A 144,179-nucleotide genomic window follows, 5' to 3' on the forward strand; every position below is an offset into this window, starting at 1 on the left:
AACTACATACTGTCATCACAGTGGTAAGTCAAAAGTGCCTGTGGCAAAAGAATTTACATCATGAAAGTTAGCAAACATTTAAAATCAGGATTTGTCCTTTTCTTTTTTCACAGAAAACAAGTGTGCAGGGAAGCATTACTAGAACAAGCCTTTGGCTGCTAGCCTTAAAAAGACAGCAGCAAAGAAAGGAAAAGATTGATTAGAAGACACCAAATTACAAGAGAGTAGAGTTACAAATGGTGTTTTGTGGGTTTTGAATGATATAGGAGGGTTTTAAATATGTTCATTATAACACATGTCAGAATTCAGTGTTGAAGGGATTGAGTACAACCTATACAACTGTACTAGGAAAGTATTGAGTATTGGCTTCTGATTGCTTGGGAGCATTGTCCCATGTATATTTTCAATTTGCTGATATTTTGTTTTATGATTATATTATGATAAATCATAGCTCTGAATTAAGTTATATGCTGAATTATATAAATTCTCTTAGATAATTACAAAACTCAGAGACAGTCTTTGGAACCTTGGTATAGTCAACTCAACAGCACTTCACTGGTAACATTGTGGAATTCCATAGTCAGTAATGTGAATATCAATTGTATATAATATACTAGAACAAGGCTCATGGATACTCAAACAACCATGTAACTCATCAACTGTAGAGTGTGTGTGTGTGTGTGTGTGTGTGTGTGTGTGTGTGTAAGAGAGAGAGAGAGAGAGAGAGAGAGAGAGAGAGAGAGAGAGAGAGAGAGAGAGAGAGAGAACTGAAGTATTACATGTGATCACATTTATCCAGTGATGTTGGTTAGATATAATGCAATAGTCTTTGGCCACTCAATATAAAAACAAATTAAGATTTGTAAATGATTGCTACATTTTATTTTCCAGTAATACTGAAATGCAAGCTAAACAAAATTATCTCTCAAAGTGATGTTATCAATACTATCTCTTTAAGATTTCTGTACCACAGAAAATGACGAATTTGAGTCAGACATAGCAAATACTGACATGTAAATGAGGCTCCATGTCTAATGAAAGAAAAGACAAGCACTATTCATGAAGTCCTGTTCTGTGGCCTTTGCTGTGTTCTGTGATTCATCATCATTTTCTGGCCAATGGCCTGTGACTTCCAGTGCGATGGGTTAAATATTTATGTATAGGACTGGACACATCTTTTCAAACATGCGGTTGTTTCAAACTTTCATTTCACTCCACTTGGTTTCTGATTGTTCGGGGATATTTTCTAGACAAGATTTGTAAGGAAATGGATAACCAGAATCCAGCCTGGCATTAGGATGACTTTATTTTAATAGTTGGTGCAGGCTTATTGAATTCAGTCAAAATATGTTAGAGAAACAATGAAACCTTTTAGAATAAGCCTACCAAACATGATGGAATAACTACCTAGAGTTTTTCTCAATGCTCTCTACTTCACTGATAAATAATTCAAAAGATACTTTTCTGTCTACCTCTTTCATATTGGTAAAATCATGTCAGCAGTCCTCCTTTTGGCCCCCACCTATAACTTCAAGCAACTATTGAATTTTAAGCAAATATCAGGCTTTTGGAATTGTATTCTTGTGTATTTGCACACTAGACAGTTAAGTCATCTATTGCTGTCTTCCACAATAGTGCTAATTACAGCCCTTTCAAAGTGTATGTTATTCATCTGCTCGCTATGACTACTTCAAAGCAGATGAAGTGAGTCAGTGTGCACATGGTATTTTCAGCCTTTGCTCTCAATCTTAGGTGGAGGCTAAATTACTGAGAGTTCTGAGTATGTGGTAATAAAAAAATAGGCTTGAAGGAAAATGTTCATTTAGTCAACCCTGATTTTCAAATATCTGTATGATGACTGTTCAGGTCTCATCACATATGTATACATGCCCAGCAATGATTTTGAATGACACTTTATATAGGATACTTGATGGATACATATGCACATAGTATGCATGTGCACACACATAATTACCCAGGGTCAGGAGAAGCCAATTGACAAAAAGAGAATATTTATTTATTTTATAATGACCAGGAGCATACATTTCTCACAGATAGACTGAGCTTGACAATCCAATACCAGCTGCTGCTACAGCAGGTGATTCCTGATTTCTGGCTCGTAGACTTCTAAAAACTGAACTCAATAGCACAGGATCTCTGTAATGCTAGAGAATCAGAAGACAGCAATGTAGGGAGAGGTGCTGATTTTAGTGTAAAATAAGAAACCATAGGATCCATCCCCTCCTCTCATGGGAGAATACGTTTCTCCTTTGTAGATCTTCTTCCTGACCACAACTGTGATGAGCAGGGAGCAACTGGGGCCACTCTGGCATCTTTCTTAGCAGAGTCCAGTCTGTTCATCTTTCTTTCAATTCATATTATTTCCATTTTCATCAGAAGCCTTATCATCCATGCTCTGTGTTACATTAAATACATCACCCCTCATCTTGGCCACCTGTACATGAGCGCTATTCCAGTGGCTCAATTTCTACTTCTTTTTGATTCTTTCATTGAAGAGCAGGTACCTTGTCCTTTCCATTATCCTTAGGAAGATTTTCCACACTTGTGTCCCCCCTTCCACCAACTTCATTTCCCTAAGTTTACCCTTTCAGTCTCTGCCTCAGCCTTTCATAGCTAAGCCTAACAGCAGCAAGGCTGGCTTACTGATGAGATGTGTATTAAACACATTCTACATGGTATTTTCCTGCCTCCTGGATTTTCACAGCAAGTTACTTAACATGAGTCTTGACTAAAACATGAGAGATGACAATCTGAGAAATTTTATTTTCATCGCCACATTCAGGATGATGATTATTTTGAAAAAGCATACCACATGAGACCAAACAGCCACACATACACTAACCTCTAAGAACACACCTAAAACTCATGGGGGCTCCTGCCCTTTGGCAGTTCCTTATACAGCTCTGTCCTCCTTATTCACTGGAACCATTTTGAACTTTGATAAATACCTGTCTTCATGTTGTACCCATTCATATAGGGACATTGTGAGGGAGTCGCATCTGGTGTGACCCACCCCTCCTTCTGGCTGCTTTTCTGCACCCACAGTAGTACCTGTGTCTGCCTCTGTTGCCATGTTCTTCTCTGCCATATTTTCCTTACATTTCTTTTGATTCTGGCTCCTATTAAACAACATTTCACCAATTTCCAGTCAATCTGAGAATAGCAGGTAGGAAAGAGAATAACACCCCATGCAAAGCACCAGTTAGTTTACCACTGTCTGTCTACTCTCTCTTCATTCAAGGCAAACTTCTCTTTTCAGACCTCTCTTTATTGAAGCAAAATAAACAAAACTAATATCAAAGGGAAAATGTTGAGATTATGTACACGCTAATGCTTATCTGTCAGCACTACACCTAGATTCCAAGCATTCAGCATTGAAAACAAAATCATGTACTTGATAGTTAATTTCCACAAACTGAAAACTACTAGTCTGCTATTTGCTAGTGTAGGTTTACCTATTTAGATAAACCTACACCCTTTGGTGTATGGTTTGCTTTCCTTAGCATGTAATTCCTTTTTAAAGTTGAATAATATTCCATTATATACCCATATATTATATTGCTTATTCATTCACTGATGGCTGTCTGTTCACCCACTAGCTGTTGTGGCTAGGGAGTCTATGAATGTGAATGTATATATGCTTCTGCCAGCATCTGATCATCAATTGTGGGGGAACAGAGGATATGCCCTGAGATAAAATTGCCAAACTCCTTTCTGCAGTCTCTATATAGTTGTACATGCCTATCATCTGTGTGTGAGGGAATGGAGTGTCTCTATCATCAGTTTCAGAACCCAGAACATCTTTATGCTGTTCTTCCCAACTGCTGTCCCTTGTCCTCAGTTGGCACTGTGGATGTTTGCCTTGAAAACTGTCTTTGGCAAGTTCAAAAGCTGCACAGAGAATCTTGCTCAAATTGAAGAAGGAATGAAAACACAGAACACTTTGCAATCCCTATGTTGTTTCCTCAGGGGTCTGCTGTGGGATGGTCTGCATGTCAAATGTGTTGCTCTGATTGGTCAGTAAATAAAACACTGATTGGCCAGTAGCCAGGCAGGAAGTATAGGCGGGGCAAGCAGAGAAGAGAATTTTGGAAAGTGGAAGGCTGAGGCAGAGAGACACTGCCAGCTGCCGCCATGACAAGAGAGATATAAGGTACTGGTAAGCCACGAGCCATGTGGCAAAGTATGGATTAATAGAAATGGGTTAATTTAAGATATAAGAACAGTTAAAGGAAGCCTGAGCCATTAGGCCAAACAGTTTAAATAATATAAGCGTCTGTGTGTTTATTTTATAAGTGGGCTGTCAGACTGCTGGGGCTTGGCGGGACTCGGAGAGAAAACTCTATCTACAGGGGTCCCCAGCCTTCACAAGTGTGGCATTTATAAAACCATTTCTTTTATATTTTGAGATTATAATTACAATTACACCATTTCTTCCTGCACTTTCCTCCATTTGTGTCCCCATATATTCCATCTTCCTCTTTCTAATTCATGCCCTCTTTTCTTTAATTATTGTTATATGTATGTATACATATTTATGCATATACATACATGTTCCTAAACACTGAAAAAAACAGCCTTCTCAGCCTGTAAATGGTTGCTTGTATATGTATTTCCTGAGCTAAGCATTTGGTATTAGACAAACAACTGGTGGGCTTTTCCCTGAGGATGACTATTTCTCCCTGCCACTCTCATCATTTCTTAGTTGCTGTAGTTCTTTGTGTAGGACAGAGGTCTTGTGAGTCTTCCCCTGCCCTGTTAGATGTCTATTGTTGTCCATGTTCAGCTCATGTCTAGGCAGCAATTCTGGTGAGACTTCACGGTCATAGTTTCTCTGACATTTCCAAGGGAAATAAACTCACAGCAAAGCCCATGATCCTTTCTCTTACAGTCTTTCTGCCCTGTCTTCGGCAAAGTTCCCAAGTCTTGGATACGGAAGCTGTTTTATATATGTATCTACTGTGACTGGACTCTACAGTTCTGTGTTTTGATTGATTGTGGTTTTCTGTGGTTGTCGCCATCTCTTGCAAACTTGATGAGGGTTAAAGACTACACTTACCTGTGAGCATAAGGACATATACTTAGAATGCAGTTAAGGATTATGCTGGTTTAGTAAAATGGTGGTTATGGGTTCTCCTTCTAGGTCCATGACTTCACTAGTCCTGGGTAATTGGTTAGAATTCCAGTACCAGGCATGATTTCCATATTGTTGAGTGAGCCGTATGTCCAGTTAGAGAGTTGTTGGTTACCAAAATATGCAAGGAGAACACTTTAAAAACACAAAATTGTAGCCCAGGCTTTCAGGAAACAAGAGCATGAGGATTCCTCTTGTGTTCACATATTTGGAAAGCTACTTCTTACTTCTTGAAAGAAAAAAAGAACAAAAGGAGGGTGAGGGGGTAGAGGGAGCAAGGAAGGGCAATGTGTACAAAAAAACCTTGGCTCTTGCAAGCTGACAAGGAACATGGGCATGGCCACAGCTGCTGCCACCACCACCACTGCTGAAGATCCCACCACGTTACAGACAGGGGAATGAGACTCAGGTGGGCATGCATCACAATGTTTTCTTACCTCAGTTAGCTGCTCTTTACAGAATGTGGCTGGAAGTTGAGCTGGCGCTCTAGAGGAATTCCCAATATCTGAAATTTCCAACACATCTATATCCTAGGTATTCCTTGTCAGAGATAAGACTCTATTTGTTCATGATTCCTGTAGTTTTCTTTCCTCATTTATTCTATTCTTCATTATCAAGCTCTGTAAATTCACACATATAATGTTCCAGCTCCCCAACGGCCTTTATTTGTTCAAACTTAATAATCAATGTGTACTGTTCAGTGTTGGTACACACAAAATTGGGAGATGATTATATTGTGAAAATGGAAGTCTCCACAACGGCTTCAGTACTCTGTGCGAAGGCCCCAAAGAACTATGTCTTCCCTTCTGTCATAAGAGAACCCAAGAAAGATGGCAATGGGTGATGAGGAGGGTCCTGTAGAAAACTTACATCCTGACACCTTGATCTTGGATTGTTCAGTTTCTAGTATGTACACACATATATACACACATACATATATAATTATATATGTACACACATATGTGTATAGACATTATACATACATACACACACGTGTGTATATATTGGCTTCTCATCTTAGAGCAGTCCAAATGACAAATGAGCTAAGAGAGCAACATTTTCTCTGTCCATCAGATTCATAAAGATGCTGGATCAGAGGCAATCAACCCACAAGTTTCAGAAGGTTATTTTTAGTATATTTGGGTATTTATATTTATTTCTTTTTAATTTCTAATGCTAAGAATTTTATATGCCTTGAAGGTATGTTGTGAGTAACATATTGGGTAGACTGTTCCACTACACTGGTTAAGAAGCATGGATGTAGACCGTGGCTAATCCTGTAAACCATCTTATTATTCAAACCTTCAACATTTCAACAAAAGAGGAAGGTATTGCAAAAGAGAGAAGGTTCAACTTGCATTGACCAAAAGCTGGAGACTCATGATTATAGAGCAAGACAAATCATGAAGAAAATTATCTACTAAAACTCAGATCTCCTAGACCTTGCACTATTGATTTCTTCACAGACAAGTGGCTTTATTCATAGATCCCAGTGCTTTTCTCCTCTCACAGCCCATTCTCTCCCATGTTGAATATTAGAACATGATCTACACTGCAGGCTCTCACTCTTCCTGCCCATTCTGTCCACTTACTTTTCTACCATGGTAATAACACAGCGCTCTCTTCTCCATTGCTACTTTCTCATGCACTTACATGTAACAGAGGCATTGGAATACCTTGGTTTCAGATTTGCTCAGAACTGGCACACTAGGAAAATCTCATTTTCATGGCAAGCATCTTGGATTTCTTCAACACAGGGCTTATTTTTAAAATTCTGCATTGCACATTGTTGGCTTTCCAATATCTCCTGGCAAAAAGATGCCAACAAGACAGAACACATAAAAAAGAAGAAAAACACCCAAACATTTTCATTCCCTTTCCATACACTTCTCTCGCCAAGTTTGGAATGGCTTAAGGGATGGACTTTTTTCTTTTCCCTTTTTTCTTTGCCTAGAGCTGGCTGCTAAAAGGTACCTTTTTGGATTCAATCATTTTCCTGTTGGCCTCTCCTGGGACATCTACTATCGAACTTGAATCTATTTCAAGAAAATATTGCTTAACAGAGAAACAGGCTTCTGGTTGAAGAATATGCTCCCCATTTTAAGAATTCTCTCTTTTGAGAGGATGCATAGGTTTGAGTTTCTAGTCCTGGGGTAACTTTAGCACTTATTGACCTCTGTCAATGACCCACAAATTAAAAATGTCAACTGTGAGCATGGAGATTTGTCACTGTGCAAGGTGGACCATCATACTTTAAACAGAGTAATGAACAATAACCTGAAAATTCTTGCTGAGGTCCTGACATTTTTTTTCCAGTGAACATTACCTGTGGGAAGAAGCCTTTGTACAGTTCATCAGGATCAGCCATGTCACCATGCTTCCATTGTATGCCAGATATCTATAGCCATTGATGTGAACAATGCATGGTTCCCTAACCCCTCCACTCCAGGATGCTGTCACAAGAGAAGATGACATGTTGCCCTGAATACCATTTTCCCCAATGAATAGCTTGTGGCCAACTGACTTCAAGTTTCATACCCATCCCAAGTCAGTTGTGGATGTTAAGATGATAATATTTTGAATGCAGTAAGTCCATTTTCCTTCAGAGTAAAAAAAGAAAAGAAAAAAGAAAGTAAGTTCTATATATTAAGAAGAATCAACTACTCTTGAATAAGTATCAGATGGTGAAAGTATCCCGTCGAATTTAATGGAGACTTTGAGTTAGAAGGTGAGTTGGAAAAGCCTGAGAAGTAAAATGAAGTTCAGTGCTAAGAGAACATCGAATTTGTGTTCCCAGCTGATTCCAGGAATCTGGATGCATATGAAATGCCCCAAAGTTAAGAGATTTTTTTTTTTAAATTAAAAAAATACCAACAAAGCATGCATATACAGAAACACACCAATGAAATAAACACATACTTAGTTTAGCACAGCTAGGTAAGTGTCTACTTATAATAATGAAAAGGTCCTGCTGTATGTATTTGCAGGTAGAATGTGGAGATGTTGGGGTCAATTTTAGCGAGCCCCTTTAGTGCCAGCCTGATGTAAGAAGTCCATGTGCCAACATTCACAGGCTGCACAAAGGAAAGATTTATTAGGCAGCCAGAAATCCAAACAGCTAGCAGCTTTGGCATGACTCTGTTCACCACAGGAGAAATTGCCCCCGACTTCATTAATGCTTGCTAGCTTGAAAATGTCTTTCTCCTGTTAATATAATGACCCACATTTGGAAGAGATATCAGCAACATGCATTTTTAAAAAATGAACTGTCAAGCATCAAATATACTCATCACCAAGTAACAACAAAAGCAAATCATCTGATAGCCCCCTTTCTTTTGTCCGGCAGACTTCTTTCCATAGACATTTAAAGACATAGTCTTATCCCTTTGGAATAATTCTCTTTTAATGACTTTATCTTATCAAGCACCAATTACAATTGTTTTATCTTGATATATACTCTCTAGTCCCTCTGATGGTGGCAGTTCAATTATGTTCTGACCTTAGAGTGAGTTGTATAGAGCACCACGCCTATCCTCTTGCACTTGAAGACAAGGAATACACTTCAAAGATGTCAGCGTAAGTGATAAGAATAGGATTTTTATATCCCTCAGTATCAAACCAGGTGTTTCATTTCTTAATCTCCCCTCTATCAACAGACTCACACTGAGAAAGTGAACTTCAAGTTTCAGTTAATAGAGCAACTGGCTATCTTGGTTTTGTATGCCAAACAAACATCCCCTCCCTGTTCTTGGCAATGGAATCTTAGTTTTAGTTCATCAGTAGCATCCTATTTCCATTTGCATTAGATGTGGTTTGTATATAATGGCTGCACTGACATCTGCATCCCTTCAACACAGATGAATTAGGGCCTTAGCAGACTCCATTAGGTGTCTGCCCACATCCCTCCAGCACCCCTCTCCATTCCCATGTATATTGTTCTCCCAATAGCCAGCAAAAGTGTGATTGTTGGAAAACTCTCTTCATGTTGATGAAACTCTTTTAACCCATGCACAAGGTAGGAGGAAAGTACCTTGAGAAGTTTCCCTGGGAAAAAAAACATTTATCTAATTGCTGGTGGGTGTGACAGTACAGATATCCCAAATCTCTCACCCTTGACAGAGATAACTCTTAAATATTTGTTTTGCAGAGACCATTCCTTCAAGATTACTCTCCAGTCACTCAGTAGAGTCTAGCAACATTCCATCACATAGCTGACTTACTGCCTACCAAGGTTTCTTGAACCCAACAGCAATCTGTTTTCACTGGAATCCATCAGTAAAGCCAGGATACCTTGAATCAAGAAAGAGAGCTACATCCTAGTTTATTAGAACGTTCTACCTCCTGACCCTCTGTCTGACCGAAATAGGACCAATTTAGACACCCAAACCTTTTGCCAAAACCATGAAATGGGAGCTATTTCCTTTCTTTGGGATATAAAATGTGAGCTTCTACTGTACTTTACCTTGTTAAGTTCACTAGAAAAGCCCATTCAGCACAGCACAGTAGTATTCTAGAAGATTATTTTGAGAGCTAGGAAGGAATTTTTCTAGAGGTATTCAGTCATGTCTAAAACTCTGATTTCCCTAAAGTCTTTAATTATATAAACTCATTTCTCATGTCACCACTATACTATGGACGCCAAACAAGTTCAGTTTCTGTTACCTGAGACAGAAAAGGTCCTCAGTAGAATAATCCTAGCCTGCATGGAAAAGTCCAGTCTCGATTTGCTCTCATCCAAGTACTTACTGGCCAGCAAGACAGGGCTGTGGACACCAAAGTCTCTGGATTTGCCATACATGTGAAAGTAAAATGGTGGTTCTGTGTGGAAGGCATACATTCAGACCTCTGAATCCTCAGAAGGATTTGTATTTGCAATAAAAATTGAGATCACACTCCAAATTTGGTTAAAATAGAAAAAAATGTTTAAAATATTTCATGACCCTTTTCAGATGGAAACATTTGGAGAATATGTACAAATAACCTTTGAGACAAAGTATCATGTAGTGAAGGAATTTGTCCACATGAGGTAAACTATCATCACAATTTAGCTGTGTAAATCGAAGGCTGCATTTTCTATTTTAATTAAGCAATGTCAAAGAATAGTTTTGTGGTATTTTCTTCCCAGGATTGGAAACCTACACACATCAGTTAGTGCATGAGAACCAGGAATTAGAACTGACCACAGCTAATGGGAACCTGCTTGGGCCCATTTTATGGGCTCTACTGAGGAACGTGTAAAGAGAAAACAGGCTCAATGAACAGGGAAAAACACAATTCTTTCTTTTCAATAAGTCTTAATAACAAATAATCCCCAGACACTAACATATGAAGAGAATTATCAATTTTAGAGCTCTTGCTTTCCTGCCATTTAGGATTTGTTAATTGCCCCAAGGGAACAGCTGGTCCTTTCTATGTTTAATTCAACTCCAATGCTGCCAATTAGAGAATGCGGACAGACTCAGCAGTGTTCTGCAATGATATAGTTGAAAATGACTGATGAGAAACCATAAGATACCCCAACGTCAGTACCATGAAGACTCAAGAGCAGGTGGGCAATTAGTGAACCCTTCCTGTACTGTTGCTTATTTCAGCATGCATGATGATGATGATGATACTTGGAACATGAAAAAAAAAAAAAGATGAACTAGGTATTCTGGAATGTAATTGTCTTAGTTAATAACTTTTGTCGTGGTCTCAGCAGGCATTTTCTGCTTGTATAAATTATGTTTCTTATTCTGAGTTCTACTTCCATTTTTGCTTTAGTTTGTAGGTTATTATGAAATAGTTCTTTTAAGACATTTAACAGCTCCTAAATATCCAACAAATATTCATAACAAAGTTGTTCATTAACTCATGGCTTGGGAGCAAAATAGCAGGGCTGAGGACTGCATCCATGTGAATGTGACCTCTAGAGAATGCATTTGTCCTTTGGAATTGCTTAAAAATCTTGTTCAGGGCACTGCCAGCCAGGTGCACTTGTGTGCATTTCTTTTCAAACCCTCCTTTTCAAACAACTCAATTGTCTCTGTAGTGTTGGGTTTCTCTCAATGATAGCTGGGCTCTATCCTGGGATTTGTATTTCCTCCCTTTCTCTGAGATGGGATTTTTCTGAGGATGAGTTCTTTAACCAAGGTGAGGTTTCCAAAACCCAAGTGTCCATGAGTTGCTTACAGTTCCATTGTAAATCAGTAATTCACCAAAATCAATTATTAAACTGTCCTAAAACTTGTTGCAATAAAACAGGGATTTATTACTTATAAATATGATTTGGTTTCTGGCTCCACTGGGTACACTCGGTCTTGGGCAAGTGCATATGTGCAGTTGTTGGGTTTCTGTGGTTAGAGCATCTGTCATGGTATCATCTTCTACAGTTATAAAATGGGAACATACATAGCAAATATAGGCAAAATTCCTGGTAGCTGTGAGCCAGTATATGTAGCTCAAGTATGTCTATATCACTCTGAATTGGAGTTCAGAGAAATACTGAGTTTAAGACATCTGGTCAGTTGAAAAATTTTAAATTGGTGGTTGGATTGCAATATAGACTCCTCCTTTCCTGCTTTTGGAAAAATAGGGGGTTCTGTTGTTTTTACTTGCTCTGTACGTATGTAATTCTTTTGCAAAGGATCAGATACAGAAGAAACAAGGTGTCTTGCTCCCCATGGAATAGAAGGAGGAGTATCTTAGTAGAGAACATGGCTAGCAACTGACTGTCAAAATGGCCCACCCACCTGACTTATAGGCATACTGATTGCATTGTGCAGATATGCCTTCTATAGCTGGTGACAGGTGAGAAGGATATTACATCTGGCTCCTATGAGCCCATGCATGTCTGCTCTAGTATACCATTCTTCAGGAAGAATGGAAAATAATCAAGGCATTGCCAGCAACCAAAAAGAGAATGTCTGTGAGATCTAACACATATTGGAAAGGTGAAATCTGAACACAGGCTCAAGGGTTAGAGCAGAAACTTGAGTGTATCACTGTGGTCTACACAAAATCATCTCAGTCATTCTCAAAATGCATGCATAGACCCACATTCACCAGAAAGAAGGGAAAAGTAAAGAATGATGACACATTAAGAAGGAACTAAATTTGAAACTGTACAGCATTCATCCAAAATCATTACTGAAACACAAAATGGATTGAATAGTCCCAGGTTGAATTGTTCAGTGACTACTGGAGACATGACATAATTAGGGCATTTGGAACAAGATAATCCCCTTGTTGGAGGCTATTGAGGAAGTTAATACTAACTAGAGGTTCAAGAATCTGGACACACTCCTGTTTCTACTCTTAGTCCCACTCTGTGACCTTGAACATCTGATTTACATAAGCCTTAAGTGTTTCTAGTCTCTTCTCTATCTTTCCTCTGTAAATTTATCCCAAATCAAAACTGATCACTTCCTTTGGCACACACACACACACACACACACACACACACACACACACACACACACACACACATGTATGGATATAAACACGTACGCGTGTATAGTACTTGGGAATATATACGTTGACAACTATATACACACACACAACTAAAAATCCAACCAAGGATCAACAATGGCATTTCATATTTGTGAATTTGTGATTTTGAGATCAGGGTGTCTTTGGCTTGACTCAAGACAGGGGGAGAGGATATAGGCCTTTCAGAAACATTTTTGTCTAGGAGATGAAAGTCCCAGCAGAATACATGAGGTTTTCAGCTCCCATTAGTGTGGTTCCATCTAAGGCTCAGCTGTTAGGAGGACACATTGCTTTCAGACAGAGGCAGTGTGGCTTGGCCTTATAATCAAAGCTAGGAGAGCTGCTTTCAATTATATGACAGCAGTAGACTAGTGACTAAAATCTATCCCATTGTTACTCCAACTTCCTGTTCTGAGGTTTCTTCACTTGTGAAAGACAGTGCTTGTAGGAGTCTCATGATAACTAGTTCAATAAAGGACATTGTTATTACTAACTTCCATATGCTGAGAGATGTACTTTGAATATTGACATTATTTGATGCTCCAATTTTGTCAAATATCTATCCAGCAATGCATTTCATTAAAAATGCCCATAACTAATAAAATATTTCTGTTTAGTAGAGATATGCCACTAAGGGAAGAGGTCTTGAAATAGTCTTTGGAACCTGTGAATTACACTAACTTTATTAGGTTTTGTTCTTATTCCCTCATTTGTGAAGGTTAGTTATGATTTGGATGTGGCTTTTGTGCCAAAGGGTCATGTGTTGGAACACTGTCCTCCACTATGGTGTCACTGAGAAATAATGGATGCTTAAGAAATGTGAGAAGGTAGCAAGAGCTGGGTAGTCCATGAGGAATCCCCTAGAACAGATTGATTTAGTCCCTGAAGTAGCCCAGCTAATTAGCAGAGAAGCAGAATGTAATAAAGGCAGGTTACTCCACATGAATGGGTCTTTCTCTATGCAGCCATTTTCCTGAGTTTCTGCTGTGTTGTAGCCAAGAAGGGTCCTTTGCAATGTCTGAACAGACAGAACTGCCTTACCTTGGAATTTCAGCCTCCAAAGATAAATTAAAACAAAATAACTTATAGCCTACAAAACTAAATAAATGAACCAATTAAATGTCTTTGAAAGTATGCAGATTTTGGTATATTTTTTATAGCAAGAACTGAGCTAATATCTGTATCTGTTCTTATATATCCATGAATAACATCATTTTCTTTGGAAACTTGGCTTTAGAAACTCAAGTGTATGCATGTACATTTTCCCCCTCTAGAATATGCTTTTGTGGCTGTTTTGTAGTTCTTGGTAGCCATTGAGTATACAGTGCCTTTGTTACATACCTGACCCATTAAGTTGAGAAATGGCCGTGTAAACACAAACCCACTTACCTGTGAAGAATGCTCACAGAAAGGCTATTAGTTTCCGAAAGCTGGGAAAGCTATCTTAATCTCAGACAACTTTAATGATCTCTTTGTCATGAGCTGACCAGCACCTAAAACAGTGGTCTGTTTGGCTCACTGACTTGAAAATGTTAGAGAGAGACCTGGTTCTAGCCAACCCAATTAGTTGTTTAGTTCCAAAGTTTCACAAAATAGAGACAGCACATACTTCTTTAGGTAGCTTGTCTTCTTCCATAATCAAGGCAAAGAATGATCCTAATCTAAGCTTCAAAGAAATTTCTAGCAATTAACCTAGTTAAGTGGGCACAAGAACTTTACAGTGGAAAACACTGAAACAGTGAAAGAAACTGGAGGCATTAGAAGATGGAAAAACCTCAAGTATTGGAATAATTAATGTTTTGAAAATGGATGCATTTGGAAGGAACCTATAGATTTGGGGCCCTTCTATGTGAAAATCCTGAGTTTCATAAGGAAGAATAAAAGACCTTGAATTTACAAGTCAATCTTGAGCAAAAAAATAACAATGCTGAAGCTATCTCTGTCCCTGTTTTCAAGTAACCTACAGAACTGATAACATAAACAGTGTGGTAATGTCATGAAGATAGATATATAGGTAAGTAGAACAAAATAAAGTCTCAGATATAGCCTCCTAGCTTTTGTCAAATATCTTAGAAACATACATGTGAGAAAAGACAGCTTCTTCAACAAGTGACACCAGTAAAGACGGTTGTGTATGTGCAGAGGAATGAATCTAGATCCCCATTTCTCATCAGACACAAATGTATTCAATGTGCATCAGACCTCACTGTAAAGTGCGGAAATCTGCAGATGCTAGGGTAAACATAGGAACAACATGTCAGGTTACTGGCAACGATTTTTCTGAACTATAGGAAATACTAGCAAAAGTTAACAAATGGGCTTGAATGAAATTGAAAAAACCTCACCAGAGTGAAGAGACAGACCATGTAATGGAAGAAAACTTTTGGCAGATATATATCTGACCCACAATGAATATCTAGCATAAGTGAAGAAGGAAAAGGAAGTCAACAAAAAAGTGTCATCTAATCAATAAATGAGCAAATTGAATTAACAGCCACTTCTCAAATTATGAAGTACAGATGACAGACACATGAAAAATGTTTATCAAGGAAATACATAAACTACAGTGAGAGAACATGTCACTCCAATCTGAATCCCTATCATTAAAAGGCAATAAACAAAAAAATGCTGGCAAGGACTTGAGGAAAAAAAGCACACTTTCATGATGGGCAAGTAAAATAATGTAGCCCCTCTTGAAATCACTACAGAGATTCTTCAAATGGGGCCATACATTTGAAGGAGATCAGGGAGGGGCATATGGGAGGGCTTTTTGGAAAGAAAGGGAAGGAAGAAAAGATGTAATTATATTATATTCTCAACGTCATTTTTAAAAATTTATAAAAAATAGAGCTATCAGCTTACTCAATGAAATCATTCCTGCTCATTATAAATATTCCTGTTCATGCATGCACTTTTTACAACAGCCATGTTGTACAATCAGTCTAGATGCTCATCATTAAATGAAAGATTAAGCAAACATGACATAAATATAAAATAGTGTTTCATTAAGCTACTTTTTAATATTCATCATTTTTTTTCTTTAGAAGAAAAAAGATATGTCAATTTTCAAAAATTGTTTTAATAGGAACTGTTAAAGGATCATGTTAATCAAATTAACCTAGATCAAAAGTGAAAATTATTATCTTTATATCTTAGATGTAGAACCTAAGATTTACTCACATGTACATAAATATAGGTAGATGTATATAGATGAAATATACATACATATATAAGCACACACATCACACATAAAAAGGAGTATTAATCAGGAAGAGGAATGAAATTGGTGAGCTGGTGGAGAGGCAAGAGATGGTAGTGATGAGGGGATCTGGTCCAAGTACAGAGTGTGCTTGAACAAAATGCTATCATGAAGCTCTCTGCTTTTAGAAATGAATATACACTAATAAAACATTCTTTAAAAATAGAAAGAAAAGACAGAAGAGATGTGTCACCCACAAAGAGAACTTGTTGTTTTTGCAGATATAGTTTCACTTCTCAGAACCCATGGTAGCTGACAATCTTCTGGAATTCCAATTCAAGGGATCTCAACACCCTCTTCTGGCCTCTGAATAGGCACTGCCTACCTATAGTGCTCATAATACATGCATCCAGAACATTTGTGAACAGAAAATACAGATAAATAAATCTTCAAATGAATAAATGAATGAATGAGTGAATGAATGCCTTTGCTGAGGAGCCAGAAATGCCTGTGAAGACAAACCTACTTGCTCATAGAATGTAAATTGAGATTTGAATTTCACGGACAGAAGGAAAGTTCAAGGAGAGTTTGTAGTGCAAAAGGGGCCATGTTTATGAGAGTGCCATAGAAGGTAACCACAGCATAAGCTATTCAATTGAGTCCTTAGCTTATACTTACAGCTTTCCAAACATGGCCAAGGTGTATTATTCTTGCTTTAGTACATGCAGCTGATAAATGGACATTATTCTAGTAATTTTCCCAAACATTTTACTTTTTTATTATCTTTATGTATTAGAATTCCATGTGAGGGAGACATTTCCCCCATTAAATGTTATAAGTAGAACTCCATAAATGAAAGTTTATTACCAATTGAGACATTTGCATTCACTGTTTCTCTATAAGCAATGGCTGTTACAACTCGTTACTTCTTTTCTTATTTTTAATTGAATAGTTACTATATTTGGTAGGTTTTTGTTTTTCTTTTTAATCTTCTCTCATATAATCCATCTTCACCACGGTTTCCCCTTCCTCTCCTCCACAGCTGTTATTTCTCTCTAGTCAAGCAATTGCGGTTGTCTTCAGTAGTCAGAATCTTGATGAAACTTCTACTTTTCACAGGATCTAGTTGTGAATAAGAATCAAATTGATAAATGTGCCATATTCTTATCTCCTTAGCAGCAATTTACTGGATGATGAGAGGCAGTAGGGAAGTGGAATAAAGACAAGCAACAAATAGGTAGGTGTTCCTAAAGACTAAGTGTCAGCATCCACTCCCATGAACTATTAGCATTTCTCTGACATTGCTCATCTTAATACAGTTAGTATAATAATGAAGAGAGGAAAATGACTTCCTTATAACAGGAGACAGTATGTGATCTAAGTTGGATGTTGTCTGGATAAGAACTCTTTGTAAGGTTTAGATTTATGCCTTGAGAAAGTAGATTCATATTTGAACATAGGTAAAGAAAAAATGTCCAAAGGACTCATAATCCAAAGAAGCTGATATTTAGAATGGGAGAACCTCTTTCAAAATAACTGTCTAGAGCAGTGATTCTCAACCTATGAGTCTCGACCCCCTTGTGTGTGGGGGTTGTCAAGTGGCCCTTTCACAGGAGTAATATATTAAATATCCTGCCTTTCATATGTTTCTATTACAATTCATAACTGTGACAAAATTACAATTATGAGGTGCATTGAAAATAATTTTATGGTTGGGGGAGTCACCATAACATGAGGAACTGTATTAAAGGGTCCTAGCATCAGGAAGGTTGAGGGAAATCAACAATAGTTTGGCTAGAGAGAAATCACAATAGTTTGAAGGAGAGCTTTGATATCCTAGAAGACATGTACTAAAGCTTCAAATGAAACTGAGTTCTGGATTGTATCTGAAGTAATTGAGTCTAGAGTCTATTGTAGAAGGTAATATAATTGTATAGTATGTGTTCCAAATGAACTTCCTGGAAGTTGCTTTTATTGCTCTAATGGTTTAGTATATAGACATCCCACTCTGTTTTCCTATCTGTACTTGGCACTCCGCACACTATTGTGTTTCACATCAATACATCAGAAGAAGGTATCTGTGTCTTCTGTTTAGGGAAGTTGTGTCATGAAGTCACCTATACAATGTAAACTTCTCATTTATTCAGTTCTTACCTAGGGTGATTTAATAAAACAAAGAAAAACCGAACTGAAAGGAATCCCCTTTACATCTCTTTCTTAGCCTATTTTAAGTTTAGATTCATTTGTACTCAGGCAGAATATAAGGTACCTTCAATAAACATTCCCACAAATAATCAATAATTTGTTGAGCACACACTCAAACAAATCACTGTATGCTGAGGAGGATTCCAACGGTCCACTCCCAATTAGAACCAGCTTTTCTAGCAAGTAGAGTTTTTCCCTTAATTTAAAACAATTTTATGCTGCCATATTTAAAATGGAACTGGTTAACTTTAGAAATAGATTTTTCTGGAGTGGCAAGATTTAAATGGTCCAACTGACCATAGTCTTCATCGGGCTCAATATAAAACTCTTAGGCATATCCCAGTGCTATACTACAGCAACAAAATGATCATAAAATTTAGACATCTGAAAATGAACCCTTTGGCAACCAGCTTCATTCCCTTTGAGTGTCTCAGGCTTTCCATAGCCATTCTACAAAGAGATGTGCTCCTCAGCTTGCATTTAAATTTTCTTATGGAGTAGAGGGAACAAAGAGCCAATTAAATGAACAGGACAAAGCTCCTTGGGAATTGCTCCCAATTGCTTCCACTCAGCAGATTCTCTGGTTCTTTTCCACTGGAAGCAGAAGAGGTGGAGGTCTGTTTGAAGTAGCGCCATGGCAGATGAGGAAGTGACTCAGTGGCCACACAACAGTAAAACTCCCCTAGCGAGAGGAATTTTGTTTGAACTTGGCTGCCTTAAGGAGATCCCTGTGTGATTCAGGCTCAGAAAATCAATCTAGATTTTACTAGCTGGCTATAACACCCCATGGGGCTCCCCCAAGCTACAGCTGGGGAATGGGCATAGTGATAAAGCCACTCTTTCTGGAACACATGTGTGAACTGAGGCCTCAGGATAAAGTGGGCCTTACTTGGCATCAAGGGTAAAGTAGGCATACACTATTGATGCTGACGCTTCTCTCTGATCATGGGCACAGCACCTCCATGCTTCGTGTCTGTATCACTACAATATCATGATATTTTAATAAAATGTATTACAGCTGGATTCTTATGTTATATGTGTGTAATGCTGTTTGAGACAGGTCTCAGAATTTAGTTCAGGCATTCTTCCAACTTGTAATCCTCCTGCCTCAGCCTCCTAGCGTTAAGATTACAAGTATACTCCATCAGAGCTCAATTTTTCATTCCTGTTAACATGATCACTTCTTTTTTCACTAAATATCTGAGAAGGGTTTTCTCTTCATCTCTTCCTCTTCATTCTCTTCATGTTCCTCCCACTCCTTATTTTTATATACAATTATTTGTCAGAAATAAGAGCCCTTAAAATATAATCTCTTCTGGATTTGACACAAAGGCCACCTCGTTAGTAAACATAGGGCAGTTGTACAAAAGCATAAATGACTTACAGACACCGTTTGTGAGGATACGTGGAGAGCTGAGCACACTGAGAGAGAATGGCCAAGCAGACATGCATGGTCTTTGCTTTAAAAAAATGCTAGCTGTCTTGGCAAGGAAATAGACAAATCATTCTAAGTGGTTTTGTTCCATTTTTACAATGTTAGAAAGACTATATGACATGCGATTGATCCTCTTAACCATGTTTAGTAAAGTGTTGTTGTCCTTAAGTACAATGTTTTGCAGCAGATCTCTAGAGCATGTTCATCTTGAGTCATTGAAACATCCTACCTATTGATTAGTAACTTCCCATTCTCTTTCTCACCTTGTAGCCACACTCTACTCTTTGCTTCTATGGATTTGTATATTTTATATATTATAATTTGTAACAGCTGGATCAAGTGGTGCAGATCTTTGGGTTGACTGCTTATTCACTGAGCATAGTGTCCACAGGTTGGACGTGTTTCTGCTGCAGAACCACCTTTCTGTGTTTTATCTTGAAGAATTCCCTTTGCACCCCAGATTTTCACTATTCATTGCTGCTTTCATGGGTATTTCAGTTAGTGTTATATCCTAGCTGTGACTAATGGTGCAACAGTGTAAAGCCTTAGGTTTAATCTTTAGTATCATGAGGGAAAATTCACACAAGGACTAAGTAGAAAGAACTATACTACACATAGTATCATATGCCTATAGTCCGGCACTCTGGAGACTAAGACAGGAAGATTGTTAATTTAAGGCCAACCTGAACTGCATAAACTGTTCTTATCTCAAGAGAGAGAGAAAAAAAGAATAAACAAATAAGTAGATGAATACAAACAAAGTGAACCTGAGAATTCTGGCAATTCCTTTGGAATCCTGATTTTAGCAATTAAAAAAAAAATAAATAACAAGAAGACAGATTGCTGATCAGATGGTAAGAATTCCATATGTGATCTCCCTTGTGTCCCACTAGGGCAGGGATGAAAAGGAATTAAAAGGCTCATTCAAAGAGCAGAGGACAGCTGGGTCAGAAGCAAAGTCCAAAAACATGTGGCAGGTGATGGATGGAGAAAAGAGAATAAAAAGCTCTCAGTGGCAGAGATTCAAAACCAGAGGGCTCAAAACACCAGGTGAGTTAAGAACTAGGTACCTTGGTTGAAGCTCAGCGATCTAGTTTGCCTGGAGCTAAACATGCAGGTGGGGCAGGGACTAAGACTGGGAGGGAAGTAGGGGTCCTCCTTTCTAACCCTCTGATTCATGCAGAGAAGTTTTGGCAAACAACATCACAGAAACAGGTGGATAAGAAGTTACTGGCTCTTTTAACAACGTTATGAAAGCAATCCAGCCCATGTTCCAAGCCATGTCTTGAACTTGAGATAACTTCATGAATTTAGTGTGTTTATGTTTAGCATCCATGAGAATCTAGTAGAGAAAGAAGGCAAGAATCAAGTCATATCACATAGATCACTGGCACTACAAACCTTCTTTGTCCTAGGTCTTCATTCATCATGCATAAAATATGAATAGATACTTTTATTTGATAAAACTCAAAATGCTAAAGTTTAGATGAAGGACCCAGCAGCAGGCATATCTCTGTGAGGTCAAGGCTAGCCTGGTCTACATAGTGAGCCTCAGGATGGCCAGGGCTACATAGTTAAGACACTGGCTATTATAAACAAACAAAGAAACAAATAGTAAAAGTGCAGATGATAGCATTTTGCATTCCTTGAGCAAGAAAGTTGTTCTGTTTTAACTAATGTAATGTTCAGAAAATTAAAATGAATGAAATTTCTCATGTTAAGAGTTTCACTACAAAAATTAAGGTTATATCAATGTCTTCCCAATTCATCATTCTGTCTCACACTCTTTGGTGTGCTTAGCCTGGATTTTGTTACTCCCTAGCACAGAAAATTGAATTCAGACTGGTATATTATAAGTAATTCTCCATCTCATGTATTTCTTCAAATCTATTATCTACTTCATATTAACTCCCAAATACCCCCAAATTTTAAAAAGAAAAAGTAACTACAACTACAAGACTGAGTCCTGCTTTGCACTGTGTCATTTATGAGTCAATTAAGTCATTCAATAAGGTCTCTCTCTTCTCTTCCAATATTCTTTAAAATGATAGCATATAAGTTTTTTTCTTTTTGTTAGTGTTTTTCTTTCTTATTTCTTGTTAAAATTTCTTCTTTTCCTTCCTTCCATTTTTTTATTTCTCTTCCTTTGTTCCCCCCTCCCCTTTTTTGACAGTCTCCCTCTCTTCCTAAGTAATCCAGGCTGGCCTTGAACTCATGACTGTCCTAGCCCATCCTCAGTGCTGAAATCACAGGCCTTCATCATTATTCTGCTGGCTTGATTTTCATTGCTTTGGCATTTTTATTCTTCTTTTTTTTTAAAAAAAAAAGGATTTTCTATTCATTTTACATACTAACCACAAATTCCCCTGTCCTCGCTCCTCCCACCCCCAGTCTTCCCCCCCAAACCATCCCCCATTCCCACCTCCTCCAAGGCCAGGTCTCCTATGGGGAGCCAGCAGAGCCTGGTACATTCAGTTGAGGCAGGTCCAAATCCCTCCTCACTGCACCAAGGCTGTGCAGAGTGTCTCATCATAGACACTAGCTTCCAAAACACCGGCTCATGCACTAGGGACAAGTCCTGATCCCATTGCCTGGGGGTCCCCTAAACAGTTCAAGCTGAACAACTGTCTCACTTATCCAGAGGGCCTAGTCCAATACCATGGGGGCTCCTCAGCTACTGGTCCACAGTTCATGTGTTTCCACTAGTTTAGCTAGTTGTCTCTGTACTTTTTCCAGTCATGATCTTAATACTCCTTGCTCATAGAATCCCTCCTCTCTCTCATAGATTGGACTCCTGGAGCTCAGCCTGGGACCCGGCCATGGATCTCTGCATCTGCTTCCATCAGTCACTGGATGAGGGTTCTATGATGACAGTTAGGGTATTCAGCCATCCAGTCACCAGAGTAGGCCAGCTCAGGTACCCTCTTAACTATTGCCAGTAGTCTATGGTGGAATCATCCTTGCAGATTCCTGGGAACCTCCCTAGCATTCTGCTTCTCCTATTCCCATGGTGTCTTCATTTATCATAGTATCTCTTTCCTTGCTCTCTCACTCTGTTCCCATTCCAGCTTGAACTGCCCACTCCCCTAAGCTCTCATTCCCCATGCCTTGCCCTCCATTACCCCCCTACATCCCCAGTTTGCTCATGTAGATCTCAGCCATTTCTCCATAAGCATTTCCATTCTAATGAACAGAATCCCCAAAGCGATTTTGCCTCTCTGAATCATAGATTCTTAAATATATATGTGTATAAATATATAAAAATATAAAAATATATATGTATATATATTACACACACATGCACACACACACACATACACACACACACACACACACACACACACACACACACACAAAATGGAAGCTCTCCATAAAGAAATGGAAGGGTTTGTTTATTGTTGTTGAGACTCTAATTAGCCTATCCCTTAGGGATGAGAGGACCATGGCAGCAATGGAAGACATTTCTAATTTAATTCATCCCTTTACCAATTGTAGGATACATGCTAGATAAGGCTGTACAATTAAGTGTCTGTAAACACCAGTAATTTTGCATGAATGTGTATGGTCTGACATGTAGTAGGGATCACTATGAGATGTCTGTGCATTAAACCATACCCAAGGCTAGCCTTGAAACACCATGTAGGAATATTATGGATATCAAGGGTCAATTTTAGCCGTGTTTTCTCATGTGTTTCCTATGTGTGAAAAAGTTGAGTCATTTGAATGTATAAGCAGAAACCAAGCAAGGATGCTCTTGCTCATTAGATTGCTGTGGAGTGGGATACCTGATTCTGGTTTTGGCTTAAGGCACAACACAAAACAGCAGACATGGATGAACTTACACGAGCGTCTTATGAGAGAGGAGAGACTGGCACCATAATAAATGGCATATTTTTAACAACAAAGTCAGCCTTTATAGATGTTCTGTTTATTCTTAACTAATTAATGACCAACCCTTTCCCCCCTCCTACTAGCTCTTTCAATATTTGTGCTGACTTTTAGTAGAAGGGGTAGGTGTTCTATGTTTCCCTAGGTCAGGCTAATGTCCCTCTTCACTCACTTCTACTCATACTAAACACATTTAAACAAATAAAATCACCCAGCTTAAATTGCAAACCAAATCATTGTCATAAAACAATTCATCTACTTACTGTTTCTAAGAAGATGATTGCCCAGTGAATAGCTAAAGGGATCTCTTATAAGATCTTAAGCATTGATAACATTGGGAAAGCATGTATTTTGCCTTCTATGAGGATTCCTTTTCTTTGAATACATTATTTTTCCCTAGCTATATTGTTTCTCATTTCATAATAAGCTAAAGATTATCACACATAATTTTTAATTTGCAAGGGGAACAGTTAGCGATGGACAAAGAAAGCTGGTTCTCCATGATCTAATCAAGTTATCAGATCAGAGAGATTAGTCCAGGAGCAAGAGGACCTCTGTGAAGGACAGTCTATTAAAGTGAAAAGGAGCACTGAGCCCATGCATGTGAGTGGCTGATCTCTATGAAGAGAAAGAGTTGATTGCAATTATACTTATACTTCTATGATTTATTTATGTTGAGTATCGATCATAACAGGAGATCAAGTGTGACCCCAAGAGGAACTGACTCATTGCAGCCACTGGCCTCCATTAGATAGGGCTTCCTATCTTCACTCATGGTAGAGATCAGAGAAGTATGCATGAATGTCACTGTGAAATCATGTCTGAATGTGCTCTTCCACCTCTAGAGTTAGTACCACTGAGGAGCTAGTCACATAAAAAGACACAACTGCATGTTTTAAAGTTCTTTATTTAATCATTCAGGAAGTTTGTAACTATTTAACCAACAGCAACATAGACAGGCATCACTTGCCTTAAAACACCTTGGGGCAGTCTAAAATGGGACAAGTTGATTGGATGCTAGAAAGGGATCCTTCAGGGAACCTGTTCCGTATTTACACTGTAAATCCACACAAGAGCCTAAGTGGGAACCCTAAGCTCACAGGGAGCTCTGGAGTTAAAACCACAACAGCTGAAACATGGCCTCATCACATAGCTCTGCCAATCAGAATCTACCTTACCCTGATGGTCAAAGCTGGCAGAGAGATGCCAACAACTGACCTGGATGTTGACTCTCCAAGATAAGACACAGTTAAGTTGTACTTCTTATTTGCCTGACAAAGGGAGGTGACACAGTTGGCAGCAATTCTTGTTTTGTTTTGTTTTTTTGAGACAGGATTTCTCTGTGTAGCTTTGGAGACTGTCCTGAAAATTCCTCTGTAGCCTAGGCTGGCCTTGAACTCATAGAGAGAAACCTGTCTCTGCCTCCCAAGTGCGCCACCACCACCCGGCTAGTTGTTAGCAATTCTTACGTGGACTACCCCATTTTTGCTGTTCAGGAAGCCTACATGACTTGCTTTATGCCAGAGCTGAAATAAATGTCCAGTAGAATAAATAATAATAATAATGATAATAATAACAAAGATTTGATTGTAGTATCCTGGATTCTCAGATGTGTCTAGCATGTCTGGAGCCATGCACCAAATTCCAAGGACAACCCATGAGTATTAAAGACTTTAATCTCTATCAACCTGAACACTGCAAAAATCCTTGAAAACTTGCAATTTTTTAAAAAAAATATTTTAGAGTAGAGGCTTAGTGCTATCCTAAGGAAACAGATATCCATTATTAGGCTTTTTGTCTGCCACACCTATGTTAATTTTTATATGTAAAATCTATTATCTGTTCAGAGCATTTATATCTTTAACTTTCAAACATGGAATTTTGGGGTTTTTTTTTTGCCATTTTTTTCCTATGAGCATACTATGATGGCAACAGTTTGTTAAATTTGTAGACTTTATATAAAACAAATTTAACATTAAGTGTATATATAAACTATTGTTTTACACTTATTGTATTACTTTGAATATATGGAAACACATATTAGCATGAAAAAAAATCTAGCATTTTAGGGAATAATATAAAAACCTATGTGCGATGTTAGTTTTAATTAATTTGACATAACCTGGAATCCCCTGAGCAGAGTTTCAGTGAAGAATTTACACTGGATTAGCCCATGGGCTTATCAGTTCAAGGTTGTTTTAATTAAGTTAATTGATGTGGGAAGACACAGCCCAGTATGATATCACCGTCCTGAACTGGCCATCTCTTGTAATCAGATTGATGACTACCCTAATTGTCTTCAGAGCCTTTATCCAGTAACTTATGGAAACAAAGACAGAGATCCACAGCCAAGCACTGGGCCAAGCTCTTAGAATCCTATTGAAGAGAGGAAGAAAGGATTGTAGGAGCCAGTATGAGGTGAGGGATGGTGTGGTGGTGGTGGTGTGGTGGTGTGTGTCAAGATCATCACAAGGAAACCCACAGAGACAACTAACCTGGGCTCATCGGAGCTCACAGACACTGGACCAACTGTTAATAAGCCCACATGGGACTGACCTAGGCCCTCTACATATGTGTGACAGTTATATAGCTTGGTCTACCTATGGGAACCCTAGCAGTGGGAGCAGGGTCTGTCTCTGAACTTTGGCAGGCCTTGGGGAACCTATTCTACATACTGGGTTGCCTTACCAAGCCTTAATATGAGGGAAAGAGCTTAGTTCTTCCTCAACTTGATAGTCTGTGCTTTGCTAATGCCCATAAGAGGCCTGCACCTTTCTGAACATAAACAAAGAGGAATGGATTGTGGGGGACAGTAAGTGGGGGAGGGAATAGGAGGAGAAGAGAGGAAATTGCATATAGGCTGTAAAATAAATGAATAAATTTGATTTAAAAATTAAATAAATTTATCAGACATTGCAAAATAAAGTTGCAAAATTGAGCTGAGCTTAAGCAGGTGAGCATTTTACCTTCACTTCTTTCTGTTCTTGACCATAGATGTGATAGGACTAGCTGTCTGAAGTTCTTTCCCTGACTTCCCTACAATTATTGACCATCATCAAGAATTGTAAGATGAAATGAACCCATTGTCCCCTAAGTTGCCATTATTCCAGGGTATTTTATCACAGCAACAGAAATGTTACTAGAATACTATAGGATCAATTACTCTTTGACTCAAACTGTAAACATTGTTCTTTCATGGTCGCCCCTTTAATACTTTACTACATTTATATTTTATACTTTTGTTTAATTCAATCACATATTACCATCTAGCATAGTGTTCCTAATGGCTAAAGGTAACCTGTTAGCCCCACTTACCTAAGGATAGGTAACTTACTGGAATTCTGGGGACTATGCTTGATTGGGAGATAAAAAGCCACACATTTTCATCCCCTAAACAAGCTTGTTTGACTCTTCTACACCAGATGTACTTGATTACATGTAGGTGAGGGGTGGTATGCAGGCAGGAAGGATGTCAGGATATGTCCTCAACCCTGATTGGACCTGATGGAAAATAGGTAGCCTTATGTGTGTGTATTTATAAGCCTCTGAAAAATATGACTCTTTGCCATTTCCCAGGAACCCCAGAACTGTCGTGGTGAGAGCCGATCATCCTGGCCAGTATTTAATTAAAGTTTGCTTCAAATTGGGCTGAAAATTGTGGAACTGGTTTTTCTCTAGAGATTCTCAGATTTGACAGTGTTTAGTAAATAAATGGGTGCCACAAGAAGAATAAGAAGTTAACTCACTGTACAAAGATGCTCTGAGTTTTGAAAGCCAGTTGAAGAATCTGATGTGATGAAAATGAATTGAAAGTATATGCTAATGTCATACATATGCCATGACTGTTTGAATCACAGTCACAACTGAAGACCAACACTTCAATCGTTTTCTAAATGTTTGCTATAGATTGATCCTAAAATATGTTCAAAAGGCTCCCTTCCTTGCCTGAGGATAGTGTGAAGCTTTCTCTATCAGTCTACCATCAAGGTCGTAATTAAGTCATTGAGTCTGTGGCCTGTATTTATAACTACAATACATGATCAAGGATTATAAACACCAGGAAAGCTGTATTATCACACTGTCTAATTATCACATTAAGAGAATGACAACAGGGATTCGTTTCATCTCTTACTAGAAAGAAGCAATCTGGCAGTACCTGGGAGTTCACTTTGATGTCGGATTTGTAAAGGAAAGTATCAAAGATGGAACTGTTTTCAAATAGAACATCCAATGCTGGTTTCATCCAGGCATTCAGGTTTCTGCTGCACCACCATGCTTTGCTTTGAAGTGGCATAGCCTAGAGTTTATTATTAGGATCTATTTATTGCAGGTAAAACAATGAAATTCAAGAGGATAGAAGAAAAATCAACAGAGCTCAGAGCCAGCAGCAGGAGTTTTAAGTTGATCTCTGAAATGTGTAACTTGTTAACAGACATAGGCACTGTGGAAGACCTGAATAGATCAGGAATTCTTAAAATGTGGTACCCCAACCATGTCATGTATCAAATCCTTTGAAAACTGGAAACAAAAATAAATCTTGGATGTCAGTTCTATTCTTGTGGGGGTCCAATGGAAGATGCTGTTAATGCCTTTGGGAGACCTGTGGTCTTTTAATAATAGAATTAGATTATACCTCTGGGATGTCCATCATAAGTAGAGTTGAAAATATTGGTCTTGACCCAGGGCAGTCCTTTGTAAGATCTAGTCAGTGATGCTGGATCTCATCAATGTGGAGTCCAGAAGAGTGAAGTTGCAAACACTGGTTATACTCATGCATAAACATGTATTGATTTCCTGGATGTTTTTGTGAACTATGTCTATGTTCTACTTCTAATTCTGAATCCAACCAGGTTCCTACATTAAGTGGACACTCTGATAGTCAATGCTGCAGAGATCTCTCACCCAAGTGAGAGATCACATTCAGGTTGCAAACTCCCACCCAACTCTTATCCTCTTGTATTTAATACATGTCAGTTAATAAGGCCAGATATAGCTTTACCTATTTTGTTTCCTTTTTTCTTTCTCTCTTCCTTTCTTCCTCCCTCTCTTTCATTCTTCTTTATTTCTTTCCTTTCTTTTAATTTTTTTGATAGGCTTTTCCAAAGAACAGGTTGGCATGGTATTGGGGTTCTCCTGACCACAACCTCCTGGGGGATGGAATTATTAATATTCTTATATGTCTGGAGTTGAAGAGACAGTTTCCTTTTAGCTGACTAATCTTTCCATAGAGGAGCAGCCTTTTGATAGTAATTGCTTGTAAAGCTAGTATTCTTCATTAAGCAGAGTCTTGGGGGTTGAGCCTGGTATCCTAAGCAAACAGGCTAAGAGTCTGACTCCTGGGTTAGTTCCAAGGACAGTAGATAGAAATATCAAATCAATCCTACCACAATGAGAACATAGTCTCACTTAATATTTCAAACAGTTTTACTGAAATAAATATGGGCAATCTCAAAGGAAAAAAATGAATCAGTAACCTAATCCCATATACCCAAGTTCCAATACAAAAACATAATAAATGTGAAAAAAAAGACTGTATGACTTCTCCAAAATTTATGAATCCCACAATATTGGCTTCCAGTGTTGGTGAATTGGATGACCTCCCAGCACAAAAACAATAACAACAACAATAATAAAAAAGGAGAAAGAAATAAAGAAAGGAAGGAAGGAAGAACAAAACAGTCAAAAGAAAGGTTTAAAGTATGTTCAAGGGGGACATGAACAAATTCTTGAATTAATGCAAAGAGAACACAAAGTAGCAGCTGAATGAAATGAGAAAGTTACCATAGACTATTAAAGTGGAACTAAATAAAGAAATATAAATACTGAAGAAAATCAAACTGCAACACTAAAAATGAAAAAAATTCAATAAGTTAAATTTTAAAAAATCTCGGTGAAAAGCCTCACCAATAGACAGGATCAAGGAGAGGAACATGGTGTTAAGGCTTGGAGACAAGTAGAAGAATTACAACATTAAGACATAGACAAGGATAAGTTAATAAAGTGTGAACAGAAAATTTGATATCCATAGGAAATGTTGAAATGACCAGGCTATGAAACATAGGAGTGAAAGAAGAATTTCATGCTAAAGAAACAGAAAAATATTTTCAATAAAATCATAGCAGAAAATCTATCAAATCTAAGGAAAGAGATGAAAATCCATACACAGGAGATATTTAGGACATAAACACAGACACAGTCAGAAAAGAATCTCCCACACCAAATTATAGTTAAAGAACTACATGTGCAGAACAAAGAAAGTATATTTAAAGCTAGAAAAGAGAAACACCCAATCACATATAAAGACAGATCCTAACTAAGACAACATCCAAAAGAATGACACCAGGGTAGTAGTTGGGCAAAAGTCAACATAATAACAGGAATTAATGTATATCTTTCAGTAATAACCTTATATAATAATGATCTCATTTCTATAGTCAGAAGACATAGACTAGAAGATTTCCTTAAAAAATTACTATTCTATTTTGTCTTGTCTCCATGGAACACACTTTACCATCACAGACAAATATAACATTAGGGTGAGATGATACAAAAAAGTAATTGGACAAAACTGAAACTAGAGAGAAAGTATCACTGTTCTAAAATCTAGAAAATCAGACCAGATGAAATTAGTCATGTAAGAAGTTCATCTCATACCAAGTAGAGACTAATCCATCAAGAGGATATTGAAAACTGAAAATGGGGGCAAACAATTGCTTTAAACAATCTTTAACATATAGAGACCCAGCTTATAGTAGATCATATAAAAGGACATAAAGTAGGTCTTAATAAAGACAAGAGAATTGAAATAATACCTTGTATTATTTCTGACTACCATGATATGCAACCAGAAATCAACAGCAAGAAAAAATTACAGAATATGCACAAATTCATGAAAATTGGGTCAGCAAAGAAATCAGGAAGGGAATTTAAAAATTCCTAGAATCAAATTCCAATAAAAATAAAAATACGACATATCAAAACTTATGGCAGCAAATGACAGCAGTCCTTAAGGGAAATTTAGAACAAGTGTCGATGTTAATGATCAGAGAACTCCCAAGTAATCTGACAGTGTTCTTTAGCTCTTTGGAAAAAGAAGAATATGCCAGACAAAAACTCTCTAGACAGAAAGAATTGTGCTCAAAACAGAAAATAATGAAATAAAAGCAAAAACAAAAATATGCAAAGAATCAGATGAAACAAAGCGTTGATTCATCACAACAAAAATCAATAGCTTCTTAACTAAACTAACCACACTTGACCAAGCTTCAGCCCTTCGTTTTTGACATTCACTACTTTGTAAAGTTGCATCTCTAAATTCCCTTCTTCTTCCAGACCTGAGCTGCAGATGACGGATAAAAGCATTTGGGTGTCCAAACATCCTAGAGAAGAGTTATCTACCAGTCTTGACCTGTCTTTGGTGTGGGAATGAATTCTTGAGAGTCAATGTTTTTTCATGAAATGTTTACTCTTTTTCTAATAACAGGCTCACCTTAACAGAGGAATAAGGTGCTCAGGTGTAGAGGGCTACACGAGAACATCCATATGAGTGAGTTTATTACAAAGGTTTTCATTTTTTCTTAGTCTGTTTTCTGTTGCTATAATACAGTATCTAAAGCTAGGCCATTAACAAAGGAAAGCCCGTTTGTTTAGCTCTTGGTTCTGGAGTTGGAAAAGCCAGAGGAAGTGGTTGTATCTGGCCTTGTGATGTATTATGATGATGACAAAAATATAGACGGTCAAGTCTGGAAATGACTGGCTCAAATTAATACATTCTTGTGTTGACTATCCAGTCCCAAGTTAAAGACAACACTCTATTTTAACATAATCCCTCCTGAAAAGCCTTAAATCCCACAGAGACAGATGCATCCCAGTCAGCTTCTGAGAGTCCAGTCAGTCATTGTGACATTACAGGAAGTTGAGTACAAATGATCAAGAGTGAGGACATCAGTGTAGCTAGAGTTTTCCTGCCTTGCCCACAGTCAGGACAAATCTTTGTCACCCGCCAGTCCCACAGCCGCTCAGACCCAACCAAGTAAACACAGAGACTTATACTGCTTACAAACTGTATGGCCGTGGCAGGCTTCTTGCTAACTGTTCTTATAGCTTAAATTAATCCATTTCCACAAATCTATACCTTGCCACGTGGCTGGTGGCTTACTGGCATCTTCACATGCTGCTGGTCATGGCGGCGGCTGCAGTGTCTCTCCGCCTCCGCCTTCCGCTTCCCATAATTCTCCTCTTTCCTTGTCCCACGTACTTCCTGCCTGGCCACTGGCCAATCAGTGTTTTATTTATTGACCAATCAGAGCAATTTGACATACAGACCGTCCCACAGCACATCAGTCTAGGTTTTATGTTCCCACAGAATGAAGGAACAAGGGATATCACTTCCAGGGAAGTGAGATGAGAGTGTATCACTTGGCATGAAGGAATTTGAGTCACCATGCCTCTGAACTACAGTTGAATGGTGGGAGAAAAAGCTCAGAACTGGTCTACACAGTAGTACTTATGGATGGTCTCACTCAAATAGATGTGGCCAGAAGGATTCTTTAATGATAATTATCAAAAAAGTGCAGGCAGTTGAAGTGTGGACTTCACAGGGGTGAGAAGAGGTGTAGATGTAACCAATCGTATTATTAAAATAAGAAACACAGAGCCAAGGTAAAAGAGAAAAGCCGAGAGGTCAGAGCTCAGAGATAAAATCTTACCTCCTGCAGTGCTCCTAGCTTCCCCGAGAGAGGGAGGTACTTCCTGTGTCCCTGTTTAAATAATCTTTCTGTTCTGCCTTCTCATTGGTTGTAAACCCAACCACATGACTGCCTCATCACTGCCTGTAAGTACCGCCCTCCAGGTCTTAAAGGCGTATGTCTCCAATACTGGCTGTATCCCTGAACACACAGAAATCTACCTAGCTCTTCTAACCACCACGCTCTCACTATGGCTCTAATAGCTCTGACCCCAGGGCAACTTTATTTATTAACATAAAATTAAAATAACATTTCAGTACAAATAAAATATCACCACATTTCCCCTTTTCTATTTTAATAAAAAGAAAAAAGGCAAAAGGTTATAACTAACAAAAGAAAAACTATATACAAAAGTACAATAACTATATACAATATATACAAGTAACAAATACCTAAACGATGTCTAGTCCATTTGTATTTGACAAATCAGAGAAAATAATTTCCTTATCTATCCTATTTTAGTAAGTCCAAAATGTATCTAATTCACTTTCTATCCTAATTAATCTTCAACTATAACTAACTAATCTTCAACTCCCTCAGAGACCCAAGAAGGAAATAATATTAGCTAACAAAAATAAAAACAGGAAGTGCACAAAAGCAACTTCCAAAAATTTTGTGAGTTGACAGAAACAGCCAGCTGCCTGGACAGTCACCTGAGGTTTCTCCACAGTGTTGGGGCATCATCTTCAGCCTATAGGCTTAGCGTATCTGACAGACTCATTTGTGAAGTAGGTTGTACACAAGGTCAACAGTTCAACCTCCATTTGGGTGAGAGCAGTCCATGTACCAGAAACACCTGAATTCCACTAGTGTCATGTCATGATTTAGGATTTTAAATTCTGGAAATTGTTGATGGTTTTTGAATTCAGCTGTCCATTCTTCTTGGCTGTGTATATATGGCTTCATCTAAGCATGCCCTTTTCCACATCCCTCTATTAAATGCCAGTCTACTATTGAGAGGCGTGAGCTTTCAGTTGCTGTTCCATTGCACAACAGAAGCCATCGGCCCACTGCCTGTTCAGCTGCCTTCAAAGAAAAGGGCACTGTACCTTTTCCAGATTGTGAAGGCCACTTCAGGGATGGTGCCATATTGTCCTGGCCTCAGAAGATGCCTTCTGATAAAGCCATAACCATACTTGTTTTGGCAGGAATCGGTAGTCCTTTGTTTCGTGTTCTGTCTGTCCATTTTGTCCTGTTGATTTGAGGATACTTTGTTGTCCAGTGGCTAACTTTTGCCACAATGAAAATTAACTCCATATGTAGTTTCTTCAATGCCCATATTTTCTCTGAAGTAGATTGGTACTGCCAGGAGCTGACATGTCTCAAAAAAGAAAAATTTCTAAGTTATTAAAATATTTTAAATGCCATATTCGTTAGATCTCTGAAGGGTTTGAAGATGACCTGTCTAAAATATATCTGCTCAATTTTTAAAACATATCTAATATGACTACAATTTCTATTATAATGTCTAACTACTAACTTTCATTTCTTTATATCCTAATAGTTGGTAATAATGTAAAGTATTTAAAACTAGTAATTGTCTTTTTCTTTTCTTTTTTTCTTTTTTTTTTTTTTAAACAAGAACCTTAAATCTAATCTCCTTTGCTTAGCCTTTTTCCTAACCCTTGACAACAACTTGTAACCAACCCCCCTAAACAATTGAAAATTATCCCAGACCCAAAACCCATTAAAAGAACCAAAAAACCACCCGCCCCACACCACTTCTTTGGCAATGTGGGTGTCATATTCTTAAAATTGCTTCCTGCTGGGTATGGGTGAAGTTATCTTTATCCTGAAAGAAAAATTTAGGTTAATTGTCAAATTCTAGGAAAGGTAACTATATCCTTCATTATTATCTAGTCTGTGTATAAAGCCAAAGTTCAGGGTTTATCTCAAGTCCTTATTCAAGTAGTCTTTGAGACTGGATCATCTCAGCTAGTCATCTCAAAATTGTTCTGAGCACCTTGTATTCAAAGCTGATCTGTAGATGATGTTTGTCAGCTTAGTGATATTATTATTGTCCACGTGGAATTGTTGTTGTTGTTGTTGTTGTGGGGCCCCATCTTCTTTCCGGAGACTTCAGTTGATGTTAGGCCTGGCCGTGATTTCCTGCAGAAAACTGATAAGAGACTTGAACACAAAGACATATATATGCAGCTAACTGAAGCCTTTTTTCTAGAATTAGTTAGTACTCTATATGACCATTCATATCTTAACAAAGTTTAAAATGTATATATATATTAATCTTGTAAATTTTGATATAAAATTTATACTTTAAGAAAAGTTTAAAGAATCAGAATTGAATCAAAGAGTTGAGATTAGTAATAGAATAGTCCCTTAATTAATTTGGCTTTTGTCCTGTCCCATAGCAGAAAATGGCTCTTTTATTCTGTCATGATACAGGGAGTTTGTATTTTCATTTTAACAACATGCTTGAGTTTAAAGAAGGAGAGAGCCATTCTCCAACTCCAAAGTCAGCTTTAAATTTTAATTGAACTGGGACTATTAGAAAACCAATAGTGTTAAATCTTTAGAGAAAAGCAGAAACAAACATTTAAGAAGACATAAAATTTTTTAGATAATATATACCCATATGCCATATACTCCAATATACTCTGTTTCCTGGGATAGATGATTTGTCCCTTTTCTTCAGTTGTCTCATTTGTCTTGTGTCCTTCAGATTCCTTAACCTTCATTCTCCTAAAAGACAAAAACAAAAACCTTCCCCCAAGACTAATTTTGGGGATGTTCCTTTTTGGCAAGTTATTATCTGATTAAATGAAAAGACATGTGTTACAGGTACAAGTTAGTTTAAATTGGATGTTCATGCTGGTTGATGAACTATCACCTCCTCTAATTAAGAGGTTTCTCTTGTTCAAATCGAACCTTTATCAATTTTGATGGTACCCACAGCTTATCTTCTCCTATAGAAACAAAAGCAAAACCTCGTCCCCAACGTAATACATACCCTGGCTTCCATTCTGAGGTCAGCACATCCTTAAAGTATATAGGCTGATTTAATTCTGTAGTTTTTTCTATTACCCAATGTCTCTCTGCAGCTGTTGTTTCTTTTTCATTGGCATTCAGAAAATTCAAAGTTAATAGAGCATTATGCAGTCTATTTCTGGGGGTTTTTGTTACTCCTTTCTGTTTATTTAGCATATCCTTTAGAGTTTTGTTTGATCTTTCTATAACTGTTTGACCTGTAGGATTATGTGGTATGCCTGTAATATGCTTTATATTGTAATAAGCAAAAAACTGTTTCATTTTAACAGAGACATATGATGGAGCATTGTCAGTTTTGATTTGTGCAGGTATACCCATAATGGCCATAACTTCTAGCAAATGAGTGATTACAGAATCAGCTTTTTCAGAACTCAAAGCAGTTGCCCATTGAAATCCTGAATAAGTATCGATAGTGTGGTGTACATATTTCAGTTTTCCAAATTCTGCAAAGTGAAACACATCCATCTGCCAGATTTCATTTCTCTGAGTACCCTTTGGGTTACATCCTGCTGGTAATGGCGTTTGATTATAGAAGGAACAAGTAGGACATTTTTTTTTACTATTTCTTTGGCTTGTTGCCAGGTTATGGAAAAATCCTTTTTTAAACCTTTACTATTGACATGATGTTTTTTATGAAATTCTGAGGCCTCCAGCACATTTCCTATCAATAATTTATCAATCTCATCATTGCCTTGTGCTAGAGGGCCTGGCAGACCAGTATGAGATCGGATGTGAGTTATATATAAAGGATGACTCCTTTTCCTGATTGTATCTTGTAATTGAATAAATAGTGAAGTTAATTCTGAAGCATCAGGGATAAATTCTGCAGTCTCAATATGTAACACCACTCTTTCAGCATACTGAGAGTCAGTTACTATGTTGAGAGGTTCTGAAAAATCCATTAATACCAACAGAATAGCATACAATTCTGATTTTTGCACTGAATTATAAGGACTTTGTACCACTTTACTTAAATTTTCTGATTTGTAACCTGCCTTTCCTTGTTTGTTGGCATCTGTATAAAATGTACGAACTCCAGATATGGGTTTTTGCCGTACAATTCGAGGCAAGATCCAATCAGCTCTCTTTATAAAATCAATTTTGTTGCTTTTGGGATATTTGCTGTTAATTTCTCCCAAAAAATTACTGCAAGCTCTTTGCCAAGGTTCACTTTCTGTCCATAATTTTTCAATGTCCTCCTTAGTTAAAGGTACGACAATTTCTGCTGGGTCTATTCCTGCTAATTGACGAAGCCCGGCTAGCTCAGTCGGTAGAGCATGAGACTCTTAATCTCAGGGTCGTGGGTTCGTGCCCCACGTTGGGCGCCAGATGTAGATGTAACCAATCGTATTATTAAAATAAGAAACACAGAGCCAAGGTAAAAGAGAAAAGCCGAGAGGTCAGAGCTCAGAGATAAAATCTTACCTCCTGCAGTGCTCCTAGCTTCCCCGAGAGAGGGAGGTACTTCCTGTGTCCCTGTTTAAATAATCTTTCTGTTCTGCCTTCTCATTGGTTGTAAACCCAACCACATGACTGCCTCATCACTGCCTGTAAGTACCGCCCTCCAGGTCTTAAAGGCGTATGTCTCCAATACTGGCTGTATCCCTGAACACACAGAAATCTACCTAGCTCTTCTAACCACCACGCTTTCACTATGGCTCTAATAGCTCTGACCCCAGGGCAACTTTATTTATTAACATAAAATTAAAATAACATTTCAGTACAAATAAAATATCACCACAAAGAGGAGGTTGAGGAATGAAGGAAAATGCACGTATCTCAAAAAGTCATTGTTGCACAATAAGCAAAAATGTGTTAGTGTGCTCTGAGCTGTATGTGTATGTATGTGTGTGTGTGAGTGTGCTTGTGTGTGTGTGTGTCTGTATGTATGTATACATTCTTGTATATATGTGGGAAAACCACTAGTATTTTCTTTCTCTTTAGCTATCTCTCTGATACCTTGCAAGTTAAATGAGGGCCTTTTAAAATACATACATGGCTTTCTGTAAATATATTTTGGTGTATGCTATGTCTATTTTTGAGGTAGAGAGTCTTTCCAATCTTGCATTGTGTTGATGCCTTAGTAATATAAGAATTAAAAGAGAATACAGAAATGATTTTATAGGAATCCCTACAAAAGACTTTCAACTGTGCAATAAAATTAATGATTCCTTTTCTCTCTGTAATAAGCCACATGATCAACAGTAATGCTGGAAAATATTTTACATGACCTTGAATGTATTTATTAATCCATTGCTGGAGTCACATTTCCTGGAAACATTTAAGTGTAACTCTTCCCAGGGTACCAGAAGGAGCAGCAAGGATGTTTTTCTGTGGACTGGTGTGGAGTGTCTAAAAAGGGGCCCTGTGAGCTCTTGAGACACATCATTCTTTATCAAAAGGGGGAATCTACTGAGTTTTGTTTTAGGACTTTCTTTACATGTTCAGCAGCACTTTCGTGTCTGGCCACCATTGTGGTACCACTATTCCCTAACTAATCCTGGTACCATGCCCTTGAATTTCCAGAACTATGAAAGCATTAAACCTTATTTCCTTATGAAGTTACCAAGCCTCTTGTATTTAATTATAACAATGAAAATTAGACTGATAGAGTCAACTTTCTTATTTACATCACCTTCTTTATGGAGGTAATGACTCGATCTCAGTCATCAAGAATATATTACAGTTTGTCACCCATTCATTTTTTGTTCATGTAGAAACCCAAACTAGAAAATTTTAGGTCATGTACCAATGTTGCCTGACAATGATTCAAACCATTCCAATGTCTGTTTCCCCTTCTTTAACTTCCAAGTCATGATCTGCAGGCTGGTGCAACAGTTTCTGTGTTTTCCTACCTGTGTTCTGGAGCCTACTTCCACGGCATCTGGAATGCAGTGTCTAATATGTGATTCTATCCACATTGATATATCTTGAAATTCTTTAGTATGGTGATTCGAATTTGATTCCCAAAACCCATGTTGGAAGGACGAAAGTGACTCCCAAAACTTGTCCTCTGATCTCTACTTAAGGCCTTAGCCTATACATACACTAATAGTAATAATACTAAATAACTAAAGAGAAATCCTTTGATGCTCTATCCAGTTCCTTTGAAGGGATAGCAACACTTTTATATAACTGTTTACTACTGATCTTAAGCAATGCCATTCTAGCTTTGTTAGCAGATAGCTCAAAATCACTAAGTTATGTGGAGTTCCTATGTAAGAAGTAAGGAATTCTTCTTCCTACCCCTTTAAGCCTTTAACCTTCACATTGTTCCCTATCTCTATTATCTATCTATCTATCTATCTATCTATCTATCTATCTATCTACCTATCTATCTATCTATCATCTATCTTTCTATCTATCTATCTATCTATCTATCTATCTATCTATCTATCTATCATTTGTCTATATAGCTATCATCTATTATCTCTATCTCTATCTCATCTGTCATCTATCTATACATCTATCATCTATCAATCTATATCTATCTGTCAATCCTCTATCAATTTATCACCTATCATACTACAAATGATGTACTGCCAAATACTATGTTTTAGTTTAGGGCTGTTGAGAACGATGAACTATTAGAAACATCTTTACAGATATCACATATTACACAAATACATATATATCTCCAGTCACAATAGTCAGAGTAGCATTGTCCCACTTTGGATCTGATTTTAAGAGTCTTTGCTCCATATTCAGTACCTCATAGGAGAAACTGAAATCTCAATGTTGGCCTGCAAGGCTCGGTATCACCCAAATTCCCTCATTCACTCTTTCCCAAGGATCATGCAGTCCTTCACAGTTGCTCTACTGTGCCCATATGGGTGCTCTTCTGCTACCTCCCTAACCTATTCAATCTTTTTTCTAGATTTCAGTTGAGTCTTCAGTCCCACAGGGGAGCTTTCTTTAGACTTTTTTACTTTTATAACACTGCCTATGTCTTAACAGTTACCGCAAATGAAGCTTTCTTCTCTTTATTAGCATCTGTTTCTAATCTCCCTAGAGAGATGAGAATTCCTGGAAAGTTGGAAGTGAGAGGATGGGAGATGAGAATTCCTGGAATATCATGAGCCAGTTATCAGTTTGGTGCAAAAGTAATTTTGGTTCTTGCACTGCTGGAATTTGTCTTTTGATATTGTAACATATTCTTAATAAATGTGGCTATTTTAAAGATAATATTAATGAACTTTACTGACTTAGGTTGGTATGCTAATGACATATTACTTGCTGCTTTAATTTTTTATTGTTTGACACTTTCATACTTTGTGTTATGAATTTGAGTCATTTTCACCCCATTCCCTGCTTTCATCTCCCTCTCTCCCAATGATACTTCTTCTCAACAACCCACCCTTCCCATTTTCATGTCTTCCCTTTGTTTTTCGTCCCACTAATTTAAGTAAGAGTTTGTTGCCTGTGTGGGGTTGCAAGGTTATTTACTGGAACAAGGGAAACTTATCAGTGGGTATGCCACTGAAAAAATAACACTTCTTCCCCAAACTTTATGTTTATTTTACGTTATTGAAGTGATGTTGGACAAAAAGCAAACATATGTAATTTTATTGTTCAAGTTCAAATGCATCATAAAGAATAGAGATAAATAGCACCATCAATATTGATGTGTTCAGCCTAGGAACTACTAAGGAACATGTGAGTGAGGACACAGTTCAAGAGGTAACAAAAGAGACAAGAGCCTTGAAGATGAGAAGCATGCTAGTGGTCACCATAAAAGGACAATGACACATTGTTGTTCTCTTTTATTCTGGGCAACAACTATTTCTCCATTGTATTATTCCATATGAAAGTAGATGAAATACTGGTGATGTCCATCTCAGAAGCTGGGCTGACAAGAAACTCTAAAGCACTTCCCCAAACTAAATTTGTCACATTGTCAGCTGCCTGTCAGATTCACCCCAGCTTTCTGGATCTCAATAAAATATTGCACCTGAGGTGTATGCTCCATGACTAGATGAGATTCACTGAGGATTACTCCTACACCTGGACCTGGTCAATGTAACAGCCCAATGACATGATAGCATCTGGTCATAGTAGCCCAACCGGTGATTCCAATTTGAATAGATCCTAAAAGTAGTCACTCACCCACCATATTCACCCAATCCTTTTTCAGCCAATTGCCACTTCCTCAAGCATCTTAGCAACATTTTGCAGGGAAAATGCTTTAACAAAAAAAATAGGATTCAGAAAAATATTCTCCAAGAGTTCACTGCTACCTAAAGCATGTTTTTTTTGTTTTGTTTTGTTGTTATTGTGTTTTGTGTATGTGTGTGTGTGGATAGGAATGTGGCAGAGAACAATCTTGAATGTTGATTATATCGTCCCCTTCTCTTGAGACAAGGCATCTTGTTCACTTCAATTTATTGGGAATTGAAGTTTCTGACTAAGAATTTTACATCATCATAATGATGGAAATATGCTTTATCTTTATTAAGTGCCCAAGGACTATTCTGACCAATAAGCCACAGCTTATTTATTCTTGTAACACACACACACACACACACACACACACACACAGAGAGTTGCTAAAATTCATTCTCAGGGAGAGACAACAGGCAAAAATCCACCAATATTGACTCTAGGGAACCACTGTGTTTTTAGGGCTTCAATACAGACCATAGATAGGTGAGGGTTTTCTTACAGGGGTGAAAGCACACCTAGTTCAACTTCCCACACCTGGAAAGCCTTTCATAACAAGGATGAAGGTTTCCTCTATTTGCATATAAGGAATCCCCATCATGCCTCCCTACCTTACTTGACTACCTTCCCTCCATCACACATAGTTGTCAGGAGGTAGGGAACAGCTGGATTTTCAGGTTAAGAATTTTAGGTCCAACTCTGCCCCTCTGTGAGGGGTATAATTAATCAATAAGTGCAGCTGGGATGATCTTATGCATGGCGCAGAACTCCCCAACATGGTAGTTACTTGGCTTAAAGGATTGTCACTAACATGCAAAGACTTTTTTTTGAGAACATCATATATAAGCACTGAGTATCCATATCACTCCCACAATTCCTTCCCCTATAAGCTCCACCCATGACCCTTTTCTAAATTCACAGCCTTGCTGTATGCATACAGTATTCCATACCAGTACTCTTGCCATCATTGGTTTCCAACAAACAAAGTATTCATTGTTCCGCTTTAATATTAAGAGTTACATATTCCAGGAAGACTTCAATGATTGATGCTTCCCATGATGTTTTGTCTCACACCTTCTTATGGAATCAGCACTATATTAAAATACTATGTATCAGATTATTTTTAGGCTTCTTTGCATTTTTTTAATTAAATATCTTCCATTTTAATACAACATTTATAAAAGCTGACTGGTCCATAGCACATATACTACAAAATATTTTGAATGAAAAGAAAACTAAAAACAGTAGCTACTATATGTATTTACATGTAATTTTTATTCTGTAACATGCCACAACAAAATTTAGTGTCTCAAATATATTAAATTAAGTTTCTTGTGACTCTGAGATGTTCTGATTCTGGCTAACTCTGAGTATCTCCTCGCTAGGCTGTATATGCGTTGTTGAGCTTCTAGTGAGTTGGCCAGTAGCCAAATGTTATAGAGTGGTCTAACCTGGTGTTTGTCCAAGACCCCAGCCAACTCATGCTACTTTCATACTCCCAAGCACAGCTCAAGTAGCACAACTGGTAAAATACCTAGTGAAAAAGTTATTGTTCAGAAAGCTTGTCTCAGATGTGTGGATTTTCAGCCTAGTGCCTTAGCTCTCAACACATGGTCATTTGGGGGTTTTAGAGTGTTATAAGACAGAAGACCTACATGCATGAGTACTGCTTGCATCATACTAGGTATTTTTGTTGGCTACTTTTTGTCAAATTGACACAACTAATATCACCATGGATGATGGAACCTCAATCAGAGGCAATTAATTGTGGGCATGTCTGTAGGTATTTTCTTAGTTGAAAATTGATGTAAGAGGATCTAGCCCACTTTGGGTGGTCCCTTCTCTAGACCTATGTAAGAAAAGTAGTTGAACAAGCAAGTAAGCAGCATTGCTCCATAGCTCTGCTTTGTTTTCTGCTTCAAGAGCCTGCCTTGACACACCTGCTTTGGATTTCCTCAATGATAAACCATAAACCCTAGCATAAAATATATCTATGCCTCCCCAAGTTACTTTTTTTTCCATCACAGCAACAGAGAAGCAAATAGGACAGTGTTAGTGTATATGCCAATGTAGCTGCTAGTTCCAAGCAGAGCCAATGTGAATGAGCACAAACCAAGGAAGTGAATATACCAAAAGCATGTCTTTACAAAGTATTGTACATGTACACAGAAAATCTCATATTCTGGGAGCTATAGAGATGTTTGGACTGCTGAACAAACTCAAGGACTCATTTCAGATCCCCAATGCTCATGTAAAAAGCTGGGTGTGGCAGCATATGCCTATATCCTAGAGCTACAGGAGGTGACAACCAGAGGAGTCAAGGGCCAGTGAGATTGCCCTGTCTACCTCTTGCCTCCACACATGCTTATGTACACCACAGTACATCTGCACACATGTATGAACACATATGTATATAACTCTCTCTCTCTCTCTCTCTCTCTCTCTCACACACACACACACACACACACACACACACACACACACACACACAGAGGATACAGTTTATTTGTAAGAAAAACATCCAACATGATAAAGTGAGACATCCTGCATATCACTTCTGCTATCTGGTATGTGATTTCACTGAACACTGCTTTCCTATCCTTTATTACCTTGAGCTTTTTGACTCTATCAATTCAAATTCTCTCATTCTGTAGGTTGTCTTTCAACTTTCTTCATAATGTAACTATGTAGGAATATGATAAGGTATTATAGCTGTGTCTCTTTCCCCTCATCAATTTTCTTTATTTTTCTTTCAGAAATTTAAAATGTATCCTGTTTGATAATTGTCCTTCGTTTTTCCATATTCCTTAAATACCCTCATTTTTTCTTTTGATTTTCCTATGTCTTTTAAATTTCTTTGCTTCCAACTTCCAGTTTGTTAACGTTGCTCTATTCAGCTGTTCAATGGATGCAGTGTTTCTCGTCTATTTATGGAAGCTCCACTGGGTGATTTTTTACATCTGTTTACTTATTTTTTTAATGTAAGTGCTTTCACCAGCCATTCATTCATCATTTTAGAGCTTTAATCATTTCCCCACACATATTTTAAATTTTCTTTTGGGTAATTGTTTCATGGGAGATGCATGTAGATTGGCTCTTCACGTATTTTTGTAATTACAATTCATTTTCAGTTCTTTCTCAGCAGGAAGTGATGCACAGCATCACTACAGGTTGTTTGAAGACCTGTCCCTCCAGGGAACTCAGCATGGCCTTTCATCAGAAACCCCCAGGTATCTCTGACTGCCATGGAAAGATGTTCTTGGGTTGTGGTAGATATATTTTTGGTGGTCAGGTTAGCATTTTTAGATTTATTTTGTGTCTTCAATGTGGGTTAATTTAACTCCATCTTTCTGTAACTGCACAATTGAATTGACAGTTCTGAAGGGTGTTTCTTTATTTATTTTTCTACCCAAATTCCAGACCAAAGGAGGAGCTTTTCTTCCTCTTTTGTGTCTAGCAATTAAATGGATTTGTTTTACAATCCATTCTCTCATTGAGCTTGCATAATTGTTAATTTTTCCAGTTTTATAAATTCAGGAACTCATTCTTATTCCAAAGTTGTTATTAAATCCCTATGCTTCAAAGACTTTACTACCTCCACAATCCTTCCTTGACCCCTGATTCCAAAAAGGTATTCTTTGGGCTGTTTCCTACAGTGCATTGAAGTTCCTGGCTACTTTTCTCTGCTCCCTAGGAATTTGTTTCATTGGGGCTCTTTATGTCTTTTAAATAAATAAATAAATAAATAAATAAATAAATAAATAAATAAATAAATAAATACAAATATTTTATTTGTTTTGTTTTATCCAGAATATACGCTTGATTAGTTATGGGAAATTTTCAGGTCATTAGAACAATGAGCCTGTCTAAAATATACACATTCAATGTATTTTTCTAAGACACACAAGGAGATGCTAGAAAGCAATGGCACAATCAAGAATGATTTCCACAGAGCATTAATGAGAAGTACAGACCCTTCACTCTTTTGCTTCCCCTATGTTGTGTGACTATTTCCTTCATGGTGAATATGACCTGTCTCCACATTGAATCAGATCAGCTATGATCGTGTGCAGTGGACTCTCACAAGGTTAGGGTAGTTGTCACTTCCTCAAGGAGAGAAGGAAAAATGACAAGATTTACCGGACCCTTTCTTGAGGCTACACAGGCAATAAAGAAATTGCTGGAGAAGGGGAGATTTCAGTGGTATAGTTTCCTGTGAGTTGGACAAGAGACAGAAGTGCAGCTTTGGGAACCATCCCTCATTCTGGTAAGGATTTTTAGTGATGCATATGCTCCACTTTAACCCCAGGAATGTTGTTGGTTCACCAATCTAGACTTGGATGAAATCTTTTCTCTGATCTGTTGTTCTCTCCATCCACACTGACTAGAGGTAGACTACCCAGAAAATGTCCCAGCACACTTGACATTTTTAGACACTTGAGAACAAGAAGAATTATTCCTTTGTTTAATTCCCCCTCAGTATAGCCATGCCCAGGATGGATGAATGATTCTGAGTTTAATGTATTACACTGACAAGGAAATGTATGGCAAGAGGCAAGTGCAAGAAGCCAGTAACAGGCCTACAGGCAGAACAGTGCAGTGTGCTGTTGCAGCTCGGCTCATCTGTATGCCCTCTTAGTCAGCTTTTCATCGGATGGCTCTCAAATGATTCTTTCTTTGTGATCTAACTTTCTGCAAGTTTTCTTACCCTTAGTTCATTCATCTATCACTCCAAGTATTGGGGCTCTCTGCTTAAATCTGGACACAGGATGCTTTGACAGCCTCAACAGACACATCTGGTAGCTAGAACATGCATCATTACCAACTCTTCCTAATGCCTATATTATTGCTTTCCATTTTTTCTGCTACAGTTTTCTTACTTACATTTTTCTTTCTAATCCACTATACAAATTTTTTCTGAGTTTTTCTTCTGCTTCCTTGTTTTGTCTTTCTTCCTATGAGTTAAACAGAGCTCTAAATTTCTTGGAAATAGCTTTTACATATTCTATCATCTATCTATCTATCTATCTATCTATCTATCTATCTATCTATCTATCTATCATCTATCTATCTATCTATCTATCTATCTATCTATCTATCATCTATCTATCATCTATCTATCTATCTATCTATCTATCTATCTATCTATCTATCATCTATCTATCTATCATCTACACCTATCATCCATATATATCTATCATTTATCTATCTATCATCTATCTATCTATCTATCTATCTATCTATCTATCTATCTATCTATCTATCTATCTTTCTTTCTATCTATCTATCTATCTATCTATCTATCTATCTATCTATCATCTATCTATCATCTATCATCTATTTATATATATCTAGCATCTATATCTATCTTCTCTCTAAAGATATATATTTTCCTCTTTTTGGATACAGGGTAAAAAAAGAGCTGGTAATGTAGGGGAAAATATCTATTTGGTTTTACATTTTATTTGATACATCCTCTGTGTCCCCTTTTCAGCTGATCAAGCTGGTACTCAGACTGTAGTTCTCCTTCATCAGAATGATTTGTGGTACATATCTGGTCTCAAATACTAATTCATTACTGAGATTAGTTTTGTCAAGAAGTTTTTTTCAAAGTGATTGAAGATAAGATGGCACAACAATTTTGCAATATGACAAGCCTGGGAAATATAAAAGGAAATAAGGCAAAATTGAGCTGCTTAACTCTAGGCGATGATTTCTGTCGGCTAATTAAAACCGCATTTTCATTCCTTTCCCTTACTTGCTGAAATAGCTCTCCCATATTTTTCAGAAGTTAATAATCAGTTATTGCATGAATTTCATTCACTCTTCACTGCGGGGCTGCTAATTTACAGGCTGGAAATACATCACAGATTTCCAGTGAAATCTTGCAACTGCCCTTAAAAGCAAGCAATTTCTGGTCTCAGCCCTTGTGCCATGATTGTTCAGTCTTTTAGAAACTCATTTTCCTTCCTATTTTATGCCCAACCCCTAGGGAAGAGCCTAACGTGATAGTACTTTCAACTGGTCTTCTAAACATTTTCCTGTGGACCCAGAACTCTGCTTTCAGTACACCAATCAAAGTGGCTTTTGTACATATAAGTTGTGTCATGTCTCCTTTGCTTGCTCAAAACCTTCAGTCATTTCTCACGTCTTACAATAAAGACCTCATGCCTCCAAAAGCTGTAAGGTCTTTTGACGTTTGGCCCAGTGATTTTCTGGACTCATCATCTTGCTTTACTGAAACTCGTCACACACCTTTCAGGTTCTCAGCCTTGCCTCGGTTCTTCTTGCTGCTAGGAAACCCCAGACATCTCTAGGCCCCACTTCCTCACCCTTTCCAAGCATTTTCTCAAATGCACTTCCTCAACAAATTACCCCCAGCCTCTACCTTCCTATCATTCCTGACTTTGTCTCCTCCACCATTCTTCTCATATTTCGAGCTGGTGGATATTTCATTCTATTCTTCTTGTTTCTGTCTAGAGTAACGGGGCCACGGGCGCAGATGTGGCCAACGTTGTTTGCTGCAGTACTCCAGTTTCTCAGAATAACACAATCTCTCAACACACACAACGGAAACACACAAATGACTGAATGGACAGTCATTTGCTACGCTCATGTGTTGGCGGGTATTTTTCACTATATCGAGACCAGTATTCCACTTACTGTTTGATCTTATAATCCTACTCATCAAGACCCTCTGCACTTCAGAAAGACAATTCTTTAAATTCTGATATGAGATGGTAGAATTTCCTCTTTAAATCTAATCTTCATTTTTTGTTTGCATAATTTAGAAAAAGCCATTAAAGAAAAAAAAGTCATAGCTGGGTGGTGGTGGCACTTGCCGTTAATCTCTGTGAGTTCAAGACTCAGCCTAGTCTACAGAATGAGTTCCAAAGCAGCCAGAACTGTTACACAGAGAAACCCTGTATCTAAAAACAAAAACAAAAACAAACAAAGAAAAAAATGTCTCCTATCTCTTCTTTCCTATATATTCGCACATCCCAGACAACAATGATGTGGTTTCATAGGACAGAATGAGCCTGAAGCTCAGAGTTAGTAGTTTTTTCAATTAGACTCCTAATAAAGCCACCAAATACTGCTTTTAAGAGGGAGTTTAGACTTCAGGAAAATATCTTCTTATCAAAACATTCAATAACACATAGTATGATAACATTATTTAGCATTAATTAAAAACTGTGAAACAAACAGTTCTTTATTTTAATATCATAGATTATATAGCTCCCAAAATGTCTTTATAAATTTCATCTTGGTTTAATGTGCTGGAAAGATTCTTAACATCATGACTCTCTGGTGCATTTATTTTTGTTTGTTTTTAAGGATTTATTTCATTTAAAACTCTCTCTCTCTCTCTCTCTCTCTCTCTCTCTCTCTCTCTCTCTCTCTCTCTCTGTGTGTGTGTGTGTGTGTGTGTGTGTGTGTGTGTGTGTATCTACATGTGAGTGTGGGTACCAGGTAGGGCCAGAAGAGGGCATTGGACACCTTAGAGTTGGAGTTACAGTTACAGGTAGTTGTGACCCACATGATGTGGTGCTGGAAATTGAACCCAGGTCCTTTAGAAGTCTAATATGTTCTCATAAACACTAAACCATCTCTATAGCTCATTTTAGTACATTACCAGGTTGAGTCCTCTAATAATAAATTTCTCAGTTTCTCATTTGTTTTGAATCTGGAACTGCCAATATGTCATCACCAATTAGTAAAATAGCTTTCCTGAACAAGAAATTCTTTACCAACCATCCTTTTTCTGTTGAGAATTCTCATAAGGTATCATAATGTACTCACTGCATTCTCATCTCCAGTACGTCCATTTGCCTTTTTTTCTTTTGATCCCCTGGGAAGAGACAAGCCCTTGTCACTTTCAAACATTTCAATGTCTTAGTTTTCAGCAGCACTCCATCCTGACGTGTCTTTTTTTATGGATGTTTTGGATGTCCAACTATTTGGATTTTATTGAACCCCAAGACTTAAAATGTTTTCACCACCATTTTGTGGTGGGTGATATCACTCTGTATGCTGTGAATGTGTTGCTTTGATTGGTTAATAAATAAAATGCTGATTGACAGTAGCCAGGCAGGATGTATAGGTGGAATAAGCAGACAAGGAGAATTCTGGGAAGGCTGGGTCAGCAGACGGCTGCCAGCTATCCAGGGAATAGCACGTAATGGCACAAAGGTAAAGCCATGCAAGATGTGGCAACATACAGATTAACAAAATGGGCCAAGTTTAAATGTAAGAGCTAGTCAGTGGTAAGCCTGAGCTAATGGCCAAGCAGTTATAAATAATATTAAGACTCTGTGTGATTATTTTATAAGCAGGCCATGGAACTGCGGAGCCCAGGCAGGACTCTCTGGCTACAATTTTGAACTTTCAGCCATTGCTTTTTTGAATTTCTTACCTGCTTCTCTTTTTTCTCTATCAGTGTGTATGTTGATATGTGGCCCACACTTCCCACAGGATAAGTTATTTTTTCTTGGTTTCTCTGTAACTTATGTAACAGGAGATTAGCTTTTCTTATTTGATAGTCTGCCTCTTTAAATCTATTTATGATCTTTAGAGGTTTTTAAAAATTAGGTATTATATTTTCCAACTCCAGGATTTCATGTTTCTCTTCATTTCTAACCTCTTTATTATACTCTATTTAGTACAACGTTGCAATCATAACTTTCCTTACTATTATAATTATGTTTTTTTTTTGTTAATTGAACATATTTATAGTGACTACCTGAAATTTTTTCCTAAATTTGACATCTATGTCATGGTAAAGTAGTTTCTGTGGCCTTTTATAATAAATCGCATGGGTGGTTCATCATTATTTTTTGTGACTCTCATAATTTTTGGACAAACAATGCAAATCTCAGATAACATATAATTTTTGACAAAGAAGCCAAAACTGTACAATGGCAAAAAGAAAGCATCTTCAACAAATGGTGCTGGCATAACTGGATATCAACATGTAGAAGGCTTGAAATCTCATCCAATGACTGAGGGAACCAGATGCAGAGATCCATGGTCAGGTCCCAGGTGGAGCTCCAGGAGTCCAATTGGCGAGAAAGAGGAGGGTTTGTGTGAGCGAGAATTATTGAGACCAAGCTTGGAAAAAGCACAGGGACAAATAGCCAAATGAATGGAAACACATGAACTATGAACCAATATCTGAGGAGTCCCCAACTGGATCAGGCCCTCTGGATAAGTGAGACAGTTGATTAGCTTGATCTGTTTGGGAGGCATCCAGGAAGTGAGACTGGGACCTGTCCCCTGTCCTCAGTGCATGAGCTGGCTGTTTGGAACCTGGGGCTTATGCAGGGACACTTAGCTCAGCCTGGGAGGAGGGGACTGGACCTGCCTGAACTGAATCTATCAGGTTGATTTCAATCCCCAGGGGAGTCTTTGCCCTGGAGGAAATGGGAATGGGGGGGGGTGGGCTGGGGGGAAGGGGGGAGGGGGGAGGACAAGGGAATCCATGGCTGACATGTAAAATTAAATTAAATTATAAAATAGAAAATTAAAATATCAATTGAAAAGCAAAAAAAAAAAAAAGAAAGGGTATTAGTCACCATGGAGGATGACATCATTGAAAGCAAGCACTTAAATTTGAAATGTCTGAATACAAAATTTATTCTGAAACAAAGAAGCAAGAACATTTGATCTTCCCAAGACACTAGGTGTTCTTAAGTAACAACAAGTCTCCTTGAAAAATAAACGTGCATTTAAAAATAAAGAATATACAATACTATTCCTATTAATAAAAATGTTATTAATGATAGTTTTTTGCCAATGTGATGCTAATGGCCGCCAGCAGGCATTTAGGGGAATAATTTAAATTAATAGGAACAAGTCTTTGATTTGTTGGAAAAGCTTGTGTATAAAGGACATGCTTTCCTTACATGAATGAGCATGAGTCTCTTTGACTGAAGGTCCTGGAGTTTGGGTGTTTGCTTTCTTCCTTTCTTCTGGATGGAACTGATTCTTGGCCTTAATTATTTAAAATATAATGGATGGAGTACATGTCTTGCCAGCAAAAAAAGGAACTGTCTGAATTCATGAATGATTTTTCTCTTTGTGAAAAATTTAAAAATCATTTCAATATACTTTTAATAGTTTTTCATCTTTCCCAAGAGGGGGCACTTGTAGTTTGTGACTGTGTGATTGTGTGTGTGCATGAGAGAGAGAGAAAAACAGAGAGAGAGACAGAGACAGAGAGACAGAGAGAGAGAGAGACAGACAGACAGACAGAGAGAACACATGTATTGTGATTGCTTAGTTTTTGAGACTATGTCTCATGACAAGGCTTCAAACTCACAATAGTCAAAAGTGACCTTGAATTTCTCATCTTCCTGCTTCCAACTGGTGTTGGGATGGCAGGTTTGAGCCACAGATCTGGTTCACACAGTTAAATGTACTGAACCTTGGTCTTCCTAAATGCTAGGAAAGTGCTCTAGCAACTGAACTACAGTTCGAGCCTCTGGTTTCAGTTTTTAAATTTACCAGATTACTGATTTATTAGGCAGGATTAACTAAGATATAACATCAGAACCAGAGAGAAGGAAGGAAGGAAGGAAGGGAGGGAGGGAGGAAGGGAGGAAGGAAGGAAGAAAGGAAGGAATAGAAGAAAAGAGAGGAAGGGGAGGAGAGGAAAGAGAGAAAAGGAGGGAAGACAGAGACATTGAGAGAGAAAGAAAAAGAGGAGCAGGGAATCCTGACCACACTAGTGTGTCAAACCCAACCCTCTAGGGAGATTTTGTAAGCTTTAATGTGTGCTGTCTATTTACTGTAACATTTTTTTCATTACAAATAAAAACCTGGCATGTCTTTGAAGTCTTAACTGCATCAAAGACTTGTTCCCATTAATTTTAAATTGCTCTTCCTAAAAGCCTGTCTACCCTTAGCAGTGCATGGAAAGGATGCCCTGTTTGGCTGATCCCTGGGTTCTCAAAACAGAACCTTTTAATTGATCCTCTTACATTTTTGCATCAAATAATAGGGAGCAAAAAATGTCTTTTAACTTGTAAAATAGCCACATCTATTAGAGACCCTGAAGGCAGATGGAGCTGAAGAAAGCATCTGGCCCCACCCTGGGGTTCTGGACTTAAGAGGAAACCGGAAATTGAGGGACTAAATGTACATTTGAGGTAACAATTGCCAACTTGTGATTAATGTCTATGGCAGTCAGGGCAAAGGGAAATATTCTTTCATATAAACTAGCATTTCAGGGTAGTTTTAAAGCATTGTACCACAGAAATTTGGTAGTTACAGATTTAAGGACTTTGGGCTGGCAGATCTTAATCCCATTTCTCAGAGTCTGCATCACATTTATTACACATCCACTTGTCTTGCATTTCCATTTTCCTCTCTTATAAAATGTCCATTGTGTGTTTACCATTCCTTAGCTCTCTTTTCATCCAGAAGTTTCAGGTAAACCTTTTACTCATGTTTTAATTTTATACTCCATTGACAAGTCTTGTTAACTTTGCACAGATCAACAGAGTGAGCCTCTAGCGGCCTCACAGTAACCCAGCTCACAGCTGAGGACCAGCATTAAGTAACTCTTACTTTTCCTTCCAGAAAATATACATCACTAATGCTTTTAGCCAGGAGTTTTTCACATAGGAATAACTTTAAAACAGTGAAGCTACAAATATTCAGCAGTAATCACACACACACACACACACACACACACACACACACACACACGCACACACACACAACTGAAAAAAAATCTCTTAATTTGTGTTTAGAAAACAACTGATTGAATTGTGTTATTTGGTTGTCAGCATTTACTTAGTGATTATTAACACTGAAACACTAGAACCAGCTGCCTAACCACTTAAATAGGTCTTCCCCTTCATCTTTGCCATAAGATGAAATTAACCCTCTCCTTCCAAAGTTGCTTTTTGTTCATGGAGCTTGCCACAGCAATGGAAAACAAACAAGATACTTCATTTTAAAAACTGGTGTACAGAATGGGAACAAGAAATAAGAGTGCTGAGATGAGCAATCTATTAGACAACCCATATAAAATATTTAAACTAGGGCCAGGTACACCATAAGTGGTACCTACATGAATCCTAGAAGATGTGCTTTATTATAGATATTATAGATTCAGAAAGCCCTTAAGAAGAATGAAGGAATGCATGCATCAATGCATGAGTTTCTATCTCATATTTAAGGAAGTGTATTTCACTGGCATCATAACTCTATAAACACAAATATTGGACAGTAAGCACTGTTTACTTATTCTTTGAAAATTTCATGTATGTGTACATGTATGTTGATTATATCCCTTTACTTTTTCCTTCCAACCTTCATGTGCACATAGCTTTAGGGTCATACTTTTATAAATGTGAACTTGAAGGAATGTGGACTGGGCTTAAAAGCTTATAACACAAATCAAATTAATACCAATTTAAATTTTAGGGTTGTTAAAATAATGCTAGATTGAGTCTCCTTGGGTCCAAACATAAACAGGTTGTGTTTTGCTTAAGTACTACAAAACCAGAAAATAAGAAAATGAGAAAATTAGCAGCTATTACATACCTATTGTATACTACCTAGTATTTTAAAATTAAAACCAGTAAACAACCCGGGAATTTTTTTTTAACATAATGAAGACTGAAAAACTCCAGCTGTAAAGTATCATATACAACATTCTTCCAGTTAAGGTTAAAAAAATATATTTTAAGGTTGTATACTAAACTGGTTAAAATATTTGCTTTACATTTATAAAAGTGATTCTCACAAAAGCAGTAGAAGTTAATTGAAGGGACTGAGGAAAAGGTGTGTCAAAAAGGAGGAAACATGAAGCCAGGACAAGATTGCTTTCAAGGTTTAATTTCTTGTCTTTTAATGTGTTTGAATGTATTCTTGCTTTACAGTTGCTTAGCATGTTATGCATGCATGTTTCTGTCATTTGGTAGTTTGTCTTCATATTTCAGAATGTGCCAACAAAAGCTTAAGGGACAGATGCTTACAAAACTGCCACCACTTTCAGAGGCCTGACAGCCTTCTAGAAATGCTAGTCGCTGTATCGTCTGAAACCTGATTCAACCTGCATATCAAATCTCCATCTCAGCTACAAACACTTGACTCCACAGGCAATTTGTAGACAGGAAACATATAGCAAATTGTTCTTGGGCAGATAGACCTGACAAGGTTAATGAAGATGGCAGTGTTTTGGTGCCAAGTGAGGAATGAACCTTGTCAGAACCTTGGTGTCTATAAAACAGAATGAGACACAAATATTTCAACATCACCCTCCTGTCTTACTAAAATAATTTTCTACCTTTTAAATTGAGCAATTGACTTGGAAGGTGTGTTTCAACTTGTGGACTTGTATTGAGCAAAACCAAGAGAGTAATGGGGTAAAATATACTTAATGATGAGTCAAAAGTGAAACTGGTTTGGCAAATTTACCTCATCTCAGAAGCAAATAATTAAGTGATAAACACTAAAACCATGCACCCAAGTCAAGGTGAAGCTGAAGGTCATGGCATTATGGCCTTAAATATCTGCAAACATGTTTTAAGATTTCATGGACTATTGCTTTGAAGGATAAGAAAAGACTTTACTTAGTCTTGTGTTGAATGATGCATTGGATTTATCAATTATTGGGATTCCTCAATAATAAGAAATTCATGAATGAGGTTTTTAACTAATAACCAGATTTTACTTTCAAGAAACAACTGAAAAATTATCTGAGACACATTCTTCTGGAAACTTTCCATTTCTCTGTCTGAAATAGAATTTGATTCTTCCTGTGTAAAAGTGGGTTGTTTTAGGACTCACTAGTAATCAATAGAATGCAATAAATATGATGCTATTTAGTTAGGTCTCGATTCTAAAGTCTGCAGCTATTTCTGCCTTATATTCACTCTGGAATGTGTTAGAGGGTATACCATATGAGCCATACTGTCCCCTGAAGGTACCATGTTGTAAGGAAACCCAAACCATCTCAGAAAAAGAAAAAAACAGGGAGAACAAATCTAGAGAGAAGTGTTTTATAGGCCACCCACAAATTCCCTTAGCCTCACTTTGGGATATTCCAACTCTGACAAGCACTTAGTTACAGCCTCAGTTCAAACACAAAAGGTTTTTCCAGATTGCTTAACGAGAAAGTTCATGAGAGGTAATAAACTTGCTATCTGAAGTTACTAAGATTGAGACTGATTTCTCTCATGGCATTAGTGAGCTTCCAGTTCAGGTATTCCTATCACAATTAGTATGAATTTATTCTCACCAAATGGTTCCAGGCAATAGTTGGGAGTCTTCATATGAAGATGAATGAATGTCTGCAATTTGCTCATTCAGTCTGCTTAGTTTTCCTTTAGCAGAAACATCTGTAATATCTGTCCAGTTTGTCATTTATTTCTGGGCTTTGCTTTAAGTATTAATGCAATATGACTTGGAGCACAAGAATCCACCATGAAAGCTGTTTTGATGGTTTTCATCATTTACATTGTAGTGTGCCTGTTTGGAACTTTCTTAATAGGTGTTAGCCTAAATTTCATTCATGTAATGAATGACCAGAATATTTGTGATATATTTTTATTTTCTCTTTTTATAACATTCATTTTTATATTTATTTATATACTTTCCCTTTAATTTTCACATTCATACTTACATGCTTTTACTCCTGGTCTGTTCAAGTATTTTATTTAATTTTTATATTTATTTATCTTATATGCATGTTGTGATTGTGTGCATGCCACAACATGCATGCAGAGGTCAAATGTTAACATTTAGGAGTCAATTCTCTCCTTCTACCCTATGCGTGGGAATCCAGTATGGAACTTAGGTCATAGGCCTGTTGGCAAGTGTCTCTACTTGTTGAACCATCTGGTCAGCCACCAGGTGCTATTTTTGAATTGAGTCATTTGTCAGTGACAGGATTATTTATTCACTTGATTAAAGTTTTCGAGTCATTTGGATCAGTGGCTAACCTAGTGCCATGACAAGAGTTCTAGTTCAATTTCTTCATTTGATTTTTGAATGCTATCCTTTTCTGTTTTCTCGTTTGCTGTGTGAGCCACCTTCTTTCCAGCACCCCACACCTTCCTCCCACATGTACACAAGCAGGAAAAACTTTTCATGTGTTTCATTTTATAACTGTAACAATCTGTAAAAGCCATTATTTTTTGATTTATTAACTAAAAAATAAGATAGTATTTATGGGTAATAACAGTTTAAAATTGACTACTGATCTGTTGCCTGGATTTGTAATTCTCATGTGCATTATGAATCTTTTTTTTTTAAGAGTAAGACATGTGCATTCCTTTCTACACTGGAAATTCTCATGGCCTTGGCCCAGAAAGTTCACTTCTAATGGAATTGTTGCTCGCCACCGGCTACGTGTATCCTGCTTTTTCTACTTTGCTATTCACATATATCTTGGTAATTTGCGTTTCTTCTGGAACTTTCAGAGGTGGAGGATGAGGATGAAGATGAAGAGTGGAAGGGCAGAAAGGAAAGAAGTGGCGAGGTGCAATCCTTGTGCTTGCCCATGACTCAGAGTGCCTTTGAAAGGTGTCAGGTCTCAAAAGGTATCCATACGTGGCTTAGGACTCTAGCAGTGCTTTTTCTGTCTCCAAATTGCAATGGTGCTTCAGCTGGAAACAGCCCATTTTATCCTGTGTACACATGACTTTGTTTTCTGTTTAACTGACAAGGATTATTTCCATGGCCTCAATATAAGAGATATCCTTCCTTTGTCACAGAATTAGCCATTATGTATCACCTCTTCAGGATTACCCCTGGATACAGAATATTCTGCTGTCTTTTAAATTTAGATGATAATAACTTTGCTTATTTTAGGTGCATCAGCAATCTATATGTTATTTATTTCTGCTCCTGTCTTGAATTTCCCTATTGGTTTTAATTGAAAAAAAAAATGCAGCACAACCAGAAGGAACTAGGGAGAGATGTGATGAAGAAAATATAGAACTAGACATGGCAAAGATCACTGAGGACAATGAGGAATCAAAGAGAAGAGAGGAGGCAGAAGCCTAAGACGAGAGGCTTCTTTAGTCTCAAATCTCTACTTTTGAATTCTCAACATTTTCTCTCATCTCTTCTCTTCCTTCTCATTCTCTGGGTTTTGTTTGGGCTGTACCCTTCCTTCCCCACTTTCTCCAGTTCCACACACCTCCTGTTCACTTCTGTTGCCTTTCAAGGAGAAGCTCATTAGACCAATTTGAACTTGTTCTTCAGGTTAGAGTGCCATTCAGAGCTGAGTGTTTGCTCCTTGCTCTTTCCTCCCTCCCTCCTTTCCTTTGGCCTGTCCCTCCTCTTCTTCCTTCTTTTTCTACAGCATAGTCTATTGCACTATTTATGTAGTATTTTGCTAACTATTACTCATCTCCTCTACTTACATTCCTTGTTAGTACAGATTTACTATGTACCAACCTCCAACCAAGCTCATTGCTTGGGGCTCTGATGCACGTGGATGGCATCAGAGGGGTTTCTAGTGTCCTGTTGGGTTTGTATGAGTAACGACATTGCTGAAATTGGTAAGAAGAGGGTAAGATATTTATTCTCCTCTCTCTCTCTCTACACACACACACACACACACACACACACACACACACACACACACACACACACAGTGGCTTCAGGCTAACCCATTCCTGTCCCAAAGAACAACTCCAATCACATAGCCCTTTCACTGTTCTTAACACTGTTCATTTCCCTTATCTTTGCAGACCTTGTGGCCACATCACTTCAAATAATGGTTCTGAAACACCACACTTTATCTTATGGCAGTTGTGTATCTTATATATAAGAATATAGAGCTTATCCATCAATGTGTGTGCACAACATGTTTTCTGGTGGACTCAGGCATGAGAATCAGGAACAAAATGCTATGTTGAAAGAATGAACTGATATAGACACAAGAAGCAAGGATAAAAACGCATTCAGTTCAGGGACATTACTTTTGTGGTCAGTGATGTTCAGATGGGTGGGGGTGAAGGTGAGGGACTGAGAACAAAAGTGGTTGGAGTACTTACTCCTATTAGCAGCAGTAGCTAATGTTGCCATTGTTTAAGTCACCTAGATTCCATGTATGGTCCTAGACAGTATAGTTCAAGAGAAGAAGTGGAAATTTGTAGATGAGATATCAAATAATTTGGCAAGCAGATGTGAAGGACAGTGGTTGACTGCAGTTCTAGGGCAAATATGTTTGAGGACATAGCCTGGGGTTTTGCTAAGGTTACCATGCAGTTATTGTCTGCACAGATGAAATTTCCCTCCCTCTTATTTCAAAGTCTCCTAGAGATGCACCAAGACCTAAGAACCTTGTTTTCACTTGTTTTCCTGGATCCTCTCCTCCTAGCTGAGGAAGCTCATCTTTTTCTCCTTAGGGTTCTATCCATCTATCCATCTTCTGAAGAAAGGACTCCACTGACTGTAAGATGTAGACACAAGGGGCTGCGGGCTTGCAAGCAGCTATAAGTTGTGTTTAGGACCTACCTCCAAATTTTCCTTATTTCCAACAGTGTCACCAAAGACTCAGTTGCCAAAATAACGAAAGCACAAGAAACACACAACCTGACATCTGTTAATGGAAAAAATTTTATACAGTACAGGAGATGTAGTATGTTACAAAGCTCTCCTGGCCAGAGTGCCAAATATGACAGTGAGATCTAAAGATGTTTATGGTGATATTTTGTGCTGAAATGTGATTTTATTTGTATGTTAATAAATAAAGTTGCCTGGGGGTCAGAGCTAATAGCAAGCTATTTAGCAGAAGTCTGGCAGTAGTATCACAGGCCCTTAATCCTGATCACTTGACAGGCAGATCTCTGTGTGTTCAAGGACACAGCCAGCATGGAGACACATGCCTTTAATCTCAATACCAACCATAGAGACCCCGAGGACTATATAGACAGGCAGTAATGAGGAGGTCATGTGGTCGGGTTTACAACCAATGAGAAGGCAGAACAGAAAGTCAATAAAATGACAGACACACAGGAAGTAGGTCTCTTTCTCAGGGGAAGGACAGCAGCAGCAGTGGGTGGTAAGAAAGTTGTCTCAACTTTTGACTACTGCTCTCTGGTCTCTGGGCTTTTAACTCTGCATTTGGCTCTGTGTTTCTTATTTAATAAAATTGTTCAGAATTACATCTACAGATGTTTAACAAAGAAAATAGAAACATTAAGACACATTATCAGCATGTATGTGATAACATAATTTGGCTATTTGTGTTGGTATAGGCATCGGGGATCAAATTTGGGGCCTTGAGCATGCTCAACAATTACTCCCAACTGAGCTGTGTTCTTAGCCTAAGGATGTTGCCTTTCCTTCATTGGATTGAACATTTGCAAATGGCTCCAGTCTGAAAAGTCAACATCAGAAATTTGGAAAAAAAATGAGGTTGAAATGCTGGAACATGGTAGGTATTCTGAAGCAAGGTGAGACACCAACACGAGGGAAGTATAAGCAGCCAGCTCTTATCTGCGACCTGCCTCTTTTGGATCAGTCAACATTCTAGTCATCCCTTACTTGAGAGGTTTCCTGAGGCAAGAGATTGGAAGTGTTAACATTAGGACAATCCCAGAGAAATCTGGATGCTCAATCACTCTGTTTTCTCTCCTCTAACTGTACTTTATCTGGAAAATATTCCTTGGAGGACAACAGAAAACACCACTGCTCACCAGGTTCTGGTGCCTATCTAAGCTGACTGGCTACTTGGACAATTGTATGCTACAAAAATTATACTACTCGGGTAATATACACAAGAGATATATGAGATACTTGAAAGCATTTACAGCAGGATTGCACTATAGATTATTTGCTTGTAAAGTAAGGCTATGTTATCTTCAGGCAATAGACACACTTCATGGCTGACCAATGAGCCTGTACAGACTGACTCACTAACTATGAAATACCATGTGATTATGCAGTCTGAATTGCCTATGATGAACTGAGAATTATTTGATCCACTGAACCATAAAATTAGACATGAGCAGCTGCATTTCATTATGAAAGAGGAGTTACATTTGTACAATCATAACAAATAGATTTGGAAAGCCTAAATACAATGCAATGCAGGACGTGACCCTGTGTACCTCTTTTCTTGCTGTACTATATAGCGCCTTCACTCCATAATTGTGAACTCAAGGCAAGTATCAAATGACCAGTCAGATGAGCAAAAAGTTTAGTCTTGGCTTGTGGATGGATATGCAGGGTATACTGCCACTGCCATTAAAATGAGGTAGATAGCTTTTTTTTTTCTTTTTTTTTTTTTTTTTTTGCCTCTATCCAGACCTGGCCTTCAAAAACAATGACAAACATAAAATGTCTTCTCTTTATAGATATAACATGAAGATCAAGTAATCAAGCATTTGACAAATCTGTACAAAACCCATGTGCATAGTGTCTATTTTCTTTCCCTGTTGACTTTAGCATGGGAGGTTTAAATATCCATGTACCTATAATCAGAATGTAAAAATCCATGTGCATACAATGAGAATGTTTGCTCTGTGTACTACCTTCATTTTTCTACCTTTTTGGACTTATGTCACCAAAGGAATAAAGGGCAACAAATGTTCTTAACAGAGTGGCTGCACTTTATGATGAGACAGGATTAAGGCTGATATTAAACAATATGGGCAATCAGGATTATGATTAGAATAAAGAGAATTTTCTGGTAGCATCTTTTAACACTTCCTTTACAGATAGTTCTAGGCAATGGAAAACTGCAACCACCTTAAGAATCTGATTCCACAGGAGTGAATAATGGTGCTATCATTAAATGCCCCACCCAGCTGAAGTACTGCTATAAGATAGCTAACAACATAGAATGATTGACATAAAAACAGCTTGAACCAGCACCTGAAGTCTTCCAATTGCTCAGTTCAGAGGTGCAGGCTGGAGTAATCTCTTTTTGGCCTGATCTGACTAATAAATTATAGAATCTCTACTTGGGTCTTAGATTTTGAGAACACATGAATCTCTGCTATCTGCATGCTTTACTTGGGTATTCCATTGTCCTCTCAGTCCCAGTTTTAAAGGCTCCATGTTGATGGTTGAAATCTCCAGCTTTCTAGTTGTCTCTGGGTGGAGAACTGTAATCAGAGTCATGAGTAGTTACACACAATTGAATACCCTTGTAGTCTAGTTCATTTCAGCTGTTTTGTAACTCATTTAGAATGTTGGCTCATGTAAAACAATTGCCAGTTTAGGGCTGTTATCGCCAAGCTCAAGAGTTCTGTCTAGGTTTGCTATGAAGTTGATCATTTTTGTAATGCTGATTTAGAAACCGTCTTCCTAGAATTCAAACCCATTTTCAGCCTAACTAGTAGAAGGGGAGATATGGTAAGTTTTCAGAAAATGAAATGTTTTACATTCTGTGTTAAGATTTTTATAGGAGACGATTTTCATTAATGAACTTCTCCCTCCTCTCTCTTTTCCCTTTTTTGCTTCTTTCCTTCCTGCATTCTCTTCCTATTGGTCCTGTGTATTAAACACAGGTCTCCCTGAATGATAAGCACATACGTTATCACTGAGCCATACCCATAGGCTACAGCGTTTGCATATATTTGCTTTCAATATTTCTTGTTACTATTATTTCTTTTTGTAATTGGGCCAAATTGGATGCTCTCTCTTGGATCCCCTTCGACACACACATACATGTAATATGTAGTGTACAACTAGGAGGTAAAGACTTGAGTAAAGGTGCAGTTACTAAACTGAAATGCATGTAAGTAAACTAAAAACTGTGAAAGTGCATTGTCTTCATAGGATGTGTGTCACCTGGCTCTTTTTCTACTTGTTAAGTGTTGCTTAACAAGCACAAAATACTTCCAGTGGGTTTTGGATAGTGTACCCACTATCTTGTAATAGTATTGTAATTTGCCATTGGGTTGTGTCTCTCATTGGTCACCTCTACCATAAGAACTAAATGGTATTTTAAGCATGTATCATTGATCCATGGTTGTACAGACAACCATAGCTGCTTTGGGTTTATGAGGGAAAGATCCTGCCATATTCAGAAGATAGTGTTTTACCCCAGTATTCCCCAATCTCTGCCCCTTACAATATTTCCACCCCCTCTTCTGTGATCTTTCCCACAACTTGGGAAGAAAGGAAATAGATGTTCCATTTGTGGTTTACATTATTTCTTGAATTGAAGACATCTTGGCAAATTGTATCATGCACAGAAGTTGGTGACAATAGGCTGGGTATGACAAACTACATCGCAGAAAATCCTGAGGCAAATTTCACCCTGACATAGCACAAGCTGCCCATCAGTCTCCTTTCGTGGATAAAGAGAGGCAGGGACTGACTTGATTTCAAAGAAGTACACTCATATGCAAGTAAGAACTGCACATTTGTCTGGCTGTTGGCTAGAAAGCACTTGTCTTCATATAGACTTTGTGAATTGCTGCATATCTCATATTCTCCACAAGGCTGGCTCAGGCACATTCTCATGGCAATTATTTAAGATCCATAGACTAAAGAGAAATATACAGGTTTCTTTTCATTATAAGACAAACATCATATTTGTTTAACATTTCATTGGCTAAAACATTACATTGGCTAGACTAAGAATAAAAGTGTGAATAATACAGGTCCCACCTCTATAAGAAAATTATGAAGTCACATGACTCACTAGCCATTTATAGGAAATGGCGAGGAAATCAGAACACTTGAAGCATCATCCTTCAATGAAAGGATAAGAATAGGGTGTGTGGCAGACTCTGAACTCTTGCTAGAAGCTGGAGCATGTTTCTCTCTTACTGAAAGAGTGAAGAATAATGAAGAACAGGGAGCATTCTCAGATGGAGATGGAAGCATGTTTAATTTCCCTCTTCAGTTAGAAACCGGGACATAATGGAAGTCATCAAAACCATTAAGTTTACTCCTAATTAAGCATCTTTCAGGAGAAAATTCATATCCTCTGCCTCTCTTAGGATGCTGTTTAAGAGTGTTCATTGTCAAGTTTTTCTTACATTAAGCTGCCTTTGTTTCCCCTAAGCACATTTTTCCCCTTGGCTGAACTGGAGAAAATCATTCCTTGATTCAAAAAAAATATTTCTTGACTAGGTATACAACACTTTTTAAAAATTAAATCTCTTTTCCAGACATGCTTACCTGGAAAACAGATATGTTAGTTTGCCCAATATGTCAATATTTTTGCATGCAAATGCATTTAGACATAAGAGGAAAAATTATTTTTAATATATTAATGAAAATGTTTGCTGTAAGAAGAAACTGAAAGACAGCTTCCATGGTTGACCTCCATACTCTTTCTATAGAACAGGTCAGGTCAAAGTCTTATGACCAGGTGCTCATACTGCATGGGATCCACTGTAACTCCTGGATCCTTTCTTGTTATCTTTGGACCCAGGTCAGTGTTCATTAGTTTGCTTGCTAAATACGTCTTTAAGGAAAATAAAGATTGACGCTACTTTTTTTTTTAAGATAACACTTTATTTGGAATGGTAACTTCTAGTCTATTTTACAAATATATCAATTATTATTTCCTGTAGATGGTCTTTGCTTTGTTTCTTTTTTCTTACTGTCTTCATTTTCTCAACCCTGATTAGGAAATGAATATTTTTAAAACAATCTTTTGTTGGAGCATTCATGTGGCTCATTTGCAAAGTAATTGTCTAATAAACACTAATGCCATAGATTCCTCTGATTCTCAGCATTGCAAAAAGAAAAAAGAATATTTTGAAAGGACGGGTATAGGCAATAGAAAAGCCAAAAGGACTAGGTTAGAGATTTTGAGGCTTATCTGGGACTTTCTCAGTGACTGTAAAAAAGCTTGTGCTCATAACCTAGTTAGCATAGTGCAAGGGAAGGAACACCCTAGGAAGGGGGAGTTTTCTTTTAATTTTATTTATACATTTAATTTCATGGCTGCACTGACTGACTTTTGAGTACTGAAACCCATTGCATTTCTAGAATAAAAATAATGTGCAATAATGTGCTGTGCTAGATTATTTTTTAAATTAGTCTTCTCTTGTATGTTGTGTGCTATAGTTTAGATCTTAAATCTTCCAAAGGCCCATGTAAGGCTTGATAACCATGCTAAGGCATTACTGGAAGCTGATGGGACCTTAAAGAGGTGGGGCTTTATGTGGTGGAGTTAGATCACTAGAATCAAATATTGGGGTCCCAGCCCCCCTCTCTGCTTCTTGGACATCATAAAGTAGTATTGCCTTCCATCAAATTTTTATGTTCCACCATGATTTAATGCCTCACTACAGACCCAAAGGCAGCCAGGGCAATGATCATAAGAGAAAACTTCTCAAGAAGTGAATCAAAGATAAACTTTACATCTTCATAATCTGTTTATCTCTAGTAGTATGTCACAATGATGCTAACATATTGTAGATTGGACTTCTTAGAATTTTGTTAAAGGTATTCAGATCTACAATTGTGAATGGTATTGAAGCTCAGTTTTATTGAATATTTGGTCTGTTTTTGATGTTAGGATACAGTAGTAATGCTGAGCAGTGTTTCCCTTCCTGTTCTCTAAAAGAGATTTTGTAGATTTGGTACTATTTATTGTTATTTTTAAAAAAAATCCCAGTCACATTAGTTGACCTTAAAATTTACTGATATTTTAAAGTAAGAATAAATAACTTCAATGTTTATAGCAGTATTGGGAGAATCTAATTTATTTTGAGAGAGTTTTGAATATTTTTAAGCTATAGATAAATTTTGCCTATGTTTTCCTATCAGTGTGCACAAAGATTTTAGGCACTGCTTTATCTTTTTATCTTCTTTTAAGTTTACAAGTGCCTACAGTTTTAGTCTCTATTTTATTTTCAAAATTGGTAATAGATAACATTTTTCTCATTCTTTCTAGAACTTACTATTCTACTTTCTGATTTGTTCTTTTTAATTTTCTTCTTCCTCTCAGTAAGTCTATCCTGCTCTTGTATGGTTAAGTAGTAGGACGGGAGGAGGAGGAAAAGGGTGAACTCATCTCCATCTGAGCACACCTAAAGTACTGCTCTGTTGGTTTTCTAGCCTCCCTATTAGTATTTATCATTCAACATCTTAAATATATCCAGTTAACATCTCCTTTGGGATTTTGGTGATTTGGGGATATTTAGTGAGTTATAAGGCACACTTTTACTGAATACTCCAACATCCTAAGTGACGCGCCCATTCATGGCATGATTTTCCAAGCCTGGAGCCAAGTAAGTGGATTCTCAGAATACCTGGCTTCACACTGGAGGAGTATTCCTTAAAGGACAGTATATAAATCAGTAATGACTTGTGCTATACTTCTATTTAGCAGAGTTCTGAGTGATAAATATCATCCAGTAGCTTGTTATGGGAAGAAATACCTCACCAACTATTCAATACAGAGCCCAATACAGAGCCTAGTAAGTCTCAAGTGAATGAGATACAGGCACAGGCGTAGGCACCGATGTAAATAGGTTGAGTTGTATTGTTTGAGCTTTATCCATAATGGCTGGGAAATCATTTTTTAATCAGATGATTCCAGAGACTTTTCTATCCCTGCTTTGTTAAATAAACTGCAGAGTAATGCCAGAACAAGCCATTTAAAAGATTATTTATATTTGAACACCTTTCAAATACCACCTATGTAAAAGAAATGTCTACCATTCTTATTCAAACCTTGCTCCTAACTATCAATCACAATCTGGCTCACCTTTCTATCATCCTTTATCTTAGGATTTTTGTATCACACCTTTTATAGGGTTAACACACAATGCGTATTGTTTGACACTGTACTTAAGTATTTCCCATTAAAAATTTATATGTATTTATTTTTATTTACTTATTGTGGATGCATGTGTGTCTGGAGCACATATGTACACATGCAAATTCAGCTATCTCCTACCATCTTAGATTTTGAGATAGGGTCTTCCACTGAACCTGAAGCTGACTGTTTTGGCCTGATTAATGGACCATTGAGCTCCTTCAATCCTCCTGTCTCTGCTTCTTCTCCAGCACTGGGGCCAAAGGTGCATGCTACCACACCCAGCTTTTTTGTATGTGCTGAGGTTCCAGACTCAAGTTGTCATGCTTGTGTAGCATGGACTTAACACATTGAGCCATATGCCCCACCCCCCAATTTATCTTGAAGTGCTTGGTATTTCTTTCATATTTCTTAAGTATGTATTTCATTAGGCATTTGGACAATAGCTATTAGAAGCTTTAAAACTGTCATAAAAATGGGAATTGAAACTTCAGTTTTTAATACTTCAACCAAAATACTAATACTCAAGAAGTACTAAATCACTAATATCTCTGAACATTTAAAGTCACTACATGTATTCATTAATAATGAAATTTCCAAAGAAAGAAATTGTGAAATTATTCATAATAAATGCATATTATATATTCATGTATGTATACTGTTATATAAATAACAATGTACTAATAAAGTGGTTTTTGTAGAATGATGTTCTGATATATACATAAAACATGTATGTGCTGTAACTATTCACACAGTACATTATATCTTATTACTATGTGATACTCTCATTTACATGTGATTTTTTTTTTTTTTGGTTTTTTGAGACAGGGTTTCTCTGCGTAGCTTTGTGCCTTTCCTGGAGCTCACTTGGTAGCCCAGGCTGGCCTCGAACTCACAGAGATCCGCCTGGCTCTGCCTCCCGAGTGCTGGGACTAAAGGTGTGCGCCACCACCGCCCGGCTACATGTGATTTTTATATGTTAAAACAGTACATATTTCTCTACATTTATGATTTATATTTAATTGTAAGGACATGTTATAAACAGCATATGCAGTGTGATCTTTTTGTGCTAAGTTACATGTACATCTAGCCAGTGAGAAGAAAATGCAATCCATAGCTAATAATCTGTCCTTATGTAAGTGTTACAGCTTAACTTTACCTGTCTTATGCTCTTCTGTTTTTTCAAATCTATAAAATATTTGTATATCTCAGAAATCAGGAAAAACACATCATATAAAGAGATAATTTGCATGGAAATAGGGAAAATGTAACTTGGTTCATATTTTGATGCTTTATCTTCTCATATTCATTCTGACATGGATCCTTCTTCCTCCATAACAGGAAATAGAAAGCAGTGTTAGATACAAATAAAACTCCTATTCAGACAGGTTCCATGCAACTTGATTTTAAACTGTGGGCTCTCCAGGCAGTGGTGGCACACGCCTTTAATCCCAGCACTCGGGAGGCAGAGGCAGGCGGATCTCTGTGAGTACAAGCCAGCCTGGGCTACAGAGTAAGTTCCAGGAAAGGCTTCAAAGCTGCCCAAAAGAAAACCTGTCTCAAAAACAAACAAAACAAAACTGTGTGCTGCATGAGGAGACCCATAGACAGTCCTATACTGACAACAGTAAGCACATATCCACAGACCATCTCGCTTCCAACCTTTCTATAGCTGCAACAAGGTGGAAGGCTTGAATACTGTCCATGGAGCATGGTATTGCGTAATTTCTGATCACCCAAGAAATCTCAGAGGGATGGAACAGAACATGGAGGAGAATTTCTTCCCAACACACATTCGTGGTAGAGATGCTTACAGGAGAGGATGCTGCAGCTCAATATTAGTAAAACACTGCAAAGATTCTGCCAGGAAACTGGAGTATAAGTCCTGTTCATGTGAGTCACTAACAAGAGAAACAGAGGGAGTTTGTTTGCTAGCTTCAAAGACTGGTGGCTTCTCTCCTGAATGGGGTCAGTCACAGGGAGGACACAGCAAAAGCAATGTTAGGTGGCTGCTTCAGGGCTGGAGTCAGGCTACTCTCATGTTTGAGACAGTTTGTTCCTGAAAACTAGAAGCAGACATTGAATTTCTCTGAAACAGAGCAGATACAATCAGTTCAGCATGTGTTTAAAACTATACTAGGTGCACATTTGTGAATATCTACTTATGTCTTTCGGCCCCCACCTCCCTTTAACTTATGACTCCTCAAGGCTATAGAACATTGAAATTGGGCTTTCAATTGATGTGGTTAAAGAGAAAGAAAACCCCAGCCTTAATTATATTAAAATCTAGGCAGAACTTTGTTTTAACTAGTCCCTTCTTCAACTTTTGTAAGCCAGATGTTTCTCTAATAAGTCTCATGAAATGTGCATCATATACAGGTCTTATACTTTGTGACAAAATGTCTTTTGCTTTTATCCTTTTTGGCTAGAGATAATAACCTATGAGCAACGTCAACACAAAGGAATGAGAAGTTCCTTCTGTTTTGATGCTTTTCCTCTAAATGAGCTAAGCAAACAAGGATATGACAAAGAGCATGTCTCACCAGGGCCAACTTGGTAGCAGGCCACCTCGATGCTATTGATTTTGCATTTCCAGCTGGTTGTCTCTGTCATTTTAAAAGAAGGTGCTGTGCAAAGTCTTTACAAACTCCCTACTGCTTGCTGAGGTGGACAAAAAGATGCAAACTCATAGAAATACGCCAAAGAATATAATAGTCTCTACAGAAGATCTGGCTGAATCAACCAACAAAAGGTTCCAGCTGTGGAAGCCGTGTGGAACAAAGGGAACTCTTGGCCTAATGTGCAGTGCATGCTTCTGACGTTCCAGTTCAGGGAAGGAATAAATAAAGCTATTCCAAAGCCTTTGACCAGATGTGTCTGACATAGTCTAAATGTGTTTGCACAAAGCCTTCACTATCAACACGAGCTGCTCTTATATCAGGGGACATCTGTTCCTGAGGCCAGTGGGGGAATGTTTGCATCCATGATCATGGCACACACTTGATCTGGTGGCTACTTTGAAGCCTGTTTTTCCTGGCCACTGCAATTCTTATTAATCTGAATGACTCTAGATATATGTGGATCAATGGTTTATTTAATTCAGAATCTAAATGCTTTTGTGTCATGGAATCAAACTCTATCCAATAGTCAAAGACTTAAAATTTCCATTTGTTTTCCAGGAGCAACTGCGCATTCCCCGTAGCTGACTTGACACTGTTAAGCCTGGACACACTTTCCATCTGTCTTTGACTTAGATTGTTCCTAAGGTTGGCTATTGATCATCATTCTCACATGAATCCTTCATTACTCTAATTGGAACCATTTATAAACACATTCCTTGGACAGATGACAAAAGGATCCATGATAGGCAACTTTGTATTCAAAACAGCTGTCCACTATGTAAATCAAAAGCTGTTAAAGATTGTATTGAGCTGAGAACAATTATGTAAGTTTTGAGCCTGTTATGAATTAAAGTGGCTGTATTGGAGCTTACGGGATTTGTAAAGAGAGTCTTTCTTTTCAAGAATGCCAGTTCAGATTCAGCCTAGGCCCCTGACAAGGAATATCACAGGAAAATAATGGAAATCATAAAATACAAGTTTGTGCTCACAAATGGGTTTTTAGTGGAAAGAGAATGCTTTCAGAAAGTAGCATCCTACAGCCATTGTACTACTATCTGAAGACTTGGGGTCTGACATTAATTAACTAAATTAAGGGCTACTTAGAATTCATTTTAAATACCAGGCTACAGTTCAGCAAGTTTACAGATTTCTTTTTAATTTAGTCTTGTTTATATTCACAAATGCTGTTTCCTTCCTCACTTGTTATATAAAGATGAGATAAAAAGAAACTCAAAACTGATCAGCTTTCATAGGACTCTTGATATAACTATTTCTTATTGACTTATACCTTTCAATAATTATTCTAATCACTGTAATGGTTATTGGATGATTTAACATTTACAATAACTACATGAGGTGAGAACTATTTTTATCCGCATTTCCAAAAAAACTAAGGCAATAAGGTCAAATATATTTTACCCAATGTCAAGTAGATCATAGGCAGACCCAGATTATCCAACTTAAAAAGCTTCATGAAAGGTTCAAGAAATGCCAAATCTTAGTCTAGGGAGTGAATGGTAGTTTCCAATTTTCTGCCTCACAAGGATAAAATACATAGATAATTGATTGGTAAAAGATAGACAGGAAATGCTGACATTTTCTTTAATCCTTGGAGGACTGCATTCTTTCTAATACTTGTCCTTTCTCATTTAATATCCCAATTTTAGTATCCAGAGTTAAAGATATTTTAATAGCTCCATTTATAGCTGCAGAAACAAGGGGATGGATGTTCATCTTCATGTCCCTCATTCCAAGTTATATTACAGGGATGTAAAGGATTAGATAAGCTTTGGGACACAAGTGGTGTCTTTCTGGGCCTGATTCTGAATGTAAGCTGTGCATGTGGAATCAGTATGTGCTATAAAAGAAAGTCAGTGACTCTGAGACCCAAATTACTTACACTGAATTTTATGTTTGTGACATAGGACCAGATTTGCTTAGAATTCACTTAAACATCAGAACTGGTTAGTTAGTTATAATTTGTATTTTGTGGGGGTCTGGGTTTGAAAAAGTGTTCTCATGTTTGGCCTTTCTCCCATAGCAGATAGGCAATGGGCAATGGGGAATTAATCAGCTCTGAAGTAAATGATATGAGGATAAACATCCTGAGGGGTGTGTGTGTGTGTGTTGTTTTGATTTTAGCCAATACTATAAGGACACTGTCTTAGTTTCTGTTCTATTACTGTGAGGAGACAACACGACCAAGGCAACTTTTTAAGAGAAAATATTGGTGGGGAGGAAGGCAGCCAGCAGGCACAGTGCTGAAACAGTAGTTGAAAGATCACCCTGATCCACAAGCAGCAGACAGCTTTCAGAGATAGATAGATAGATAGATAGATAGATAGATAGATAGATAGATAGATAGATAGATAGATAGATAGATAGATGATAGATAGACAGACAGACAAACAGAGACAGAGCATGACTTGGACTTTTGAGACCTCAAAGCCAATCCCTCCTCCAACAAGGCCTTATCTATGAATCCTTCCTAAATAGTCCACCAACTGGGAAACAAACATTCAAATATATTAGCCTGTGGGGGCCATTCTCATTCAAACCACCACAGACATTAATTCAGTAGTTTTTATGCAGCTTACTTATGAGCATGAAAAAGTGGGATATTTCACTTCCTTTAATGGAGTTCTTTGAGGATTTAGAAGGAAAAAGACCTGAAATAAAAAGGAAGACACATTCTATTGCTATCTGTCTTGTATTCACTATTGAATCTCTGTTTTATTTTTAGTTCTCTTGGCACTAGGAATTGTTTCTCTCAAACAAGTCTCATTATAAATGATGGCATTTCTATTTGTCTTCCTGAAGACAGAGTTCTGAACATGCAATTGTAGTCACTGATTCCATCTACATATTAGCAGTGCCTCTTGCAAGCCAAACACAGGGGACTGAGAAGAAAGGCCAGAGCTCCTGTCTTCAAAGGGCTGGGATGAAGATGAAGGGCAGGTAGTAAATAAAACAATATAAATAGCTCACAGGGTCTTTTTTTTTTTTTACAAAACATTAAAGGAGATGGAAAAATACCTATTTGGGGAAAATGGGAAAGGATGGTACTTAAGTTAAATATTAAATAATTTAGCAAGCATGTGAGAGAAAAGAAGGTATTCCAAACAGCATCACTGTAAATGTAAATTATCTTTTAAGGATGGATTATCTTCTTTAAAATAGTGGTACGACTTAAAATGTACATTTGGCATAACGATTCCCACAACACTAATGTAGTGGAAGTGTGTTAACTATGTAGTAACTACAATCAACATTTAATCTGTAGTTTAAGGAGAGGCAGGGAAACCAACCTGTTACAGCATCTACATAAAACTGTGCCAAAGGCTAAAAAAACATTGAATCTCTAACAGTCTCATTAGTCCATAATTTCTTAATAATATTATGTAACAAAAACACAACTATAGTGACTCAGAGTAACAAATGCTAATTTTCTGTTCCCATCACATCAGGTCAACAGGGAATCTATTAAATCCAGGCGGCCGAGCTTGACTGCATTTGGCTCCATAGGCTGGGTTTGGGAAGTGTGGCTGCTAACATATATAGGTCTCATGGAGAAAGAGTACTTATGGAGAGCAAGCACCAATCAAGCACATGTCAAGCTTTGGCTTATGTCATTGCCCACTTACCCAGCACTAAGTCAAAAGTCAAGTATGAACACATGAAAAAGGATGAAATATTTGCCAAAAATGATTCATCTACCACAATAGTTAATAAGCTTTTAAAAATTGAACATATAAGAAAAATCCAATTAATCTCTATTTTCCAATCCCTAAGTTCAATGACTTCATAAAAATTGCACAATGCACTTATTTGAAGCTTGCACAAGGCAAAAAGAAGGGTCAAATAATCTGTACAGGATTAACTGAAACCACCCAGAGCTTAACAAATATTGTGAAAGCATATCTAGGTGATGGTGGTCACTAGCAATTCAAGAATCAGCTCACCTTTGAGCCTTTATGTTTTATGCTGCACTTTTAAGGCCCACTTTAGAAAATACCAAGAAAGGAAAGAGCCAGTTATCATGGAGTTATGACAATCTAGAAGAATTGTTTTTATTTTGATAATCTTATTTTTGGTTAAAATCTTTCGCCTTCATTGGCTCTGTGTACTAACTTATTTGTGCCCACTGTGTGCCTGGCTCTGAACTGGCTGTTGAAATCATGTCTATATAAAATCTTTCCAGATTGAAAACTTCCATTACATGGTTATATAAAATTCTACAAATCCCCAACAGTAAAAGAAATGTAGAAAACATTATCTTACAATCCTGAGCATAGTGCATGAATATAAGTTTAAAGATGTTTTCAAGAGAGAACATCCCTCAGGGAGAGGCATAAACTGCTTCCATCCATTGCTTAAAACACTCAGTTGTTAGGAACAGAGTTCAACATTCCAATCATTTCTTTAAGGAGATATTTCATTGGCTTACAATTGCTTCAACTTCAAGTTTCAAATGAAAAGCAGCTAATCAAGATGTAGTTGCTGATCGTGAAGCTCAACAGAACTCTCTTCAGATGGTCCTAATGATCAAACATAGGTTTTTGCAGATGCCATGCAAGCTTTCCATCACTGAAATCTGCCCTTACCTCCGTTAAGGACTTTTCACACACATTAGCTTGGATCTGCTAACTGTATGTTCTCAGAATGGAGTTTGCCTACTACTTTTCAGGACTCTGATCCATGTATGTATTGATATAATATGGCTGATTTCTCTCCAAGAGAAAGCATATTTCAAAGATGTTTCCTATAAGAGTTGGTTTATCTGGGCAGAGACATACAGAATCAATGGATTATTAAACTGAAGTAAGATTGAACTATATCCATAATCCTTTTTGACATACTATACAGGGTCACTATACAATGCATTCCATTGGTTTCTTTCCTTTTATATAGCTTCAATTGGTTATTAATATCTCTTAGTGAAAGCCTCAAAATTTATGCCTTACTCCAAGCCCTTTGTGATGTCTTTATTTTTTTATTAAGAAAAAGTTTTCATTCATTTTATACACCAATCAAAGATCCCCCCTCTTCCCTCCTTCCCACCTCCCCCTCCCAGCCCACCCCGACTCTCACAAGAAGGCAAGGCCTCCCAAGGGGAGGCACATCTAGTAGAGGCAAGTCCAAACCCTTCCCCCTGCCTCAAGGCTGCACAAGGTGTCCCATCATAGATAGTCGGCTCCCAAAAGCCCACTCATGCACCAGAGATGGATTCTGATTCTCCTGCCAGGGGGCCCCCACACAGATCAAGCTGCACAATTGCCTTGTCCAGTCCCATGCAGGCTCCACAGCCACTGATTCAACTTTCATGAGTTCCCACTAGTTTGGTTTGGTTGTCTCTACAGGTTTCTCCATCATGATCCTGATGCACTTGCTCATAGAATCCCTCTTTTCTCTCTTTGACGTGACTGACTCCTGGAGCTCTGCCTGATGTTTAGCTGTGGATCTCTGCATCTGCTTCCATAAATCATTGGAGAAAAGCTCTGTGATGACAGTTAGGGTATTCACCAATCTGATCATGGAGGTAAGCCAGTTCAGTTCAGGCACCCTCTCCACTATGTCTAGTAGTCCAAGCTGGGGTCATCCTTGGGGATTCCTGACAACTTCCCTAGCACTGGGTTTCTCTCTATCCCCATGACCTGATGTCTGTCTTATCATCAATCTGAGAGCTACTTTTCAGTCAGAGAGACGAGCATTGCCATTGAGAATCTTCTGGCACCATGATTAATCTTACACCTTCATTATCTGCCATTCTCCCACCTTAAATTTACAACTTGACTTTGAGAGTGTGCTGAACATGCAACCCATGCTACATCTCTACAAGTTTCATCGAAAAAGAAAGATAACAATAACATTTCTCTACTACTTAGATTCACAAAAGTTCTATTATGATTTGTTCCTAATAATTTAGTTATATTTATGTGACTACAATGCACCAAAGAAAATAGTAAGTGTTGATGCAGCATGAGGTTGAGGTCAAATATAGTTGCAGACTTAATAAAATTACCAGAAAAGGTCAAATCTAAAAACAGTCCACATGGAGACCCAGGAAATACAGAAACAGTACATACACACTGGATGTCTGCTTTGCTAAAGGTCTGAGCCACACTTACAGATGACTCAGGATATTTTTTCCTTGCTTTCTAGTCTTTCATTTCTGAATTTAACACCTTCCAAACCTTCACCTTCCTTTTTCAGTGTCTCACTTTATGTCTCAAATAGAGAGATTATTATGATTTATGGGTTAAAATGAAATGATTTTTATTCAGTATGGTGCTTCAAGTATGGAAGTTTCCCAGAGGTTCATGAATTTGAACACTTGGTTTCTGGATGGTGGCACTGTTTAGGGAGTTTTTAGAGGTGTGGCCTTGTTGGTGGAAGTTTATCAAGATGGGAGGGCTTGCGAGTGTAAAGATTGGCCTTGTTTCCAGTTTTCTTTTTTGTGTAGTGCTTTTAGTTTATTATGTAAACTCCTAGAATCTTGCTCCAGCTGCCACACCTGTCTGCATCCTACTGTAATGGTGATGGACTCTTAACCCTCTGGAACCATAAGCCTCAATAAACAGTTTTTTTGTAAGTTGCCTTGGTCACTATATTTTATCAAAGCAAGAGAAAAGTAACTATTACATTCATCCATCAATTTTTCAAAAGTAAATATACTAAATTAAAATGTAATTTTTTTTATTTTAAGCAAGATATTAGAGACCCACAGAGAACCTGTGGTTGTCACTCACTGATACAGTGGTTGACATAGTTAGTTCATCTACTAATTAAAGGCATGGCCATTTGTAGCTCAGGATGTATGAAGCTGAACTAGAAATTGCTTTTGTTCAAGTTAGTGCTTAATACATAGTGTGAGGGATGAGAGAGCACTGAGTGAGCACACACTGCTAATCATGCTAACAATAGATACATCCCTCTGGCAAGAGTTGGTGAACTTTGGGAAACAGTGACAGAGGAATAAAGGTTGCACACTTCCCTGGGTCTACAGAATGAGTTAGAAGACATTTTTACCTCATTGTATACTAGAGAAGAAATAGAAAATGTTATATTTCATGATCTCAATATTTCACATCAGTTTCATATGTACTGCACACTTTTTCTTTTTTGTTATGTGTATGAGTACTTTGCCTGAATGTATGTCTGTGCACCACTGTGTATCTGGTGCCTATCTAGACCAGAACATGGCAATGGATCCCCTGGAACTTGAGTTATAAGTTGCCACATAGTTGCTGGAATTCAAACCTGGGTCCTCTGGAAGAGCAGTCAGTGTTCTTAACCACAGAGGTGTGTCTCCAGCCCTCATTGTGTGATTTTCCAATATTCATCTGTTCTTCGGTAACCATGGCCATGTTGTCACATGGAGACATGAGAAGAAATGTGGGCATGATATGACTGAGAGGAGGGAAGAATACTGTGGGCTTCATGCTCCTCATCTGGTTCTCTTCTACCTGCACCAGCTGTAACATGATGAACAGTCATTATTACATCACATAGTTACCAGTTTCCAAGAGATGACATCACTAATTCAGAGCTCAGTCCCTGCAATAAAAATTCCCCTAATGGCTTAGGGATCATGTTAAATTATCTGTGACTATTCAGGTTCAAGTGGCTTACATTCCAAAAATATACTTCTAAAGAAATTTCTCTCATTCTCCTCATTGTTGAACAGATCTCAACTATTTCATGCTCCAGTAGATGCACATTCCTATTTTAAGTACATATCTGGGTAGCAGATTAAGAGAAAAGGCACAGAAGCTAAGTTCAAACTTGCCAAAGGAGATCCCTTTAATTTGATCAAGTTTACTCCATGTCTTCTCATCAATGCATAAATGAGAATGAGATCTTGACCAAGCTGTGTTTCTATGCACCCCAATGTGTTTTGTATACAAATCGCAAACCCAGTTCTTCTGCCGTTCCTTTGATCCATCTACAGCTTCTTTCACTACATCAGCGGTTGAGGTAGGTTCCAGCTGTAGAAGGGCCCAGCTGTTCATCTGGGAGTCATTTGAGCACTGGTGCTAAGATGTAGAGCTGCTGCACTTCACCTGCTAGACTCTTTCTATCTTTGTAATTGTATTTCCTGATAAGAGTGAAGCTATAGTAGGAACAGATGTTCTTAAAATTAAAAAGGAGGGCAAAAGGGTTGAAGATCAGAGAATGTGTGTAAACTGAGAGGGGCAGGAGTTACTCGAAATGAAGCTGTATGTTTGGAATTTCGCACACTTTCTTGAGTAAATTAATGTGAACTTCAGATTCTAGAAATATGTTTCTTTTCTTTCTGGAACAGGAAGGAAGGAGTGGACACAGGAGCAATGTGTCCAGTTACACTTAGTGGGTACTCTCATTTCAACTGGTTCCATTTCAGGGCATCTCAGGAAGGGGTAGCCATTGAACTCTTTCAAAGAGACATCTCCCTCTATAGAGAGCTCTTTCTTGTAATGCTCTGACTATGGCCTACAAAGGATGCATTTGCTGTCAATCAGATTATGGTTCCTGGGCTATCAATAAAATAGCATATAGTAGTATAAAATGAAGTAAAAATGTAAAATAGAACAAAAGTTCCTTTTGTAATCATCTAATCACAAGGTCCAAGTCTCAAATATTAATCTTCTTCACCTATACATGTTGGTTCTATCCATCAGTTTTATCATGAATTTGGCTTAACACTGAGGATACATCTTGTCTTTCACCACACATGATGGTTTCCAGATGTTCTGATTAAATAATGGGGCTCTCCTGTAGACATAATGGACCATAGCAGCAAAGTAACTCAGCAAAATGAGCAAACCAGGCTCTGCAAATGATCTTAATTATTTTCAACTCTCAGGGAACAGAACAGCACTGAGTAATACAACAAACAGTCCTTTGAAAGAGCAAACAAAAAGCCCTAGCAATTTACATTTAAGTTAAACTCACTCCCTGCAAAGTATAACGTGTTTAGAATAATTCAGGAGGAAACCTAGCACTATGCCATTTTCATAATTGGTATTCTATGTCAAATCTTGAACAGTAAGTAGCATATAAATCATAATGTTAATAGTGGTCTGTTTTTCAATTTTTAATGATTTTGCACTAAAAAAAAATCATTGCTGAAAATGAGAATTTGCTTTTACATTATTCAAGATGTGTGTTGTGTTTCCAGCATTTGAAAAGTAGTTACAAATGTCATGACTTAGGCAAGTCAAAGTTACATAGTATAAGTGCCTACCTACACACACACACACACACACACACACACACACACACACACACACACACAAAGAAGGAGGAGAGGAGAGGAGGAAGAGAGGAAAGGGAGGAGGGAGAGAAAGAGAGGTCATTGTATTTTTATCTGTACTTTCTATGATTAAGGGAACATATGGGTTGTATTCTGGTTGGCACAATATTACACAAATACATTATTTAGAATGGGTAAAAAGGTGAGTTTATACTAGCAATTGTTTTTGATTCTCTCCTAATCTGTAAGCCAATCTGTCTTAATCATGACACTCACCCACAAAGCACAGGTGGCAGTCTCTTTTCATATACACCAAAAAGAGTGTGATAGAAATAAATTATGCTGCCATCAAAAACATGCCAAAATAATATTTTCCCATCTGCTTAGTTCAGCCCCCATGATAAGTGAACAAACAGGTTTTCTAGGCTCACACTTGATGAACAGATGCCACAAGCAATTAATTAGCATTAACATGACTAGAATCTATTGGATTTCTCTCTCACAGACAATAATCCAAGCCAGAAGCAGAATATAGACCCTAGCTAACACTCAGACTTGTAGATCTTCAGATGTGGCTTCCCTCAAGCTTCTTTCTCTCCCCTAATATTTGTAATGAAGTTGGCTTGTTGAAAAGCACCAGCAGAGTCGTGCTAGTCCCAGGGTCCACGTGGCCAAATTGTGATTTGCATATTTATCAGAGCCAGCTTGCCACATTGTCTTAGTACTAACACTATAAAAATGGATATATAAGTTCAAGTCTAATTTCACATGGAATCAACTGTTTTAAAAGAGGTAATTGCTGGCTAGGATGTGGGAAAGGATGAACCTGTACCTGGAGGATTTCGCCCCAGCTCCCACCAATCCCTGCCATTCCCGGAGCCCACTTATAAAATAAACACACCAACTCATATTATTTAAACTGTTTGGCCATTAGCTCAGGCCTACCATTGTCTAGCTCTTACTCTTATACTGAGCCCATTTCTGTTAATCTATATGTTGCCACGTGTTCCATGGCTTTACCTGTTGCCTCTATATGATGCTCCCTAAATGGCAGCTGGTGTCCCTTTTCTTTTTAACCTTCCTCTCCTCTTCCTCTCTCCTCTCCTAGTCCCGCCTATACTTCCTGTCTGGCTACTGGCCAATCAGTGTTTTATTTATACAGAGCGATATCCACAGCATGAACCACTAGTGCAGCCACTGTAGAAATAATAAGGAGGTTTCTTAGAAACTAAAATAGAACTACCTTTCAGCCCAGCTATATCCCTGCTGAGCATATAGCCAAAGGATTCTAAATCTCATCACAGAGGTACTTGCTCATCCATGTTCATTGCTGCTCTAGTCCCAGTAGCAAGTATATTATTTTAGCCTAGATGTTCAACAGATGAATGAAGAAAACATGGTTAATACACAAAATAATATTGTATTCAGCTATAAAGAATAATAAAATCATAAAACTTGTAGGGAAGTAGATGAAGGTGGAAATCTTGGCTAGGTGAAAAGAGACTTTGAGGAAGAGGGTGGGATAATAGAACATATGAAATATGATACTGGAGGTGGAAGGACACAGGACTATGGTGGGGAATAAGGAGGATAGAATCTGAGCCAAAAGATAATAAGTGTTTTTTAACAAACCATAGTAATATGATGTCTTACTCTAGATAAAAGGAGGGTAAAGAGTGGTTGTGATAGAGTTGGCAAATCAATTGTTGAGTGTGACTTTAAGTATTACACTCAAATAAAAATTGTATGTGTTAAAAGTCTTACAATTGATAACTATGTATGTACTGATTTATTTCTGTGAATAGTGTTAGCAATCCTCAGAGGTTAGTCTTGCATTTAAAAAGTCACCATTTTAAATTGAATTGTAAGGATTTAGAAGCCTGTTAAACTTTTATAGGAAGAGTGGGCTTATGATATTTAAAAAGTGCTTATCTGAAAGAATGATCTAGAGAATAGAAATATATCAGTGACATAATCTGGAAACTTCAAGAGAACAAGTCTGGGACATCCTTTACACCATAAGGGAGAAATGACTGTCATCTTACTTGCTCAAAACTTAGAGAAATAAGTTAACTTAAGAAATTGTTTGAGAATTACATAAACTAGTGAAAATAATGTGGGTTTTATTTTGTCAAATCCACCCCCACCCCCTCTCCTCCAACTCTTTTTCTATCCATTCACCACATTCCCTCCCTAGTTTATGTTACTTTTTAAAAAACCCATTGAGTCCACTTAGCACTAGAGTATGTACATGGATGTTGGATGATCCAGTGGGATGTAGGCAGCCTGTTAATGGTCACATCTGAAGAAAACTGAGTAGCTACCCAGTCTTGCATTTAAAAAGTCACCATTTTAAATTTAATTGTAAGGATTTAGAAGCCTGTTAAACTTTATAGGAAGAGTTGGCTTTTGATATTTAAAAAGTGCTTATCTGAAAGCACCCCCCACCCCCAGCAGCCATCACTGGTCAATAGCTCAACTAAGGGTGGGGCATTCTTTATCTTTCTTCCAGATGTGCTGGAATTTTTGCTGGATTTATCTTGTACAGATCTTGTGCATGAAGTTACAGTCACTGTCATGGCCAGGAAACACTTTGTATTTCAGATGTCTTTCACCACCTCTGGCCCTTACAATCTTTCAGCCTCATATTATGATAGTATTCCTGAGTCTTGGAAGGAAGGAGTGTTATATAGATGTCCAATTTAGGCCAAAGCAGTCCATAGTCTCTTATTCTCTCTGCTTTGGTCAGTTGTGAGTCTCTATATTAATTGCAATATACTGGAAAAAGAAGTTTCTCTGATGAAGGTTGAAAACTATATTAATATATGGTTATAAAGATAAGTGTGTAGGGTAAAGCTTAATACTATCATACCATATCCATTTAACAGAAAAGTAGTGATAAGTTCATCCCCAGGGCCTCTGATCTCTCTAGCCATGGGTTCTTTGCTCAGTTAACAGTACTAGGTATGAGGTTCATCTTGGAGAATAGGCCTTTCGTTGAATCACAAAATGATTGCTTACTACCTAAACATTTGTGCCAATATTGCACCAGTGAGTGGATCTGGCCAGGTTGGTCATTATTCTAGGTCACAGGGTTCATAGATGACTAAGACTGTTGATTTTATTTTTCCCCCAGTTGCCTATATAGCACCTTCTTTCCTGAACTGTAAAAGCCAGCCAGTAAGATGAAGTTTCCATGTCAGTACTGGCTAAAATTCTCCACCTCCAATGACTCAAGTGCATGGTGTCTTCAGCTGTAGAGCCTTAGTATCAAGTGCTGGAGGGTATACATTAGCACTTAGTGTTATATATGAATTTATGTATATATGTATTCATTTATGATTTGGATAACCAAAATAAGAGTGAGGTTTTGTGAATTTTTTTTTTTTTTTTTTTTTTTTTTTTTTGGTTTTTCGAGACAGGGTTTCTCCGTGTAGCTTTGCGCCTTTCCTGGAACTCACTTGGTAGCCCAGGCTGGCCTCGAACTCACAAAGATCCGCCTGCCTCTGCCTCCCGAGTGCTGGGATTAAAGGCGTGCGCCACCACCGCCCGGCTTGAGGTTTTGTGAATTTTAAAGGTAAAAAGGAATCAAATAAGGCATCAGAGATACTAGATGAAAACAAAGCAGTTGACTGTCAGTTCTTTGTTTTTCTCTCAATTCCAATAGACAAACCTAGGTGAAGAGGGAAGAGAAGCCAAACCCACTGGAGCAAAGGACGAAAGCTGAGCTATGGCATGATTGAATCCAGATAGTCACATAAATAAGGGCCTATGGGTCATATTCAGCTCAGATTTGAGCTTTTTTCTCAATTAAGTTGTGCACTGGGGGTACTCTAGAAATGTAGATGCGACCTGGGGACAGCCCATGGATGAAAGGCATTGCTAGGAAGAAGTTTCAAGGCATTTTCTCTTCCTTCCATCCTTTCAGTTCTTTTTCCTTCCTTCTCCCATTACCACTTCCACACATACTCAAATTTCTCCTTTTCTTGTTTCCTAAACCTTTCCTAAGCAACTAATAAAAATAGCTGAGGGTAACTGAGACAATCCCACTTGTTTCTATGGGTAATTCTTCCTGTTAAATGAAGGGCAGGAAGTACAGCCATCTTAACAGGCACTTCAGCCCAGAAGACAGACATTAGACAGATTTTCACATACTTGAATCATATATCTTAATAGAAATTATCTATCATCTATATATTTGTCTATCATTTATGTATGTATGTATGTATGTATCAATGTATCTGTATCTATGTATCTATGTATCTATGTATCTATGTATCTATCTATCTATCATCTATCTATCTATCTATCTATCTATCTATCTATCTATCTATCATCTACCTATGTATCTATCTGTCTATCATCTATCTATGTATCTATCTATTTATCTATTCTTTCCCAATAATCTATATATCCATAACATCCAATTTAGATGATCCCATTAAAGCCTGTTGCAGATCTTCAAAATATGGTTATAATAAAAATCTGGAGTACCACAATACTTGTCTGGACTCTTGTCTTTTCCATATCAAGAAATAGAATACTATCCTTATCCCTTTGAAGCTGTGATTTGTTGCTAACAGATATGTTACAAAAGATGTGATTTCCAATGTTAGGCCATAAATGTGTTATATCTAGGACCTTGAGATGGTAATGATGAAGAGGCCATAGGTAGCCAGACTCCTTTAGCAGCTTCTGCAATCCCATCATCATGACCATAGGTAAGTATAGATAGCATTCTTGAAATCCCATGGAGCTGGCATTCTAGATGACTGAGATTTCTGGTAACACTGACTGCCTACAGAAATGAGACTCTGAGCTGCCTAGTTCTTACAAATTTCATGGTCTATAGAATCATGAGCATGCTGCACATCCCTGGGTTTGGAGATGATTTGTTACTTAGCAATGGTAATCAGTACAGTCTCAACAATTCAAAGGATGACTTCTTTTTTTTTTGTACATACATGTATACTTTATTGTACAATACCCACCCCAGAAAAAGAGTACAATTAATCAAAATAAATACTGACATCTGTTACTTACACTCAAATAATGAAAGGCCTCTGAGAGACTCTGGCAGGATGGTAGTACTTGGGAATGTGCAGTCCTGTGGCTTCTCCCAGTCTGCACAGACTGCTCTCCAGAACAGTCTTCTGGGAAGGGCAGGGGTGTAGGGCCAGCTGTGTAATGACCTTCACAGGAGGCTCTGAGGTCAACTGTCCTCTCCCGAGTCTGAGACCCCTAAGTCTGTCAGCTGGACTGTTCTTTTGGTGCTTGTCAACAGCCCCTTCTCAATGCCCCCTGCAGGAGATGAGCCTCCAGGGAAACATGGTAGACCTTCTGCCGAAGCTCCCGGCCATGGACATGGCCGACAGGGCAGTGTTCGAGAAGGGCATGAAATCCTTCGTGTCCTTCGTCCAGGCTTACACAAAGCACGAGTACAGCCTCATCTTCAGGCTGAAGGACCTTGACTTTGCCATCCTTGCTCGGGGGCAGGGGGGTTGCCCTGCTGAGGATGCCCAGGATGCCAGAACTGAGAGGAGGCAGTTCCCAGACTTTGTGCCCACGGACATCGACACCGACATGATTCCATTTAAAGATAAAATTAGAGAAAAACAGAGGCAGAAACTGTTGGAGCAAAAAAGAAAAGAGAGAACAGAAAATGAAGGGAGGAGAAAATTCATTAAAAACAAAGCTTGGTCGAAACAGAAGGCCAAAAAGGAGAGGAAGAAGAAGATGAATGCCAAGAGGAAAAAGGATGAGGGTTCTGATATTGATGACAAGGACATGGAGGAACTCCTTAATGATACAAGGCTCTTGAAAAAGTTTAAAAAAGGAAAAATTACAGAAGAAGGGATGATTTCTAATATAATTTCATTAGAACAAAACACACAGGTTAGAGCATGAAGCTAAACATAATTGTCTATCAAACAAGACAAAATTTGGGCCTTATGTACTTAAAAAAACTTCAGCAACATAAAAGGTACCTAGTAATGTCAGCTGTACTTTCAGAGTCTGGCTTTTTCATAAGGGAGTATCATGTTTTGTATCACCTAATGATCTGAATCTAGTTTGGCTATAATCTCTAACCTTGATTCCAGTCTCCATTGTATCTGAAATGGCCACATTGATCTCTGTAAACAAAATAAAGAAGTGAAGGAGGAGGAGATGGCTGAAGTAGGAGAGTAAGTGACAAATTAAAGTGCTATTTTAAAATGTCTCTCCTTTCATTTTAAGGAACTAACAAAAAGAATTTTGGCCATTTTTATTACCTAGTATATGTTAGTAATATCTATGATAATATATTATTATATAATATGAGATATATGACAAATATATAATAAAATGTTTTAGTAAATATAACTTTGCAAATGTACAGTTTATTTTTAACATTTGTTTAGAATAATATTTATATATCTTCTTGACAAATCACTTTTTGTACCTTTACCCAATTCTTTAATGTATTTCTTCTTATAAATGATTTTTTTAAATTTTGACTTTCTAACCAGTTTATATGGTATATGGTCTTTAACCCAGGAAAATAATTGAGCTTGTTATTTTATTAGCATTACCTGGGAAATAATCTACAGCTCAGCTTGCATATACTGCTTTGCCCTTCAAGAGGTTGCTCTTCCTAATGCCAATCTGGAGGATTCGTGTTTAGGGAGAATCAGTCCTACACTATTTGGGTGTTGGCTTGAATGTCTCTAGATCCTTTGGGGAAAAGAAGTCCTAGTGATTTTACAAGCCAGGAGGACAAGTTGAAACCAGCTAACATCTGTGAGAAATTTCATAGTCAGAGGCATGACCTAGAGGAAAAAACTGAGTTCAGTGCTATGTATACTAAATGGAAGAGGAAAAATAATATAAGCCTAAGCCTCAATCATAAGGGGAATGTTGCTACCAGTAAACAAAAGCACTAGCTATTTTTTAATTGTGAAGTCCCTTTTACATTTATACACTAGTTGATTCCTACAGCAAAGATACTAAGCACACTGTTCTGATTTGGAACAATCAGGTAAGCATTTCATTTAGTCATTGAAGATTTGATGGTGATTTCCTTAGCTGGAAGATTTAGTCCATGTCAAATACCACTTATCTTATACTTTGTACGTTTCTTTTTTGTTCTTGTTGTTTTGTTTTCGTTTATATTTAAAAATCTGGGCTGGAGAGATTAAAAACACTTGCTTTTCTTCGGGAGGAGCTAGGTCCAGTTTCCAGCACCAGGATGGTAGCTCACAAACATCTGAAATCACAACATCCTCTTCTGGCCTCTGATGTTGCCAGGCATACATATGGTGCACAGATATAGATGAAGGCAAACATTCATGTACATAAAGTAAGAATAGAGAAGTACTCTCATAGTATTGGATGGAGCAGTGAAAGCCTCTGGAGGACAAAATCAGTCAGTAAAACTACCCAGCTGGAATGCCTATGAAGCAACAACAGCCAACAAAAGATCCACTCAATAGGAGGGAATTCATGTCTCTTACTGTTGACCTAGCCCACCACCCATGGTCCATGGAGTCATGGACCATAGTAAAGAGAACCCACTACGTCCACTTTATTAAACCCATATCATTTCTAACTGCATTCTAAATACTAACACCCACAGATAAATGCTGCTCTCATTTATCATCAAAGGAGCTTCCTTTTGCACCAGATGAAGATTATTTAAAGAGCAACAACTGGTCAGAATTCAGGGAGCAGCTTACTGTGGAGTGCCTAGTCCCAAATGGTACACCTACAGTACTACCTAAGGCTCAGGGAACATCACAGAAGAGGAGGGAAAAAGACTGTGGAGCCAGAGGACCAGAACGGGGTGTCTGCTTCTAAGATAGTGTCTTCTACATAGACAACAAGAAGCTGTGTCCAGAAAAATCCCAATGATATGGTTGCCTAGGCAAGACCTAAAATGTGACAACACTGACTGACATGTAAAAGTGGATGGGGAAATCCTCACAAGGCTTGACCCCTACAAGAAGAGCTATAGGCAATCAGTGGTGGCTGAGAGAAGGAAAATCAATCCACTCCAGGGATGAGCCTTTTGATAGTTGGCTAATCCCAAGAGAAGAGCCATAAACACATATAAGCAATATTGTCTCTCAGGAATATATGACTATAAAGTATATATAGACATAGATATATGCATACAACAATTTAATATTAATACATACATAGGAGAATAAGAGGCCATGAATTTCCGGAGTGGGAGGGACATGGGAGAAATTGAAGAGAGGAACAGGAGGGGAAAATGATGAAAATATGGTATCCTCAAGAAATGAATTTAAAAAGTTAAAAAGAAAAAAATAGACAAGGCAATATATGTCTTTAAGCACATTTCCACATACATAGTTTTGAATCATAATGAATGTCTTAGTTTATGTAGAATTCTTGTGAATGTAGCATACTATCTTTTCTCAGTTTAAAATCAAGTATCTAGCTGGGGAGATGGCTCAGCCATTAAGGGCTAGACCCACAATAAAAAAGATAACATCTTAAGTATTATAATTCAAATTTGTAGGTTGAAGGAAGGCATACTCTTTTATACAAAAAAATATTGGTTGCAAAACAGTCCTTTTGTCCTATCAAGATGAATAATTTTGAGGCTTGTTGCACTAATACATGCCTCTAATCTAACACTTATGAAAGAATTAGGAGAACTATGAGTTCAAGGACAGGCTACATTACTGAGTTGTGCTGTAGGGTAGCCTAGGCTACATAGCAAGAGCCTATTTCAAAATAAATAAATATATAGCATTTCCAACTTATTACAGTGTACACACAGTGGGGGAGGTTTTGTATGTTCACTGAAGCTTTTGCCAAAACCCTTGAAATTGGATCAGGAGGTGAGCATCTTTGAGAAAAAGCAAAATTGATGTTGGAGTCACTTGTTTTCTTTCAGAGAAGCATAGTTGTAATGTTTCATGGGCATGGCAAAATGCTTGTTGTTTCCCACACTTGAACTCATCTTGCAGTCAGTGACTGGCACCAAATGGAACAATGGTACTTGATATATTGTGGGAAAGAATATGTGATCTTCCAGCTTTTTTATGAATATCCTGAAATATTATACTTTTTAATTTCTAAGAATAAGAGGAATATATTGTAGGAGTAACAACAACATCATAAAGGCACATGCACACACAAACATATGCACACATTTGAAAGACATCAGGTCTTCCATGTCTGCAAAGGCCCCGATGGTGAGTTAGGGTAAGGAAGTCCTCATGAAGGCAGGAGTATGTTTATAAAGACAGTTTAGGTTTGAGTCACTGGTTTTTACCAGCCAGTGACATCAGCTTAGTTTGATATTCTCCTGACTTGAGTTAAAATCTAGGTCCTTCCTATGTAAAGAAGAAAAAACAAAACAAGGGATGGCCAAGCCATTAGCAGTAATATAATCTGTTCTTAAACTGATATTTCTTAGCAAAAGAGTGAGAGTCTTTCAGCTTGGAGTTGAATAGAAAATAGAAGCTACCAGTTCACTTGGCACAATGGCATTCAATGCGTTTCTGAAGCTTCTAATTTGCAGGTTTGGGTAGATAACTGTGAGACTCATGGAAAATTTGTGGTGGATTGTGCAGGCCAGTGCTTTTCCAATTCAACATATACCTGACTACTTGAATATTTCATTAAAATAAAGTTTCTGATTGGGTCCCACAGATTTGCATTTCTCCCAGATAAAGTTGGTGTTGATAACCACAGTAGGAGTAGTAAGAACAGTCATTCTGGTTGTACATTTTGGTTGTTTTTAATGGGCTGCCAGAGCCAATGCATTATAATACAGGGCATCCAAATGCCTGTTATCAAGAAAACAAATGATGACAAATGATGGTAAGGATGGGGGCAGCATTTACTGCTAGGGGGATATAAACTGGTACAGCCATTATGAAATCAATATGGAGGTTTCCAAAGCACTAAAAATAGAACTACCTTACTGTGAAGCTATTCCAATCCTGGGCATACACCCAAAGGACTCTTATATCCATCACAGATATATTTGCTTATCATCCTGTTTATTGCTGTTCTAATCACAACATGAACAGATGAATGGGCAATGAAAATATAATACATGTATGTACACAATAGAATTTTATTCAGCTATAAAAAATAAAATATGCTGGAAAGTAGATGGAAATAGCATTATTATATTAAATGGGTTAACCCCGAAAAAGAAAGAAAAATACAACATGTTAGATCTCATATGTGGATCCTAGCTTTTGATGTGTGTGTGTGTGTGTGTGTGTGTGTGTGTGTGTGTGTGTGTCTAAACATAAGCTATGACTCTAGAAAGAGGACCATGGGGGATATTTGGGTAATATGTGCCCCAAAAATTTATGTCATTTGTCTGAAATTCAAAAACATTGGTATCTTCCATTTTATCTAGCAATTCTGCATAAGAAATACTTGAAAATGCAGAGTTAGAACTCTATTATAAATGCACTGCCCTGGGTATACAGTCTGGGCACAGGGACTTTGCATAGATCTCCAGCTGATCCTTGTGTTCTGGGGAACAGTCTGAGCATGTTGGCTTTCAAAAGATCTTCAGATGATCCTAATGCTTTAAGATACAGTGTGAGCATGTTGATGTTGTTCAGCTCTCCAAGTAACCCTGATATTCTGGGGTGTAGCCTACATATCAGAACATTCTGGAAAAATTCCCCCAAATGATTCCACAGCACAGCCAGGATGAAATGTGCTGCTCTATCAAACCTTCTCCATTCAGTGCATCTGGGGCCTGTGACTCTGAAGTTGTCTGAAAGTGATGGGTCCAGCTGAGCCCATCACAGATGTGTGTAAATCAGCAACTTCAAAGGCTGGGAACACTGAGCCTGACTGCAGGGGAAACCTGAAATGCCTCATATGTTATTCTTTCAGGACTTGTCAAAGCATTTGAATCACTTCTAATTAAAAAACACGGTTTGCTTAAATTCCAACATCTTAAAACGCCTATATGAGTCTTATGTGTATTTCCACTGGTCCTCGGATGTCCTGTTTCACTGATGACATGAAAAGTAAATAGTTGTTTTTAAAAATAATATTAAAGCAAAGAGGCAAGGGGGCAGCATTTGCTTAATCTACCCTTTCTGACTTGCAAGGTGCTAGGAAACCGTCCCCCCCCCCTCCCACACACACACCTGGCCTTTGCCTGTGATCATGTACTTTTGCCACTCATCAGAAGAAAGTAGAAACAAGAGCATACTTTAGGAACAGCTGCACATCAGAGTTTTTAGGCAAAGTATTTTGGCAGAAACTAGAAAAATAAACAGTCAGACCTTGTACTCTCTTACTGGTTTCTTCCTCAAAAAGTGAAATATTCTCTGAGCAACCTTTGAATGAGTCAGTACTATTTAAGATATGAGTATTTGGAAGTTGTTGAATGACAGAGTATTATCATACTGGTGATAAACACTCACAATTTTGCTTCAGGGAATCCTGTTTTTTCTACTCCCTAAGAAGTTTGGTGTTTTATCAAAATATGTGTATAATATTCTGTAGCTTTAGCTTTAGACAAATAGATCATGTGGCCTGAGTTTTACCAATTCAGACCTAACCCAGATTTTCTGATTTCAAATAGATACGTTTTTCATAACTAAGGCACACCAACATTGAGATGAGTTTTCTTAGAGATAATGCCTTGTGAATGTATCCTCAGGAGAGATAGCAATAGTGTGCCTTCTATGAAGAAGGGATAAACGCTCCAGAGAATTTCAACCTCAAATGTTCTTAAAAGGGTGCAAATCCATTCACAAAAGCAGAAGATTTATGGTTACTCACCTCTGTATGAGCACACCTTTCAGCATTGTTGGAGTGGGGATTAAGTTTGAACATGGATTTTGAGGGGGTACCATCTTTCAAACCATAACCACAGGTACAATCTGATCCAGAAATGCTAAGAATGTGGATTTCACTGCTACTTGGAATGGACAGAGAGCAGTCCCGTTTCCATGTTTCTTTCAGGTACTGTTGGGTGCTCTAGACAAAAGAAAGTCCTTCCTAGACTAAGATTTCTTCCTAGGTGGACCAGATGAGGACTTAGAAGAAGGGTTAATTGATTTTAAAGAAAAGAATCAACAAGAAAGGAAACAGGTTTGATTGAGGATTGGAAGTCCAAATGATCTTAGTAGCTGCCCCTCACAGACACAGTTCCCAAGGTATCTTAAGTGGGTCATCTGGTTCATGTTTCTATATGGAAGAAGTAAAGAGCTGGAGGGAGACCAGCCTTAGGGTTTGCTATTGACTTTTGTTAGTGGTGACTGGAGGACATTTGTCCTGACCTAAGAATAGATGGCAAATGATAAAACCAGAATTTCAAATGATTTTCGTGGAAACTGTTCTTTTTAATATTTACACTCAATAAAATGCATGGTGGGTTCACTGTAAAATGTAGATTATATCACATACTACTCAGAAAATGCATTAAAATCAGAATGATTATTTTGTCATGAAAAGCCAAGCATTGTACAGGTTTTGCATGACTAGCTTACTCTTTTTTACATGTCTGCCTGCATAGGAAAAAAAAAACTGATACAAGATATTCAGGACAGCCACCCTGTGAACCTACCATGATTCCCCCTCACCCTTCCGAGGACCACTTGCTTCCAGATTAGAACCAAGCTTCCGGCCATGGACCTGCCAAGATCCACAGCTTGAGATGAGCAGATATAGGGGTTTCTTCATTCAGCTCACCCAAGAGTGAATCAAGTTAAGCTGATTATGCTACAAAGAGAACCAGCTCGGATCAGACAGGAAGGTCGACAACCCCTTGATTGACTGTACTTTGTGAGAGCTTTTTGTTTTGTTTTGCTCCTTTGCAAATGGGCAACAGTCCTCAGGTCCTGAGTTTACAAGCCTGATCCAGGCTGAGTCACTTGCAGCACCCTGAAGTGTCTCTGGGGCAGGTGTGCCCCCAAGTACCCTCGCACACATTTTCCCTCTTCCCCCATCCCCGTTGCCCACCACCTGACAACTGTAAAACTTAAGGAGGTCCTTTCAGGGTGGTATAGCTTCAGGCGTAGGAATTCCTTCCGGGGCCCTTTGAGCTTGGAAACAGTTTAAAGGTAAGAAAGTTTAAAGAAGGAGTGAGTTTCCATGAATAAACATGTTTCAAAGGAACCGGAATGAGGAACTATGTTTATGTGAGTTTTATATGACGTTTGCTTTCTTAGTGTAGTAACTCCCTGAACGTATTGCCTAGTATGATATAATTTATTTACATAATTTTTGATCGGAAAATCATGAGCAAACCCTAAGAAAACTTATAAAGAGAAGAAAACTTGTTTGTGCTAGGCTTTTTAAAAACAAAACCTATGTACGTGTGTGTGTGTGTGTGTGTGTGTGTGTGTGTGTGTGTGTGTGTGTATCCACATTTTAAGGGGAAAAAAGCAAAAGCACTGATTTACATGAGCCTAACCCTTATAGAATTTTGCTTTTTTATTGTTTAGTCCTTATTCCATGACTGCTAAGCACATTCCTAAGCAATGGGAAGCTGGGGGGAGAACTGCAATTTGGCAATAATTCTCTTTAGGATGTCAAAATTATCTTTTTGGGAAGGGGAGAAGACACTGAGAAAAGTGGGGTATGGGGAAGTGCATTGCCCAGTTGTTCATAAGGAAATCTAGGAGACATTCAAAACACAGACAACCAAAGGCAAAGGACTTGAAATAAAACCATTGGCCCTGATGGAAAAGTTGATTTGGGAAAGGTCATATTTATTATTGTGTATATTTGGATTTGGTTGCCTTGCCATCCATACATTCTAAATTTAACAACCTGTGAGCTATTTGAAGGATCTGTCTGCTAAAAAGACAGAAAAGAAGGCTTGAGGGGATGTATAGACCTGTCTTCAAAATCAATACATTGACTTATAGTATGTTTGTCCTACAATTTTTGAGATGATCACATTACAAAACCACTCTAAAATCTTCTAAGGTTATCAAAGGTTACCTTGTGGAAGTCTCTTTCCACATGTAGATCATTCATTGAGAGCCTCCTGCCTGCTGCAACAATACTTCTGAGGGCACATTTTCCATATCGTAATACTTCCCTGGCTTCTGTCTACAGTGAGGAGCTCAAGAAGAAACAGCTGTGAACATTTCTACTTCAGACACAACAGTAAGTGTAATGCAGTGGGAGGGATGCAAGCAAAGGGACAGTTAAGGCAGAGGCATGAGGCTTCTTTCTTCTGGAGCCCAACCTTTCCAGAAATTGAATTATCAGATGATAATTGCGTTTTAGAGATTCTCTGACACATGTCTTTCAGGAAAGTTGTGATGGAAGACCTAATCAAAAAGAGGAGAGAAACAGACATCTCCAGCAAGTTTAGAATTCCTCCTAAAGGCATTATATAAGATTTTCAGATTAATATTGCTGATACACATATGGCTAAAGGGGTCCAGTAAGTACAGCTCACAGATGTGTGCTAGGCTAAGAATCTGGAGAATGGGCTTTCCAAATGATATCTCAGAAATACTGATAAAAAGGTACCCCAGGACTTCTGAGTGAGAGGATGACATAAAAGACTTGGCTGGATTTTTCCCATCACTCTTGTCAATACCAATTTCCTACCTTTAAATAATCTTGTAAGGAGACGTCTGCTTTGAAATCACATTTGACTTGTAACCTGTGCTCCTATACATGAGACTGAAAGAGATACTGAGCCGCAGGCATGCCCTGAATTATTTGGGATGTGCGTTTTATAAATGGAAATGAACTTTTGAATTACATAAAAATAAGAGTTATGCATTTCTTCTCTCAGTCTTTATAACTTATTCATTTAGACACAATAAATATGGTGGACCAATTTCTAACTTTATCATTTTTCAGGTGCAATGGCACAAGTAAAAACAATCCCTCAATATTTTTCTAGCCGTTAACCATAGCCCATACTTGTAGACTGGTTTCCAGTTAACCAGAAGTTCTTCCAGTCTGCTATCTTTACAGCACATCCCTTCATTTTCTGTTCTGTAATGTCTGCAAGAATGTACAAACGTTACTCAGAACTAGAAAACCAGTATTTTATTTAGTACACATGAGCTCACCCTAAACTCCCCATTTGCTTTAGAGTTTAAGCTGAACTCGATTTGAGTGGGTAGTGGTCTTTGTTACTCTTTGCTTACTCTTTCTTACTCCTCCTGGTGAAGGCATCTCCTCAATCTCTGGCTCCATCTGGTGGAGCATTATGTGGCCATGCCATGGTCTCATGATGCTCCTCTCTTCAATGCACAGAGCCACTGATGTCATTATGATCTCTTGTTAATGGGATTGCCCTTAACATAGAGTGTCTCTTGCAGAAAGACCTCTTCCCACTGAATCAAAGGAAATGTGTGTGGGTGTGTGTGCGCGCATGTGCACGCTACTATAAAACCCCATCTAATCCCAAGTGCTTACAGCATTCTTTTACATTTTTACCTCACATGATTATATAAGCATCTCCCATGAAGTAGGGTATGCACAGGATTCTAGTGCGGAAAAGGCTTAGACTCATATTAATTGATTTTTTTCAAAAGGAATAAGGAAATTAAACAGATGGATGAAATACCAAAAGTCAAGTGCCTTGATATTGGAAACCAAAGTTATAACATGTATATTATTTAAAATAGAAAAGAAAGCCTCTATTATTTTGTAATATGCACACTTTTTACTGTCTTTAATGTTACATGAGAGTAAAATGAAGAAAATTTCCTCTAAAAGGGAAAATATCAAATGAAAGAATGGGATTAACTTTTGCTTATCTGTCCCTGTGTGTTCCTTGCTAAGTCCCTTCCTGGGGACCATTAGAAGGCTACACAAGAGGAAGGCTAGAAGTTGATCACCCCAGCTGCTTGAAAAATCCATCTGCAGTGGAATGAGGTATGTTTGAAGTTAGGCTAATGACCATTATCTCTTGGGTATCTCACTAACACATTTTCAAATTCCAGGATAATGTTAGGGATATTTGTTTAAGATAATTAAAGTAATGTGACTTTTTAGAAAACTTCTGTGTCACACTGGAGTAGGACCATAGCCTACCTACTCCATTTGTTGTTTTCTAAAATTGGATCTGGTGTGGTTGGGGAATGATATATGACTTAGACATGACAGGAATACAAATGGTCATCCTTACAAATGATGGCTTAGAAGTATGTAGCAAGGTGATGATAAATGGCTAAAATGTATCTAAGCCACAGGTTGGCAAGGAAAACCTTGAGTGTTTAACACTCAGTTGTTTTTCTCTGTAAATTAAAGATTCACCCACTTGCTCTCTCTTCCTGTCTCCTCTCTCTTCACGTCTTAGTTGAGTTTTTCCCACCCAGGAACAGTAACCACTGCTGTCAATCCTAGTGCTAACTTTTGATAGACTGCAATGCTCAAAACTCACTGGTTAGTTCAGGTCTTACTGCTTCACAACCTCTTTTCTTCATGGCCAAGGAGAGGCTCATGCTGGACCCATTTTTAGTTTCTTACTTCCAGCCTATGGGAAAGAGGTATGGTCATAGAGGAGCCATGAGGAACTTCAGACAGCAGGGTAACATGGGGTGAAGAGACAGGAAGACCTTGCACATCTACAGAAACATGTCTCCTTCCGAAGCCACGGTCTTTTGTTCTTGTATAGTTTTTAACAGGATTTACTTTGCAGAGTAATTTACACCTCACAACAAGATTACTAAAACAATGTAGGAATTTTCTATATAGTTCCTGTTTCCAACTTGTACAGCTTTCCTGCTAGCAATGTCCCATAGAGGCTGGTGCACTTCTCACAATAATGAACCTGTGGTGACTTGTCATCACCCAAAGTCCATAGTTTACAGTAAAAACTTTTCATCATTCTTAGGCTTCAACACATGTACCCCGCCACATGTCTACCATTATACTATCATGGGGAATGCTCTCACTGCCTTAAAACATCTCTGTGCTTTACCCCTTATCCTTCCTTCAACAATGACCTCTGACAACTACTGCTACTTTTCATATTTCCATCATTTTGTCTTTCACACAATGTCATAAATAGCACACATACAAAAATGAACGTTTTTGTATTATTTTCTTTTTCAGTGGATGGGATGTGTTGACTGTTCCTCCCTGTCTTCTTGTGGTGTGGTAGCTAATTTGCTTTCATTGCTCAATGATCTTCCTTTGTTAGGATATACTACAGTTTATCCATTAAGTTACTGAAGAATATCTTGGTTGGTTTCAAGTCTGGGCAAGTATAGTAAAGCTGCCATAGACATCTGTGTGGACATCAGTTTTTAATTGTTCGGATATGCACATAGGAATTCGATTGCTTGGTTATAATGTAAGAAGAATGTTTACTTTTCTAAGAACTGTGCAACTGTTTTAAAGTGGCTATACTTTGTTGTTGCCCAAGCAACAGAGACAGTCACTGTTATTGTACTTCCTTGTCATTGTTTAGTGCCTAGTGTTCTAAGTTTGCCCTTCTAGCAGGTGTCCAGAGGTAGTTTTCTGTCGTTTACTTGCAAGATAGAGAGAGAACCTTGCATTTCAGAAAATGTATGTCTTGCCATATGGCCTTTCCAGGGAGGTCCACCAGGAGAGACCTTTCCTTCCTTTCTCTTCCCCTAGCTATAATTCCAGGACCAAGCCACTGATATTTTCTTTCTAATTGGGAGTTTCCTAATTTATTAGAATCACCTGGGACCCTCTGTAAAGGTGTTTTATCACAGATACCAAAACAGATAGAATAAATCCCAACTCATGGGGATGGAGCTCTAACCCAGGATTTTCATCTTAAAGTTTTGTGAGGGTCTACTGGGAAAATATTAGTGGCTAGATGAAGTCTGAAGTCTAGTAGTGGGTCTTAAATTTCCTGGCTCCTCAGTTCTGTGGCAAAGACTCCATGTGTCCCACCACTTACTAACTGGATCTTCATTTACGGGACCCCTAGTATAAGTCTTTCAACTTCAAATTTCACATTGCATTGTGCCACTTCCCATTTTCTCCCACCTTACTATCGTCAAGCTACTGCAGCAGAGAGCTATAGCTGTATATCACTTATGACCTCCTAAATCCTAATATACATGGAGAAACAAAAGGCTGTTTAGAAGAGTAGCCATTTGAATGAAAAGATACCAATGCCTTCAGCACTCTGTTACCTACAAAATATGGTTGACCCAGTATTGATTAATTATCATGATAATAACTCTCTCTCTTCCCTTTATTATAGCTCTGAGGCATTGCCACAAATAAATGTCAAGTAAACTGATCTCCCAATACTGTATGCCTGTGATTTGTTTATCCAGTGACAGCTTGTTGTAGAATATTATTTTAAGGTGTGTTACCTTTGTTTATGTTGCATTTGTTTAACTCTGTGAGGCTGTGTAGCTGGGTGGCTGACCCCTGGAGTCCCCCTCCTTCTCTAGCTACTTCTTTTCTCTCCCAGATTTCTCCTTCTGTATACTCTCTGCTTGCCAGCCTCACCTATCCTTTCTCTTGCCTTGCTATTGGCCATTCAGTTCTTTATTAGGCCAGTGAGGTGTTTCAGAAAGGCACAGAAACAGTTTCACACTTAAACAAGTGCAACAGAAACAAAAGTAACACACCTTAATAAAATATTCTACTACAACAGCTTATGTTTCCCATGTTTGTGGAAGTGACTGCACAGCTTCCTCTTCCTCTTTAAGGTCCCTCTTCATTCCTTAGGTGGCATTCCAAGGCCATCGAATTATAGACGTTTTAATAAGATTCCTATATATCAATAGTTGCTTCACCATTTTTTCTAACATTCTCACTTTTACATTTTGTTTTGGCAAACTTCTCTTCTCCACATTACCTAGTGTTTATTATCTTATTATCTTTCCTATGCTCTTGTTCATATACCCACCTACTTCTTCAAGAACTGAGGTTTCATTTGCAGCTCTCTGTGGAAACGTGGCACAGAATGAATTTAGGCATTGCCCTTCAGATTCTTCTGAGGTAGTTCTACTAGATTGTCCCGTTGGCATATCAACAATCACTCAGAAAGACATAGGTGAGGGGCACATGCTTTTAATACCAACTTGGGAGGCATTGTCAAGAGTATCTTTGTGAGTTCCATGCCAGACAGGGCTACAGAGTGACACTTTGTCTAAAGAAAAAAAGGTAATCAGTTCCAAAATGCTACTCTGTTCTGCCTAAGCATTATCAAAACAGGAGTAGGCCAAAAGGAAGATACTCCAGCAGGCACTTCTTGCCCACTAACACTGTGAACTGTTTTGATGTGTAGGACATCATTTTTGCCTCTGAGTATCTCACAGACCTCTCCAATATGCAGGCAGAAAGGATATTTGTCCCATATAGGAGCAAATAAGCAAAACAGTTGAAATACTTGATGCAACACAGACATTCAGTGTAGTAAGTACTACAGAGGAAGTAGACTTTGGCCTGAGTCTTAAAGTGACAAACACATTCCAGGTAGCAGTAAGAGTGGACATTCCCTGAAAGGAAAGACTAGTAGTAAGCAAATGAGGAACAGTCCGGGTTGCAGAGGGATAAATGTAAGGGTCACTGAACAAGCTTCCAAGTTTGCGGAGAGTTACTTCAGGTCCTAACAGTGACTCATTCAAGAATCCTCTTGATTAAACCAGTTCACAGTGTAGTGCCAATGGCTTAATAATACCCTTCCTAGAACATGAAAGAAGGTTTGAGGTGAGTGTCTCCAACCAAAGGAATAAATATCTAATGGTGGGGTCCTTTAACAAGAGGGTAGGGTGATATTTGGGGATGGAGATAACGTTTAGTTTCATCATTTAAACCATACTCCAAAAACAACGGGGGCAAGTCCCACTGAAAGATGAGCTGATAAAATGCTGTTGGTTTTGGACTTGCTTTGTTATTGTTGTTGCTATTTTTAGCTATTTGGGAATTGTGGCGCTTTCATGGAGATGTGCATAAATTTGAAAATATCATGGTAATTGTATGTGTATGTGAACTTGTATCTGTATGTTGCTATGTTTATGCCCTGGGGTGTTATAGGTGAAGGACTTCCTTCAAAAAAAAAAAAAAACTGAAACAAATAAATAAAATGAGAGCTGACCTGAATTTCTGCCTCCATTTGGAACCAAGTTCAAACTTTTGAGAAGGATCAAAAGGCTGATTAACTGTTGTTTATTTGTTTTTTAGAGGCTTTGCTTCCCTCCAATTCAAAAAAGTAAAAGTGATCAAACACTACACTGTGAGAGAGACGCTTGTCTCAATATTTCCAACTGGGCTGAAACCAGAAAATACTTGTGAGGCAAGTGGGAAGCGCAAGTGACTTTCAGGCCCCAGGTCCAGATCCAAGGGGTCAGGAGGAGTTCAGCTAACCTTCCCATTGGCATCCAAGGAAAACACAGTTGTAGTGTTGTTGTCAGGAGAACTCAGATCCTAGAGGGCAGAAGACATCACTATGTGAAACAGAAAAAGCACATCTATTTGTGTTTTCCACTGAGGTCTGGGAGAAAACACGTTTATTCACTGGTTAAAAAATAAAAAGAGACTCACGGGATATGTTGAGACCTGTAGGGTCTGCTTGAGACAGCTAACATATGTATGGCACAAAGCCCTGAGGGACAATTTGATGACTTGGAATTAAGACTCTCTCCTCACAGCTGTGTGACCTTGGGCATGATCTGTGACTCCTGCAAATTTGGTATTTGGATCTATGAAGGGTTCACTGACTCAGACTACCAAATGGCTAGTATTATATGGCACACTTACATTGGTGAATTGCATCTTCTTCACTTTGGTAAGAATTAAGAATACCCTTTAGGTTAGTAAATTTCAAGAGTGATCATAAAAACACATATAGACTGTGTGAGTGTGGAGGTAAGAGGGGTACCCTACCTTAACCTCCCTGTTAGGAGTGCTTTTTGAAAGCAGAATTGAAGATGGGTAGCAATTTTCTAAAGAAGAGTTTATCAGCAGGTAGAGAGCATTATAGAAATAAACTGATAAAGAATTACTACAGGAAGGAGCACATTAAGATGACTGGTGTCTGAACTGAGTTGGCATAAGGAAAACTGTGTTGATATTGTGTTCCCCAATATATTGTGCACCCTAATAAACTTAACAGAGAACAGAACAGCCACTAGATAAACATAGGGGCCAGAAAATGGTGGCACACATACCTTTAATCCTAACATTCCGAAGGCAGAGATCCGTTTGGATCTCTGTGAGTTCAATGTCACACTGGAAACATCCAGGCATGGTGACACATGCCTTTAATCCCAGGAAGTGATGGCAGGAAGCAGAAAGGTATGTAAGAGTGAGGACCAGGAACTAAAGCCTGTTAAGCTTTCAGGCTTTTGAGCAGCATTCAATTGAGATCCATTTGGATGAGGATACAGAGGCTTTCAGTTTGAGGAAATGAGATCAGTTTACACAGGGTTGTTTCCCCCCTGTCCTCCTTGGGCTCTATTGATGACTTTCCATGTGTGAGCACAGCTATTGGCAGCTGGGCTTCTGTCAACTCATACTCAGGTTGTCTACAACACAACGGATACACCTAAGGTCCAGGGAGCACCAGGGGAGAGAGGCTAAAACATTTCAGAATTAGAGGCCCAGGACACCTACCTGCTCACCTGTTGCTCTAGTACTTACAGACCTCGTCATGAGTCTGTGAGGTCTGACTGAACCTGTGATGCTTTGTCTGTCTGCCTTCCTATTTTTTTTTTTTTTTTGTGAGCTCAATTTCGTCTGCTTATGCCCTGCACCTCACGTGTGGATACAAATTGGGAAAATTCATCAAAACACTCTCCAGAATAAATAGGAATGTTGGGCATTATCTGGTCCTCTAGATTTCATTTTCTTAATTTATTGTTATTAGTCCTTTGAGGATTTCATAGGTACATTTCATTTCATATGCTGATTTCATACAGCATATTTGACCATAGTCACCCTCTCCCAACTCTCCCCAGATCCACCTGCCCCTTCCCCCCTCCTTTTCTCTCTTCACCCAACAATTCAGATGTGTAATGTCCATTTCCTCTTTAATGTGTGGCCTTCCACTTTAGTGTAGTTGACCTACTAGTGGCCATACCCATAAAGAGAACAAACTTTCCTTCTCCTGGCATATACCAGTTACCAACTAAAGTACCTTCTCAACTAGGGGTGGGACTTTTGGACTACTTCCCCTGTTTGTGCTGGGAGTTTGTCTGGTTTGAGCTTTTGTAGGTCATATGCATTCTGTCACAGTAACTATGGGTCCATATGCACCACTGCCCTGCTATCTTTGGAAAAGAGTTTCCTTATAGTCACCCACCGCCACTAGCACTTATCTTCCTACTCTACTTCCACAATGACCCCTGACTCTTGGGGGGGGGTGTAAATTCATTTTGGGCTAAGCACCTGGACATCTCTTATTTTCTGTACCTTGACCCATTCTGGGTCACTGTGTTAATTACTATCTACTGCATAAATAAGCATCTCTGAAGGATGGTTGAGAGATGCACTGATCTGCGTGTATAATGATAAGGCATTACAAGTTGAATTAATATTATATCCATTTAGCAGGCTAATAGTAGTATGTTCTTCTGACCTTTCTAGTTACAGGCTCTCAGCACCAACAATGGTACCAGGTATGGGTTTCATCTTGTGGAGTTGTCATTAAATCCAATCAAAATGTGGTTGTTTATTCCTATGAAATTTGTACCACTATTGCATCAGCAGATATATCTTGCCAGGCCAGTTGTTGTAGGTCACAGGGTTTACAGTTGTGTAAGAATGATGATTATATATCTAGCAAAGTGCATTTCTCCTCTAACACTATAAAACATGAGGACCAGATTGATTCTCCAGATTTCTGATTTACATGTTGAAACTAAAATGTATGTAATGGACTTGGAGTATCATTTTAATATGTTTTGTAAGCAATATGCTTTATGCAGCATATTTCTAAACTACATTCCAGGAAAATTTCAGCCCATTCCCCATGTCAAATTAGGAAATTCCTTCCATTTATTAGTCCATTCCCCTCCTTTTTACATTTATCTACCAGGCTTCACATGGCTCACACAGAATTATCATTAACAATAAAAGACAAAATAAAATGATAACAAATTTTACAAGGCTTATTACCTTCTTATAGTCTGGCTTTAAAAGTCTGTAGTTGAGTGATGATTTCTTTATATAAGTCATACTAGATTTTACAATTATCACACAGTGTTTTGAGAATCCAACTCCTTAAATGCTATAAATATGAAACCTAAACATTATGACAGTGAATATAGACAAAATTAAAAAAACATTCATTATAACATTCATTATAATCTGGAATATGACAAGTAATATACATGAAAGGAATTTTACATTTATTTTTGTGATCATTTGGATAATGCTTATGTCTAGTATTAGAATATTTGGTCTCATAATGAAAACTCCAGGGAAGTTTGTTGCCTGAATAACTATTATTTCACTTATCATATAATAGATACTCTTAAAAAGTTTTGAATTAATTATATTCTAAATTATTTTTCTTTATTCTTTACAATTTCATGCATGCATACAATGAAACATGACCCCATCCATTTCCCATTTTACCAAGTAAACGTTCTGTCATAGACAAAAGTGGGGATAATGGGATTCCATCCCTCACAGGGGAGCTAATGACAGTGAAGGGATGCAGGAGGAAAGGAAGTCATTGTCTTTAGTGATGTAGGAACAAGTGATGATAGCTTCCTGACCATGTCCACACTATTGTCACACTTTAAACACAGTGGGTCACAGGGCAAAAACAAAAACAGAACAAAAGTCACGTGACTTAGTGAGAGGAGGAGAGATGTAGATGAGGGTGAAAAGAAGATATGAGCACGAGAGAAGGTGCATGTGACCAGAATGTAAGAGACCATCAGAGTAAATTCATTTGTAAAAGTCAGAGGTGAGAGTGATATGTATATCCAAATCTACAATGAAAATTTTCTCAACAAAGAGAAGATAGAGAGAAAAATGGAGAAATAGAGGAGGGATGAAGACAGAGGGAAGGGGGGAAATTTGGGTAGAGAGGGGAGAGAGAAAGGGAGAGAGGGAGACTCAATGCTAATACTGAAACTCACTTGATTTGGTCTGTGATTAAATAGTCATATTTCTGTTCATGTTGCTTCATGTCACATGAGTCTATGTAAAACCTATGTTCTTCAAGAAGCAGTAAGCTGGAAGCCCACCCCCTCCCCCATTGCTCTTTGAATCTGTCCTCATCTACAGTGTGTTAATGGTGCTCACAGTGTTTATCAGCAGCTTTGTAGGGCTTTATCTTGACCGTGCAGAAAACTGTCATGCCTTGACTACCACTTCCTAATGCTTCTTATGAAATACTTCTTTCTTTCCTCCTTTAAAAAACATTTTTTTTGCAAATGTTCTTTTATGTTGTTTCGACATCAAACAGTTTCACATATGGAGAAGTCTTCAATCTTTCAGTTCTTCTGCATATTTTTTTAACAGGTTTAGTCTTCCTCTACTTCCAAAGAGCCACTTCCAATAGCTACTTAGATGAATATTTTGACACGACTCTATTCCTATGTGAAATTTCTACTATCCATGAGTTATCAAAACTTAACTCTAATCTTTATCCTTTTCACTCTTTACCATATATTATAATTTGGTCCATAAAATGTCCATTTTCTTACTTAAATTTGACTATTGAAATCAGTTTCTCTCTGTCCCCCACATACCTGCTGAGTGTCACACAGTTTCAATCCCCAGTGCGTGTTATACCATGTGCATGATTTGCCCCAAACGTCAAAGTCCAGGTCCAGTTGGTTTCACTGTGTGTAATGTCCAGTGACCCTGACTCTGCTTCCCATGCTGCACGTCTACCCCTGTTCTCACTCTTCCTGCAGAAGCCAGTGCTCTACACACAGTCTCCAAATGGCGTATAGTAATGATCCTTTAAGCAAAGCTATGAATTGTCTTTAGTATTTTCCATTTTAAATTAATGAAACCTTATTAATATGTATATTAAAACAAATATGTAATTTCCCCTATTGGAATATACAGATCAACAGTTTTAGTATACTCAGTTATATAAACATTACTGTTTAGAAGGCAGTCTGACAGCACAATAATTTAGCAAAATTATTTCACAGGCCATAGACTTTTAAACCCAGAATACAGTACCAGGCCATTTTTAAGGAACATTTATTTTAGTATACTTGTAAGTGGATAAAAATGCTACAAAGATAAATACAGAATTTATGCATACCTAATACCTATCTGAATTTTTGTTTGTTTTTTATTTTTGAGATTATAATATAATTAAAATATTTCTCCTTTCTCTTCCTTCCCTCCAAACCATTTCATATACTCTTCTTGATCTCATTCAAGTTTGTGGTCTCTTTTTTCATTAATTATTATGTATGCCTATATGTATATGCACATATATTCCTAAATATAACCTGCTCAGTCTGTATAGTGTTACTTGTAGCTATGTTTTCAAGACTGCCCATATCTTGTACTACTATTGTATAATTCACAATTCAATACTAACTATATTCCATATTTATTTATACTTCCTTGTTTGAGCATAAAACATGCCCCACAGATTCATGTGTTTGGATTATTGGTCCCCCACTGGTGGCACTATGTTGAGAGGCTGTGGTAGCTTTGGTATATGGGTCTAGCTGGGTGACGTATGTCTCCAGGGACAGACTGCAGGAATATCCCACTGCCAGCTGAATATCCTTTGACCTCTCTGCCTCCTGGTCCACTGAAATGTGAGGAGCCCACTTGTCTTCTACCTTACCTTCCCCATGACCAAACAAATGTTGGAACAGTGAGAAGAAAAAAATCCTTCCTTCCTCCCTTAATCTGCAGCCGTTAGAGAAGTAATTTATACAGTCTTTAACTTGTACCTAATGTCTGTGTCTTGTGGTAGGTGCTTGTCCAGAGGCTCATTATATTTAGTTCTTCTATCTCCTTTGGTTTTTAATTGTGGCATTTTCTATTTCCTTAAAGTTGATGTGGGCGGAGCCTTAAGGAAGCATAAAGGATCATTTTGTAGAATGTTCCTCAACTGGGATTTGCCTCCTGTACTTCTCATGTTAGAATGGAGGTGTCAGCTTTGGGAGGAAGACCACAAGGTCAAGGTTAATTTTCATCACATCCAACACCACTTCTCACTGCTTAATGTGGACCTTGGTCATCAGGCTGAGGTTGAACCTGATGGGATACACCACTTCCTCCATGCTTTCTGGACACTGTGCAGAGGTAACACACCAGGAGTTGGTATGTATTCTCTCATTATCTGCATTAGCTACTCAAGAATCTCTCTGACATGACTTGTCTGCTCTTTTTCTGTGGATTGATGTATTTAGGTCAGTATGGATACATGGATATTTTTATTTTTATTTAAGGCTATACTCAATACCATGTTAGTTTCTTTGGTTAAGTTAATCCACCATTAGTTCTTTCCATTGGTATCTGGGCCTCTGCCTTTCCCCATTGTGGAATTCTGCTGCTGCTGCTTTGTGGATTTGCTTGTGTTTTGTTCTCTCCTTCTTTCCTGCGCTATAAGACACTCTAGGATGATACAATCATCCATTTCTCTAAGGAACTGTCTATTTTTGTTTTTGTTGTTTTGTAAGGTTACATTAGAAAATAGTATCCGTAGTCTAGTGGTGCTTTTCTCTTCTTAAATATCACTGATTTTAAGATTTTGGGGTGGGGGTGGGGGGTGGGCTGACAAAGCAAGGAAGTACATACAGATGAAATGATTCACATACATATCTACTAATGCTTATAGGGATGATATGTAGCCATCATAGCTAATGAGAGTCCATGTTAATATCTCCAGATTCTAGCACTACTGCACAGGTCATTCCAGCCTCCTTTTCACCTGACTTATATGTAACCTCCATTCTTCGAATAAGCTCCTGCTATTTCCATGCATTTACTTAATTTTTCAATTACAGTACATGTGTAGCGGCTTTAAAATGACAAACCCACGCACCCTGAGGTACAAGTTTACCAGTTGGAGTTTGACATTTTCACATCTGTCTTTTCTACTGGGTGTCCTGAAGTGGTGATCTAAACAAAAACTCCACCGCCAGCACTTGACAACGTGGAAGAATACATGCTCCATGAGGATAATGTTTAACACACTGGCTTGTTTTTCCATGGAGGAAGAAATCAATTAGCTGAACGGTGGAGGACATAAAGAGCTTCAGAGATAGGCCAGACCCTGACAAAATGGAGCACTTCCTAACCCAGAGCAGTGCCTACAACTGACAATACAGGTGTTAATCCCATTCTGTTCAATCATTCACAGATTTAGAATGGCCTATCAAACTCAAATGCAAAGAGATAAATAAACTCAACTCAAGAAGGAGATAGTCGCTGTCCGGTCCACTGTTGTTCCTATACATCTCAGAGTAGATCTCACAGAAGCAGATATGTTGTAAGTTCTGCAGGGGTGACCTCTGACTCATTCTGTCTCCAGAAAGGTTTCAGATTTGTTAATAAGTGAAGGGCTGGTAAATCAGTGGCCACTGCCTTGAGAGCAGCGAACTGAAATCTCCTAGAGACCCAGGATTTTTCATGCACGTTCCAAGGAAAATAACACATAAGTCAACTCATTTTCCTTAAACAATAGACAACCTATTAATAATTTCTTAAGAATATCCCCTCTGTTAGGAAGAGAACAAGCACTTTGCCTACATAAGAATCCTGTTATCCCAGCTCCTTCAGTGGCCTTCACTGCATGGAGTTGTACTAACCCACACTGCTGCCACACATATCTTCCTCCATCCCAGTCTGCAGTAGTGAGTGAGCCCTTAAAAGGCAGATTCGCCTCTAGCATCTGATCATCTAACATATAATCCATGACCGAGAAATACTGAATAGCCTGAACATGGCATAAAGAAGAACAACTCAACAACAAAGTTTCCTATTTAGAGATTTCTCCTAAGAAAATGAATGCTTTCTATGACTTTATTTGGTTTTATGACATGAGCATCACACTCACAAAAAAAAGTGTTCTCAAGAAGCAGTCCTGGCAGGTTCTCAAAAAGTGGTCCTGTGCTTTTGAGTTTTTGACAGCCAAGAAACTCGTGGCTCTTCCTTTGTGTTCTCTTCTCCATTATAGTCGTTTTCAGTTCATCATTGGAACTGGCTAAGCTGCTTGGAGGTTCTCATCTTGGAGGCTGCATAATGGCCCATCTGCATTATAGTTACATTGAGGAAGCTGTAACACACACTCACACACATATACACTTATACACAGACACAGACACAGACACACACACACACACACACACACACTGTATCCCATATTCACACGCTCAGAGTTTTGCATGCAGAGAGATTGGGGTACCCTTGGGCATTGGTGATTTCAAACTACTTTCCCAAGTGTTTCTGAGGAAGGTGGGCTGCATTCAGCTTCACCTTCCGGAGGTGGTTAAAACATCTGAAAGGCCCTTCCTCCCACTAGCCAGAAGTCAGTGCTGAATCAGAAGTGATTCACGTCCCACGTGTTTGTATTATCTCAAGCTTTCCTAGGAGAGCTGGCTTTGCCTTCTCCTTGGTAGAATACCCAGAATGCAAGAAAACTTGAGATGACTAAAAAGAAAAAGAAAAAAACTATAGTAACAACATTAAAAACCTAGGTCAAAAGAGAAAACCAGTTTCAACCTGGATCAGCTTTCCACAGCACAGAATTACCAGGACAGCCCAACTTCCTGTTAACAAACCACCTGATAGATTTTTCATGGCAAAAGCATCTGTCTTTGAGGGGACTGGAGAAGGTGCTTTTGGCTTCCTACAGTCTTACCTGTATTCTTTTGTCTTGTGAAGTACAATCCAGCATTGAGGCACACAGGCTGGTCTGACACTCTGCAGCTCAGGAAACAGCGCCACCTGCTGAATATCCAGGGCATAATTTACTAGAGAACCGAGATGAGTCTTAGGGCAACTGGTAGGGGTTCAGTGTGGACTCCCGGGCTTTCTTACCAGCACACCGGATTTCCAGGCACCAGGCTGTTTTATCAGCTCACTGAATGCGACCAGCTCGCACTAATGAGAGTTGTGTTACTTGAGGGCGTACACATTCCCCTGAGTGTCTCGGCTTCATTTCTCAGGTAGACAACTCAGACAACATGGGCAAACCTGACCCTTAGAGAAACAAAACAGAGTGACTGGACAAAACCAAGTACCTTTGCCTGGCCCCAGTTTATGGACAATAGTCTGGTGACAGTGAGGGTACAGGAATTTTATCCCAACAGATTTTCTCTAGCTCCCAGCCCAGCAGCAGCAATCCACGTGATAGTGCCATTTCCTTCTGGGACGGATCTCCACAGTAAATCAGACCCCGGGAAGCTCAGTTTTGATGAGGATTAAATCTTTAAAGAAATGAAGTGCCGTGCTTCCCATTGGCAGTTATTTGTATATTTGTTTTAGTGCTAGGGTCTATTGCATATAAAATTCTCCCCAGGATCAGGAAAGGAAAATGGTAAAAGTATAACATTTGTAAGGTGAAGCAATTCTCTCTCTCTCTCTCTCTCTCTCTCTCTCTCTCTCTCTCTCTCTCTCTCTCTCTCTCTCTCTCTCTCTCTCTGTGTGTGTGTGTGTGTTGTATGTGTGTGTGTGTGTGTGCCTGCATGCATATGTGTGTGTTCTAAGCCAGGCTTTTGAAAGATAAACATTTGATGTAGGAAAATGTTGAAAGTAAGAAAGTTATAAGCAGTTTTCATTACATTTTTCTAAAAATATTTGGCTTTCAAAAATCAAGCCCACTTAAAGTTTTCCGACTTTTATTTTCTTTTCTGGGCCATTTTGAAATATTGTAGGAGATTTCACTGTGTCATAATAATGTTATTTTATATAGATTTTAATAGTGAAAATAAAGTCAGTAGACCCCACTGCCCTCTAATATAACTGAAAGTTCATTTCTCTGCCCAGTTCTTCCCACACTCATGAAGAAATACCAGACTTCAATTAAATTTCAGCACTTAGGCTCTTGTGAGGTCCTGAAATATTTGATCATAGCCGAAGAAAACTCTATAGCATGCATTACAAGTTATAGCAGGGATATGTGCAGATGGGACTAATTAGGATTTTCCAATTTGATTTTACCATTTGAAAAATAAAATGCCTTAGGTTTGAACTAAATTTATTTTTATGCTTGCAAAAAGTGGGAGTACTCACTTCACCGTGCCTTTGGAATTGTGATCATTGTGCCTATTGGTCTATCTTCAACCTGTTGATACCACTAAGTATAGATTTATAAATTTACACACACACACACACACACACACACACACACACACACACACACACTGAAAAAAGACGAGGTTAAGAATCCATATGGTAATGGAGAATAGACTGTAAGTGTGATTCTTCTGTGTTCTTTCCCCTGTCTGCATCTGGCCTTTTTAACCAACCATCTTGTTTACTCATCTCCTGGAGGCCTCAAGAGCTGCCTTCCCTACCCTCTTGGAACCTTCTGTTTCCTAAGCTTTGTGGCACACATTTGAATAGATTTGCACTGCACAGAACTAGAAAATGTTCCCAGTAGTGATGGAGACTAGGAGTAGATTCCTCTATATTATGATGTGTAGATAAACCAAAGGCTTGGGGAGGTGGGAACATTTTGATGAAAGGACATTTTGACTAGCAGTACATTATTTCACTTAGACAGATGGTCCCCATGAGTTCTGCAGCAGGGTGAAGAAGACAGTGAAATTTAGGTATTTTTATCAGTGTTTTCCCCCCTTCTGAAACTTATATATCCAAGCCTTCTTGTAGTGTCAGTCACTGACTGTTTTTTATGGGATTCTTGAGTATGCAAATGAGTGGGTCTCTCTTTCTTGCACCTTCTCTTGGGTTCTTTTTCTTCTGTTTGTTTTGTCCAATTCAGTTTTGTCTTATATTGTATTAATTATGCTTTAAAAATTATATTTAATTTTTAAAAATAAGTTGTTTTGCAGATTGGTTTGGGGTCTTTGAAATTTGAGTGTACATTTTACATTTACAACCCATCCCAGTTTTCAGGAACAACAGTGTAAGTACTCAGTAGCTCCCTGTGGTTTTTGGTTATGAACTTGATGGTGCCGATTTAGGCAGAGATGAGGAAGCATTAGAGAACAAGGTGCTGGGAGGCAGTTCCTCAGAGTTAGTGAGGGTAGGAATGCTAAGGACATAGGGACATAGAACAAGTGTTCCTTTTTGTTCAGCCATTAGGGAGCCAGGAGCTGCTAAAACAGTAATTTTCATTCTCATTTTGAGATGACTCACATAAAGACACAGTTCACAGAAATAGCCAACAAATGGGAAATGGGGAGCCTGGTGATCTCAGAGGAAGGATACAGGGTGCTTCCTGGAGAGTTTGAAACTATTAGGACTAACCATTTCTTTTGTGCCTATAAGCAGAGAGTAACTAACTCACTGGGGCCATCATGGGCAGCGAGGCAGTCCTGACACTTCCCTGCTTTCCCCAGATGATGCGCCCCCTACTGGTGTTGGTTTGGGGGACTCAGACTCTCCTTTTCCACGAGATTAGATGGTTGGTTATGAAAGTGTAGGCCTGATTCTCCTACTTGATGACTCCTACTTTCATTGATCCCTTATCTATTTGTTAATCATCTACTGAATCTTCAACAGTCTATAATATTTAAGGAGTTCCTACCAAATTCCTCTTGAAGAATTGTTCCTAGCCAATGCAACAATTCTTCCATTTTGAATCCTGCCCTGCCTTTGTCTCATTTTTAATCTGTCTGCCTTCATTTCTCTCTATCTTCTGTTCTTTCTGGCTCTCATGTTTTCCATGGTTAGAACTAATTTAAGGCAAATATGAGATGGGTAAAACTGAATTGGAGCACATTCCAATCATAATCTATGGCCCTCATGTTCTGTTTTCTAGTGCTGATTTACACTTAAAAATAATTGGGGTAAGCCCAGGCCTTCTGCTTTCTAAGAAGCTCTACTTTGAACTATATCCCTAACCTGATTTATTCTTTTTTCACTTTTCCCTAAAGTCTAAGTCATCTAAAGATGTCTGCCAAGACCCACATGCACAGTGATACCACCATTTTTCCCATAACCACTTTTATGAAAAACAGAATCTCTTAGTCTGTTTATATTCTTCTCAACCTGACTTGATATTAGGAGACAAACTATAAAGAAAATGAAAACAAGGACAGGCTAAGGTATGGCTGTGTATGTTTCCCCTCAAATTAATAGGTGGAAACACATCACCAATGTGATGGTGTAGGAAAGGGGGTTTCTAGAGGTGATTAGGCCATGAGTCTGGAGACTTCTGTGAATATAATTCACTTACAGAAGTGAATACACAGAGCACCCTTGCCTCTTCTATCATATCCCTTTGAGGATACAGAGAGAAACTATCATTTAGGAATCAGTAAACTGACTTTTCTCTCTAGACACTTATCTTAGTTACAGTTTCTATTGCTGTAAAGGGACATCATGACCATGACAACTCTTATAAAGGAAAACATTTGATTTGGGCTTGCTTACAGTTTCAGAGGTTTCGTCCATTATCATCATGGTGGGAAGTGTGGCAGTGTGCAGGCAGACATGGTGCTGGAGAGTTAACTGAGAGTTCTACATCTAGATCCATAAGCAGCAGGAAGTAAACTGAGACACACTTGCTCCAACAATGCTACACCTACTCCAAAATGTCATACCTCCTAATAGTGCCACTCCCTATGAGCCTATGGGGGCCAATTACATTCAAACTACCACAACAATGAGGATGCTGGTTCCTTATCTTGGACTTGCCAGCTTCTAGAAATAAAAAGAGCACATTTTAATACAGCACCCTGAACAGACTAAAGCATCTCCAAATGATTTTGATGGCCCTAGTTTCACCAGAAGCATTGCTTTATTAAAAAAAAAAAAAAAAAAAGAGTGGTCTTCAATGTAAGTGGGTGTCTTTTTGTTGGAATATAAGAGAAATGGCATTGCATCTTACCTTAAACCTTTGTAGATCTCAATTTCAGACAAACAGCCAAACAGAGTGAATTTTACAGTAAACATTGGTATGCCCATCACCCAGGCTATACTGTAGCTAGAGTTTTCCTGCCTTGCCCACAGTCAGGACAAATCTCTGTCACCCGCCAGTCCCACAGCCGCTCAGACCCAACCAAGCAAACACAGAGACTTATATTGCTTACAAACTGTATGGCAGTGGCAGGCTTCTTGCTAACTGTTCTTATATCTTAAATTAATCCATTTCCATAAATCTATACCTTGCCACGTGGCTGGTGGCTTACCGGCGTCTTCACATGCTGCTGATCATGGCGGTGGCTGGCAGTGTCTCTCTCTGCCTCAGCCTTCTGCTTCCCAGAATTCTCCTCTCTCCTTGTCCCACCTACTTCCTGTCTGGCCACTGGCCAACCAGTGTTTTATTTATTGACCAATCAGAGCAATTTGACATATAGACTGTCCCACAGCACTTCCCCTTTCTTTTTTTTAAAAGGAAGGTTTTAACTTTTACACATCTCCAAAGTCAGCTTGGTATATTTGGGAATTTGGGCGTAGCTTCTCTTACTACTTCCTGCTGGAGGGGGGCGCTGTATCTTATGGGGACACAAAGAAAATTTTAGGATCATGAAGTAGTCCGTGACTTGAAACGATTCTGGATGTTGGATCATCTGGGCCATGGTGTCATCGGAGACCTTTTTCAGGTGGTCTTGGCTGGTCAAACCTGATGTATCTTAATCTGGAACAAATCCATAGCCTCTGGCTTTCTGTGGAAACAAAAGCAGAGCCTCCTTTCCAAAGCAACATATCCTTACATCCAAATTTTGAAGTTAAGGTACCTTTAAAATACACATTTTGGCATAACTCAACAGCTTTTGCAATCAAATGTTTCTCTTCAGTTACGAATATCAAAGAGAACATAATCCAGATTCTCTGTGTGGTAGCCATCTTTATGTGGCTTATGTTTTATATTACCTTGAGCCTATTGCTTTAAACTGCAGCCTTCTAAGCCTGAAACGGCGCTGTGGCTGCTGGCTCCGCCCACTTCAACTTCCCAACATGGTGGTGGTATGTTTTCCGCCAGCTCTGGGAGCCATCGTGGGTCTATGCTTTTATCCAAGCAGCGTGTAGCCCAGAAACCTCTTTTTTTTTTTTTGTACTAGCAAAGGCTAAATCCACCACACACCTTAATGTGCCACTTGCAGAGGCCTCATTCCCGCCATACTGCAGACCGAGCTCGCAAGCTAGGAACCCGCCAGTAGCTCAAACCGGCAGGCTGCCGCTCCTTTGAGAGAGACAATTAGGAAGCTGTTTTTAGCTCCGTTTTAGAATCTTTTCTCAGGTTTTAGGTGGAAACTCTTGCCCTCTCGTTGGGCGCCATTTGTAGCTAGAGTTTTCCTGCCTTGCCCACAGTCAGGACAAATCTCTGTCACCCGCCAGTCCCACAGCCGCTCAGACCCAACCAAGCAAACACAGAGACTTATATTGCTTACAAACTGTATGGCAGTGGCAGGCTTCTTGCTAACTGTTCTTATATCTTAAATTAATCCATTTCCATAAATCTATACCTTGCCACGTGGCTGGTGGCTTACCGGCGTCTTCACATGCTGCTGATCATGGCGGTGGCTGGCAGTGTCTCTCTCTGCCTCAGCCTTCTGCTTCCCAGAATTCTCCTCTCTCCTTGTCCCACCTACTTCCTGTCTGGCCACTGGCCAACCAGTGTTTTATTTATTGACCAATCAGAGCAATTTGACATATAGACTGTCCCACAGCACTATACTGTTCCTACATTCACATATTTTTTTTTCTCACAGATCAACCCATTTGTCTGTTGAAATGGTCTTCAAAAATTAAGCCATATCAAATTTGTATGTTTCAAAGTAAGTTATTGGCATCATAGTGCTTTCCCCTACATACTTTAACAAGCATATCACTTATTTCACTTCAGTGCATCTTTCATGACCCATTTGTATGTACTTGGATTGTGTATTCTACTTAATTTAAATAGGTGCCTAGACCTAGTTATTGCAAACCTCCACAAGAAAAACAATGGTATCATCATTCTGAGGAGCAGTCCCTGAGGACATCAGTGTTCTCCTCACTTTCCACTCTATGTTGCATATAAACAGAACTTTATCACTCAACTCAATTCACAATTTTGGGGACTCAGACAACATCATAGAAAGACACCCCAAAGTCAGCACAAGATTTTGTTCTTTCTTGGTGTTCTATGCTCTTAAATGAGGTAGAAGAATTTCCCCTAAATTCTCCTTGTTCTTCTTAGCTTTCTGCTCAGTCTATAATTTCTTTATTTTATTCTTATTATTTTGTTTGCTAATAAAGTTTTGTTTTTTCAGTTCTAGACATCCTGGTTCCTCTTGCTGGGAAATCCTATATATCCTTACAATATTCCTAGGCTCACCCACCAAACAGAACTCATTTTTAAATGTTTTTAAATTTGCAACTTTTTAAATTAAAACATAATATTATTTCATCCCTCCCTCTCCTCCCTCCAACCCCTCCCATATCTTAGCACTTGCTCCCTCTCGAATTCACAGACTTTTTTTTAACTATTATTGTAACATATAAGTGCAAAAATATGAAAATTCAACCTGATGAATCTATGTATCTTTCTTTGTATGTATATGGTTTCAGAACTGACCTCTTTGTATTGGGTAACCAAATTAGGGGGGCTTATCCTGGGGGAGACTAGTCTTCCCTCTCTTAGCAGCCCTGAATTGCTTGTAGCTTTTGGTCTGGGGTGGAACCCTGTGAGCTTTCCCCGCCCACATTAGCACATCTGTTGCTATCACTTGTTTCAGCAGCAATATTATTGAAATTTCATGGGTATAGGTTATCTTTCACTTCAAGGAGACACAATCCCCAGCAGACTTTCTGGTCCTCTGGCTCTTAAAGTGTTTGCCCCCCTTTCAAAGATGTTCCCTGAGTCTTAGACGCAGGGAGTATGTGGTAGACATGATTTGAGGCTAGGCACCCCACAATTAGTTGTTCTCTGCATTTAGTCCAGTTGTGGCACTCTGTAATGGTCTCTATCTTCTGTAAAAGGAAGCAACTTTGATGAAGGGTCAGAGCTACATTTATATGTACATATAAACATAAATGTTTAGAATGCAGGTAGGAATTATACTAGTTTAGGAAAGTGACAGTACTAGCTTCTCTAAGATCCATGACATCACTGTCCATGGGTAGTTGGCTCTGTTTCCAGTATCAGGTATGATTTCCCTCTTAATAAGCAGACCTTAAGTCTAATTAGATAGTTGTTGGTTGGTGCCAAGATGTAGGTGCCATTATTGCATCTTTAGGCATAGCTTGCCCTGCTGCTTTTTGTCATGGTTCATAGGCATTACAGCCCTCTCATCTGTGTTTCCTTTCTCCAAATCTTCAAATATAAATATAGAACCTAGGGTAACCACAGGAATAATTAAAGTAAAACAGGACAAAGTTTGTGGGGATTAGACGGAGGAGAGGCTGGATAGAGATGATATGATGAGAAAATGGAGAAAATGCGGAGCACTTTATTGGGCAGGTGAGAATGAGGGTCAGGGGTCAATGTGGAAGAGGAGAGAGGAAGGATAAATAACACTGAGAATGTTTGAAAAAACATAAGGAATCATCTTATTCTATATTACCTTAAATTACACATAAAACATGTAAAACATTATACGTACATACATTTGTACGTAATGTAAAAATGATGTGATACTTGGGGGTGACAGTATTCCCTATAGACTAACAAAAACCTTGGTGCCAAGCATAAGAAACCTCCTTTTTAGTTGTTGGTTAGGGTAGTCCAAAAGACTCCCAAGACAATATAGGTTATTAATGATGCCCTTGGTTGCCTCCCAGAAGCTGAAGTAAATCCCTGTTACTGGAGACACCATATACTTCAGACCCAGAACTCGAAGGTGTCAAGCTGGATCTGACCTGGATCCACCTTTCCTAGTGCTGCAAAGTGCTATGGGAGCTGCCAAGGGAGAGAAGCCACCAGAACTGATTTTTATTCGGGATTATTGAGTTATTGCATTAGGTTTTCTTTCTATTTATCACATATAAAGAAGACATGTGAAAATAAATTCCAAAGACAGAGCATAGTTGCTAAACTGTGAGTGGATGATACACCACCAAAGCCTGAAGCATTAGGTTTTCCTCATGGCCCCAGCAGCAGTGGCACACATCCCCTCAAAGCCTGGCATGAAGTCACTTGGTTCTGCTTAGGTCTTTGGGTAGGTGATGTGTACTTCCAGCCTCTGAGGCTACACTGTAGATGTAAAGCAACTAATAGCCTCATGCTGTTCTAACACTAAGCCACCTATTCTATTCTGACGGGTCATATCAAAAAAATTATTGCCAGACTAAATAAAAGAAAGTCTCTACCTAGAAACCATTTAGCTATCCATGGCATACACATGGTCATATTTTGAAACTTGAAGCTCAATCTTTTCTTCAGCATTGCTTATCATTGAATCTAATTAGTATAGATCTAATACTGTTTTGTGCAGTAGTAGTTAGGAACATATTTTATATGTCAAGTGGGTATAGTTGTTTACACATTTTCCTTTCTCTTGAAATTTGTTCATATAAAATCAAAGTCAGTCATAAAATTGTACCTTTAATTTTATGTAAGAGTTGTGTTTTGGCCTTGAAAAAATCTTTGTTTAGATTGGAGTGGTTTCCATTGAGCAAAATCATAGCTTTTCAAATAATATCTTAGCATTAAGAATGGCCACACCCCAGTGAGCAGCTATAAAAATGGAGTTTATGCTTAAAGCATAAACCTCAGACCTATGGGTATTTTCTTCTTTATGTTTAAAAAAACACTAGAAAGGAAAGACTTAACTCACTATAGTTATTTTGAGAAAACCAGTTTCCATAAATACTTTTTTATTGCAAAATTATAAACTTATACTTCCCTTTCCCTGACTCCATAATTGGCTTCCTGCATACAATTTACCTCCGTGTTTTATATTTCCATAAGAATTTTCTCCTGATATTTGTGTGCTCAGGAAATTCTATTAATAGACATACTTCCTGCTTAAAGGATAAAGTCTGAAAGCCTTAGCTCGGGGTTCAAGGCTCTTCAGAAGCTGACCCCTAACTTTCCAGTCTCATCTCCACCCTAGCATTCTTCCCCCGTTTCCTGACAGTTCCTTCCCAGTTTTGACAGTGCACTGATTCTGCATTGTTCTGCATCTACATTTAGCTACACATCTGCATTCCTCGACTCTTCTCCACCAGTTCTTTTCTAACCTGCCCACTCTTTTGTTTCCATGAACGTCATTTAAAAAAAAAATGTGTGTATGGTTGTTTTGCCTACATATATGTCTATGCACCTTATGAGTGCCTGGTACCTGAAAAGGTCAGAAGATGCTGTTAGATTCCCCTGGAACTAGAGTTAGAGGGTTGTGAACCACCAGGTGGGTATTGGTAATTATTGAGGCCCGGGTCCTCTGGAAAAGTAGCAAGACCTCTTAACCACTGAGTTATCTCTCCGGTCCCCCCCACCCCCCTTTATATGGTGGTGACTTCCCCACTCACTTACTCTGTCAGATTTTGTTTTAAATTGTAGACAAACATTCATGGCATAACTTTTACATCTTATTCCATTTTTGGCGTGCATTCAGTGAGACTGAGTTTGCTCCAAAGGGTTTCCACCATCTATCTGCAATGTTTTTTTTTTCATTATCTTACTGATTTTTTTGCAGCTATTAATCAAACTAACTCCCATCATCTCACCTACCCCAGGCACTGGTAACATTGACTCTGGGTTCTCTTGCTATGGATTTGACTACTCAATGTACGTCATTACATATCAAATGATATAATATTTGATGTTTTACTTAGCACAATTCCCTAAAGTTAATTCGTGTTATAGCATGCAATACAATTTATTTTACTTTTCAATTGAATGATGCTCTGTGATTATACATGCAAAAGCTGTTCATAGATTCATCTGATGAAGTATAGCTATTTTCTGCTTTGGGACTATTAGAATATTATTACTATGAATATCACTGTATATTAAAGTTTGGATTTTAAATGTTACACAAGCCTTATCTGATAAAGGTTGGTACCTAGTTGCTAGCACTATTGTGAGGTGGAAGAATCTTCAGAAAGTAGAGTCTGGTAGAATAAAGGTAGGCCATTGGCAATATGTTCTGGGAGGGAACATTGGTGTCCTCGTTTTCTCCATTATTCAGCTTCTTGTCCTCTGTGATAACCATCAGATTTGTTACCAGGGTGATCTCCACCATGATGTCCTCCTCACAGCATGCCCTAAGTGACAGGGTCAAGCAAGCATTGAGAGAAAGCTCTGAAACTGTGCGCTGAGATGAACAGTTATTTCCTTTAAGGTGATTAGCTTGATTGTTTTATCACAGTTATAGAAGGTGATTAACACATCTTGTAAGATCTGTGATTTTAATTTTTTGGTATATATGCATAAGTAGCATTGCTGGGTCAAACTCTATTAATTTTTTTAATTCATACTATTTTCTACAATGTCCATACTAATATAGAGTCTCATGATGCACAGTTGTTCCAATTATTCACATCCATGATAAACGTTCTATGTATTTACATCTTTTGATTGCTATGGCTTTGTAGTGAGTCTTGAAATAAAAAAGAGGGACTTCACTGAATTTCCTAATGAATACCCAGAATATTTTAAAATACATTTCATAGCTCATTCCAAAAAATCTGTTTCTGATACTTGTTTACACTTGAAGAAGTATACCTTTTACCTTAACTAAAGCTATTTTTGACTACTTTAAATAAAATGTGTTACCATAGGACTTCAGAATTGAACAGCCAGAAGAATTAAGAAATCTATGTTTTAAATGTTACAGAATGTATTTTATTTTCAATAGATGTTATATAATACTCGAAATCAAGCATATGAATCAAATTGTACTATAATACCTCTGTAGCCACATAGACATCACACCAAGGAAGCCTGCTAATTATACTTCCCATTTTAATGAAGATAAGAAATACTCATGAATAATCCATTTTATCAGAAATATGTCCATGCAGGCTTTTAACAAGCTTCATTTTTTGTGTTGGATTTTTTTATTTTTTTATATGAAAATTTTTTCATTTTACATACCAACCATAGTTCCCCCTCCCATTCCTCCTCCTGCTCCCTCCTGCCCCTCCCCCACCCATCCACTCCTCCAAAAGTAACCAGCTTCTTCTAATTAAGAGTATTTACATTTTTCTTTAAATGAGCCTCGACAACAACAGTTTATACTCTCTGTATTTTATTAACACCATGCCCCTCCCCTTCACTTTCAGGTGCTAGAGTCCCAAATATCATTTGTAGTTATTATTTGTGGCTCTCTTCCTCATATCACACCCGAAGAGGACACTGTTTATGGGAACCAAATTACTTAAAAATATTTCTAAGCCCTTTAGGCAGAGGTCAGTACACATATTAGCTGAGGGCAAAAGGAATATTCAAGCCCAGGCACCCCTGTTGAATTCACAGCTGGGATATAAGCAGCTTCCTGCTGCTGGCCTGGTCCCCTTGGTTACTGTTCACCTTGCTCATAATATCCCGACAGCGTGTCAGGGCCTATCTTAGTACTTCATATCAATATGTGTTTGTAGAAGATCAGCTGTTCCCATGGTACCTGGGTCTAGGGATTTGTGCTGGAATGTGTAGTGTTTCCAAGATCTGTGTTCTCAGCAGCTTCTCATACACTTGTTCTCCAAGGCACTGAATCTTTCAAGAAGTTCAAGTGGTACACTTGGACTTCATACTCAGAGTCCTACCTCCTCTTCCTTCTGGAATTTTTCATGGGGACTTAACTACACCTGTCTTAGTAGACCACTTCTTTTGTTGCTATTTTTCTTCTTTAGGGAAGTCAAAGAAGTGTTAGTTATTACTTTTTCTCATTTTAAAGTCTTGTGATAAAATTTCAGAATTCTCTTGTAACCCTTTGCATTAAAAATATTTTATATTTCTAGCTAAGGGTTTTATGCCATGTAAAATCTGCAATAGGATTGTCAAATGGTTTTGTATATCAATAAATATAGCAGAGGGCTTTTAAGAATAAAAATAAAATGATAAACATCTACATAAGACCCAAGAAACAGGTATTTATGAAATCAAACAAAAATGTTTACCCTGAATAATAAACAAGCTTACCATATTATTGCTATACATATGTATGTAACAACAATTGATGAAAAATAATTTATGAATTTAAAAGGGAGCAAGGAAAAGTACACAGAGAGGGCTTGGAGGGAAGAAAGGGAAGGGGAAATGATGTAATTATATTTTAATCTCAAAAATTAAAATAAAAAACAGTCCTTAATTCCTCGACTTTTAAAAAAGTCATACTGTGTGGAGGTTCTTTGGTTTAAGTTTGAAATGAAGTTTGATGAAAAATAAGACTGAAATCTAACAGAATTAGTTTGGGAACCACTAAAAATATAAGTCATAGTATTCTATTCATGATAAAGTTCTCTTATATATGACAGAAAGAGAGAGAGAGAGAGAGAGAGAGAGAGAGAGAGAGAGAGAGAGAGAGAGAGGAAGAAAGAAAGAGAAAGAGGGAGATGGATGGAAGAGGGAGCTTCAAAATCTGGGTGCTCAGATATATTTGAACTTTTGAAAAAACCTTTTTAGTCCAAGTACACCCTAAATAACACGATAAATACTTGTACTAATAATACATTTGTTGTTTATTGAAATTCAAATTTAATTGCATGTCACATTTTATCTACTCATCTTAATAATTAAAAACAATCATTCATTCAGGCAGGAGGAGGGGCCTAAATAGCTGGACATTTAAAAGCTGAGCTCTACATGAATTCTGATGAGATGTCAATTTGGGATGCCAGTAGGTCCTGGCTTCAAGCCAGACAGAAACGTACAAGGAAGGACACGTGGCGAGGGGGTGGCAGTGAACTAGTGGGTGTAAGTATGGCAATCCCTGAATCCATATTTCTGACAGATTTATACTACAAATGGGAAAAATCATCTGAAGCAAACAGAAATGGAGTACACCAGATATTGTCATCCAACATAGAAACAGCAAAAAACACCCATTCTAGCCACACACTGGTGAAATTCTCCACATCAACATTATGATCATGATTCTCTCATCTTCAATTTTTGTCATCAAATATCTAATTGTTCTTGATACAATTTATAAATTACAGTGAATGTCAAAAGTAACAGGTAAAACACAAAATACTGCATTGTTCAACTCACTTCTAAAGACAATAAAGCAGAACACAAGAATCAATGTTCCTTTGCTAGGGATAAATGAAAGAAAACTAGACACCAGCTCCCCAGTCATTGAAATCAATGCTTTGGAATTGTAGCAGTTTAAAACTGGACTTAAATATCTCCATTAGAGCTGATTTGCACAGAGGTTTGCAGGCTAAGTGTCAGAATGACGGAAGATCTGGATAACAGAACACTTAGCATTGTTTTCCGACTGCAGCTTGCAAAGCGAGCACTGTGAAGAAAAAAAAATGGACCAAGCCCTGTAGAAGCTCCATGATCTGGTAAGAGAAAGTTGGCGTGATACTCTTTGTACTTACTAGATTTATTTAATTAAGAACCAGTTAGTATGGCAGGGTACCTTCTTCTGAGTCATTGTCACAGAATGCTTTTTCTGAACTCGTTTCTGAATGGTGACCATTATCACCATTCCAAGGCCAAAAGGTGTCATGTGATATGACCTTGTTCCTCAAGCAGGAGACATCTGGAGTCTACTCAATGTGTAATATCCAACTCAGTATCCAAGTTTTTCATGTAGTTTCTCTTTGCAATGTCCACCTGCATTGAGTTCCCTTTCTCAAGGCATCTGCAATGTTCCTTTCCTGCTGCTTAGATACTTTATCATTTCAAAAGTCTTTTCATGTGTAAGTCTGGTAGTCCGGAAAATTGGGGGTGGTGTTTAGAATTTCCTGCACTGCTTTCTTCATCAAGATGTGGCCCCACGTCTTAAGTCACCTAGTCGTTTGATCTGGAAGTTACTTTAAAGATCACCACCAAGACCTAAGCTTTGTGGACAGCGAGTGTGTTTTGCAGCACCATGGGTGTGCCCTGAGAAACAGCCAAATAAAGGTAAAGCCTCGATGTGCCAGAGTGAATGAGGATTTAGACATAATTATGCTTTCTGGTTCACTGCAACATGTCTTTCTGAAAGTTAAATCTGCTATAATATGAAAGTTGCTTGTGCACTGTTCTGCTTTATACAGCGAGGACCAGGGCAGAGCACCTGCTCCTAAGGATCAGTGAATTCAGGTGTGGAGTTAAGGCAAATGTAGTGAAAATTTAATCAGCAGGCGAGTTTATGAGGCGGCATGGGAAGGTGATTTCCTAGCTCCAAAGGGCGGCTGTAAAAGGTTTGCTTACTGTTTCCTATACCAGCTTATTTCTCCTCCCAGTAAACATAAAATGGTGACTATAAGTGGATCATTCTTTTAATAGAATTTCTTGGTGTATTAGATTATTAATAATAACATCAATTTAATACAGTTATAATGTATTTAATACTTTCTAATCAGTATTCCAATAATTTTTGACAAGTTAGCAATTGAATCCTTTGAACAGCTCTCATAGCAGCTAGAGAGAAGTAATTTGTAGAAGTTCAAACAGACATGAGGTAGCTGAGCTGGGCTGGCACCAAAGTCCCTTCCAAACAATGATTTATTGTCCCTTCTTAGCCTTTACACTTCTGAAAAGAAGAATTCCAGGAAAATCTTCTTCTTTTGTCTTTTTATGTTACAGTCATCTGAAAGGAAAACCATCTGGCTGATAGATGGCTCTTATAGGAGACACCCATTTCTACATGAGTGTGGCCCAGAGAGTGCCTCACCATTTCAGATTTACATTACATTACAGGAGATGTAGAGAAAACAGAACAAACACTATTGTCCCTGACAGTCTTAAAGAAACAGAAGCTTTCCTGGGGCAATAGGGAACTGATAAGTCCTGGGGGTGGGCATGGGGGGCAGAGGAAAACACACCCTTTTACTAGGAAAGCAGAAAATTTTCTCTGTGTGCAACCAAGGTGATATCTACATGAATTCAAAAGCTATTGAATTCACAACAAATAAGGGAAGCAATGAGCTGTCTCCGGCTTTGCAACATCTGTTAGAACTACACCTGCCGCAAAGATTTCCTGGCTCCTATTCTCAAGAGAAAGTCAGCCAGCAGGAAACAGGCAGGAACACAATGACTTTATTGGGACAGTCTTCAGATTTGCCTTAATTCCTGAAAATATTATGTTTCCCCTCTGTAGACACAATACTTTACAAGGCAGTGGGAGGCGGGAAGTAGACTGTGCTTGCAATTTTACAGAAAACAGGAATGTCACAGGGCCACCAGTCAACTGGGTGACATCAACACACCTGGCCGGTTAGTCCTGACTCAGTGGGTAACACATGGAAACCAAACATGTCATACTTACCAGAACAATTCAAGGACTCCTCACCCTGTGACTCTGGCATTTCTCAAATTCAATGATTCCCAAATTCCAGAGTGAATCAGGACCACCTGACAGCCTTCTCCAGATTGCTTGATCTGATGTTCACATTTCTGCAAGTTCCCAGGTGACAGAAGCTGCCAACCTGAGGACCACAATTGTTAACTATTGCTCTGCTGTACAGAAATTGAACTTTCCCATGCAGATTGCTCTAGACCTCTCTACCTCTAGAGTACATTTCCAGCTGCTCCTCCTCCTGTGAGTACCCATGATCAGTCAGACTGCCACTCCCTACTAAGTCCCAGAACTTGTCATACTAAGAAACAAACAAAAAAAGAAGTCAAGTGGGTCTAGTCTAAGTTGGTACAGCAGAGCAGGTATTTCCAAAAAAGTTTCTTTATTAACTTTATTAACATATAACAACTTTAATCTGGCTTGAAATTGCTGCAAATGAAATGCTAACCTTGTCCATGATTATGTATGTGGCCTTAGACAAGCACCTGACTTCCTCTTGCTTAATTTGAATGCCACAAAGGTACCGGTACACACAAAATTACACCCCCCCCCAAATTGTACTGAGAATCCTGGGAATATTATGCACACAGCATCATTTAGAGAAGAAAAAAGGGAGAGCACCACCTTTATACCTAAAGTGTATATCATATTTATTATGGCATTATGATGACTATTTACTGTATTACTAATTTGTGGTGATAGAGTTTGCTACATTACATTTGTATTACTAGTCACATAATTTTCAAAGCAAAAGAAAAGGAACTATATTGTAAAGCATGAGTTATTTTCATTATTTGAATATCTAAACAAAATAAGTTAATAAAATACATATTTTAATAATATATAGCCTGTAGGTGTTTAATAACAAGTACCAGCAAGTTGTATTACCCATAGTACATGATTACCAAACTCTTACAATATATTCATTGTATTCATAGTGATATTCAAAAAGCCATCTAAAAAATTCTAAATATCTAAATTCAAGGCACATATAAGATATATTAAGGTGTCACAGGTAGCAGTTACAGTTATATTAAAACATACAAATTATTCAAAGTTGAAATATCAATATGTAACATGTCCATATAAAATTTGTATATAGCATTAATGTCATATATATAATATAGGTAATGCTATTTGTTACTTCTATGAAGCCACTGCTGTCAATGCTAATACCTCAGTCTATTAAGCAACATAAGCATAAAAAATCTTATTATCAACAATTTCATTAGAATTATAATTTGAATAAACAATTGTCAGTGTATGAGAGAGGGTTGTTGCACTTCCTTGGAGCAACAAAGAATATTATAGAAAAGGTGGGAAGATGGCCTTGCAGTTCAGAGCATTTGCTGCTCGTATAGAGGACCTGGGTTGGGTTCCCAGCACCCACATCAGGCAGCTCACAGCCATTTGTAATACCTATTCTAGAGAATCTGACAGTCTCTTCTGGTTTCTGTGGGCCAAGCAAGTATAGCAAGATGGGTTTCTGTCTGAATGCTTTTGACCCTCCCTATACCTCAGTTAGGAGCTAAACTGGATTGTCTGGAGATGATGTTAAAGATCACACCTGCAGCCCTCAGAAGGTAACAGTGCTTACAAGCCCCTTAAAGGATGGAATAATTTAACTAACAGGAGATCATGAAGATGAACTTCTAAGTCCCCAAGACTGGCATCTTCATGAGATGAGGAACAGATGGAGATGAACTTCTAAGTCCCCAAGACTGGCATCGTTGTGGGATGAGGAACAGACTGCTGGGTCATGAGCATGTATATATATATGGAAGGACCACTGAGATGAAGAAGCATCAAGAGGGCAGGATTTGCAGGCCAAGAGGAGAGTTCTAGAAAAGTCCTCAGAGAAAGCCAGCCCTGCTAGCACCATGCCCATGGAACCTCTGCCTCCAGATGTGTAAGGAAATAAATACATTTCTGTTAAGTCTGTGTGTTTTGTTATGGTTTCCAAGAAGCTACTATAACCTTCCCATGACCCAGTCCCTCCTAGTCTCTTTAGACCAATTCAAAGAAGAAGTAATGAAAGGAAACCTTGGGCATGTCTGTGAAGAGAGATCAAGGTGAGCATTGTAACTCCGTAGAGAGGGCCTCCAGTCCCTCTAACTCTGTCTTGCTCCTTGTTCAAAATGTCTATGATGACAGTAGCCTTTATTCTGAACAGAATTGCCTCCAGTGCCCCTCAGCCTTGTTTGTTTTGAGTAAGGCTTTGCAGTGTAGCCCTGGATTGCCTAGACTGTGCTATGTAACTCAGGCTTCATCCTTGTGGAGAGCCCCCTGCCTCTGCCTTCCAAGTGCTGAGATGACAGGCCTGAACTACCACATCCGGTTTCTAGTCTGAAGTGTTTCTTCATTAACAATGTCTGCAGACAGCATGTTTGGAGCACTTAGATCTTTATCTGCAGGCAGCATGCTTGGAGCATTTAGCTCTTTAACTGTTGGCAGCATGTTTGGAGCACTTAACTCTTTATCTACCAGCAGGCAGTATGCTTGGAGCACTCAGCTCTTTATCTGAAGGCTGCATGTTTGGAGCACTTAGCTCTTTATCTACCAGCAGGCTGCATGTTTGGAGCACTTAGCTCTTTATCTGCAGGCTGCATGTGCTGAGCACTAGCTCTTTATCTACCAGCAGGCAGCATGCTTGGAGCACTTAGCTCTTTATCTAACTGCAGCCTGAATGTTTGGAGCACTCAGCTCTTTATCTACCAGCAGGCTGCATGTTTGGAGCACTTAGCTCTTTATCTGCAGGCTGCATGTGCTGAGCACTAGCTCTTTATCTAGCTGCCTTTATTTCCCCTTCCTCCCTTCTCCAATCTTTCTCATATCTTCTCTCCACATTCAATATTTTCTGCCTTCCTCTCCTGGTTCTCATTTTTTTTCTCCTATGTTCTCTCTCCTCTTGACTAAGCTCTTTTCCAAACAATTTCTTAAAAGTCCTTCCCCACCCCTCACCTCCCACAAAACCCATATTTTTTCTGCTTCTTTTTACCCTTGAACAAACATTCTTTAATATAAAACTACCCCATGGTCTGTTTTCTCTGAATTCAACAGGCAGTTAAGTGACATCATTGGTTTGACAGACCACTTCCAGACAGACTAGCTAAGAATGAATGGAGGTTTGGGGGTTGCCTGGAGGCCTTCCACATCTTCAAATTCATATTACTAGGCAAACAGGAAGTCCCCTTAGTCAAGAGTTCTGTTTCAGACAGTTAAGGTAAAAATTTCATGATTGCTGGAGTATTTTTGGTATGTTTAAAATGGCCAAGTCATTGTGGAAGAAGACAATAACAATGTCACCACAGAAGTGACATCCATTTGTGAGCTACTGGGATAAGATCAAGTTGGAGTCTGAAGGTTGAGCACAGCTTGTCAGCACACATCATATCTTGGTTCCCATCATGTCTTCTCCAAAGCATTCCCTGCCATATTAATATAACACTATAAGGCAGAAATCTCTCAACATCAAAATTAACACTACAACTCCCTGACTGTTTGGCTGCTTTATGGGAAATGAAAGGTGAGGAATCTCTTGGCTGGTCACAGAATTTAGTCTCTCAGCTCTCCGGGCTTTTGGATTCCATTCTCCACACAGAATAACATACTTAAAATCCATAAAAGGACTTCTGAAGTTATGGGAGAAATATGGCTTAACACGTTTCCACTAGCCCAAAGAAAATAATTGGTATCCCAATAAAGTCATTATTAAAAGTAATAGATGGACACAGTCTGGAAAATCACTTTTGAAAAGTTCAAAACAGGACGAAACAGGAAAATGTCTGGGTTTCAGAGACTTATTAGCAAACATGTGCTGTCTCTGCAGTGGATGGAACCTCCGGCCATGAATTACACATCCTCTCTATGCCTCATCTTCTAATGATGGCAGGATCTATGACTTCCAGGCATGGTTTTAGAGAGAAAACTGGGAATGGAGAGGCAGAACGAGCAGAGTTTGCTGCAGTTTTTGATACTACAGGGATTAATCAGTTGTAGCGTGTGTCTCATGCTATAGGCAAATGAGAAAAGGCAAAGTAGAATGAAGTGTATCACTGCTGCTGGAGTTAAAAGAAACCTTCTGATTTTGTATACACAGGGAATCTGTCCCTGAAAAATCACGTTATGGCAACTCATTAACAAATTGTCGTTTCTTTCCTAGCTAGTTTTCTCTGTGTATGCTTCTGAAGAGAGTCTATGGTTTTGTAAGATCAGGGCGCCATTCTCAGAAAGACCTCCTAAGGTGAGTTGACTTTTGTAAGAATATCAGAGAGTGCACAAGATCTGTGAGGCTGTTCCTGTGTAACATAGCATACTGTTGTATAGTAAGTTTCATGTGTGTGTTCGTAGATGTTCATGTGTGTGTATGTGTGTGGGTCAGTGCGCATCCACACACATGTGAAGGTCAGAGGTCACACTCAAGTGTTTTCCACAGTTGCTCTCCATTTTGTCTTTTGAGAACAAGACAGCAGCTTGAGAACAAGACCCTGCTTCTTTCCATCTCTTAAATGTTCTTTATCAGTGTGAAGGTGGAAGAATGCCTTTAGATAAACACATAGGTGGTGTTCTAAAATAAAGAATGGTTTGAACATCAGGCACAAATTTTTAATTTAAAAATTCAAACAGGGCAAGCCAGGGGACAAGTTGAGTCTCACGCAGTAGCAACTAAACACAAGTCTAGCTAAAGTTCAAAGACAGAATACAGAAAGCCATGACCAAGGGACCTATTGGAGCATGAGACTACAGGGAAGACACCAACATCTGGTGCAGAGTCACAGTCAAAGAACTCTTACAGAGACAGAGAAATGTGTCAGAGAATGTGGAGTAAAATAACTCCACAGCTTGTGTGTGTCCACTTTCACAAGTATAAACAGTAAATGAGATGATCAACATAAAGAGGATCAAAAGTGAATGAGAAGCTGCAAGAGGAGAGAAAACAGCAAATATCAAGAACCAGACACCACCCACATCTTCAAATAATAAGGAGCATGTGTAGAATAAAGAAAGCTACTGGAGAGAAAGACCAAGTCACATACAACTAAATAGTGGCTGCAGGTTAAAAAAACAAAACAAAGCAAAAACCCCTAAAATCCAGAATAGAATGGCTTAGACCAGTGCACTTTATCTTCTGAAATACCAAAATAGTACAACATAGATTACTATACTCAGGAAAACTGTCATAATTGAAAGAGAAAGAAAAACTTGTTGCAATAAAAGCTGGCAAAAGACTATGGCACAAAGCTAATCTTAAAGAGATACTACAAGGAATGCTCTGGACTGAAGAGAAAGATACAAATGAATATTGATGAAGCAGGAAGAAAATCTCAAGAGGTCCCTCCCCAAGATAAAGAATTACAGGGAACTAATGACCACTGTGAGAGGAAGAATTAATTATCTAGCTTCTCCCAGGAATGGTTATCCAGTACAAAGTATTCATTCTGGAAAACATACACATACCAACAGAGATGAACTCAGCAGGCTATATTTATCTATCTGTGCATACTTACACACATATATGAAATAATAATCAAAGAAAGGGAAGCTGTCAATTTTAGAGGGAAGGACATGGCAGGGGTTGGGAGGAGAGGACTTTGAAGGGGCTGGAGTGAAGAAAGGGAAGGGGGAAAGTGGTATAATTATATTTTAATTAAAAATGTATAAAATGTACATGAGGCTATAAACTTCTTTAACTCCAGTCTCAGGGTGTCTAACATTACCTCTTCTGACCTCTGTGGCCACTGCATGAACATGGTACACCAATAATGTTGCAAGCAACACATCTACTCACATTAAATAAAATTGAAAAATAATTTAAAAAATCCTGAAGTCACAACACAAAATGAAACAAAGGAATGAACAATAACAACAGAGGAAAAATGGATAGTGTCCTCACAGAAACAGATATATAGGTTGATAGAGTAAAGGATACAGATACAAGCCAATGCAACCACAGTTGCCTAATTTTTGACAATGGTACCAGAAGTACACACTGGAGAAAAGACAGCATCTTCAACAAATGGTTCTGGGAAAATTGGACATCAATATGTAGGAGCATGAAACTAGCTCCTTATCTCTCACCATTCATAAAACTAATTCAAAATGAATGAAGGACCTCAACATAACATCCCACACCCTGAAACTGCTAACATTCAAAGTAGGGTGTACACTTCAACTTCTAGGCTCTGGGAGGCCAGCTCCCACTTTTCCCCCAGGGTAATCTTGAGGAAAGAGGGATAAGAAACATTAGATGGAAATATAGTGGGGAGAGATATTGATGTAACCAACCGTCTTATTAAATAAGAAACACAGAAACAATGTAAAAGAGAAAGCGGAGAGGTCAGAGCTCAGAGCAAAAATCTCACCCTTCTGCCTGCGGTGTCCCAGCTTCCCGAAAGAGACCTACTTCCTGTCTGTACGTCTTTTTTATAGTATTATTGTTCTGCCTTCTCATTGGTTGTAAACCCAAACACGTGACTGCCTCATCACTGCCTGAATGTACAGCCCCCTAGGTCTTAAAGGCATATGTCTCCAATGCTGGCTGTATCCCTGAACACACAGAGATCTATGGGATTAAAGGCGTGTGCCACCACCGCCACACTCTTGCTATGGCTCTAATAGCTCTGACCCCCGGGCAACTTAATTTATTAACATACAATCAAAATCACATTTCAGTACAATTAGATTACCACCACAGAGAGAAACAAATAGGAACACAGAATAGCTTCGAGAGGGCCTGGATCAATATCCACCACCGCCCTCTGTCTCTTCAAAGGGGCTTTTTATAAGAATGACAAGGAGAGGAGCAAAAGACCCTCCCTAACACAGCCAAGTGCAGACCCTTCCAATCACTTGGTAACCACGCATGTGGTCAACCCATCCTCTAATGCAGCCCTGCTGGGTAAAGCAATCTCAGATGTCACTAGGGAACCTCTGTGGGCCTCCACACTAGGCCCAGGTAAGGACTTTCTAAATAGACTGGTTGATCCAGAAGTAGGATTGACAAGCGGGACCTCATAAAACTAAAAGCCTCTGGGCAGCATAAAGTGAGTGAGTGAACCACTGAGTGAAGAGGCAAACCATAGAGTGAAAAAAAAAAAAAAAAAGGTTTTCCAGGAAAAAAAAAGGAAACCCCTCTAAATATCAAGAAAACAAAATAAAAATCATGGATCAAACAGAAAATTCTCAGAAGAAGAAATACAAAGGGCAAATAAACATTTTGAAAAAGTGTACAACAGCATTAGCCACACAGAAAATGCAAATTAAAATTACTTTGAGATTTTATCTCACTTCAGTAAAAAGGACTATCATTAAGAAATCAAGTATCGCCGGGCGGTGGTGATGCACACCTTTAATCCCAGCACTTGGGAGGCAGAGCCAGGTGGATCTCTGTGAGTTCGAGGCCAGCCTGGGCTACAGAGTGAGTTCCAGGAAAGGCACAAAGCTACACAGAGAAACCCTGTCTTGAAAAAACAAAACAAAACAACAACAACAAAAAAAAAGAAATCAAGTATCATCCAATACTGGTGAGAATGTGGTGAAAATAAATGCTTATCCATTATTGGTGGAAGTGGGTGCTGCTGCAGCTTCTGTGGACATCAGTGTGAAGGTTCCTCCATGAGCTAGAAATAGAACTCCAATTTGACCCATCTGTACCACACTTGGGCATACACCCAAAGGACTCTATCTTACCGGAGAGACACCTGCTCACCAATGTTCACTGATGCTCAACTCAGAATTTTGCTATGGGATCTCCATCTACTGAAGAATAGATAATGAAAATGTCGTAGAAATGCATGATGGAATTTTATTCAGTTGTGAAGAAGATGAAATTATGAAATTTGAATGTAAATGGATGGAGCTTGAAAAATTATACTGAGCAAGGTAACCAAGACCCAGAAAGATAAATACTGCATATTCTTTTTCATATGTGGATCTTACATAATCAAATCTTTTTATTTGTAAACTTAGCTTGGTGTACTCCTAGAAGTAAAGCATTTAGAGAAGGGTTGGTTATTGAGGTATGGGGTGCCATAAGAGAGAGGGAATGGTAGAACATAGGTAATAAATAGATAGAAGAATTTTGGGATAAGTTTAGGCAGAGTGGAGGAAGCAAAGAGAGAGGATTAACCAGAATGCAAAGGGTGTGAAAAAGCCATATGGAAACTTGCTACTTTGTAAATCAATTAAAAAAATATAAGTTAAAAAGAGAGAAGAGAGATACTTGCAAAGATGGATGATGATGTTTCTGAAGCCATGGGATTATTCACCACAACTCCCAGTGCTACATTTGATGAAATAAAAAGCTGAATGGCTAATACCTAGGCAGGAGGTACAGGTGGGATTTCTTGGGAGAGCAAGAAAGAGGAGAAAAATCTAGGCTCATGGGAGATGTCAGGAGACATGAAAGAGGAAGAGAATCTAGGTGCATGGGAGATGGTAGGGAACATGGAGACAAAACTGGAGGTGCAAGATGGAAGAGAAGTAACACTCTGTGTTAATACAAGATTAATATAAACAGATTAATTTAAATATAAATAGATTAATTTAGGTTATAAAAGCTGGTGGGACAAGCCTAAGCTAAGGCTAAGCTTTCATAATTAATAATAAGTCTCTGAGTTGTTATTTGGGAGCTGGCAACTTAAAAAGAATATCCATCTACATACATCCTTATATGCTGGTGGTCAAGGAGACCTCACATGCCCTCAAACCATAGGTCTTGCCATTACTCTTGGTTTCCCCTTGGAATTTGGTGATAAATCTCTGTTGTTGAAGACACCACAGACATTGACTACAAATAACAGAAAACAAAGTGAAACTGAGCTGAAAGCAGCCTCCCTGCTTAGTAGCTCTGACAGCATTGGAAGACTCTATACAGTCTTCTGGGATGAGGGGACAAGAAAAAAACATACCCACAGTGTTATTCAGCTGTGAATTCCACAAACTGTGATGCCAACTTTACCAGCCAGCATATGTCCACTGGTATGATGAGCTCTGATTTGGATCTGAGGCATGTTATAAAAAAGAAAATTAGTGCATGATACTGTAAATCCAGTCAAAAGCCATGACTAAGGAACTCCATGCTCATGTAAGCTGTCACAGTGCCATGCTGCCTTCTGAATAGTTATACTTTTGACCATAGACAGATGTTACCAGCTTTTATCAGAAAAGTATGTCTTTTTTACAGGGTTTCTCTGTATAGCTTTGCACCTTTCCCGGATCTCGCTCTGTAGACCAGGCTGGCCTCAAACTCATAAAGATCCGCCTGCCTCTGCCTCCCAAGTGCTGGGGTTAAAGACGTGTGCCACCACTGCTTGGCTCAAGTGTGTCTTTTCAATGAATAGAGGTGACTGCAGAGACATATGGCTGCCCAGGACACTAAGAATAAGTAATAGATAAGTGTTCAGCCTTAAACAAGACATTTAAACCACCCCATCTAAGGCTTACCAATCACTGCATAAGAGGAAAGAATGTAAAAGCTGGAAGATAGGGTAAAGGGCTGTGAAATGCTGTCTTCTGGCCATGGCACAGTCAAGGCAGCCATGACTTTACAGCATCTCTGGCTGCCTTCAAGGGCCTATAAAAGACTGTAACTGTCAGCAATTAATTATGTATCAGGGAGGGAATCACAGGACCTTACCCTTTCTGCTCAAATATTGGTGACTGGCAGATTCTTGGGAAGGGACAGCCATCATATTCTTGTAGAGGAGCAGCCTTTTATCTTTTGAAGAACCCATTGTTACACAGTCAGCTGTAGATAAACTCAGTGGGTAGAAAAACAAAAGGGACGTGTTTGTGGGGACAGAACTTCTAGGAGGTTGGAGTGGGAAAGGGGTATTAGGCAAAGTGGGAGGTCAGAGCAATCAGACTCACTGTATCTAGGTATAGAATTCTCAAAGACAAATTCAATTAAAGCTACACACTGAAATCCCCTCCCCACATACACCAAAAAGGAGCAGCACAGCCTCCCTCCATTCCATGCTCTGAGAAGTTTTGTATCTACCTTAGCTAGTGCAGCAAGGCACCTTCCTCAGTAATAACTAGTAGCAAAACTATAACTATATATATCTTTAAAACCAAATAATAAATGAGTGAATGAATGAATGAATGGATAGATAGATACATAGATACATAGATAGACACATAGATAAATAGATAAATAAGCAGAGCCTAAAGAAATTCTTAAAGGTTTTGTGAGAATATTGTTTGTGAGACCAGCAATATGGGTCAGTGTAAAAGGTGCTGGCTACCAAACTTGAGCTGAGTTCAATCCCTGGAAATCATATGGTAAAGGAGAGAACTGTTTCCTACAAGTTGTCATGTGACTTCCATACATGTGTCATGGTTTATACATGCCACCCACTCAGGACAGACAGACAGACAGACAGACAGACAGACACACACACACACACACACACACACACACACACACACACACACACACATGCACACACACACACCACAACACATACATGCACACACACACAGTAAAATGTAAAATAAAAATTGTAAAATAAATTATTGTCTTGGAAACTGTAGTTTTCTCCTGTTCCTTCTAGAGAACCTCATTTCCCATCCAAGCACCCACATGGGTTACCACTTTGCAAGAAAAATGTAGGTGCTAGTCTGAAAAACTTGGTGACAACAGTGGTATTTGATTGCACATGCTTATAGTTTGTGGTAAAGACACATCTTAACTTGATAAACTGAGCTGCGTGCATTAGTGTCCATGAGACTCCAACATGCTTTCTCATATGTCCCAAAGCTATCACACAGAGAGAACATCCCTCACAACAGCAAGTTTCCTTATTAGACTTGGTAATTCTTTCCAGCTCTTCCCAAGCTGAACCTGCCCCTCATCCATGCAAAGTACTCGGCGAAGAGGCAATGTCTTTTATTGTTCTATTAAAAAATGAAACTTGAAAGTAAATATTAGGAAATAAACCTGAGAGATCCACGGAATGACAGAGAGATGGAGAGACGATCACCTCCTTCTCTCCACCGCCTGGATCCAAAGGACCAAACTACCCATCAGCTCCTCTGCTTCCTCCTCCATGTGTCCCTCTATCTCCTTTTGAGCCCACCAGGAAACTCTATTCTACGCTCCGGCCAGCTGAATGCGAACTTCGTCCTCCTAACCGAGGTCGGACTATATTGGTGGTCTCAGAGCATTCAACACAAACAAATCTTCCCCAACACAGAGATCTGTTTTCTGTCTTCATCCATCAAAGGACAGTTCCTAGAATTTTCTGTAGTTTTTGTCTTACTAGCTGTAACTCTGTTTTATCATTTTAGCAGTTGCTATCGAATATAGTGATATAAGTTCACTGTTTGGTTGCTTATACTATTTCCCTTATAGTATTAGACTGATTCACGTCTATTTTTTCCCTCCCAGGTTTTGTGTGATTATAATCACACATTTTGCATGCTCTGATTTTATGGAATAGCCATTGTTCATTCTTTGGTTTTTTATTGTGTGATTTGCAACTGTTTAGATGTAGTCCCAAGTTTTTCTTTTTCTTTTTTGGTGCTTTTGTAAAGGTTATTATCATTTTAATTTCAGTTTGTAATGAAAAATAGGCAAATAATTTAAATAGACATTTCCCCACCCAGAGAAATACAAGTAGACATTTAAATATATGAAAAACAAGTTGCTCAGTTTCATTAGCCGTAGGGTGAATTCAAATCAAAACCACAGGGGGATATGATCTCATTCTAGGTGGAGTTGCTGTTATTTAAAAAAATAAAACATACAAAAAGGCCAAAACAATGTAAGTTGTCAAGGATGTGTGAGAAGTGAATTCTTACACAGGCTTGGTGGAAATTCAAATGGTTGATCCATTAGGTTGAACAGCATGGATATTTAATTCAAAATTCTATGCTCTGGATAAAGTAACCCTTGACTACAATCCCAGTATCTGGAATCCTGAAGGAAGGGGATTCTGAATTTCAGGTCAACTTGGGATCTATAGTGAGACTGTGTTTCAAAAAAAAAATGGTAATGAATTCTAATTTTTTAATTGGAAATGAATCTGCCACATGAACCACGTATCTTACTTTGGGTAGACAGCCACATAAAATGAAATTTACATTCCCAAAAGATACCTACATGCCTGTGTATATGTGGTATTATTTAAAATAGCTCAGATAGTGAATCTGCCTAGGTGGCCTCTCTAGGATGAATGGATGTAGTATAGCAAGTCCACATGGCAACACATTATTCATCATAAAAAAGAGAGCCCTGCCACTGGCAGCAGAATGATGTAAAGGGGGGTACTATTTTAAGTGAAATAAGCCACATGCAGAAGACAAGCATATATTCTTTCTTGTATGTAGAAGCTAAAAGAAAGAAACAATTATTTGTCACTTTCTGAACTATTAGCAACTTCCTAAGAAATGAACACACTTTCTAGAGTGACATCTTGAAGATCCATTAAGACCTAAAACTAAAATTCATCTCTGCTTTTACAGGACTTAAATCTACATTTAATAAATTCATTAACAGTTTGACTTAAACTGTAGCTAACTTTTCATTAGTGCAGAACTTTGCCCCAAAATCAATTTATTTTATGAAGTGTCTTTAAATATCAAAGCCAGTTTCACTTATTTACTTATACTTTTTTTAGAAACGAGAATTATTTAAGGAAAAATTCCTTGGATTTTGAATCTATTTCAGAGTTGCAGACATGATTGCCAAGTTATTTGTTTTCCTCTCCAACTATAGACAATTAAGAATTGCCAAGAGAGGGAAAGTTAACTTTTCCCAGGGATGAGCACCCAACTGGATATCCATTACCAAATGGTCAGCCCTTCTCTCTCTCTCTCTCTCTCTCTCTCTCTCTCTCTCTCTCTCTCTCTCTCTCTTTCTCTCTCTCTCTCTCTCTCTCTCTCATGTGTGTGTGTGTGTGTGTGTGTGTGTGTGTGTGTGTGTGTGTGTGTGTAACAGTAACAATCAAAGAAAAGAGAAAAGTGACCATCGAAAGAGAGACAGAGTGAGAGGGACACATGAAGGCTTGGAAAGGGAAAGTGGGAAATGGTGTGATTAGATTTTAATTAAAATTTTAAAAAATAACCACAGAAAAAAGTTGTGTCTGTAAGCTCACTCATGATGAAACCAAGTCATAAAACATGAGGTTCACTCTACAGAGAGTCTCGTGGGCTACACATAATTTTACTTTAAAAAAGTTAATTTTGCCAGGCAGTAGTGGCGCATGCCTTTAATCTCAGCACTTGGAGGCAAAGGCAGGCTGTCTCTGTGAGTTTGAGGCCAGCCTGGCTACAGAGTGAGTTCCAGGAAAGGCACAAAGCTACACAGAGAAACCATGTCTCGAAAAACAAACAAACAAAAAACCAAAACAAACAAAAAAGTTAATTTTTACTTCTGCAACTTTCCTTGATAGTAGAAAAACACCAATTATTATATTTTTGTTAAAACTTCCTGCTTTGTTAATCTTTGCTCTTGTTTTAATTAATGCATTTGATTGACATTAAGCCCATAGAAAAGTAAAACGAGAAGACATTTAGCTAGTTTCTACTAAGTAACCACAGGTGCTGGTTTGTGATGTTGTTGAATCCTTTCCTTTCATAATATATGGTTGCACAGTAAATCTATTTCTTTTACATAATTTAATAGTGATTTAAAACAAAATTTAATTACTTTTATTCCAGTCATCAATGAACTGAGTTAGGACACTGAGAGAAAGACTGTGAACCATGTCTGGGGCTTGTCGAGGTCAGATAATGAAGGTGTACATGTACACACATTTGTCTCCCTTATAGTTCATTAGAAAAAAAAAGCTGATGTAAGACATGAAAGCTCTCACCCTTTTAGAATAGAAAGACAATGTGTCCCCAATTATCTCATCTCCTACAGAGATAAGAAGTATTTCTTCATGTCCATCTGATATTAAATTAATTGCAAAATGCTGTTGGCAGGCTGAAGCAAGCAGAGGAAATTCCACCCTGAGCATTCATGTGTTACACACCTGCAGAATTTCCAAATATTTTTCCGATGGATGAGGGAATGAAATGAGAAGAGACATTCTCTTTTGACCTTTAGGGGTCATGCTGTTTAAATAGCATCTGAATTCTTTACCCCCCAGAAATCTAATATTGATCAGATGGTTTGTGTCTACCAAATGTTCTGTATGTAGATAGTGGTTTCTGGAAACAGTCCCCTCACAGATGCAGTCCAGGCACCATCGCAGGTGTTGCGAGAGATGAGGCCTTGTGCTTCATGACCAGTGCTCTGATTACACAGGCCCAAGAGAGACCTATCATAGCCTCTTCTTCATAGACACCTTTGAACCAAAGAGCTGACCTCACCAAACACCAAAACTATCAGTGCCTTGATCTTGGACTTTCTGATCTCCATCACTATGAGAAATAAATTTTTATTGCTTATAAATCATATAATAGCCTAAACATACCAAGACACTGAGTGAAATTATTTAAGTTTTAGGGGAGGTTAATGGTAAAAGACGCAGTAGAAAAACAGTCCTTCCTTTGCTGAGAAATCTGAAATCACATTCCTGCTCATTAAGGTGGAAGTCAATGTTCACCACACCCATTCATGTGGACCGTCGGGGTGTGCACTGCACCACCTCTGTAACAGCTGTTTACTTTCTAAGTCACAAGTTCCAGGTCCTCCCAGCCATGCAATCTCTACAATATGATACTCTGTCATGAATGTTCCTCACCAGGCTTGCAAGACCAAACTCCGAGGTTTCTCCCAAGCCTTTTCTCAAATAATGCTTCAAGAGAAGGTGTGGCCTGACATCTCTGAGTTAAAACTCTCAGTCCCCTGTTTTTCAGCTGGCTTTGTGCACACCTTCACCAAAGACAAGTGTTTGCATACTACTGTACAGCAAAGTATCTACATGTCCTATGTATTATACAAGAATTGTCCACACACACACACACACACACACACACACACACACACACACACACACACTACCACCCTTGCAAGAACAAAGAACTTCTCATCTATATACTGAAGTAATGCATGCCAGCATTGAGTGGGACTTGATGAGTAAAGTCATATAATTAAGGCATGCAGAACACTTGGATATACAGGTTTGAAACTCAGAATGTTGATCTAAAAATCCTTCTCTCATAGCAGGACAGCAAGTGTGGCTGGGTTTTTCCAGTAATAGGAAAGAGACAGAAATGGAGATGGGGACCAAGAAGAGTTAAGAATCGCAGTCCTGAAACCTGCTATGTGAAGAAAAGGAACCAGATATAGGAATAGGAATGGGAAGAGGGAAAAGTTGGTGGGCCATGGTCTCTCTACCAGGTGGGATGTTGGTAGTTCAGCTTTGCTGAGTATGACAAATGAGGACTTTGTGCTGCCTTGCTACTGGGGGTGGGGTGTGTCCCAGGACACAATTCTAAGCTGCAAACACACCCTTAGGCTGCCAGGATCCCAACCAAAATCAGATTGTGAAATGAAAAAAAAAAAAGAGGGAGGGAAGATAAGGAGGAAAGTAAATAATAAGGGAAGGAGGGACAGAGGGAAAGATGGAGAGAGGGAGGAACATTAAAAAATACTAAAAGTCGCCGGGCGGTGGTGGCACATGCCTTTAATCCCAGCATTCTGGAGGCAGAGCCAGGCGGATCTCTGTGAGTTTGAGGCCAGCCTGGGCTACCAAGTGAGTCTCAGAAAAGGTGCAAAGCTACACAGAGAAACTCTGTCTCGAAAAACCAAAAAAAAAAAAAAAAAAAAAAAAAAATTAAATGTCTAAACAAAACTTTAAGAATGAGCTCATTGTTAATTCTTTTTATTTAAAAAAGTTTTATATTTCTCCAAAGTGCTAAAGAGGCCCACAGAAATCCATAAAGATACCCCCACAAAAGACTGCTTGCAATAGCTGAGAGACAGCCGGGACTGACCTACTCTGGTGATGGGATGGCCAAACACCCTAATAGTTGTGCCAGAAACTCCATCCAAGGACTGAGGAATCTGGATGCAGACATCCACGGCTAGGCCCTGGGTGGAGCTCCGGGAGTCTAATTAGCGAGAAAGAGGAGGGTTTATGTGAGCGAGAATTGTTGAAACCAAGGTTGGATAAAGCGCAGGGACAAATAGCCAAATGACTGGAAACACATGAACTATGAACCAAAGGCTGAGGGGCCCCCAACTGGATTAAGCCCTCTGAATAGGTGAGACAGTTGATTGGCTTGATCTGTTTGGGAGGCATCTAGGCAGTGGTACCAGGTCCTGGGCTCATTGCATGAGTTAGCTGTTTGAAACCTGGGACTTATGCAGGGACGCTTGGCTCAATCTGGGAGGAGGGGACTGGACCTGCCTGGACTGAGTCTATCAGGTTGATCTCAGTCCTCAGGGGAGACCCTGCTCTGGAGGAGGTGGGGATGGGGAGTGGGCTGGGGGGAAGGGGAGGGGGGTAGGAAAGGGGAGAACAAGGGAATCTGTGTCTGTTATGTAGAACTGAATAGTATTGTAAAATAAAATAAAATAATAATAAAAAAAGTTTTGTATTTCTCCATGTCTTCAAATAGTACAGCTCTAAAAAGAATCTATAGATTCATTTTAAATGTACCTTTTGTTTAACATGTTATTAACTTCAGTGACTAAAGCTGTATTACAGTGGAGCCTCAAGGTTACAATTTAAATGGTACAAACTGGTCACACGAGTGAAATTTACTAAGTCATAATTTAAATGCCCATTGCATTACTTGTTGATAAACAAGAGTGTATCCATTGCTTATCCACATCTCCTGTGAGCTCTGTGCTCATGGACTTATTAATACTGTATATCTCTGCCTCTTTAAAAGGCCAGAGATTATGAGTATGACTGCATTTTGTTACTTCTTGCTAACTACTAATTAGATGCCCTCTACTAAGGATACTGTTTTATGTGTTTATGCAAACATGTAAACATGTTCCTGTATGTGACCATGTGTATGCAGGTACACCTGTGTACATATGTGTATGGACACCAGAGGTCAATGGCAGTTGCCTTCCTCAGTTTCTCTTGACCTTATTTATTCATTCATTCGTTTGTTTGTTTATTTATTTGTTTAATTTGAGACAAGGTCTCTCACTGAACCTGGAGCTCACCTATTTGACTATACTGTCTGGCCAATATACCCAAGGGATTCTATTGCTTCTACGGGCCCTCCAGTGGGATTCTAGAATTGCATCATCATGCCCAACTATTTCTTTTTAATGCCAGCAGTGGGAATTGAACTCACATTTTCATCCTTTGTGTGCAAGCACCCTTTGAACTGAGCCATCTTCCCAAGCCTAAGGATGTTATTTTAAAACATGATTTTTTTTTCTTTTAAATTGTGGTTTAGATTGAAGGATGTGTCAACCTACCAGTCATTACAGATTGTGTTAGTTAAACTTAGTGACAGAGATGCAATGATAAATCAGTCACATTACTCTACAAAAAGCTGAAGCATGCAGCAGAGAACAGATTAGATGTTTAACAGCCAAAATGAGAACAGAAACCTGCAGACATGGGTTTTGAGTTAGCTAGCCTGACAGACAGGACAATCCTTAGATAAGAGGGTCTTAAAGAGGCAAACGTGGAGCAGTGATTTATCAATATGTATCTGTCTTTAGACAGAATATGTGCCTCTTGCTCAGATTCTGTGTCTTTCCAGTGTTCTAATCTTTCTTCTCTAGTTGCGGAGCAGCTATAACTGGTACTGCCATACATAGTGATTCCCCTTCATCTGCATTTTGTGGTTTTTCGTGGTTTCAATTATTGACAACAGTGGCTTGAAGATTTTAAATGGAAAGTTCTAGAGATAAACAATTCCCTAGTTTCAAATTCTTTACCATTCTGAGTATTAGGATAGAATATCAGACTGTCATGCTTGGGGTATGAGTTGTCTCATTGCATAGCAGCTACTACCTTCCCAGTAGTCAATTAACACCTTTCTCAGCCGTCAGAGTGATGTCACAGTACCACAGTGTGTGTGTTCTAGTAACGCTTTAGTTACCCAATAATTGTCCAAGTGCAAGAGTTGTGTGGCTTGCATTTAAGAGATGATAACAGAAGCTGCAAAGGGTTTGTTTAGTTTATGTATAGTGTCATCTTAACATCATCACATAACAAAAGCATGAATATAGGATAATAAGATAGTTGACACAGAGATCATATACCTATAATTCTGATTGCAGTTTATTATTATGGCTGTTCTATTTGATTACTTGTTCTTGATGTTTTCTTACTGTGCTTAATTAATGAATTTAAATTAGTTGTGTAAGCTTGAAAATATAGTAGATGTTGGGCTTAGTACTACCCTTAGTTCCAGAATCTTTTGATGGTCTTAGAATGTATCTCCCACATGAGAGGATGCTATTGCAATCTACTGTAATGAAACCACGAAATCAAAACAATTACTGATAAACACAAACATAACTGAATATCAAAAATTGTATTAAGGGCTAGGAATAAGCTCTGTTGGCAGTGTGCTTCCATAACACATGCAAGATCCTGGATTTGATTCCCAGCACCACATAAACAGGGTGTGGTGACTCACCTTGTGATCCTAGCACTCAGGAGATAGAGTAAGGATGATCAGAAACCCAAAGTCATCCTCTGCTAAATAATGAGTCTGAGGGTGGCTTAGGATATACAAGTCTCTCTCTCTCTCTCTCTCTCTCTCTCTCTCTCTCTCTCTCTCTCTCTCTCTCTCTCTCACACACACACACACACACACACACACACACATACACACACACACATACACACACACACACACACACACACACACACAAATGTATTGAGAAGAATAATCCAGGATTGAAGAAATACATACGTGATGCCTAAATATGTACGATCTCATGCATACAAAATCTACAAAAGATTAAAATGTGGTGGAGGAAGTTGGAATAGGGTTTGTCCTGGATGGATACTGATTGGGTGGATACTGATTGGGATGCTGTGCAAGGCAATCTTCCAGAATGATAACGATGTTCAACATTTTGTTTTTAATGATGGCTATATGATTACACACATCTGCCAAAGGTGATAATCTCTACAATTGATATTTGAGCAATTTTAATATATATATATATATATATATATATATATATATATATAAATTATCTAAATGCTGGCAGATGAATATACTGCATTACTTCTGTACAGTGGCTGCTACTATGAAATAACAAAAATGCAATAGCTCAATAAAATGAGCAAAATTAAAATTTAATCTGTATTCCTCTCTGTGTGTCACCTGTTTCTAATAAATCTCAGAGCACAGAGAAGGAGAGTAAGATACAGTAAGAGAATAGGAATAAAGACATTTTCATTTTCTTTAAGTCTGAGTTCAGCAGAACTTTATATGAGAACACCAAAGCAATGAAAATAAAGTTGCTCACAATGGCTTGTTGGGAAATACTGATGGCTTTGAAGTGGGTGCTCTGTAAATAGACATTCACACTCATAGTGGACATGGGCACTTTTGATTTGATTCTGTAAAATCTGTAAAGTATGCTTTCTTCCTATCAGGTGAGTTTTATGTTTAGGGCCAGCTGGTTAAGTCACTTCACTTCAGTGCAAAGGGTTAACAGTAAGGCTCAAAACTCATATTCTTTTGTTGGCTCTCTCTTCTGAACAAAAGTGGCAGGTCTGACTTCACCTTCAGGGAGAACTTTAAGCCTTAGAAGTTACAGACTTAAGCACGTCTCTTAGCATTACTTTGTCAGGTTCAGGAATGGCAGCCAAGTTAAGCTTTAAGATATGTCTGGGTTTTTTTTCCCAGCCACTTGTAGGGATTGAGCACATAAATGAATGAGTGAATCATGACAGCACAGTCTTCAAATCATTCTCCAGTTGCACAGCTCCAAAAATATCCACTGAAAATTTTCTGAAGCTATAGTAAAGGCAAACTAATTACAAAGACTAAGTTTAAAAATGCTGTTATATGGTTCTGTGTATATTATTCCTGTTTAAATAAAAAAAGAAGAAAAAATGAGTACTCTAAACCAATACTTACAGAAATACAGTCAGTTACTTGATTGGTTAGAAATTCATGGCTGACTATATCTTAGAGTTGTCTATTGATGATGAACAGATGTCAATCAGGAAATCAATTTCTTCAGGTGATTTACAGGAATACACAGTCAATGTGCTTTTATTGAATATGGACACAGTATGTTTATAAGTTGAGATCCTGGTACCACAGATGTACAATTCAGGGTTGTAATTTGATTTATATAAAAATGCTAAGTGATATATCATTGTATAAAGGGTGTCATAACTCATAATGAGGCTTTGTAAAAATATTGTCTATGCTATTGTTTTCTGGGATTGGCTACCTGTTTTTCCACATGGCCTGGTCTAATATCACTCATACAGGTAGGGTCATCTGAGCAGTTGCCAGTGGGAAGTCCTACTAAGGGGCCTCAGATGGATGGGTACACTGTCTCAGTCTCCAGTTGGCTACTTTCAGCTTGCTCTCTTGACATCCAGAAAAAAATAGTAAGATGGATTAACAGGGAAGACCACTTGTTGCAAGAACCCAATGACCTGGGTTTTGTCCTCATATATCCATGGTGGAAAAAGAGAACAGAGTTGCCCTCTGACTTCCACAGACATGCCATGGCAGAGGGATATCTGTGTGTCCTCAGATACAAACACACTCATAAGTTCGCATTTAAAATATTTTGTAATGGCAAACTGTTGGATCTAATACTCAGGAGGTGAAAAACTTCTTCTTTCCATGGTCTTTTCTACCAACAAGTAATCAGTTGAAAGAGCAAGAAAATAGATCCAAATCTGTCGATTTCAGGGAGTTAAAATAATTGATGGCCATTTCAAATGTAACACTGTCTTATATTTTCATACTATTTATGTTCCTCTCACACATGAAACTCACTCAGCACCTTCAAAGAGTATGAAGAGCCATGGCAGATAGAAGCATCAGCTATCAAATGGGATGGGTAAAGAGCTCAGATCTGAAACAGATGACACAGGGCATAAATCATTACACTTTTCTGTTGGTGAGAATTTGTTTGGGGTGTGTGTGTGCACGTGCGTGCGTGCGTGCGTGTGTGTGTGTGTGTGTGTGTGTGTGTGTGTGTGTATGTGTACACATACACATAATCAACAGATGTACCTGCATTTGTGCACACATGTGGAGGCCAGAGGTCAGTGTTATAACACTGAGGTTGAGCATCTTCCTCTATCACTATTTTTATTTTTCATTTTTTTTTTGAGACAGAGTCTCATGGAACCTGGCCTTCACAATTTCTGGTAGACCAGATGACCAACAAGCATCCTGAGATCCACCTGTCTCTCCCTACCCACCCACCCCACCAGGCACTAGGCTTACACCTGCTGAGGCGCCTGGCTTTTATATGTGTGCTGGAGATCCCCAGCTCAGGTTTCCAGGCTTGCACAGCAAGCATTTGACCCGCTGGGCCACTGTCAGCCCTCACTCCACTTTGCCACTAACATTTCTACTGTGATATCATCCGATCTTCTCTAGCCGCACCTTGCTGTCCCCTCATATACTTACAGAGCCACACTTCCAAACCTTACCTTGCTCTCACAGGTCTATCTCCCCTCACTGTTCCGGAAGTTCATAATCAACAATGTCCAGAGCGTATCTAACATTTCATGCTTTTTTTTTCTGCAGTGACACCTGCTTGATCATTATTTTTATGTGTCTTGCTTATTGTAGGAATTCAATCAACATTTCCTCAGCCAAGTAACAGATCTGAATCCATATACATATGTATGTACACACACACACACACACACACACACACACACACACACACACATATATATATATATATATATATATATATATATATTTCACTATTTAAAATATTTTTTTACATAGTGAGGCATAAAATCTTTTGCCAAATAGTTCTAGAGTGAAACTGATTGAATTTTTTGTTATAATACCTTTGCAAGCTTGGTCAACATTCTGAGAAGAAATTATGCCACACCATTGACTAGTAAATCCTCTGATTACTAGAGAAATTCAGCCTTTATTCACACTGGCAAATATTGTTTTCTCTACTCTAAACTGCCTGCTTATGACCCAACTCTACTTTTAGGTTATTGACTTTAAATGTTATTTTGTCTTAAGTTGTTAATTATAAATTAAAGTTTCACAGACATTTCCTAAACATATCATTTATCTTTACATTCATGATATCTTTGGATTAAGATTTTAGAATGTTATCATCTTGCAGCTTCTGAGGATCCATAATTTGAAGATAGTTTTATGTCTGTGATGTTCTGTTGCATCATAGAATCACTGGCACACTGTTTGCTGTGATTGAAGCCATTTGTGTTCAGCTGGACACAACAAACTGCTTCTGCTTTTGTTGATGTAGTCATTGAAGGGCTTATTTTTCTCCAGGACTTGGCTGGAGACCTCATTTCTTTGATTATTTTTTTGTCTGAATGTCCTTATGACACAGCTCTTGTCATCTCCCAAAGCAAGCCATACAAAATGAATTAATTATAAGCTTGAGCTGCAATATTCAGCAGTCTAATTTTTGATGTTGTATGATGTAACTTCTATGCCCCTTTGCTTATGCACCATAACCCTGGTCGATTATGTTATGGATGTCAAGGAACAAGAAGTACTTGGAGCCGTCATGTAGGCTTTCTATCATGAGTGATTTGTATTAAAACAACAGAACAATTTAGTAATTATTCAGTCTCTATGTTTTTGGTAGCCATAGAACTACAACCAGAGAGTAAAGGCTGTCAACCAGTGGTGATGTTTTCTAAGGAATATTTAACAATATTTGCAAACAGTTTTGATCATCACAAATACAGGAGTCTCTATTGGCATCTAGTGGGTAGACATTAGATACAGTGTTAAATATGCTACAGGGCACAGGATCCCTCTTTTTTAGAAAATCATAATCCAGCACCAAATGTAAACAAAGCTAATATTTGGAAAACCCAAAGTAAAAATTCAAATATACATCAAGTATCTTTGTAATCAAATAGATTGTTCAATCATTCCCATTCA

The 144,179-nt window shown here is 38.4% G+C and overlaps 1 long non-coding RNA gene and 1 other non-coding gene across 2 annotated transcripts; one reads left to right on the forward strand and one right to left on the reverse strand.

Moving 5' to 3' along the window:
* Positions 1-16,621: 16,621 nt before the first annotated feature.
* On the reverse strand, positions 16,622-75,046 carry LOC143273000 (uncharacterized). Its single transcript, XR_013050782.1, has 3 exons — positions 74,853-75,046; positions 48,069-48,117; positions 16,622-16,946 (listed from the first exon to the last, which is right to left on the reverse strand). It is a non-coding gene; the product is annotated as an uncharacterized LOC143273000 (long non-coding RNA).
* Trnak-cuu (transfer RNA lysine (anticodon CUU)) lies at positions 36,358-36,430 on the forward strand. The gene has a single exon. It is a non-coding gene; the product is annotated as a tRNA-Lys (tRNA).
* Positions 75,047-144,179: the final 69,133 nt, after the last annotated feature.

Source organism: Peromyscus maniculatus, chromosome 4 (genome assembly GCF_049852395.1).
Source record: "Peromyscus maniculatus bairdii isolate BWxNUB_F1_BW_parent chromosome 4, HU_Pman_BW_mat_3.1, whole genome shotgun sequence".
Taxonomy (NCBI): domain Eukaryota; kingdom Metazoa; phylum Chordata; class Mammalia; order Rodentia; family Cricetidae; genus Peromyscus; species Peromyscus maniculatus.